Consider the following 144,179-nt stretch of genomic DNA (forward strand, 5'->3'; position numbering starts at 1 on the left):
TCGAAGAACCAATCGCGAAGCAAGAAGCCTCGAAGTTTTGCCATACGCTGTGTTTGTTAAGCTTCCGGGGATAGTGCGAATACCCAAGCGGCTACTTTATCGTTGAGCAATGATTCATCCAATCACTGAGGTCTGTTGGATATGGTGCTTCTCGGGAAATGGCGAGGCTGAAATATTGAATTGGACGATAAATTGCAGTGTGCATGACTTTATGCTTTCTCACGTTTTGCGCAGCATTATATAACGGTCCAGCATTTCTAGATTCCCACGCTTACCTCCAGTGTAAACTTCAGATTTTCTTCTTAAACGGCATTGATTGTATGACAAGATTAGTGCCGGAAACTACACTCTAAGAAATGCCTGCGCGTCTACATTCCCGCAAAACACTCAAAGAGCCAATCACTGCGATCTACGAAATCAGCTCAGCGAATAATGAGGCGCAACATCAGTTTAGACCTAAAAATGAAGTCTGCGTTGTGGCGTTACGCGATGCAAGCACGACGCTTTGCATTGCGTAATGCCACAGCGCAGACTTCATTTTTAGGCCTAACGAATGTTCCGTCTCATCATTCGCTGAGCTGATTTCGTAGATCGCAGTGATTGGCTCTTTGAGTGTTTTGAGGGTAAGCAGACGCCCAAGTATTTCTTTGAGTTTAGGCGAACGGGCTGTTTAGAATGTGTGCTCGTTAGTGTTTCGTTTCTGCGCTGAGAATACTGAGCGCAACCTCGTCTGCTTTTAGTACTGGGGTTGCGATGATGTTGGAACGCCGAGCTCTTATTGGCTGGTTGAAAAAAAAAGTAGGTAGGCCTTGGGACATTTAGCATTGAGGTCTACCCACTACTGTAAAACCCTTTATTTTCGGGGCCGCTATTTTTCGCGAATCGGTCACAGATGACATAATCGCGACCACTAAATTTCGCGAATTCCAGACGCCTGCATTGAAAATCTTAAGGACCGAAATTTTCGCGCGCCCTTATAATTTCGCGAATTCTTCAATTCGTGAATTTCGCGAAAATTGAGGGCTCGCGAACATTAAGGGCTTTACAGTATCTTTCTAATCACAGCCAACTATAACTCTGCGTCGTTCTGACGTCACCGGAAGCCACCGCAAGAAGCAGACGACTTGGTCTACGCACAGGGTTGACGCGGAAACTTATTCGTTCCGCGCAAACACAAAAAAAGCTTGTTGGTGCAATAGATTTTGACATGCAGTGGCTTTCTCACAATGCACTTGGCAGCGTGTACAAGGTGCTAGAAAATTAACTATTACAAATTTTTGCGCGTACGTTAGGCTCCCAGTTTGGCATTAAGGCAAGAATAATCGCAGCCTACAATCTAGTAATTCACAAAATTATGATTAAACTTGTTTTAAATTACTGTAGTTAAGTTATGTGCGTATATTGAAAACATCAAGGCAGCCATATTCCGAGCTTCTTGCATTTTACAGAAGTTTCTAACTCATTGTTCAGAGATATCCGTCTTCAAATATGCTACTGAATTCTGTTAATTACTCACACAAAAACGTGAATAGCAATTCGAAAGCTCCTCTAAGGTTTGAATTCAAGGAAAATTAATAAAGGTTTTTGAACGGTGTATATACGATTAAAAATACAAATGTATTACTCGTATACAGAGAGTTAACGTAAATATACGCAAAGACCTGGTCAGGTTGTTGCCTATATTTCTTTTTTACCAACCTAGATATAAAAAAAAACTGTTGTCAGCCCTGCCTCGAACCTCATGTAAAATGTCAAGCGCAACTACCTTCATTATAATGGAGAGGATTTTGGCGGTTTTGTAATACACAATAAACAATAGGCAGCTAAAATATGCATTCGTCACTTTTAATGCTTAATTCTACTGAAGGCGGAATTACGTTAAAGTGTAGAGCGTCACTCGGCACACTTTGTAAATATTGCATACAAAAAGATGATATGAGATGATGACAATGAGACATTCAATGCTTTCTTCGCATTATAGTTTGTTGATTTTTCTTTTGTTTTCTCGCTTTTGTCAAGATACCTTTATAAAAAAATCTCGCGCATTTCTGCTTTACGTACGTTGGCCCAAGCTTTGAACAATATCAAGCGAGCGTCGACCGCCGGGCCGGCCAGCGCCGTGCCGCGGAGGGGTGCGGCGATAGGGGAGAGGTTAGGCGCGTGCGCACAAAGCTCTTTCTGGGGTTGTGTGCGGTCAACTGAATAGTCTAGCAGACGGCGCTCGCACCGGAAAGAGCTTTGTGCGTACGCGCCTAATCTCTCCCGTATCGCCGCACGTCTCCGCGGCACAAAGCTGGCCGGCCCGACGGTCGACGCTCGCTTGATAATATTAAAAACTTGGACCTCTGTACATGCTAGGGGGCTGGGGATCGGTTCCTTCGACAGATATTCTTCCTGAACCCGTTGAGTTCTTTGGACAGATATTCTTCCTGAACCCGCACCATATGTACTATATATGCTTTAATGTTGTAAAAGATGGGCTACAGAAGGATTCGAGAGAATAGCTGGTTGAAATCTTCACCGACATTCGCATCGGAAGACAGCCTGTACTAGAGACTGGAGACGAGGAATGGTTGTGCGTGTGCCGAAGAAAGGAGAAGATCGGCGTTACCACTGGAACTAGAGGCCCCTTACAGTCACCAGCATTGTGTACGGGGTTTTCGCATGCATCCCGAAAGAGCGCATGACAACGTGGGTGTAGAAAGAGGGTGTTTTCCCCGAGCTACAAGGAGGGTTTCGTCGTGGTCGGCGATTGGAAGACAACGTCTACACCCTAGCACAGTGCATTGAAGTGGCTCGAAAAGAGGAGACAAGACTGACATGCGCCTTCTTAGACGTCGCTAAGGCTTATGACAGTGTTCCACACGACAAGCTTTTATCATGGCTGCAGCAGCTCTATATACCGACACGTGGACCGACCGAGCTTATTAATCCCTTATACACAGGCAACGCGGTGACAACTGAGGTGGGAGAGGTCAAAGCAGAAGAGATTGTAGTGACACGTGGATTGCGTCAGGGGTGTCCACTCTCGCCGCTTTTCTACATGTTGTTTGTCGCGCGACAAGAGAAGCGTTTGATAGAAGCAGATTGGGTTTCTCGCTACTGCACCTGGAAAATGGAGACGCCGTGAACTGGACTCTACTGGGTCTAACCTTCGCGGACAACATTGTGCTGACTGTGGGCTGTGAAACGGAAATGCAACAACTTCTTGACATATGGGCTGATAAGGCTGCCGTGCTTGGTCTCAAATACAAATATTCAAGTCCACCGTGATTCAGTTCGCGGGCACTGAGAAAGAAAATCTCGATTGCCTCAGACTGGGTATTGACTTATTACCGGTACTGAACAAGTATAAGTACATATGTGTTGTGTTGCCCAACAAGGCAGACTCTCTGAAAGACTACTGCGCACACCTCCGTCAATCCACCACACGGGGAGCTAATCCTCCTTAAGTGCAGCCTATGGAGCTGTAATAGATTCATAGTGAGCCGCGAAATGTGGTAGGCGGTGTTTGTGCCAGTCTTGACATTCGCCAATTCAGTGTTGTGTGTGCCAGGTGACATGAAAACCTCCTTGGAGCGCAAACAACAAGAACTGGGACGCCAAGCGCTGGGCTGCCATGGCACGGTGGCGAATGACGGAGTGCAAGGGGACCTGGGCTGGCCGTTTTTCGAAACGATGTAGGCTACAAGCAAGGTTACCTACGACGGGCGGCTTCGACTCATGAACCGGTGCCGCTGGGCTAAGAGGCTCTTCATATGCGCACATATGACTTCTCTGCAGAGTTGGCGAAAACGCCTTCACCAGATGGAGAAAAAATTCGGCTTCTACACAAAACCGGTTTAGGCGACCACAAAAAAAAAGGGAGTTTGTGGTGCGCAAGTGAGTTCGTGAACAGGAGAATGTGCAATGGTGGAACGCTGCCCGGACAAAGAAAACACTCACAATGTATCCGGAAATAAAAGAGCAAATCACGGCAGGGACGCGGCTGTACGACAACAGCTTGGGCAGCCGCCTATTGTTCGAGGCTCGTGCGGGTGCTCTGCCCACACTGGTGTACAAACAGCGCTTCGACAATAATGTGCAGTTGACTGCGTGCCGAGTATGCGAGGTTGAGAGCCAGACAGCGGAGCACATCATACTCTATTGTGGCGGAATCCGACCATCTGCCACATCTCCCACCGAAGAGGCGAACCAACTGCACGGAGGTGTCCCGCCTCTAGCGACGGCGCTCGGCTTCTCGACAACAAGCGAAAGAGACAATAATAGTTAGGCCTTTTGGAAGACCATCGAGCAGACGAAAAGACGGCTGGAGGACTGGTGGCATGAAACACAGCAGAGGGGGCGCTGAATTCACTCCCAGGCTGGGGCTCGATTAATCGAGCTCATCCATTATAATGGGAGCAGCCGCAGTATCATCATCATCATCGAAGAAACGCAGATTCAGTTCGGTGCACGCTTCGGTGGTGTAGTCGCCGAAGTATTCACTGCGCCGAAGCTAGCTGCAAAGACAAAAACAAAGAGCCCTGTACCCCTTGCGGTTCCATTATCGGTTTGCCCCCTGCCCCTCAAAACAGTGTTGTCCTTTTTTTACCGTACGTTCAGCGGCATACATGAGCATATGTTACAAATAATATTTTATCTTATGGTGATACCTTTGGATGCACGTATTTGTACGCGTCTTCCCTTAAAGTGTGCTTCATCGTTGTTTCAACATTGTAAATATACATTGATCAACGTCGCACATTTTGGCACATGCAGCCTTTCAATGCTTGCGCAGGCGAATATAGCCTGTTCTATCTCTGAATTAAGAACCTTTTCTTTTTTTTTGTATTTCTTCGTGGGATAGGCCTGCGCACGTTTTTTTTTTTTTTTTTTGATGTTAACTCTTCCTACAAGTTAGAGCTAACACCGGCCTTGAGGCGATTGAATTCCTTATCAACTTGAAAGTTCGATGACTCTAAAACAACGATGCTACAGTTTCGAATAAACAAAAGACGAGTAAAGTCGCTCAAATGGGTGACCTCAGGGTGCGAGGTCAAGTTCCCACTGCACTGAGCCTTGTCTTGAAACCTAAAATACGAGAAATATGTCATATAGGTTGGAGGCATTCAGATACCAAATAACTTTTTTGCACATAAAACGGTGCGTATTTTATAATAAATATCCTTCACAGAGCTTCCTCAAATATTATTGACTCCAGCATTTGTATTTGGGATGCGGGGAAAACACCCGGCACTCAACCCGTCACTTTGAACCGCAGCTTACGCTTCGATTCGATAGAGCCGATCGAGCACCGCCATGGCGCTGCTTGTTTTTTTTTTTTTTTATCGTCATTGCGCTTTTCGTTTTTTTTTAATTTTTGGTATCGCGTTTGGGTCATTCACGCACAAACAGCTCCCTGGATCATGGAGCCATTACTGTGCTTAATGCGGAGCGCAAGTTCGTCTGCTTCATTTGCAGAGATTCTGGTGACCTCAGAAGGCTGAGTTCTGATTGGTTCTGATTGAAGGATAGTGGGCGGACCTCGAAGCAAGCGTGCCTTGAGGTCAACCCGCTGTCCTTCAATAAGAGCTAATCAGAGCTCGGCGTTCTGACGTCATCAGAATCTCTGCAAATGAAGCAGACGAACTTGCGCTCCTGCATGGGCGCAGCTGGTGATAAAAAAAAAAAAATGCACGAAGACACTGTACGCCGCCCGATGATGCAAATTTGGTACTGCATGATTGCCTCCATCGTATTGTAGCGTTGACTGCGGTGGAACCTGATAGAGACTTTTTAGGGTACCGTTCTTGCCCATCCGATACGGTACGATGGGCCCTCCGGTACGAACTGCGCCTGCGCTACCACAGAAGACTAACGCATACGCGCAGTTCATACCGGAGGGTCCGTCGTACCGCATCGGATGGGCAAACACAGTTCCATAAAAGTCTCTAATGTGAAACATAGTGTACCACAGTTGACTTCCCATACCTTAGAGTGGCATTCGCTCTGCCAGAAGAAGCGAGGTGCGGAAAAAGAATTCGCCTTAGTCCATCTTTGGTATTCTGAAATCCACTGTTCGCGGCGGGCGTTCGGTATAAGTAGCTCTGCCGTGATCGGTTGAAAAAAAGGAAGCATGCGTAGTGCCGAAACAAGGCTGACTCAAAGCAAAAGGGTGTAGAAGTCGACCCCACGACCTTTAAGCCTGCCCCCCGACGTTTGATGTATCGACCAACTTCCACGTGATTTGTGAACTTTTGTTGCCTCAACATATGGCTTTGACTACGCAGCAAATGTCTAGCAGCGGTTGTATAATGGGGTTCATGAAGCTCCCACGTGTAGCGCAGAAGTGAAGAAAATGCAGACAGTTGTAGAAAAAGACACAAGCAGCAAGATATCACTTTATTGTAGGGTCGTAATGGGTTCATCCTACTTTGCTTTCGCGGCCATCTTCTCCACATCGCTCAGTAAGTATACATGCAGTTCGAATATGAGGTGCCGAACTCAGATATTTGAAGCCTGAGTACTCCACACAAGTACTAAGAGAATCGAGAAAGGAATTCTAAACAAATTTACTTAGAATTATATATATATATATATATTTAAACTAATATCACTGGATATATGTTATATCACTGATGTAAAAAGAACAGCGAGGAGTGCCAGATATAAAAATTATCTCTGTAATGTCTCCGACGTCATCTCAGTTAGGTTTCTAAATTCATCAGTGGCATGCATTGTTATTTTTTGAGCCCATCTGTGCATTAACAATAGAAGATTTAGCTGAAATTTGTTTTACGTTTTAAGCCTTTACAAGTGTTGCAAGCGAATGAGCGGTTTCATTTGGATTCGCGCAGTGGGATACACCTGTATTCTTTAGTTTTTTTTTTTTTTAAGTTTTATACGCACTGGCGTACATCAGGTGAAGTGCGACGTTTTTGATCCAGGCATATGTATTTTCAAATATATAAAATCACAAAGAAACGGAGAAGTAAGCCGAAGTAGTAAAAATTATAGACAGTGAAATTTTGATTGGATTTCTAATCTAAGCTGTTATACCGACTGGTCCTAGAGACGTTTTATTTTTTTTTTTGTAAACGGTAATTTGTGTATTTGGCATTTATCGGTCTATATGTTGCGCCGTTGCGGAAGCCACATCCTACTTTAATTTGCCGTTTTCAGAAAGAAAAGATCATATATAGATTATGATGATTAAAACCTGAGACTAGAAAGGATTATTGCAACAAAGTAGAAGGGAAATAAGAAAGTTGAACGACATTATGAGTAATAAGTACCAGCTCACGCGCACTTCGTCCAGTTTCTTTTTTTCTAATCGTACAAAGTCGTTTTTGAATAAGTCGCACATCTGTGTACGGTGGGTGGAGTCGCTGCAACCGTGGGCCAATCCTGTTGCGTTACTGGACGATTTTGACGGCTGGAAGAGCGGAACATTGGCGGGTGCTCTGCTAGTCTTCCCTCGTCATAAACGTTGAAACGACCTACACCATACTCATAAGTCGCTCCAGAAAAACCGCGAAAAACTCAAATATGGAGTAAACTACTAAGACGGCATTAAAAAAAAGGCTGTAAATTCGACGAAAAAATGTAACTGCAATCATGAAGCTGCACAGGGAAAAGTAGCAACAACTACATATTGTTTTTCAAGAAGGCCCTGAAAACAAAGGGCGGAAAACACTACTTCGGCTAAAAGAATCTGCTCAGAGGGCTGAAAAAGAAAATGGCAAAAACATATATATATATATATATATATATATATATATATATTGTGAGGACAAGACGAGGAGTTCCGGGGACAGATTTATTGAGCGACCGCTCTCGGGAAGGGAAAGAAGACGAAGCACCGACCAGTGCTCTCTGATGCATTCCGAGCTCCGCAATTTTTTGCCGAAAATCCCGGAATACTTCACCAGTGACCTTTCAAGCTGCACCAAAAGGTCAGTATACCTCACTTAGACCTTCGAGCAGCAATATCCCGGACCTATTAGACCTGACTTTATCGCCCAAGGTCAACCTCACCCCCCTGCGGGAACCGACTCGCTAAGCCTGACATTCGGTGAGACAGCCGACTTGACCCTGCACTCGGCCCGGCCACCGTCCGCTCGGCCAGGGTCCAACAACACTTTCCGACAACATCGACGTCATGGATATTGACCGAGTAAACTCCCATGAATGGCAGAGTGTCGGCACGGCGCCACGGCAGCCCCACACCACGACCATTATTGTGAAACTATCCGACAACATCAACCTGGGCAGCGTGGACACGCATATGCTTGGAGCCGACGTGCCTCATGCCGCTGGCCTCAACACCATCGAGCGAAAAGACACCTATATAAAAGTACGAACAATCCAGAACCTCCTCGCAATCGACATTTACAGACCTTCGGCCGAGGCCAAATTACTTGCTCTGAAAACCGTACATATCCAAGGCAAACAGCATGAAATCAGGACATACAAGGCCAATGATCCAGCAAACGCACGCGGAGTTGTGCATGGAATCCCCGCGACATTATCAGAAGAAGACATCCGCAACACCCTCGAAGTGGAACACGCCAAGCTCCTGCACCTCCGCCGTATCGGCACGTCGAACACTATCCTGGTCACAGTTGAGGGACCACGGCTACCGCGCTACGCCTTTATGAACCGCGTGGCCATAAGACTGCACCCTTACCAGCCGCGAAGCATCCTTTGCACGCTCTGCTGTGTGATCGGACGCCGCGCCGACGTATGTCCCAACAAAACTCAATTCACCACGTGCCTCAACTGCAGCAAACAGTTCCCCGTGGGTCAAACTCCTGCAACTCCTCATGAATGCGAGCCACACTGCGTAAACTGCGGGGAAGACCACCCGCCCACTTCCCCTAATTGCGCCGCCCGACTGCAGGCAAACCAAGCAGCTCAGACGCAAGCCCTACAGAAACGACGACATCAACTCCAATCTCTGGCACCACTGACCCCTCAAGCGTGGCCAGAATTACCCACCCACAACCGGTTCGAAGCCCTTCAAACCTCGCAAAGGAGCAGAAGCAAGAGCCGAACCCGGGACGAAACATCAAGAGAGCTGTCCACCACACCGCCCAAGACAACACCACCACCCAAGACGCCACCACCACCCAAGACACCACCACCACCCAAGACACCACACCCCAAGTTACCAGGGTCGGCCCAAAGAACTACCACCCCTTCCACCAATGTGAGCGAGCCAGCTCTCCAGGGACCCCCCTTCTCCTCCCCTATTCTCCCAACCCCTAACGTGTCAAAATCAGTCACATTACACCCATCCTATACGCAAACCCCACAGCCCTTGCAACCTCACTCATCGCTCACAGCCGCTTCCTCGCCGATAGAGGGGAAGCTAGATGCCCTTGTGACTAAAGTAGACAAACTGGTAAACGCCATTTCGGCGCTTCAGTCGACCACACAGCAGATGCAACAGGCCAACCAAAGGCGAGACGCACTTATAGAGCAAATCATCGAACACAACAAACACTTGGCTAGTCGCCTCGATAACGAAGCCGCCACTATATTAAAACTAGAACAGGCCATAAATGCCTTGGAGCTACCACGGAAACGACAAACTAGAAGCAGCCAAGGAGAAACATCCCACGGCGCAGCAAAGATAGATATGGATATGAACCAAGATGTCTAATTCTCCACCGCCACCACCCACCGCATTTAACTCTTCTCTGAACACGCCACAAGCAACGTACACCATATGGCAATGGAATTGTAGAGGCGTACGTCGCAAAAAGGGCCTCCTTACTCAGTACATAAAGGTGGCTGACCCCAAACCTGACATCATTTTTCTTCAAGAAACAAACGGATCAATCACTATTCCTGGATATGAATTATTCACACAACCTAGCATCACGCACAAAGACAAACGGTCACCCACGGGCGTTTCAGTCCCCATCATGACCGCCACCTATGTATCAAAACACATAGCTGCTACGCAAATTGACACCTCCCACCTGAACACACCATCCAATGAATACGTCACTGTCCAATGTCGTCTAGGTCACAACACCAAGGACACTATCATCACGAACGCCTACTGGCTACCTAAACACCCTAACGCAAACCTAGGATGGCTAGCTAAACACTCAGCAGGATACAAGTCTCATCCGGTCCTCATAGCAGGGGACTTTAACAGCCACAACACCTCCTGGGGATATAAACGCACCACTTCGAATGGCCGCAAGCTAGCGCAGGCCATGTAAGTTCATCAATATACCCTTCTTAATGACACCACCCCGCCCACACGTACAGGAAACAGCGTAGAACACAACAGCTCACCAGACCTCACATGGTACAACGGACCAGTGCCAGCGACATGGGATAACCTCCAGGAAACTTTGGGGAGCGACCATTGCATCCTACAGACCTCGCTCACTTACCTTCAAACACGCCGAAAGAGCTCCCAGGGAGGACTGCGTACTAAAATGACCAAATGGGATAAACTCCGAACGGAACTGGACGAACTACCCACCCCCTCCTCCTACCAAGAGTGGGTAGACATTCTACACTCCACATACCGCAAACACACAAAGCACATACTAAACACCCCAGACCAGGAACATGTAGACTCATACCTCCTCTCCTTGTGGGACAAACGACACCGCATGATACAACGCTGGAAAAAGAACAAGACCAATCGCCCCCTCAAGAAAGCTATACAGGCTATCACTGAGGAGGCGCAGGAATATGCATGCGCCCTTACTACCAAGAACTGGCTCCAGACATGCGATCAGCTTAACGGACAACTACACACACCTCGAGTGTGGCAGATCCTTCGCTCCCTCCTGGGACAGGCTAAACCTAGGCACACACTAACAAAGCTTCTCATGCATGCAGGAACAGACCCTGAATCCCTTGCACGAGACATACAAAAACTCTTTTAGCCACACAAACCAAACCTTTCCCCACTCCCGACCATCCTCCCGAATCTCCCGACTCTCTTTCCACCGGGATCAATTCCCTTTTCAGCATGAACGAGATACAAGCAGCTTTTCACAACCTGAAAAGGAACACAACCCCAGGTATGGATGGAATCACCTACACCACACTACGCAACCTACCCGAGCACTTCCTCGAACCTCTTCTCGACCAAATCAATCAGGCATGGGAGACTGGAATCCTCCCTCATGAGTGGAAAACGGCCCTCATCATACCCATCCCGAAACCCGAAAAACCTCCCAACCAGATCAACAACCTCCGACCTATTTCACTCACCTTTTGTGTTGGCAAACTTATGGAGAGAATGGCTCTAAATCGCCTTCAATGGCATCTAGAGACCACAGATTCCTTAGCGTACACTATGACGGGCTTTCAATCACATGTTAGCACACAAGATGCCATGCTTCGTATATACGAAGATATATACCAGAATGCCAGTACTACACAACTGCGTACCATAGCAAGCGTAGACATTCGCAAAGCTTTTGACTCTGTAGCGCACCACACAATACTAGGTAACCTCTTGGACACGGCTCCCGGCTCTAGAATGTATAATTATGTCAAAGCCTTTCTAACCGATCGAACAGTACAGATACAGGTCAATGACTTCATATCCCCTGACCATACCTTAACAGCTGGAGTACCACAGGGGGCTATTCTCTCTCCCACATTATTCAATCTAGCCTTGAAGAATCTCCCGGGTAAACTTCACGAAATCCCGCACCTACAGCACAATATCTATGCGGACGACATCACCGTTTGGTGCTGCACCGGCTCCCCAGCAGACCAGGAAGCCACGGTGCAGGCCGGACTTGACACAATCCACACCCACATAACGCAACTTGGCCTCACGTGCTCCCCCACAAAAACAGAATACATCGTTGTCTCTAACGCTACGGGACAGAAGGCAGACGACTACCGCGCACTCATTCAACTACATATAAATGGCACCCTCATCCCTCGCCGCCGCACCATACGGGTGCTAGGCTTCCTCCTCCAACAGGACGGCAAAGCGGACGAGTGGTTATCACTCATCACAAAGCAGATAAACGAAATTCACCATATGCTCACTAGAGTATCCAGGCGCAACCGAGGTCTAAAAGAACATGAGATGCGTAAAACGGTCGAAGCCCTGGTCTACACCCGAGTCATGTACAACCAGTCTTGTACACGTTACTTAAAAAAAGTAATCGATTACAATTACTATTACTCTTGGCTAAAAAGTATTCGATTAGATTACTTGATTACTTGACGGCAAAAGTAATTGGACATTACTTAAAGAAGTAATCGTTACTTTTCCGATTACTTTATTGTGTGAAGACACATCTTTAGCGCTCATAACAATGAACTACTTCCAACCTATATTTCACATTTGCACAAGTATTGAATAAGAAAAACTGGCTCCCGCTTCGTGGTCGTTGCACCTTCACAATGCGGACAAAAGCATAGAATTCGTTTGAAGACGTCTAATGATTTGGGCGTTCGCCAGTGTGTGTGTGTGTGTGTGGGGGGGGGGGGGGAGCGGAGGGGGTTCTAGATCTTGTTAAGCTTGAGCAAGGGTTGTCGCTCAAAGTTTGCGTCGCTCATTTTATTATTCACATGTGGATGAGCTCGCATGTTATACAAAAGAGCAGCAGCTCCAGGATTCGAAACGGATCATGTGTAGTATCCATTAGCGGAAGAGATCGCCCCGACCGCTTTTAAACTCGAAACATTGCTTGTCACAAAGACCCCGTAGGGGAAATGGGGAAATATTTCAACTGCCTTTGTAATATTTTGCATCCGCTTTAGGCATTCTTCGGTTCTGGTTCTCCTACGGGCTGCGAGTAGGTACCCTAAGCAGGATTTTTAAATATTTTTTTATTTCTGTGTGTGTGTGCGTGAGGGGGCTAGTTTGAACGAAGGACTCAAAAAGCTACATTCTGCTTCCTCAAACTTCGCCCTGAATGACCTTTGTCACGCACTGTGGCTTCCCTGGGGCTTTCCACTCCCAGTCCCAGCTCGAAAAAAACAAAACGGACATTTCACAGAAACTGTACATAGAAATAGATTGATTTCGTTTCCTACAGTTCCGCAAAAATCTTTTTTTTTTTTTCCGTTCGAAAAAAAAAAGATGCACATTTTATTTTTGTCATTTCATAAAAAAATGGCGTGTGCCAGGGGGGGGGGGGGGGGGGGGGGGGTCCCGTGGACAAATTGTAACGGTTACAAGTAATTTTATTACTTCAGAAAGTAATCAGATTACTCTTGTAATTACTGTCTAATAAAAGTAATAAACTGATTACAAAATTACTCCAAAAAGTAATCGATTACAAGTAATTTGATTACTTGTAATGCGTACGGTACAAGTCTGTGTACAACCTACCTTATGTCACCCTCACCACCACACAAATCCGCAAACTCGAAACCGCGCTCCGTAAGTGCACCCGACTCACACTTGGCGTTCCACGGTTCGCACCCAACCACCTACTACCTCTAACTGGCATCTTCAACACCTTGGACGAGCGCATTATCATGCATCGCCACGCTCAACATGAGCGCCTAGGTACATCGCGACAAGGCCGCCGAATACTAGACCACCAGCACTATAATACCTCCCAGCTCCCCTCCATCCCTCCAACCTCCCCACCATGGGACTCACTGCCACGTCTACATGTCCTTCCTCTACCGCGAAACATGTGTCCGGAGGCCCACTCTTCTCGAAGGGAAGATCGTGTCAAACGTCTCACGAAGCAAGGGGAACCGCCGGATACAGACCTTTACTTCACTGATGCCAGCTATTACCCTGACCGATGTCGAACGGCAGTGACTAACAATACCTACTCTCATACCACTCTGCATGAAGGTGTACCCTCTCCTACGGCTGCCGAAACACTTGCCATCGCCGAAGCCATCATCATCCCCACACATCATCACGATCGGATTGTCATACGCACCGACAGTCAAGGAGCTTGTCGACAGTTTCGGGACAACACGCTCCCTCCCCATATACACGCCCTCATCCAACAACACCTAACTACTCACCCTCATCTGAACGTCACCATCCAATGGATACCAGGCCATCAGGGCATGGGAGGAAATACAAGAGCGCACGCGCTCTCCCGCGCTGAAGGAAATCCGGGGCCTCCTACCCTCTGGCCTGAGTTCTACGACCCACGTGAACACCGCAAGCAACTCCACAAAGCTCGAACGGTTATCCTCAAAGAACTGCGTATGGCCGTCTCGACTCTCCCCCATCCGCCACCACATTTCACTCGCGAGGAGGGTGCCATCTTACGCCGTGCTCAAACTCACACTCTAATGACCCCTCATTACAAACACTACATACAAGGACTCCCTGGACACCCCTACTGTCCCCATTGCGGAAGCCACCCTTCCAACATACACATGATGTGGGATTGTCCACACGCGAAACCCCTCACATCTGCAACCTTACACCAACTGCCCCCCGACCTACACCCAAACTCCTGGGAGAGCTGGATCACTCCACCTAAAGATCACCAACACCTCCTACTGCCACTACTGATCCAGCACGTCCACAACGTACTTGGGGAAGAGTGGTAGAGCTATATTGGGAGCGCCGGACTAGGCGTGTTAAAATAAATATTTTTTCTCTCTCTCTCTCTCTCGGGAAAATCCAAGCACGGACGCCCGTGCTCGAGGCGATCAGAGAAAGAGAAAGTGAATATCGAATAATTGGGGACGGCAGTGATGATGATCATAATGAAGATGAAGTGGGTGTTGTCCTTGAGCTTCCTCACAATATATATATATAGACGAACTCAACTTTCCTACGTCACGCCGCGCTTCTGGTCTGGGGTGGTGGGCAGAAGTCGCGGTGCGAGACATGCATTCCTGCGTTATTTTGGGAGAAACCAGACAAAAAACCTGCCTTCTTGTCAAAATGCTGCGACGGGGCTGTACCAAGTGTAGGGGAGACCAAGAGATGGCGCCTGGAGCGCATCGTGATCTAGATAAGCGCGTGCGCCGCGAGACGCGGTGTACTTTACGCCACTTGATGCTAGGGTAATAAACGTTGTGGGTCTGCTTCGTCTACCCTCGTCTGCTTCGTCTGCCCGGCTGGCGCGTCGCGCCCAGAGCACACAAGCTCTGAACATGGTGTCAGAAGTGGGATACACCTGCTCGTAGTTAGCGCTACCGCCATGCCGGACGAAGAAAAGAGCGTCCACCTCGGGGCCACGGGGCTTCAACCGCCGTCGCCGTTCGTCTTCACGAGCCAAGGCGAATGGACAACGTGGATTCAAACCTACGAGGACTACGCCTTCGCCACCGGTCTACGTTCTGCAAGCGACGAAACGCAAGTAAGAACGTTGCTTTATTGCATGGGTCCGCAAGCTCGTACCGTACTAGCTTCGCTTGGCGTGCCAACCCCGGAGACTCAACCGTTTGCCGCCGTCAAGGAGAGGCTGACTCAACACTTCGTTCATCCGGCGAACGAAATTTACGAAAGCCGAAGATTTCACCGCAGGACTCAGCAGCCTGGGGAAACAGTCGACGCGTTTTTCACGGAGCTTCGAACCCTAATCAGACGCTGCAACTACAACAGCCCCGAGATAGAAGACCGCCTAGTGCGTGACAAGTTCGTAGTCGGCTTATTAGACGAGAAGCTATCGGACCAGCTGTGCCGTTCCACACGACTCACCGCTGACGAAGCACTTTTACAAGCCCGCCAGCACGAAGATGCTGAGAGGGAGCGCGCTTCTCGTTCGGCGCAAGCTGCAGCGGCCTTGAACTTCGACGCGACGAAGAAAAAGACTGCGTCATCCGCTCCGTCGTCGCGCGCACGTAACCGGCAGCAGCGTTTGGACAACGCAGTTTGTGGCAATTGTGGGCGTTCTGCGCATGACCGCAAGGATTGTCCAGCACGGAAGGCAACTTGCAATTTCTGTAAAAAGAAAGGTCATTTTGCAGAAGTTTGTCGCGCGAAGAAGCGCAAGGAGAAGTTGGGCTCCGTCGAACTCTGCTCAGTTCGTACGCAACGGGCAAGATATGTCGAAGTAAGCGTCAACGGCCATGTGACAAGGTTCAAGGTGGACTCGGGAGCAGACGTCACCGTCGTTCCGCCGTCGCTTCCAGGCGTTCCTCGCAAGCTCGACGCAGTAGGGGGAGAGCTTATCGGCCCGGGGAACCAGCCACTGCCTGTTTTGGGCACTTTTCAAGCTACTCTGGCGTGGAAGGACAAGCGCACCGTTCAACAGCTTTACGTCATGCGGGCTCAAACTACACCGCTTCTAGGGTTACCTGCGATAGAAGCTCTCGGCGTGGTCAAGTTTGTGAACACCACCTCCGCCGAGTCCGGAAAAACGGATGGACGTGTCCCGCCTTCCGACGCTCGTGTCAGCTGTGTTCCATCTTCTGACGCCCATATCTTTAAAGGACTGGGCGAACTCCAAGAAAAGTACACCATTCGTCTGAAGTCAGGGGCTCAGCCATACTCGTTGAGTGTTCCAAGGCGAATACCTCTGCCGCTCTTCGACGTCGTCAAGAGAGAACTTGATGCCATGGAAGCTCAACGTGCCATCAGAAGGGTTGACAAGCCGACAGCATGGTGCTCCGGACTTGTCGTCGTCCCCAAGTCGTCGGGTGGGTACAGGCTGTGCGTCGACCTGACCAAGTTAAACCAAGTCATCGAGCGGGAGCGATACGTCCTGCCGACGGTTGACCAGATCCTGGGGCAGCTAGGCGAGGCCAAAGTGTTTTCAAAACTCGACGCGACCTCCAGTTTCCACCAAATCAAGCTCAGCGACGCAAGCGAAGAATTAACGACGTTCATCACGCCGTTTGGTCGCTACTGCTACCGTCGTCTGCCATTTGGTCTGGCGTCTGCACCCGAATATTTTCAACGCCAAATGTCACGGGTCCTGGAGGGGTTGCCTGGCGTCGTGAATACGATCGACGATGTCCTTGTTTACGGTAGAGACCTTGAACAGCACGATCAACGCCTTGCTGAGGTACTCCGACGACTTGAGCAAGCCGGGGTCAAGCTCAACGACCAGAAGTGTGAATTCCGGGTTCCCTCGGTCAAGTTCCTCGGAGTCGTCGTCGATGGAGATGGTATCTCGCCGGATCCCGACAAGCTTCGAGCCATTCGGGAGCTACCTCCGCCAACGGACGTTGCAGGCGTTCGCCGTCTACTGGGGATGGTGAACCACATTGGACGCTTCCTGCCGCACCTTTCGGACGTAACTGCCCCCATCCGTTCACTTCTCAACAAGTCAAGCGCATGGTCCTGGGGAGCAAGCCAAAATGACGCGTTCAAGCGGTTGAAGGCTATGCTGGGCTCGGAAACCTGCATGGCAAAGTACCATCCACGCTATCCTACGATACTTTCTGGAGATGCAAGCTCATTTGGCCTGGGAGCGGTACTGCTGCAAGATCAGCCGTCTGGAGCTCGTCGTGCTGTGGCCTTCGCTTCAAGGTCCTTGACTCCGACTGAAGCACGCTACAGTCAGACAGAAAAGGAAGCTCTCGCCGTGACCTGGGCTGTTCTTCGGTTCGACCAATATCTGCGTGGGCTTAGTTTTACCGTGGAATCAGATCACCTGCCTCTCGTCGCCCTGCTGGGAAAAAAGGAGCTGGAGTTGCTGCCACCGCGAATTCAGCGAATGCGCATAAAGCTGATGCGCTACCAATTCGACGTTCGGCACGTACCAGGTAGACTTCTCGCCACGGCGGACACGCTGTCACGTGCCCCTTGCGATGTCCGGTCTTCTTCTACAGTATTCTCCGTCGAAATTTTCGCTAGCGAGATATTTAAAGGTCTTCCACCTCCCCTCGCTAACAGGCTGGAAGAGGTTCGTCGTCGACAAGCTGAAGATGGAGAATGTTCTCTCGTCGTCCGCTACTGCCAAGAGGGATGGCCAGACAAGAGGAAGCTGCCTCCCAACTTGGTGCCGTATTGGAAAGAGAGAGGAAGGTTGACAGTCTCGGAGGACCTTCTTCTGCTGGACTGCCGCCTCGTTATTCCTGCTGCTCTGCGTAGCAACGTCCTGGCCCATCTGCACGACGGCCATCAAGGACTTCGCCGCTGTAAGGAGAGAGCCAGAGAAAGCGTCTGGTGGCCTAACTGCAACAGCCACATCGAACATTTGGTCACCAGCTGTGACAAGTGTGCGGAAACAAGGGTTGTACACTCGGAGCCCTTGATGTCAACGCCTACACCAGATCGGCCATGGCAACGCCTAGCCATTGACTTGTTTCAGCTGAAAGGCCGTGATTATGTTCTCATGGTGGACTATTACTCTCGGTTTCCGGAAGTCGTCTCCTTGAGCTCTACGTCAGCCTCAGCGGTTATCGCGGCTATCAAGAGCTGCTTTTCCCGACATGGGATACCGGACGTTGTACGGACAGACAATGGTCCGCAGTTTGCTTCACAGGAATTCGCAAACTTTGCTCTGTCATACGGTTTCCAGCATGAGACCAGTAGCCCTCGGTACCCGCAGAGTAATGGCGCAGTAGAGCGCATGGTGCGCACGGTGAAGGATCTTTTGTACAAGTCCGAAGACCCATACCTAGCGCTTCTCACCTACCGGGACACTCCGGGCGTCGCGGGAGTCTCTCCTGCCATGTTGCTGATGGGTCGGCGGTTACAGACGCGTCTTCCTGCTCTGCCGCAGCGACTCGCACCCGTTCAGCCAAGCCACGAGAGGTTCCGGGCTCGAGACTCCAGGAATAAGGTCAGGCAGGCGAGAGACTTCAATCGCCGGCACAACGCTCGCTCTCTTAATCCTCTCAAGCCAGGTGACAGCGTCTGGGTCACGGATGCCAGCTGTCAAGCACGCGTCCTGAGCCCTGCCCAACGACCACGGTCGTACGTCGTAGAGACACCCAAGGGAATCCTACAGCGAAACCGCCGGCACCTGGTGCCCTTCTCGCCGACCGTTACTGCGAGGGAGTCTGTCGAGCTTCCTGCTGCCGAAGAGCCTCCAGGACAACCACCCGAAGAAGGTCAGCCTGGGGATTTGCCCACTGCGGGCTGCTCTTCACCCTCTCTGGATCGTGCATCTTCCCCGCAAGGTGTTACAAGATCACGCTATGGACGTGCCATCAAGCCACCAAGACGGTTGGACTTGTAAACATCGCTTTCTTTCGAACTGTGTAACTAGAGTGCAGTAACGAGCTCCGGGGGGAGATGTAGGGGAGACCAAGAGATGGCGCCAGGAGCGCATCGTGATCTAGATAAGCGCGTGCGCCGCGAGACGCGGGGTACTTTACGCCACTTGATGCTAGGGTAATAAACGTTGTGGGTCTGCTTCGTCTACCCTCGCCTGCTTCGTCTGCCCGGCTGGCGCGTCGCGCCCAGAGCACACAAGCTCTGAACACCAAGAGAGTCTGGAAAGGTTTGAAAAACAGTTTTCATGTGTTTCTGCCTCCTCCGTTCGTCCGAGAACGTGGATAGTAGCCGTGACAAGGGCAAACCAGACGCTGTCGAACTACGATTGCTTGTGCGGGCAACACTTTGTGCTCGCCAGATGTAGTTATTGTGTTCCAACATGAACGAGAGAAAACCGCCAAGTTGTCCGGACCACCAGCGGGTGCAGTGAGTCTTCAAATTCACACGGCCGCCTGATCGTTCGAACTTTCGTCTCCTCTTTCGAACTTGTCTGCTTTTTGTCGTCTGCTCGTTCAAACAAAAGCGGCCCGTAGACCAAACTTTGACCCGGTGATTGCAATAAGAAGTAATTACAGGCCTCAAAAGAGTTAAGTTGGCTCGGTGAAAACAGTAGATACAAGATGTTGATGATTGGTACCAGTGGCCCTCACCGACTTGTTACGCTTGGTGTGTTCCAGCTTCCGATTTTCAGTATCGACGTCGATCATCGCCGCTACCTTCTACACCTTTGCAGCCCCGAACGACGTTGCGAGCGAAAATAGCTAGAAGAATCTCATCATGGTCTTGGCGTCCATTCTGCGGCATTCATGCGAATGAATCGCCGCACGTCAAATTATTTACGCAAAGTTCAGCGGCGTAACGAACCTTGATAATTTCGCTCAGGCGATTAAAGTCGTAAGACATTGCTTATGAGGACGTAGAGTCGACCATTCCAACGCGATAAAGAGTATACAGACTCACACAGACGCCGACAATGAGACATTCGAATGGTTTGTTGACGCGGGACGCGGTGCTTCTTGCCCGCACTCCAATGCGCATCCGTTCGAACTGTCGTCTGCTCTTCCAAGCTTGTCTGCTTTTTGTCGTCAGCTCATTCAAACGACAGCGGCCCGTAAACCAAACGTTGACCCGGTAATTGCGATAAGAACTAAGTGCTGGCCTCAAAACACTTTTGAAGGTTGGTTGGGGTAAGTAGGCTAAGTGTAAACAGTAGATACAAGAAGATGTTGATCATTGCTACCACTGGCCGTCACCGACTTGTAATGCCCGATTCTACTTGCGGCTTTCAGTATGGACGTCCACAATCTCAGCTACGGTCCACGCTTTTGCAGCCCGAGCGACGTCGCGACTGAAAATAGCGAGAGGAATCTCATAGTGGGAGTCAAACTTTAGCGCCCATTCTGCGGCGTCCACGTAAAATGAATCGCCGCACGTCCCATTATTCACGCAGAGTTTTGCGATGTTACGAGCCTCGTTAATTTTGCTGATGCTGCTCAAGTAGTCATACATTGTTAGGAGGACGTAGAAAAAACAATTCCAACGCAAACGAGAGCACGGGGACTCACACGGACGCCGATAACAACGCAATTCAATGGTTTGTTTATGGGCGACGGCGAGCTTCTTGCCCACCGTCCCCCGCGCATGCGCGGCGCCGATGGCGTCCACTAGGGGCGCTCCGGTTTGTTTGTAAACATGAGTTGGTGTATATATAACCTGCCTGATATATTGCCACGAGCTCAGCTGACCAAGCAGCCAGCGCGGTCGATCGTGGCCTAACGGTTATCGCGCTCTCCTTCCACGCAGAAAACCAGGCTTCAATTCCAGGCCGTGGGTACGCATTTTCGTTGTCTCTAATGTGATATTCTGGTAAATTCGAGAACCGTGTTGCTAATTCGAGGATAGAATGTTCTACGCGTCGAACCTTCTATGCCAACCATTCCAGAAGCACAGGCGTGTACATTAGGGGCTTCGCGTGGCGAGCCAAGGTCATTTCGCCCCAGCGCTCGATCCTGCGGTTTCGCCGACATCGACGTCCGCGACGTTCTGCTGTTTTCTTCTGCTACCTTCTTTGGGCACAAGTTCGCCCCATTAAATGTTTAGTTTCTTCGGTTATCAATGCCTCATCAATTGTCATTCGTGACAATATTACGCCCGGTAAACAAATTTCTGCGGGCGGTGGTCCCGGTTTATTTAATAGGGCTAGTGTTTCAACCAAATTCCTTAATGTCGTGGTCATATAATACCATCCGATAAAAGACAATCTGCAGAGACTTTCTGAGGCGTGTCTCTTTCTTGTGTCACATTGGTCGTGTCACATTCTTTCGCATTAGTCATGTCACGTTTGGTACGTCACATTGGTTAAACTAAGACCTTCTTCAAATCTGCTCGAAGCACAGATATGTGAAAAGCAAAGGTGCCTCGGACCTGCTTGACATGTCATCCGAAGATAATTCTACAATCGTGTCTGTAGAGAACATCCTGACCTTTGTATGCTGTACTAAATATGTCGGAACAGGTAATGCTCCGGTACTTGCAGACAACTTTGAATGTCGCATTCCCGATTAATTTCACTAATACAAACAAACACCTGCCTTCATCTCACAGTGGGTATAGTCGCTCAACGGGGACTTCCATCTGAGCAGGCTAGTTCTGTCTTCGCTTTCCGCGCCTGAAAGTAGAGACGAGGTTATGGTCGCCGTCTCCAATCAAAAAAGCAGCGCTTCATTTATTTTTATTTTTCAGATTTCATTTTTGATTATTAACCGCCTGTAATCTAGTTTTCTCGTATCTACTGGCCGATCTCAAACATTGGACAATATATTGTCGTTTCTTCGGTATTCCTCCATGTGGAAACCTTAGGCTAAAACGGCAATCAAATCCTCTACAAAAGAAAAAAAAAAAAGATTGGAAGGAAATAAAAACAAAAAGCCTACAGATATTTGTAATTCAGTTGCCAACAAGACATGACGTCAATGCTAACGTTAAAGGGAAGTGAGTGCTTAAATTACAATAAACATTCGTTGCCCCAGAAATCGTTGAGGGGCGTATAACCCCGAGTAAAATATGTTGTGTTTTTCAACACCTCTACTTCGTAAACGTTTGCGGGTTCAATAACAACATCACTTCCACAATACGCAATAACACGTGCCTCGACGTAGCAGGCAAACATGTGAAGAAATGGGCAACGAAAACAAAAAGAAAAATTACAGCTGCTATCGGGCTATGCGAGGCCTACCCCTACGCGGTCATATACCGAAGCCATTATGAGCGAGGCCTGCCAACGAGTGTTTAGGAGCAGAAGGTGTCATGCCAAGAAGGCGTGAGACCTCTTCGCCTCCATAGTTTTTCCGAAACTACCTGGCCTGATTTTGATATCCTGTGGCGTATTGGAGGACTGGACAAAATAAATGGCAAGTATGGTTCTAAGACGCAGTAATTTAAATTGGTTCGCATAGTGTATGATAGGAATTTTCACAGAGGACTAAACTTCGAATACCATTTTCTTGTTTTAAAATTTTGAATCTCGGCACTTTGATTGACCGTGGGAATTGTAGACACGAAGTGTTTTTACAAAAACGCATCTGAGGTCATACTGATGCACCGGATTTTTTCGAGCAGCGTAAAGCTACGTATCTCAGCTAAATTCATGCGACATTGCGGAGTGCTTAATCATGACATGCGATTTGGAGGATCACCATTACATCGAGTTAGGATATTTTTCAATAGCCAAGTGTATAGGACAATTTCTTTTCCACACAATATTTTACCTGTGAATAGCCGAATGTACTTGTAATATAATTTATTATGACTTAGGCTCTCTTATGGGATATAGTTATTTTATGTTTCATGAGTTGCATGCTATTATTTTTTATGTCAACTGACTTCTGCTGTGCACCAGTGTCAATACCTTCATGGAGTTTTTAGGCGCGTAATAAATATCGACATCAACACCAAAGCGGGGCGTAGTCGAGATACCCTGGCGATGACAAATGTAGACAGCGTGAGATGCATAGGACCGTTCCTAATCGAATCGATATCTTGCTCACACGCTCCTAAACAAGACGAATAATATGAATGGTTTTGTCCTGTTCAATGCACTTAAAAGCTTCGAACCAACCATGATGTGGTCTGCCAACGTTTTCGAAAAAAATGACAAAACATAGATAACTTGTTTAGTTCAAAATCTCCTTGAAAGCGTAGCAGCTTAGAATTTGTGGCCTTGTAATACATATCTCCCAAACATTGTTTACAGGATTTTCAATCACGGGGCCCGTAAACAATGATGTATTTGGAATCGACTGTGGACGGCGTCAGCAACAAGATATTGTATCCGAACGAATCGTTAACGGCACACCAGCACATCCAGACCACTGGCCGTGGATGGTGGGGCTGTATACTGCTGATGGCAAATTCTATTGCGGCGGCGTTTTAATAAGTAACCAGTATGTCTTGACCGCTGCTCATTGTTATAAGTACGTATATATATATATATATGTCTTTAATAATAAAGTATTATGATTCCAGGATCCCCATTTTGTTCGGGGATTTCAAGGTGGCTAATGTTGGTTTATAAAAGTCGGCTGTTGGCGAGGTGCAGAGACGAGCCAATAAAGGTTGGGGATTTGCAAATACATATGCATTTCTGGGGCACTGCTCGGCCCTAGGTGATACCTGTGAAATGTTTTTTTTTTTGAGGAATAACCAGTGTGTGTGTGATTTCATCAGTGAAGCCTACATAGCGGGTGCGCTCTCACGTTCTTGTAAGAAGTCGTCATCTAAAATAAGTAAGCCAGGAGTGCGCGTCTTCTCCTCTGCAATACATTTAGTTTTAAGGATCAATATGATGCAACTAAAAAAACCACGGTTCTACCAAAATCGCTGTTTAAAAGAAGCTTCTCAGATCGCGTAGTTCTTTGGGGCCTAAATGTTGCATCGTGTATGATATTTTAGGGCCTTACGAAGCCCGAAAAGTTAAGGTAAAGTCAAACGTTACTGCTTTGGTTAGTGTTTAAGTATACTGGCCCTAATTAGTCATACAAATGCCAAAGTTAGGCTTCCCTGCTGGTAATTAGCCTGCCACCTTCCACGTTTTGGCCTAAGTAGGCAATCAAGTGCCAGTGTTATGCTTTACATATGGTTGTTGTGTTTCTATGTTGTAACGTAAGGTCAAAATTGACAAAAAAAAGTGCCAGATTTAGGCTTCTCTGCTGGATCCAGTTAGTTTTCATAAGTGACATCTTTGGTTCAAACCTGGTACTTTGGAACTTACGTGGTGAGCCGGAGAAAAGCCATAGAAACGCCAAAGAAAAGTTCTCTTACGCTTACTAACGCCTTGGCGTTAGTTAGCGTAAGAGAGCAAGACCTTATTGTAGCCCAAGTTAGGCTCGTTGCATTGCCAACTTGTGCCGTGTGAGGCGTTTGTCTAGCTTCGTACCTGGGTCAACTCCACTATGCGCTTATGGCGATTATTAAGTCGACATTTCAGATGAATTTCTCCTCCGATACGGATTTCCTGCACAATGTAGATGGAACTCCAGTAACTGCGCCTTCGCTGATCTACCCCCGCAGATTAAAGAGATTCTTTTCAATATTAAAAAAAAAGAACTAAAAAAAAACAGATTTTATTTTTGCTAAGAATATTCTTGAATGCTTATGCTACACTCTACAAACTCTGGTGCGTCTACTTTCACGTACATCACGTGGGAGGACCGATCGCTGCAAGCTCGTGGAACTTCGTGCTTAGTGTCTCTGGGCCGCCAGATATCTTTAAAAACTTTCCAGTCTCTTTTGCTGTTAGCCCTCCGTACACTGCCGTGATGGGTTCTTTCAAGTGTTGTGGAAGAAAGTATACGTGTTAAAATGTTATGATATTGTTTCATTTTGTTTTGAAGGATCAGAAAGGAAAAGAAGCTCGGGTTGCTGAGCCACATTTTATCTCGCCACTCCCCACTCTGTATCCGCCCCCGGGTCTGCTGACGTTAGCACTATACGACTATAACTTAAATTCCGACAAATATTTTTATCACACAATATGTCATACATACTAAAAACGCTCTCATTATTTAGCGCTGGGTTTGTATGCATGAGTTTTTCTAAGCTGGGCCGCTAAATTCGCTCTCTTTAGAGGAGTTTAGCGCGACAATGCTGGTATCCCGGTTATTTTGAGGGGAAACAGGATACTCTAATTATCACGGGAGGGAAGTGCGCTATAATTGGCGTTAGTATTTTTGTGTTACAATTGTTAAGCACATTTACAATAAGAACTCTATTCCTTCCCTAAACACATTTTATGATCAATGGCACCATAATTGCTGCTTTAAATAAACAGGCTATAGGCTCTTAAAACTCTGACTTGGAAGATCCCACATACTAAGAGTAGCGAACTGAGTCATAGCCTCCTCTATGTGGGATGCTTGGTCAACGGCGCGGCGCACCGTTGTTTGGCTGCGCCGGGGCTACTTCGGAGGCGCGCCGCTAGGCGGCGCCTGCAGACCAGCATGGAGCAGACGACGCGCGGAAGTAGCGCGTAGCGCCGTACGCCGCCAGTTCAGGATGAGCGACACACAATATGTTAAAGAAATGTGATAGATCTATGCCAAAGTGCAGTAGCATTATCACATGCTCAGGTGGCCTTATTATATGCCTATTCTGGCACCAAGCTTGACCATTTTAGCTTTTCACCGGTTTTAATTTTAGTCCAGAGGAGACACACCGCGCTAAGAATTGCTTCCTGTATACTTTGTTTCTGCTTAATAACAAAGCACGAGATCCTCAGGTGTTTTCGGGATTTAGCCAGAGCACCCTCCGACCAGCATCTGCTAGTGGGATGCAATGTAGATTTAATAATTATATTTTTCTACTTTCCACTTTCGTGCGACAGAACCTGCGTGGCTCTTTACATGAAATATATGTTTCGCAGTTTCAAACAACAAACACTTGGAAGAACTTTCGGTGTTAATGCAATCCAAAGGGAATAAGCAATTATGCTAGAATTTACCTGAATTTATTGTCAGGGAAGGTACAACAGAATCCACACTACAGGTTTCTTCACAGCTTTAGAGATTTTCGAGACACTGGTTTCGAGAAGAAAGCCTTAGCCAGGTCGTTCTTGTCCGTCACAGACAAAGCATAATTGATGAGAACGGGTCTCTTGAACTTGGTGCAGACAAGCTGCAGGAGATGCAGGTGGTTTCCAGTGGAAGCACACTTCGGAACTTCACAGTACACCAGCGTGGGAACAGCATTTTCGACGGCTTCCTTTTGGAGAAAAAACAGTTAGGGCGCAGGCGAGCTGGTGTAAGTTTACCATTTTTGACCACCTGAGACTGGGTGGAAGAAACACGACGACGTCTCAAACACAGCTAACCACTTTATTCAGTTCTCCCTCCTTTTATACATCCTGACCCAACACCGCCACCAAAAAAACATTTCAAACAATGGCACCAATGGGACACGCCCTGACATCGCAGCCACAAAGTTCTTAAAAAAAAAAAAAATTACGAATCACTTTGAGTTAACAAACGGTTTTGTCAAAACCCCCTCTTGCTCACGATCACTTCGATATACTTCTTTAAAGCGTACAACACATGTACCAGCTTACGTGAGGGGTACAGGAGCCCTCCTCTGTCTTGTTCTCGAATGAGGCTGTCACTTAGGGCAGAGGAGGTTGGTTTCGCCATGAGTGAAATGCAGCTACTGTATTCGATCTTTTCTTGGATGACACGAGCCAGATAGCCACCTACCATGGCAACTGCAGCCATGTCCGCCGTGGGAAGGAAACTTGTTTGGTTTCTTAGGTGATCTTCAAGGAGGCCTTTCGCCTCTACCGGGAAACGGCTTGGTTACACATCTCTCGGCTTAGCGGCGCCACGGAGGGCCTCGGATTCGTGGCTTGTAGAATCAACTACATTGCTGTTCTTGGAAGCAGAAATGAGTCCGGTCTTCAAGAGCTTCTCCAAACTAGAAAGAACGGCACGTGCATCCGTCTGGTAGTTGCTGCCTGCAGATATTCTTAATCAGCCAAAGAAAGACTCGATGGGTGTAGAGGTCGCCACCTATTGACTTTGTAAATAGTCTGCCGCATTCCTGTGGCGCCCCCTCTCGCTGTACTTACTGGTTGTCGCTTGATTAAGTTCATTCCTCTGTTGTGTTCTAAAACGTGTCGGTCGCATCCTGGCTCGCTACACCCTGTCCTCACGGTACGGGCCCTCAATCCATCAAACATGGTGTCAGAAGTGAACCGACCTTGACGCTAGCCTTCAGGACACTACAATCATGTCCAAGGAATCCAGCCCGCAGTGGGTCGGCGTCAATCTGCGGCAGCCGGACGCGTTTGACTTTTCGAACGTCGGGACTTGGCCGACGTGGCAAGACCACTACGACGACTATGTCACCGTGTCTGGGCTTGGACAAGCGCCTCAAGACGTCCAGGTACGCTCCCTACTCTACTGTATGGGTCCAGAAGCTCGTTCGCTGCTCAACACGTTCTCGCTCGACGCGGCGTCCCTCGCCTCGTACGCCGCAGTGGTTGCTCACTTTACGGCGCACTTCGTGCATCCAGCCAACGAGCTCTACGAGTCTTCGCGTATCCACAAACGCATCCAGCAACCTGACGAAAGCGTGGATGCCTACTACGCGGAGTTGTGCAAGCTCGTGAAGCGCTGCAACTACCCGTCAGCGACGATAGAAGAGCGGCTAGTTCGTGACAGGTTTGTCGTCGGCCTGCGTGACACGCGTCTCTCAGAGCAGCTGTGTCGGAACGCTAAGTTAACTCTCACTGAAGCCTGGACCCAGGCACGTCAGTCCGAAGACGCCGATAAAGAGAAAGCGTCTGCGCGGCCAAGCGACGAGAGTTCCCTAGCAGTCCAAGTCGACGCTACGAAAGAAGATAAAGTTCCATCCCGTCGGCGCTCGGACGCCAAAGCAGCTCGTGCAAGCAGACTGCTTGCCAGAGCAGGGAGCAAGCCCGAGCAGGGCATCCCCGTGAGTCATCGGCCTATTCGTTTTGCGGTCGCGCGCCTCACGCGCGTTCAGACTGCCCAGCACGGGACTCGCTCTGCAACTACTGCAGTAAGAAGGGACACTTCGCCGAACTGTGCCGTGCAAAGAAAGTCAAGCAAAGCAAGCTCGGTTCTATCCAGCTGCACGCTGTGGGAACATCCGCTAAGGCTAAGTACGTGGACGTCACCGTGAATAACTACACTGCGTAATTCAAGGTGGACTCTGGAGCGGAAGTGTCTGCCGTACGGAGTGATTTTTCCAAGGTGCCGGCCAAGCTTGACAAGGTTGAAAGCCTGGTGACAGGACCCGGAGGTCAACCGCGGCGTGTGTTGGGGTCGTATCTGGCACGACTGCAGTGGCAAGGGAAGACAAGCTCTCCGCGGCTCTATGTGATGGACTCCCTTTCCGTACCTCTTTTGGGTCTGCCGGAGATTGAGGCTCTCAAGGTTGTACAATTCCTAGGTGCTGTGGATGCTCCCGAGACAACACTACATGCCGAATTGTTTCGCGGACTGGGCACACTCAAGGACGAGTACAGCATTCGCCTGAAGCCAGACGCCGTGCCATTTTCACTCAGCGCACCTCGTCGGATTCCCATCCCGCTGCGAGAGGTCGTCAGGCACGAGCTAGATAAGTTGGAGAGCGATGGAGTGATTCGTCGCGTCGACAAACTAACCCCATGGTGCTCCGGACTCGTCGTCGTCCCGAAGCCTACCGGAGCGTATCTACTCTGCGTCGACCTGACACGGCTCAGCGAAGTGTTACTCAGCGAGCGCCACATCCTCCCGACAGTCAAGCAGGTCCTTGGTCTCCTGGGCGACGCGGCCATGTTCTTGAAGTTGGACGCCACAGCAAGCTTCCATCAGGTCAGGCTGGCAGCCGGCTCGCAGGAGCTCACGACCTTCATCACTCCTTTTGGCCGTTATTGTTTCTGTAGACCCCCCTTCGGCATTACCTCGGCGCCGGAGTACTTTCAAAAGCAAATGGCCAGAATCCTCGAAGGTCAGGAAGGCGTCGCCAAACTGATCGACGATATTCTCGTTTTTGGACGTAACCAGAAGGAGCACGAGGCTCGGCTCAAGCAGGTGTTGTCTCGGCTAGCAGGAGCTGGCATCACATTGAACAAAGACAAGTGCTGGTTTGAAGTCTCCGAGGTCTCCTTTCTGAGAGTTATTGTTTCGGCAGAAGGCATCAGGCCGGATCCCAGCAAAGTGGAAGCCATCCGGACCATGGATCCTCCGAGTGACATTGCTGGCGTCAGACGCCTCCTTGGGATGGTAAACCACCTAGCAAGATTCCTGCCTCACATCTCTGACGTCACTGCCCCAATTCGAGTCCTCTTGAAGAAAACTACGAGCTGGACTTGGCAGCATGAACAAGAAGCAGCGTTCGCAAAGATCAAGGAGCTGCTCACTTCAGACCGGAGCATGGCCAAGTACCACCCGGCGTATGCCACGACGGTTTCTGCAGCCGCAACCTCTTTTGGACTCGGTGCCGTCTTGCTGCAGACTCAGCCGTCGGGAATACGTCGACCGGTCGCCTTCGCTTCGCGGTCAATGACAGACACCGAGCAACGATACAGTCAAACGGAAAAGGAGGCATTGGCGACGGTGTGGGCCATCCAGTAGTTCGACGAGTTGGTTCGTGGTGTAAACTTCGACGTGGAGACGGACCACCAGCCCCTTGTTTCGTTGTTCAGGAAAGATGGAGCTTGACATGCTACCTCCGCGGGTAAAGAGACTCAGAGTCAAGACTATGCGCTATCAGTTCTGGATGCTCTATGTGCCTGGAAAGCTGCTGGCTACAGCAGACACCTTGTCGCGGATTCCCCCAAAGGCGCCCTGTCCTTTGAACACTGTGGAACTTTTTGCCACAGAGGTAGTCGACAGCACCTCCGAAGTACTGCCTGTCAGCTTGGAGGATGTGAGGAAAGCATAAGGCTCTGATGGCGAGCGCAGTGCACGGATCTCCTTTTGCCAGCGCGGGTGGCCGCAGAAGTCAAAGTTACCGCTGCATCTCGGAAACTATGCTGCCGTCATGGATGAACTATGTGTTTGCAACGGTGTTCTTCTTAAGGGTGCCTGCTTAGTCATCCCTTCTTCACTGAGGCTGCCAGTGCTGACGCTGCTGCACGAGGGTCATCAGGGAATGAACCGTAGCAAAGCCCGAGCTCGAGAATCAGTGTGGTGGCCAGGCATAACTGCGGAGATCACTTCCATGGTTACCAATTGTGAACAGTGCGCCTCCACTCGTGTGAACTTGTCGGAGCCGCTGGTCTCCACCCCTCTCCCCGGTCGTCCGTTGGAAATGCTCGGCAGGGACCTATTCCACCTCAACGGACAAACCTTTATCCTGGTGGCGGACTACTACTCCCGATTCCCAGATGTTGTAACGCTAAGAAGCACGACAGCTCAGGTTGTCATCGACGTGATCAAGAGCTTCTTCGCTCGCCATGGAATTCCTCAGGGCGTAAGGTCTGACAAAAGTCCACCATTTGCTTCAGAGAGTTCACATCTTTCGCTAAATCTTACGGGTTTGACCACATGACCAGCAGCCCTCACTTCGCCCAGTCTAATGGAGAAGCTGAGAGAATGATCCGGACGGTAAAAGACCTCTTTCGGAAGGCAGATGACCCCCATCTCGCCCTCCTCAGCTACCGAAACACCCCGGGAGTGAACGGTTTCAGCCCAGGCCAGCTTTTGATGGAGAGGCAGCTGAAGACCCGAGTTCCTAAGCGCGACGAGCAGCTCCGTCCAAACTGGCCAGTGAAAGACAAGGTTGCCAGCGATGATTTAGTCTACAAAAGACAACAGGCTGCAGACTACAACCGGCGTCACGCGGCCAGGGACCTGCCGTCACTTCGAACCGGAGAGCAAGTCTGGGTGAGACCTGATCGAGTGCGCGCTACAGTGTTGAGTCCAGCTGAACGACGACGAAGTTATATTGTGGAAACAAAACGGGGTGGTGTTCTTCAGCGAAACCGTCGCCATCTAGTGCCTTTCGGTGGAGAGGCACAACCACAAGATCAGCCCCAATCAGCGCAACACGTCTTGGTTCCTGAATGACCACGACCTGCAAGCCCGACAGGGCCGCCCCCTTCCACTGAGCCGGTCCCGGTCCCAACTGACAGCGACGGTGTTGTGCGAACTTGTAGTGGCCGACGTGTTGTTCGGCCGACTCGTTTAAATTTGTGAAGTTTTATGTAGTGGGCTTCCTCCATATTTCATCTTCCATAAAGGGGGGAGATGGAGAGGTCGCCACCAATTGACTTTGTAAATACTCTGAAGCATTCCTGTGGTGCCCCCTCTCGCTGTACTTACTAGTTGTCGCTTGATTAAATTCATTCCTCTGTTGTGTTCTAAAACGTGTCGGTCGCATCCTGGCTCGCTACACCCTGTCTTCACGGTACGGGCCCTCAATCCATCAAACAATGGGATTCCTTGTCAGCACCAACTTGAGGTTCGCTGCTCCTAGAAGGTACTTAATGCATTCCACGTTTGATGTAGTAGTCATCAACAGTCCGTGATATGTCTCTGTGCTCAAAAACTGCTTCGGTGTGCACTGACGCTTATGTCTTCAAGGTACTGAAGGAAGGATGTCATAAGGCAGGTCAGGCGCGCATCATCAACAGACTTGTACTGCTTGCTGTCTGGCAGGTTTCGATGGATATGTTGCACACAGTTGCTCACATTCATGAGCAAGAACCATCGGTGCATCTTGTCCATGAATTCAACTACTGGACCCACAGCTGCAAAGCTGATGTCATATGTGTGACCTGCTTGCTCTTGCAGGAGCTCGAGGGCCGCAGTGACCGGTGGCGAGAGAGCTTGCACAGCCCTGGAGACGTTCATGTCTTCTATGTTAGATGGAAAAACATGCTTTCTTGTGAGAAATCTCACAGGCTTGACGAGGCTACCCTGCTGCATTCGGTAGAGGTTCTTCAGATGGGAGGAAGACACCTCACCTGACATTCTTCATCGGGTGGCATTGATCAAACGCGAGGAACAACTTCCGTGGAGGATCCTCGGAGAGCAGGATGCAAGGTGCCAGATGTCCACTGCACATAAGCTGCATTGCAAGTCCATTGGAGTTGTGGTTGTCCGTTACAATACGCACCACAAGAAAGCCAGCCGGTTCAACTTCCTTCATGACGTATTTCATCAGCACGAATAGCTGCTGGCCAGTACGGTTCCTGGTAAAGAAGTACCCCACAGGTATTCGAATGCGCACTGAAAGTCCAGTCAGAACGAAGCACAGGAGCGAGTTGGCCAGTACTATTTCATCGTTGTTCGTAGCAAGCTGCTTTCCTATGTCTACCTCTCCCACGAAAGAGTTTTTCTGCTTGTTGTACAGGAGACGTTGCTGTATTCTCATTTTGTCAACTAAGGAGCACATTTTTACCTGCTCCGTCTTCAGGTTTGCCACTTCTTTCTTCAGTCTCTTTTGAACTAGCGATGTAAACCCCACTTCGCCGGAAGTCACCCCTAAGAACCTATGCAACGTAGATCGGCTTGGTAGCTTGAGAATGCCTTCACTTCGTATGTGCTCGTAGGCTCGTGCTGACAGGTTCCTTAACAAAATGGAGTGGGGGACGGTAATCTCTGACAAAGCCGGCCTAATCTTAGAAAAATTCACTACCTGGTCCACAAGAAAGCTAGCGCCCAGGTGCTTCTCGTCTGCCGATTCTATTACCTTTCCAAAGGCGCTCAGGTGGCAGTCCTCTTTCAGGTTTTTGAGCTATTCCTTGTATTTATCTACAGTCTGTTTTATCGGATCCACCTGTGCCTTCAAGTCTCGCTCTCTTTGTCATCACTTCTGGCGTTCCACGACCGACAGGGCCCTGCGCACATCCACCTGGGTACCTTCATCTTTAGTCGGCACTTGCACGGCAGATGATTCAACTTCATAACGGGAGTCACCACTTGGAGCATTTGTGCACATTTCGAGGCTGTCGTTACCTCCGTGAAGAAGGCTCTCTGAAGTGTGTTGCTTGGAACTAGACGGGGCAGCCAGGGAAGGGCGAAGAGCGGCAGCTTCCCGTTTCCTCACAGCGGCGCCGCTTCGAGGTTTCTTCACACTTGACTGCATGTCATCTGGATACTCTTCGAAAACGCTAGGAGTGGCACCCCTCTTGAGTTTCCGTGTCTTGCATCCTTCCTTGTAGTCCGTGGTGAGGAAATGCCTACCACAAACGACGGAATAACGTGACGTCGTTTTCGGAACCCAGCCCTTTCTGACGACGACTTTCAGCCATGTTTCTCTCAGCTGACTGTCGCTAGGAATCTCGTGAAACGAAATACCTGGTACTTCGCGTTTTGAGTCTGACTTGCATTCACACAACAGTACGCCATGGTATAACTAAAACCAAAACACTTCCGCAAGTCCCGGCGCGAGAACGTGGAAAATAGCGAGGAGAAAGTTTCGCTGAGCGCATCGCCTGTTCTCGCCCGCGAACCTGCCCTGCCATCCGGTCATCCGTAGTCCTCCGGGGCTGGTGGCGCCACTTCGCGGAGAAGCATGGCAAACGGAAACGGCGACTCCGTCGGCTATGACCAGGCATCCCAGATAGAGAAGGCTATGGCCGAATGTGCGCGTCACAATCACTGGGCGGAGAATATAGTTAGACTGAATATTATTTGCGTACTTTTAACTTATCAATTGGCAACATTACCATTTGCAATAAAAGAGTAAGAATCACTACCTTACGACATTGCTCTCATAAATGACACTAATATATTTGCAGTAGCCACTAACCATTTTTACTGTAACCCCTCAAGTTACATTACAGTGTTTTAGTACAGGGGCGGATCCAGAACTCTGTTTTTTGGGGGAGGGGGGGGGGGGAGTGGAAAATTTGTAAGGATACTATTCTCCCATTCTTTCGTGTGCACCGGGGGGCCCACCCATGTCAAATTGCCCTCCGAGGAAGGGGGGGGGGGGAGGTCGACTTTGTTAGGGAGGGGGGGGGGGGTGGCCGCCTCCGTCGCCCCCCCCCCCCCCCCCCCCCCTAGGGTACGCGCCTGTTGTAGTATTGCGTTAATTTAATGTTCTGCCCAATGTTTCTAGATTTATACATTTACATGAATGCGCACTCCCCTGCATGTCCTCAAGTACAATAACTGATGATGATGATGGTGAATACGTGCTCAGTGTAGATAACTTGGCGAAAACGCAAGTCTTGTGAGACGCAAAAACGTTATGACATAGTTTACTATAACAGGGTCATCGCTACTGCAGGAATTCGTCGCAGGTGGAGCCTAACTCCCATTCACTGGCGTAAGCGATCACGGGCCTTGTCATAAGTCGCCATTTCAATTGCTCTTCTTTATTAATTGCATTAAGGTTACCGGACCCAAAAACTTCGTTATTAGAGGTATCATAAAATTGACACGTATAACCTAAGCACTGTCGCAGTATTGTTTGAGTTTCAGCTTTCGGTGCAACGCTGGGTATATGAGTAGTAGATATATTGACTTTGTTTCGTAGTTATAATGACACGAATATGAGTCTTTGTGGAACTGCTGCGATTTTTCTTCCACGAGTCGCTTTACGTGGATAAGCATTTTTGGTTTCGTCGCAGACTTCACCAATTTAATCCCAAATGCACATTTTTCCTCCTTCCCCCTAATGCTTCAAGAGACAAGGACACTGCGGGCTTTCTTTCAGTTGGTCTGGGAACTACGAACCGAACCAAGTTTACAGTAGATTGTCAACGAAATGCAGACAAAATTGTGAATCAAGAAAGAAGTGACACAGCAGCCATGTCTGAGGATTCTGAAGACAAGGTCATTTGCGTGGAGGTTGATGACGTCTGCATCCCCGTCCAGGACAACTGTACGGATTTTATGGCATGTATACCTTGTTTGTTTTTAAGCTTGAAGCAAGTTTTGATTAAACTACTGTATTTCATTACAGAGAGACCTTGCACTATTGAAATTAAAAAGACCTGTCAATTTTACAAAACACGTTCAGCCAATCTGCCTTCCTCCAAACTGCGAAGAACCGCCTTCAGATGCTGGCCTCTATGTCGCGGGCTGGGGTAGAACCTATGGTAAATTTTTTTCTCGCCTCATCTTGTTCCAGCTATCATTATTTTAAAAAAATCCCGAAGGTGGGTAAATATTAAAAAATGGCCATGACGGTGAAGCCCCACAAAGAAGTAAATTCTTGTGTGCACGAGACGGAGGTCGATCAGCGACAAACTGCGGAAACTCAAAAGCAAAAAAAGAGCCGGGCGCTGCTGCCACTGTCTATTTCCTTAAACAATTTCTCGCGTACGGCGTGCAGATGCTGGCTAGTTTCTGAAACATTTATTAAAAAAATGTTTTTAATATGTTTGTACATAATGATCGACGATGTTCTGAAATCTTGTATTTGAAACAACACAGAGGAAATACGAAATTATGTATATTTTCATAGTTAATAATGTGGATATCTTTCTATATGTTTAATCTATGTTACCTTTTATAATTTTACGTTAGTATGCCACACCAAAATTACAAAGTACGTGCACAAAAATATACAAAAACACGCAGGAATATTCGTAGATGCAAGAACTGAGCCCGTGAAATTAACCTACCAAATAACTCTTAATTCGTCCATACATTTAGAAAAAATTAATTTAATCACAGTTCAACATTGCTCTGAGATTGTCAGAGGCACTATATCATTGTCGATAGCAAAATTATTAATAGTTTATCAGTGGCTCGTCGTTAAGAAAATAACTCTCTTCATGTTTCAAACGTAGTTTCCTTCTGCGGCTAAAGCATTAAATAACAATCAAATTGATGTTAAAAATTATACCATGTCTTTAGGTTGTGATTTTTACTATAATCGTAATATCATAGGAAATACCTATTGTTATCAGTAAATACAAAAAGCCTTTATGATAAGTATCTATCAAGTATTTATCAGTAAGTGATACGTTATTAATGTGAGTTTCACCACTAGTAGCCCAATATTTTGATACATGGCAAACACACTTAATAAACAAATTTTTTATTCACATGCATTGTTCCTGTATGGCTAAAGCGACACCAGTCCCAGAAGTTGTGTTCTACAGATGTATCGTCTCATTCGTTTAATTAAGAACATTCTAAATTTTGACAGCATCAGATCTGATGCAAGTAAACAATTACAGATCAATTAAATTAATCAAAATAACATGTAAAACTCTGAATGACGCCTATACCTAATAATAACCAAAATGTATTAAAACATTTGCAGATTACTATACCTTTTCCGACGAGACTACAGATGGAATAACTGACGAAACGGATGAATACTCACACGAAGCTGAGAGTCCAGCAGAAGAAGATACGGACGCAACCTCAGCGTCGAAAGCAGGGAGCGCTTTGACATTTTATGACCCAGTGATGTTAATGGAAAGAAATATAGCCATTATTACCAATGAAGAGTGCACACGTCAGCTTGCAAGAAGTGTTCCAAATTACGCCCTTTGCTCTGCTTCTGGAATATGTTATGTGAGTAGAAATCAGTTAGGACACATTCTCTTGCAAACAAGAACTAAGAGCGGTTTTTCCTCTCTGTTTTGGTCTATAACCGAGAAGAAAACGAAAGTATTCGATGTACAATAAAATAAAATTATGCAATTATTATTGAAATATCGCTAGAGTAATGTGGATTTACCAACGTTGAACAAAAAATAATGTTATCCTGAATGTCTGAATATGTGCAATTTAAATGAAAATTCAGACTTCACAAAAAAAAGACGCGAAAGTTTCTGGGTTCTCTGCTGAAAGCACAATTGTTTATGAGAACTTGCGATCGAAGAGCAGGTACCACAACTTTTGTTTAACACTTTCGAAGGTAGATTACACACCAGGCACACGCGCCAATTCCCTTTTTGTTTCCCGTAAAAAAAAAGAAAAAAAAACAGAAACAGAAAAACAACAAAAACGAGAGCTTTCTCTTTAGGTATTACCTTTAACTATATGACCTTTCTTAGTTTTTTTCTAATATAGGCAAGTTAGGGGGACGCTATTTCGCGGATCCGTTCATAAACAAGCTGGCAACTAACCTTCATAATTATTTTAGTAGCATCACGAAGGCCTTCCCTCATTGACAAATAGAAGAAATTGCAATTTAACACTCCTTGCAAACAGAAAAATGCGTTATTTAAATGCAACGTGTAAGTGTAAGCCAGTGGTTTTCAATGATTAAAAGCTCGACAGGACAACGGACACAGAAGGAAACACAGACCGAGCGCTACTTACAACTGAACTTTATTTCCGCCGCAGCTCGGTATATATTACCGGCAACAACACAAACAAGTTAGGAAGATATAAAATGCACCCCGTAAAATCTTTAAGAACAGCATAAAAAGACTAAACTTCCTGCATCACTCTTCGGCACCCACCCGAAACTAGTCATGCTTGGTCAAGAAACTGGAATTCTCTTTCGGATAACGATAAAGAGGGTGCGCTGACACGTTGCTGCCCTAACCTAGCAATTTCCCGAGCCTCGAGTATTCCTCTTGTGGTTTTATTTCTGTTTTTGTTCAGTACTGTACAATCTGTGAAAATCGGAGTACAACCACAATCCCGGCATTGCACAACGAGGTGTCCTGATATGACGGCATCAACGTTGTAACGCTGTTCCCTCAGTCTTTCATTTAGGCAGCGACCAGTCGGCCCCACATAATGACGCCCGCACGATAATGGCACGGAGTACACAACCTCTTCTGTACACTCAACAAAGCAAGTTTTGTGCTTCTTCGTGTAGCCGGGTCTGCTTATGATGCTCGAGGTGGAATTTACCTTTTACATAAACCAGCCAACTTGACAGGTGCTGAAAAAACAACGTTAACCCCTGCGTGCAAACCCAGTCTTTTCAGGTTATGGGACACTTTATGTAGGTATGCATGGTATGACCACTGGTTTCTCTTTTTTCTTTCTTTGTACTTCTGTTTTTTTCGGCCAAGACACAAAAGATAAACTGTTCTCTGCGAGTAATTGTCTCGGAAACGGTACCTGGCAGAAAGCCCTAGCAGTCTTCTCGCAATTCAAGTTAAATCTCCTGACTATTGATGACCCCTCCCGGGTTAGGAGCTCGGAAGGTGTGATAGATGCCTTGATAGCTCTTCCCAACAAGAGCGTCTTGGGTTACTCTGTTGACATTAAGGATCTATATTACTCGATCCCCCAGGATGAGTTGCTGTCTTGTGTAGAAGATACGATAGATAAGCATGGTGTGGTGGCATTCCAAAATGAGGCAGGAGTCAGTGCAAGCAGTTTTCTTGAACTCTTGGCATTTTATTTAAGGTCTACGTTTGCCACGTGGGACGAAGGCACTTTTATTCAGAAGACGGGTGTGTGTATCGGTTCGCGTATAGCACCGGTACTTAGCGACACTTTTCTAGCGGCCCTTGATCGGATCATGGCTAGCAAACTTGAGGGTTCTCGGGTTGTAAGCATTTTTAGATTTGCGGACGATTTTTTAGTCCTCTTGGATTGCAGCTCAGATGTCTTTGAGGAGCTGGTGTCCGTGACCCTGTTCACTTTTAGTGACTGTCTAAGGCCCCTGGTGCTAACACATGAAGTGCCCGTGGGGGTTTCATTAGGTTTTTAAACCTGAGGCTTGACTTCCGACCGGGGCATGTATGTTGGATTTAGGAACCAAGGGCGAACAAGCCGATCTTGCCATTCGCCTCGGCGAACTCAAAGCTCGTGAAAAGGGGGATAATGAATCTCTGCTTCGGTAACGCTCTAAAGAAGTCGTGCACTCACAAGTTCAACGAAAGTTTTAAAAATCCGGTGTCAAGACTCAAGTCCGCGGGGTATCCAGTCTCCCTTATATCAGCCGTAGCAGAGAACACTCTCAAGACGTTAAAGAGTAAAAATAGGCAGGGAACGGAAGTACAGAGAAAGAAAAAAGAGAAACCAGAGGTCATAGCATACCTACATAAAGTGTCCCATAGCCTGAAAAAAGTGGGCTTGCACGCAGGGGTTAACGTTGTTTTTTCAGCACCTGTCAAGTTGGCTGGTTTATGTAAAAAGATAAATTGCACCTCGAGCATCATAAGCAGACCCGGCTGCACGAAGAAGCACAAAACGTCCTTTGTTGAGTGTACAGAAGAGGTTGTGTACTCCGTGCCATTATCGTGCGGGCGTCATTATGTGGGGCAGACTGGTCGCTGCCTAAGTGAAAGATTGAGGGAACACCATTACAACGTTGATGCCGTCATATCAGGACACCTCGGTGTGCATTGCCGGGATTGTGGTTGTACTCCGATTTTCACAGATTGTACAGTACTGAACAAAAACAGAAACAAAACCACAAGAGAAATACTCGAGGCTCGAGAAATTGCTAGATTAGGGCTGCAATGAGTCTGCGCACCCTCTTTATCGTTATCCGAAACAGAATTGCAGTTTCTTGACCAAGCATGACTAGTTTCGGGTGGGTGCCGATGAGTGATGCAGGAATTTGAGTCTTTTTATGTTGTTTTTAAAGATTTTTTACGGTATGTATATTATATCTTCCTAACCTGTTTGTGTTGTTGCCGGTAATATATACCGAGCTTCAGCGGAAATAAAGTTCAGTTGTAAGTAGCGCTATGTCTGTGTCTCCTTCTGTGTCCGTTGTCCTGTCGCATTTTTAATCATTATAAATCACCAACTCGCCCAACTTTCTATCCTCGTCAGTGGTTCTCAGCCACTGATGTTTCGCGAACCCTTTGTGGATCGGCGGGGACGATGGAGGACCCCGTTCGTGGTGAGGGGAAGGAGAGTATAGGTTAATTATGGTAGAGATTTAATAAATGGATGTAACTAAGTGCTAGTGTGAAGTAAAGCTATCCTATATTGATATATACACGAGAAAAATTCCCCGAAAACTGGAACGTTTCTTCTTAATCTAAGAAAAAACAACTTTTATTACCGGACTTGACTGATGAGGCTGGGCTTCGCGGACCCCTAAAGTGCCTTCGTGGACACCAAAGGGTCCGCGGATCTCCATTTGAGAACCACTGGTGTAAACAATTGCAGAGTGTTAATTTCGCGTTGCAGATGCCGACAAAAAGATTCGTAGTGTTTATTTTAGATTAGCGTTTCACCGTGAGATTATTTAAAAATAGTACCACGAGACCTTAAACTCGAGAATGAGCTCGATGCTGCCTATTGGTCCATTGACTTGAAGGCTTTCTTCCATGGAGAAACAAAGCACACACTACAGTGTTATCCATTGGATCGTAAATGTTGAATTGAAGCGAGCAAGAGACGCCGTATTTAGAATTTGACAACGCTTCCGGGAAATGCTCATAATTCGTTAATGCGACCCCGCAAGCTAGGCAAGCATAAATTTGTTGCCCTTTCTTTGCAGAAACGAACATGTCTGTTCGCAAAGTAGACATTTATAGATTTTTTAACGCGGGATGTCTTTCATGGCTCGTACTAACCGTTTCCAGTTTCGGATTCTCGGAAGGACTAAAGAAAACTCGAATGCCAACCGTACGCTGACGCTGCCCTCGTCTCCTGAGTGACTGGGCACAAGTGATAGCTGAGCGCCTGCGAGGTCACATCACGTGCTAGGGGTAGAGCGCCAGCGAACGAGCAAGCTCCGGGCTTTCATCATTATTGCCGGGCGCGGGCTTTTCTTATATATATATATATATATATATATATATATATATATATATATATATATTATTTTGGTGCGCTTTATGAATAAGCCCGTTCAGGAGGAAGTTAGAGTGCGGTGCGGCTCTTTCATTGTTTCCGTTCCGGTATTTCTTTTTCCCGGATTTGTGGGGCCAGAGTTGTCGTGGTGCCAAGAACTGCGGCGCTGCGATCGCATCTAGCTCGACGCTTCATTCCATTGCCGTACCACTGTCTTTGACAACGGCAAAAAAAAAAATGTTCATAAAAAAAAAAAAAAAAAAAAATGTCGGCCGTGAGAACGTTCGGACCAGTGCAGTACTGTTGCATACCCCAGAGAGTATGATAAACATGCAACAATAGACCGATCTCACCAAGCGTTCGGCGCATTCGTGACGCGGCCATAACTTTAGTTCACAGGAGGAACACAGCAGTGCATGAGAGGGCAAGTGCTGTCTCCTGCTCTACACACGCAGAGCTCCAGCGACGTTGTCGCACATGCAGAAAATCTAAAGTTCCCTCAATGCATTGTGGCAGCGGGGGTATATTCAAACTGGCTGGTAAAATCGGTCTACTCATGCAATATTTTTTTTTAAATTTTTTGAAAGCATAAAACAAAATAGTTGGGTCTCAGCTGAATTTTGTTGTAGTTGCAACGATTTTTCTAAAATTTTTTGTTGTTTTTGTTGTATACCAAGGCTTCGAAAACGCAGTCCGGAAACAACAAAATCAGAAAATGTTACGAAATAAGGGAAGGCAGTTGCTATGGCATGCCTCACCAACTTGCTTCTCTAACTCAGTTCAAGAGATTGTACCTGTGAACGTCATCGCTTTATTTATTCTACGTTTCCGAAAATGGCGAAACAAATATATTTTTTTTCCGGTTTTCAGGGAGACAGCGGGGGACCTATGATGTACCAGAAAGGAGGACGGTGGTATCTTGCTGCTATTGATTCCGCTCTACGCGGTAATTGTTATCATCCTGTTCAGCCCGGGATACATGTTAGGGTATCACATTTTGTCGACAGATTTATTTTGAAGATTATTAAACACCATGAGGGGTCTCAAGAAGGAGGGACAAATGGCTTGTGTGCCAGCGATGAGGCGCGTAAGAAATGCGTAAGGGAGTTTTTTAACTCTTACAACAGATCAATTGATGATGAAATCAGTGAATAAAACTAAATTCAAGTTATTGCAGAACCATGTCATCAATCTTGAAGTCAGTTGTAATTAGTGACTTTTTCTGTATTCGTGTGAGATAATTTGAAACCGAACTCCAGTGTGACAGCTTTGTCAGCGTTAAATCAAGGGAGAGGGCTTCGTGCAGCCAGGCTTCTGATTCAGTTTGGCTTGGTCATCGTCAGCGTGCTTTTTCGCCCAGTTCTGAGTTTGCACACAAACGGCGGATTGGAAACGTCCCATTGACTTATGTTTGTTTTACCGAGCGCCAGACCTTCGCTGCGGGCATAGTCACGAAAACGGGTTCTTGTGATAGCTTGCCGATACACTCTCTACCGTAGCAAAATATATATGTATATTTTTAATGCAGAGTGACATACAGTGCATAACGTAATAGGCGAATCTCTGTTTACCGGCATTTCTTGTGCTTTAGATCGGCACCTTGTCGAACGGAGTCGTAAGAGCAATATTTTCTTTCTGATTTTTGCTATAGGTTGGTTACGGTAGCTGCCAGAAGCCTGTGTCTGCCATCAGCTTACACGAACTCGCTGTTCATGAGAAAGCGTCCTCGAACGGCCACTGGCGACAAAAGAGACTAAACTGATCGAATGAATGGTCCATTTCTTTATGAAAGCGAAAACTACAGACATCTTTCTTTATTTAGGTGCATTTTTTTTTATCTACCAAACTTTAAAAGCAGTCTCGAAAATCTGTGTCTTGCAAGAGAAAAAATGCTAGGTGTGAGCGGTTGTTTATTGTCACTGTCTCGCCTGATATTTAAACTTCATCGCCGTGGAAATGCGCCGAACCTAATATATCCCACAAAGCTTAGTGTTCATTGAAAAAAAAATTATGCCAAATCGCGTGACAGTTGTGCATACGTGAAAGGTTCCAGCATCACAAACATTCAGCGATGGGTTTTCATACGCCAGACGCGAACGTTCACGGCGCCCTCCATCAAATAGTTTAACGCGTACCATGCGTACAATTGAGAGCTGTTCTTAGCATGAAGGCATACTACCGATTATCGGGCCGATAAACCTGACGATCTCCCACAGCCTTCCAAAATCTCGAGCTACTCCCCCTCAGTGCGGACAGGTAGTCAGCTACTCCTCGCCTACCCCTCTGGTGACATGATCTCCCCGTTAACCAACTAGCGTTGAGCACCTCACTCCTCCTCCTCCACCCGTCAACTTCGCAAAATGCCTAACATCTAGCAAAAGGACGTTTCACATTAATAAGTATTTACACCATCCACTGATTTAAATTTTTTTGCGGGAAGATCGATTGAGAAGGCTGCTGCTTCACGCGAGATTAATACACTTAGAATTAATTTAAATTGGATCTCCTCACGTTTCTTCAGCCATACACTGTTCATCTGCTGCAGCCTAGTCGCCATCATTTTCGCTTCTTCTCCACGCGTCGGTGCCGCCTTTCTTTTGTTTCGTGGCTAGATATATTGTTCCATCTCGTAATTCTTGAAGAGCAGCTTGCGTCTGTGTTGTATTTGTTCGGGAGCGCGCTTGTGAACCTATGTGCGTGTTTCCAAAGTGCTTTTTTTTACATGGTAGAACGTTCGTCGGCTCTTCCGCTTTTGAACAACGGTGTGAAACACCATTTAGGCAATGCCACTCGCCGACATTCGCGGAAAAACTTAGCCAGATGATAGGACTTTTAGCAAACCGTAACCGTGTTCCGGGCACTGTACTAGCGGAGAATTTGGAGCATGCTTTCAAGCTCGCGCCCGGGTGATACCTTGACTTTGGGGCGCGCACCGAAAAGCATTCTTAAAGGCTCCAGTAGTGCGGTACGGGGAACACGGTAACGGTTGGCTAAAAGTCCCTAATGTTCCAAGCTATACGGGTAGAAATTGTTAGCGAGAAGGAGAGGAGAGGGCGCGAGGAGGTCAGAACATTGAGCTTTGGATAGAATGATTACTGGGAGGACGCATAGCTTGCTGCCTTTGTCCCTAGTCACTTTTTGAACGCCAAACGCTCGCGCCCAGCATTTGGCGTCCGCGTTCGAATGCCTTCAAACAGCGAGTAGAAAAAAAAAAAAAAGCTATTATATGAAAGGAAAGGCACCGAAACAAGCTGTTTCAACTATTTTTTAAACAAGAAACGAAAGTGACTTTCACATGTTTAAGAAGATATGTAATACACTAGGCGTTGATATTGAAAAAACAAATTGTGAATATGACATGTTCAATATTCTGGGGAATTATGGAAAATCCCCGCAAGATGTGGGAAACAGTCAATGAGATAGATTCAAATAGTATCTCGGCGCAAAAATGTCTTTATCAAAACCAGGCGCTAATGACCGATTCAGAGGACGGACTGATCCGCGGACAGATTCATCATGTGACGACATGTCCGCGGTTGGTCCGCCTCCAAAGCGCATCCACACGAGAGAGACGGCGAGCAGATATCAGCGAGGACGAACCGAACCTGTTCACCACCCCACAGTGCCGCGAAACTACGACATCGCACCGTAGCAACGTTGTTTGATCTCCGCTTGCTACCGCGATAAAGAGTCGCACGCCGCTGTTACGTACTGATCGAGACAGAACAGCGTAATAGGCCTCGCATGCAGTGCTACTAGCTTTTTTAATCGAAGGCATGACAGTGACACTGACATGGTCCTGGTCGAGAAGGCTTTGGCGTAGAAGCGACGAATTTCTGAGCTCGTGCTGGGGCGTTTGGAAATGTCTTCTATTTACTTTTTTTTTTCTGTTACCCTAAGAGCCCTTAAAAGCATTACATACCCGGGGGGGGGGGGGGGGGGTCATAGACAAAGGTAGTGCACTTAGGGACAAAAGGATGATGACGTTGGCACAACATATAATAACACAAAAACAAAATGCTGACAGAAAAATAGGCAAGAAAAAACTACATACATTTTATACATTGGTTAGGACTTTGGTAAACATCTGGGCTGAGGTGATCGACACAGTATCGCTGGGTAGGCTGTTCCCATCGGACACAGCGAGGAGGAGAGGGGAGTTTTCAAATTGGTTGGTGCGAGCAAAAATGGGGCATACATTGAAAGGGTGATCTTCGGGAGATGAGACATGATGAGGAGGCTGCATGTATGAATCTCTGAAAGCAGATGAATCATGGTAGAGCTTGTGGAAGAAGGACATGCGGGCAATATGTCTTCGACAATGAAGTGGCGAAAGGTTGAGGGAATGTCGTACGTTAGTCACGCTTGAATATCGAGAGTAATCCTTAGCTATGAACCTGGCGGCTTTATTTTGAAGTGCCGCAATATTATTGGTTTGATACATCTGATGAGGGTGGCAAATGATGGTCGCGTTATTCAACTGTGATCTTACGAGATTGGTGTACTAAATAAGTTTAGTTCCTTTATTAGCCTGGTACAATTAACGTTTAAGAAATCCCAGAGTTTTAGACAATTTGCTAAAGATATGCTCCGTATGAAGGTTCCATGATAGGTTAGCTGCAAGGTGGACGCCGAGACATTTGATTTATGTGACATTTTCTACCTGGTTCTCTTCAGTTAGGTACGCGTGGTGATCAACGTTTAATTTGTTGGTGAAAGTTAGAGACCTTCTTTTCGTAATGTTGATTTGAAACAACCAAGTGATAAAGCATTGGCTGATTATTTCAAGGTCGCGCTGGAGTATGCACACATCTAGAGGAGTGGATATGGGGCTATAAATGACGCAATCATCCGCGAAAAGGCTTTCGGTGGACAGAATTTTAGCGGGAAGGTAATTTATAAAGAGCGTGGACAATACCGGACCAAGAACTGAACCTTGTGGGACATAATACTTTACCGGTGTGGGAGAGGAGACATGTTTATTAATCACAACAGGTTGCGATCGATTTGATAAAAACTTCGCTATTCATTCAATAACTAATTTGTTTATATTTATGTACCCAATTTATATATCAGTGTTTTGTGGGGGACCCAATCAAAAACTTCCGCGAAATCAAAAAACAGAGAATCAACGGTACGTGAGTAATGAATAGAAACATAACAATAAATAATTAATTCAAATAGCTGGGTTTCACAAGAATGCTCGCGTTGGAGGCCATGCTGTTTCGGAAAGATAAGGTTATTTACTGGATAAATGAGTCATAATCTGGGATGAAACTATTTGTTCCATGAGTTCGCAGGTCACATAGGTTAGCGAACTAGGTCTGTAGTTGTTGAAAGAATTCTTATCACCAGACTTGAAAATGGGGACGACCTGGTCAAGTTTTCAGTCGTCAGGCATTTCGTCGGAGGAGAGGGATTGTTGAAAAACCTTGCCCAGTAGAACCCTAGATACGTGTTTGGTTAACGTAAGGAGTTTGGTTGATATTCCATCAGGGCCCGGGCTGGAGTTAGCGTTCAAACGATCAATGGCACACTCTACGCCGTGACTGGTGATAATAATGTCCTGCATAATGCATTCAGCATGAGATGGCAAAGCAACTGGCTGAGGAAGTCATCCTCCTCAGTGAAGATACTGCTAAAAAAAGTGGTAAACCCGGCGGTCAATTGGCGTGGTCCCAAAAAAGACCCGTCATCACAAGAAAAGCTTGGCAATACTGATGAAAGTTTAGAATTAATTACTTTCCAAACTTTTTCGCATCAGTTCTAAGCATGTTCGAGACATCCTCGTCATAAAATATTTGTTTCGCGGATTTTTTGTTTTGTTTACATACCACTTGGCAGCCATGACAAACGGTCCGGGCACGTTCTGAGTCTCGACGCACTACGCGCTCGTGAACAACACATAGGCACACCACAGCCGCAAGAAAGATCTTGCTTGATGAAAGGTTGATTGGAAGTGCAAGGATTATCGCGGCGTGCTTGATGAACTTCGACGTAAGCTTTTTGTCACGGACCCGGAGGAGTACAGGGAGCTGCGTCGCGTCAGACGGACAAAGTTTCTGCAGTTTCTTTCACGCATGGAACCAAGAATATCGCGCCAAAATTAACCAGCGTGCGCACGAAACACATTTTTGTTTTTATCGTGCGAAAAAAAAATTAAAAAGAAATTGTATTTTTGACAGACTTAAGGATTTTCTAGTTAATTTCCTGCCGAAAATTCGCGAGTAAAAAGGCGCTCGACTAGATCAGTGCGCGCGTCCGCGGAGAAGGCGTGAATTGCAAGAATCGGTGACCTTTCGGTCACGTAGTACACGGGTTGCGAATGACAATGGCGATTCGGTTCGTCGTCTGAATTGTCTATATCGAATGCGCAGGTAGCAAACCGATTTAATGCACACTTTGTTTCTGTTGGTGCTCCTTTTAACGACTGCGTAGAAGCACCGTACGAACCGCTTATTACAACATATGGTTTAAATTCCTTTCTTTGCCCGGTTGACCAGTATAAAATCGGTAACTTCATTCTATATTTAAAACAAAAGTGTATGTGCGTCTGGAGCGGATGATATTAAGCCTGTGCCACTAAAGGTCATCTGTGAGACAATGACTACTCCACTGGCACATGTCCTAACCTTATGCTAAACACGCGGGTTTTTCCGAACAAAATGAAACATGAACGTGTGTCTGTAATTCACAAAGGTGGCGCAATTGACGATTTAAACAAATACATACCTATTTCTGTGGTTTTAGTCATCGCGAAGGTTGCTGGGCATATTATATATAAAGTACTCGTCAGTTTTGTGAATTCAAATAAGATTCTAGTAAGCGAGCAATTCCATTTTCAGAAGAATAAGTGTCCAGGAGTTGCACTTGTTGTTATAAAACAACTATTTATTGAGAGTATAGAACATAAAACCTCTGCACTTGGCATATTTCTTGACTTTTAAAAGACTTTCGATTGCGGTCAACATGATATCCTTTTAAGAAACCTTCCTTTCTGTCGAGTACGTGGAGTGGCACTGACGTTGATGAAAAAAACCAAAAAACGCTATCTTACTCTAGAACACAGAAAACAGTAATATACAATGTAAACTCAGAACTTCAGTACGTCAAATAAGGGGTGCCCTGCGGATCCAGTCTTGGACCTATTTCATTTTTGTTATATATACATGGCATTGCAGATGTAAAGGGTGGCTCAAATATCGTCCAACATGCCGACGATACAAATATTTTATTTTCTGACCTAGTCATAAATGAACTCTCCAGGAGGTCGAGAAGATTGATTGTTGTGTTCAGACTGAGACTAAAATCAAATAAACCTGCTTTAAATACTGGTAAAACAAATTACTTACTGTTGAGACCAAAAACAATTACGTCATCCTCAAATTTGAAATTATATCTTCACCACTCTTTTATTGAACAGCCATTAGCAATTCGATTCTGGGGAGTTTTAGTTCATGAACATTTATTCATGCCGACACACATTGAATCCTTGAGGAAAAATGTATGGGGGCATATTTTTGCTTTGAACATATAAACATATTATCACCCAACAAAAGTGAAACGGCGAATCTATTTTGCCTTCGTACAATTTCCCTTAAGTTTCTGACTTTTAGTTTGCTCAGCCACATCCAAAGCGAACTTAGATTGTCTCGTCTCCCTACAAAATCAAACATTGCGAGCAATCGGCAACGTAGAGCCTTTTGGAAGTGTAATGCCTTACTTTAAAAGATAAAACGTATGAAACGTACGAATTCTACACAATTACTATCTGTCCCTGTACATTTGGTGTAAATATGGATTAGAAAAAATATTGTTTACCGCACAGTAGCACACAAATATTGACCCGTATAACTTAAGGCAAAGAGTTAAAACTCGTTCGCGCACAAATTATGGAAACCAGAGGTTGCGTTTTCTAGTAAAACGCTGTTTAAATGAATACCCAATCGCTTATATATTCTAAGCAATACTGAATCTCCACAAAATTATTAGAAAATGATAGAATGACTATTATTTAGAAAGCTAGAAATCCACTGCAACATATTTTGTAAACCTTTGAAGAGTTAACATTGATGCGTGTGCTAGTATATTGCAAAAGTGTGTACGTAAGATATGTTTGAGGCAAAATGTATAAGTGCATCCGATTAGTAGATTTTTGTTTCACCTGCCGTTTGTTTTTGTTTCGTAATAAAGTTATATTGTATAGGGTAACCTTCTTTGTTTTTTTGTGTATGTATCAGCTGCTGCTTAAAGGGTGGCATGGCCCCGACAGGCACTCCCATGTGCCTTTAGTCATGCCCCTTGAGATAGTTCCGTACTAGGTTGTCTCGAATAAACTCAAACAAGCTTTCCGTCTGCCCACCAATCGTTCCATCGAGAGCTTGTTCTGACGTCCCCACGCGCACTTGTCCCCTCCTCTCCCTCAGTTCCTACCCGCACAGTCACTGACTGCGTAATAAACGCAGGACGTGGGGAGTCCCGAGCATTGTATAATCATTCCGCAGACAGAGAGATTTCTGCACTATATATCGCTTCACCTCACGCCGGGTCGCAACGGACGCTACGAGCCATCCCAGCCAATCAGGCTTCGTGAACGTAGCACGTGACTCCGCTTCCCGTCCGTCACGGCGCTTCGTCAGTCACGAGAAACTCGCACGCCCTTGGATGAGCCCCGGTGGCTCGTAACCAACGAGGTAGAGGGGCTTAGAGTGATAAACCGGAAGTTCGGAAGTGGCACCCCCCCGGTTGCCGCCATATTTTACGCAAATGTGACCACTCGTCACGTGACCTCCCAAGAGCCGTGACGTCACAGGTAAGATGGCAGCGCCCAGAGCTGGTGGATGCGAGTTTGTTCGGTGCGCGGCAGCCGTGATGTGCAGCTGCTTTCCGACGACTTCGGGCTTCTTCGTGCTCGCTGACGCAGGTATAATGTGAAAATATGAAGGAATGAGACTTTATACCGTTTTTGCGCAAGATCGCTCTGGATCATCTGGATATTAACGCCTGTGAGACAGCATCAGCTCTGCATCGCCGTACCGGTGCTCGGATTCCGGGATGTGTCCGAGGATCGATAGAACTTTGAGTGCTTTTAACATGAAATTTTCGCATTCTCTTAGCTTTGTTTGAACGTTGAAATATTTGAGAATCTTCGCGAAACGTATACGTCGCGTTAGGGCCTAAGGGAAGTTGTTTCAGCCCTCCGTCACCGAACAACCATAGCAACTTTTAGCGAGGAAACTCCTGCGATTTTAACCTTTTGTGCTAATCCACGATTCTACATTCGATCGCTTTTCTTCCTTTTTTGTGTGTGTGTGTGTGTGAGTGCGAAGTGCACCCTTATTTTCAGCTACGAGGTTGGCGTTTTATTGAGTATGGGGAAGAATAAATCGTTGCACGCACCTACTCCAATGCTATCCCACTTGCTATAAGAACAACTGTTTTGGTGCATGCATAGATTAACTGCGCATTTTTTCTGTTTTGTAGGATTTATTGCAGCTATACTCTTTTCCATCAAGAGTGCATTGTATTAGTCGGTCAATTATTTAATTGTTCTAATTACCTGGATAAGATTATTCATATTTGTGTTCATCCCTTGCCTGGAGAGCAGTCTTGTTGAAAAATGTTGACTACCATTCCTTTCGGTCTCTTCAATAGACTCTTTCTAAAAGTGTGGGCTGTCTATACTTTGCATCACCGTAACTTGGAAAAGGCCAACCGCCACAGCCCCCTCGAGCCAATCAGAGAGACGGAGCGAAGGTGTGTGACAAATCTGTGCAGACGAGCACTCTGGTGATATGCTGTCATGTGCCTCTCTCCAATGTGTGCATTGACTCACCGAGACTGTAGCCTTTGCCGTCTGCCAAATTCTGATGAAACCAATTACAGTAGCTACTACTGTAATTTCCCCAGGCTTTCATACTTCGGGTATTTGTTCGACAAGAATGTTATGTCCGCCATCCCTGTGAATTCGGCTCAGCACCTATTGGACTTGAATGCTGCATTAGCGTTCGACGTGAACTGGGGCCCATTCGTGTGCTTTACGCCGAAAAAAATGGTGACGGTTGTGTTGCTTGATAAGGTTCTGCAAAGGGTCTTTTGTGTCATACATATAGGAAGTGTCATGCTATATAACTATGAATCAACACATACTATTAAACTATATGCTCAGAGGTGTGTTTGTTTTTCCAATTAACAAGTTACAGCAGTGTGCTTTAGTGCTATTATCATGTGTGTAGTTTTAAGTATCCTCTCTGCAATGCCTACGGACGCCCCTGGAAGGAATAAATTAATAAATAACATTTTCACATCACTGGAGTTGGTTTTCGGATGCACCACATGTTCAGGAAAGGTTGAACGAGTGCAGCCCCTTGCAAGAAGTCTGCCAGTCTGGTATGACCCCTTAATTAATATTGAAGGGTCAGAGAAGCGAGTGTCCTCGTAAGGTCCAGAGCGTGCAGTGGACACAATTCTCGGTGTGTAGACTTTCAAGGCATGAAGGCAAGCGGAAATATGTTTATCTGGTTAGTGTATCAAATATGTTTATTTCCACTTGATTACATAATTATTGATTCTTAGTAAATGGTTCCATAACCAGTTCTTTCTGCGACAGTCTCGTGTCAGGCGTTCAGTCGTAGTACCTGTGGACCTTGTTGTCGGATGACGCTCCTGGCACGTCAGTGTTCAGTTTGGTCGAGTGGCAACTTTGACCGACTGATGCTGTCTTGTAATCATACGTCATGTGCGGCCACTGACGTCTGATGCACTGAAGCTGCAGGGCTGGCTTCTAATCTGAAAATTTTCCTGGTAGTTTTCGGCATCAATGTAGCAAGCTCGGGCATGTATTGCTTACGTGGCTGTGTCTTTTGCTGTACCGTTGACTTGAAAGCTGGCAACAATTTTTGTTTGCTATCCAAGTCTGGTGATGCTTGCAGTTCACTTTTGAGAGCAACCAACCATTCTATTCCTTCAAGTCACTCAGGGGCATTCTCCCTCAAAGTTGGAAATTGTGCGCTTCGTGGAGTGGAGACAGAAAATTGGTGTCAGCAAATTTTTAGGTATCGTCCTTGGACGACAACCGACACCAAATTCACTGTCACTGCATCGCCGCTCACCTGCTTTGTCGTGCTTACCGCTTGTTGGGGTGATGGACATGAGGAGCTTTGGGGTAATCAGGGATTCAGAATCTTCGATTCAGCAACTTCGGCATCAGGGACAAAGGTCGCCGAAGGTAATCCTTAATCTCCCGTGGTCGCTCCTCGAGACGTAATCGAGGGTCATTTGGCACGAACCCTCGCCGACCAATTCATTGCTTGGTAGACATGGTCGGCTTCATGCAGTGGTAGCAAAGTGGTTTTCGGTCGCACATTCGCATCACCTACGTTTTCCTCAGTGTACTTTGTTGAGCACAGACCTACACACGATGTCGGGAATGCTTCGGCGTTAGAGTGTCTCATTGAATTGGCATTGAATTGGCATTGAATACTAAGGAACAGCCGGTGGCGGTTGTCATGCCATTGTGGCGTAAGTTGCCCTTGGTTAGTCAGATGCCGCTTCGCTCGCAGAAGTCTCGGTTGAAATACCTGTCAAACTTGTTCCGAAACAATCTCGGCAATCAAAATAAAAGCCGGGCAACTGATGGCAGGAAGTAGCTTCCTGATCTCCTCCCAGACAATGTCGTGGATGCCTGGGAGGCTGGCGTCGAAGTAGTAGGTGGACAACTCGAGTGTCGAGACGCCGGGAAGTTGTTCATAGTGGCAGGCTCGGGCATGCAGTGCACATTCCATGTTAGAAGCCTCTCAGTGATATGAACACTTCGACTGTTGTTGGGGGGTTGCGGACAAGGCTGCCGAAGGTGTTGTCCCTCACGTGAGGGGCGTGGGATTCTTAGGTTCTTGTCTTCTGTAGCATCAAGGTCGGCGTGGGCGTGGGCGCTCGCTCAAGCGCAAAACATCCTCCACGAGTGCGGTGGCGCTCTCATTGGGGCAGTGTCATGGACAGAATCAAGAATGCGGCTCTCTCTCGTTGATGTTGGCTGACGAATGCGCGCTTCAGCTCGATCTTGCAAACTTCCCATGACCAGCGCCGGCAGTTTCTTCCATGAGAAGTATAGGTTCTGCAGGAGCTGGTTGTCTGTCCACCCAATGTGGCAGGCGACACTGTCATATTGTTCAATCCAGTCCTTGACGTCTTCATACAGCTTGTGTGAAAAAGTGTCGGAGTGTAATTTGCGACGGGCATGCAAACAATGGTGGGAGGGGACACGGTTTGCTGCTACAGGATTGTCATTGTTGGCTTAGTCAGCTTCAGAGTTTCTGACAGGAGACCGAATTCCGGTGGTTTTTCCTGGTAGCAGCAACTGGGTCGGATTTCAGGTGCTTCGTGGTGTATTTCCGAGGTTATTCCTTGTGGTACTCGGTCGTCTTGCGGTTGTTCTGCCAGGCTCGGGTCAGGATTTTGCTTACGGCTCGACAGGGGTATAAGACGCAGGATAGTCCGCCAGCCGTGTCCCATTATCGGGTAACTCGGCTGAAGAGCCGCCGGGTTCACACAGAGTGAAGGGCTATGGGTAAAGTGCCCCGCACCTTCACCTGAACATACGATTACAGCTGAGCATGACCTGCAGTGACCCAGAATAGTGAATATTGATAGAAGATAGGACTGGAACAAGGATCCGTGACAGTATAACAAAACTCGCAGAAGAGAATCTATCCTGACCACTGAAGAAGCTGCATTGCTTTAGTGGCATTCTGTCCGAATAAATTCTCTCTTTCGGGGTTTGGCGACTGCCATGGACGAACTGAACTGAAATGGATGTGGGACCACTTTTCTGGTAATGAGCCACTGCAGACTGTTGCCACAAAGCGGCGTGAGCTGGGTACGTAACACGCTCGATGAAATGTCCCGACAGCTTGCAATTCGCGTAACGAGTGTGGATGAAACGTTTGTGTTGACGAAACGTGCGACAGACCAGCGGGATCAATACCAACTACAACACCTGTGCTCCGTGAAAGTGCACGTCTACGCCGGAACAATTTCGGAAGCAGCACAGCATCACCTAAAGCATGGCACAGGAACTACCAGCTTGAAGGCAGCTCTTCGGTGCGCCGCACACCTGTGCTTCGTGAAAGTGCACTTCTACGCCGGAACAATTTGTAAGCAGCACAGCATCATTCAGCACGGCACGGGAACTACCAGCTTCAAGGCAGCCTTCCGGTGCACCGCACAACCGAAGTGAGCCCTCGGTCATTTAATCGAAGATGCACCCCTCGATTTCACACCGCCAAGCACGACTCACGCAATTTCCGTCGCTAAACTGTGTATCCAAATATATTGCACACGCTTCACTGCAAACCTCGAAGATATCGATGGTCAACGAGAGCACAGAAACGTCGCCTTAAATTTTATCCTAGCGGTATCCGAATCAATCCGAAGTCCGAGCAACGTAGGTCAGATTGTCTCTTCCGTGGCAATATCCCGATCGGTCACCAGCGAAATGCACACTGTTCCTCCGTATTTTCACGCTATACCTACGTCAAACACCACGCTGAACTCTGAACTCGCTTTCGACCGGCCTCATATGACGGCTTCCGCGTCTGAAATCAACTTGCCGAGACGAACGACAACCAACAAAGCATCCGACAAGCTCCGGCCCAGCTGGGGCCAGCCGCTGCGTGGGCGCTGCCATCTTTCCTGTGACGTCACGTATTTGGTTTGGTCATGTGACGTGTGGTCAAATTTGCGTACAATGGCAGCCGCCTTAGGGGGGTCACTTTCGAGTGCAGACCGGAACCCCGGTTTATCGCTCTAAGCCCCTCTACCTCGTTGCTCGTAACATCCGCTGCGGCCGAAGGTAAAGGGAAACCGAGTATATGGTGAATGAGAGCACCAAAAACACATGAGCAATAAAGAAGCCAGAAAATAATAAACCACCCTTGCGTTTTTTACGTTCTTTGTAACTATTCGCGACTCCAACTAACTATAGGAGGCGCCACTGATTTTCCAAGATGGCGGGTTTAGTGAGGGTCAGAGATGCGTGCCGCTGTTGAGCCTGTCTAGTGTGCTGGCTTCACTGAGCGACATAAATTATTTCTGGTAATACAAGGAAGAGGTTTTATGAGCGCAGGTCACCTCTTTAACCTGAAAACAGGAACGGTGTTTAGCGCGTTAATTACGGAAGGATGCGCGTTTTAATGCTGGATCGAAACCAAAACTTACCTCTATTTTGGAATTCATTTCTCGACAGAGGTCTTCATTTCGGATTCTTTCATGACCCAAGATGTGTCTCACATCGTAATTATTCACTTAGAAAAGTTTTTCGCGGAAACTTTATTTTGTGACATACTGTTCGTAGTTGTTGAAAAAATCAGTGCTGATATCTGTGCGTTTTCGCTGCCTTTTTCTCGCTCAGATAATTGTCATGGGAAATAATGACAATTACCCAGCACAAGAATAAGAGAATAATTCCAGTTTTTACAATATGTTCACGAAACGCATAAACTAATAAACGCTGCTCTCACTGCAACAACCCAAGACGGAATCCGAGTCGGACAGCTGAAGTGTGTGTGTGTGTGTGTTTCTATAGCACCGCGTGACGCGTAGGACTTCATATTACATCCAGCGTTTAACGGTTTATCTCTCTTGATGACTATGTCAGAGTTTTTCATATGCTAAAAAGAAAACGGAATTATACCTTTCTGGAAAGACTATTATGGTTCAATAGAGTATTCTCGTGATCTTGGCGTTAATTAGAGGAAAACATTGCCGCGATTTGTATTAATAATAATAATATTAAAATTAATATATTTGAATAAGTAATTCTTCAAGCTCTAACATAATTTGTAGCTTATTATCTAATTTTAAACGCGCGAAGAAATATTACAATGAAAACTGTGCTAATTATCATCACTGGTTCCAATTGCTGCATTTCAATTACAAATAAAAAAAAATAATCTAAAATCAGTGAAAACATTCTAGCTAATGTGAGAAATCCATGTAAAATTACATTAATTGTGGGTAAAGTATATTGTGCTTTCCAGTTCAAAGGAACACCTACCTGCTTGCACGTCTGCTCACTGCAGCACGTTTCGTTGGCGTTGGAAGCCGGTGAAACAGTAGTGAGTTTTAACATTGCGTATACGAGCGAACTGAACTCCTGTGTCTTTGCGTTAGCTTTGCGCGTTCCACACTGCGCGTGCGCGGAGCCCGAAATCGCGGTCTTGGATGGCGCATGGCGACGAGGCGCACGCACAACGTGGGGCACGCAACTCTAACGCAAACGCACACCGCTGGCGTTTGCTTCTATGCGCAATACAAAAACTCTCCAGTAAGGTACAAACTCATACCGGCTCCAGCACTACGTTGGGGCAGTGAAGAGTGTTGTTTGCATTCGGAAACGACATTTCGCGAGCCATGATCGCGAGCAGTTCCGCCATGCCCGCTGAGCAGGAGAATCGGGGGACCCTCACTAGCGCGCTTCCCGTCTCCGCCGCTGGAGGGCGAGCGTCGAGCTGGAGACGCGAATAGCCTGGACCCACTATCTAACGCCGCGTCAAGGGTGGTGACGATGTTGGTGTGGCGCCATCCCCCGATAGGCGCAGCGAGCAGACGAGAGTGTGCCATCTGCTCGCTGCATCTAGTGGGACATGCACGAGGTGCAACCCTCGCAAACTCTGTTGCCTCTGAGAAAGTTCGCCGTTGACACTGGAAAGTTTGGTGGTATCATTTTTTCATGGGCAGCAAGCCGCGCCTCTATATTTCACCAGATCAAATCCACGACCTCAATGCAGGTTCGGTGCACGTTTGAGGCTCCTACACGCAGAAGCCTATTCTTTCGGCTTGTTTTATAGCCAGATACTCATTGTAGACACCCGCTATACGCAGTGCAATTTGCATCACATCCAAATTCGGGAAATAGCGGATGCAGCCTCGTGATGAATGAATCTCTTGTTAGATGGTATTTACCGACATAAGTGTAAAACTTGTAGTTAAGTTGTTGGCCCTCCCGGTAGTGTAGGAGGCAGGCTCCGCTCCGATAATCTGGAGCGTGGTGGCACGAACGTCGCTGAGTGACGGGTCGACTCACTGCTTGTAGAGAACTATGTGCATTTATTTACACTAGTTACAACTCCCACCCTGGGAGACCCTCCTGCCTCGTCTAGAATCTCGACCTCCGTCCCTAATTTCTCTCAACCGAATCCAAAATCCAAAATCCCTGAGAACCCTCTTGGCACTCCTTTTGTAGGTTGGTAGGGGCCTCCTTTCCCCTCAGAGACCGACCAATCCCTTCAAATGCCGCCACTCCCACGTACACTGTTGCCCAATAATCGGTGAGCGGTTAGTCTGGCGCTTCAACCGCCAAAATAAATTCCTTCCAGAGTCATCCCCTGCATTTTTCCCAGTCTGGTTGGCGCCAACAGCTAAATTATTACACCGGAAAAAAAGCGTCAATTTGACACTAGCGGCGAAACCCTCTATATGCAGGCACACTCGGTTAAAAGCCACAAGCAGCTCCAAGCGCGGGCTCTCCCCCTCTCTGTCCGACAGACTCCCGAAACCCGAGACGTTTCTTAACTGCCGCGGGGGAACCGCTCCCACCTCTCGGCCACTCTGCCCCCAGAAATGCTCCCTCAAAAACGCCGACACCAACATAGAAACCTAAAAAAACAACGCCGACGCAACTCTGGAAAGTTCTAACAAAAGAAAACACCTTAATTAATAAGCATAATTTCGATATACTTGACTCTTGACTAGCAGATACCTTAGTTTCAGTCAGTACTAGCTGTCAAGTCTCGCTATTGTAGCCACTCAAGTGTTCCGCCAGCAAAGGTAAACCTGAATATGTATCCTTTCTGCGCTACCAGCTTCTACGGGTTATGCGATTATTCAAGTACTTTATCGGTGAGAGCTTTTTAAGATACCCACACTTTAATTTCAGAAATATTCCCGTATATCACCGAATACTTTACTTGAGAGAATTCATTCCACTCTGCTCACTTGCATTAGGCAACGCGCTTACGGCGTCATAATCGCTCCTTGCGGTTTGGTCATCTGCGTCCGTCAACGCAGGCGCAGTCTACGCCAAAGCGCTGTTCGGAATCGGCTTCTCCCATCTCACGGCGAGGACCGGCACACGCCGTTGCTTCGAAGTCATGCTCATTGACGGCATTATCTTTACTCCGGGTGCTTTGTGCGGTTCTCGCCACAATTCACTTAATTTTCTTTAATTTCTTTTCTCTCGGGGCCCGAAATTCTTACAGAAAGGAGAGAGGTTTAACGCAGAACAAAATATGAGTATAAGAACAAACAAGGCAAAAAAAAAAAAAAAAAGAAACAACGGCTAGGGAACAACAAAAGAAATTTGTAATGGCAATTTTAAAACCAGCAGTATCAGTTATTGAGACTATGGGCGCGGGAACGATTATAGAAGAGCGGAAATGGATGGTGAGAAAATCTGGTCACGGAGAAGATTGTGCGCTACGTGACCGACTGCAAGAAGCCCGGTTCGAAGAGAAAATACCCGCCCTCCTTTAGTTTCACCTTATACTCTAAGAAAGGCCTGCGCGTCTACTTACCCGCAAAACACTCAAGGAGCTAATCTCTGCGGCCAACGAAATCAGCTCAGCGAATGATGAGGCAGAACATCCGTTTAGACCTAAAAATTAGGTCTGCGCTGTGGCGTTACGCAATGCAAGCATGACGCTTTGCATTACGTGATGCCACAGCGCAGACTTAATTTTGAGGTCTGAACGGGTGTTCTGCCTCATCATTCGCTGAGCTGATTTCGTTGACCGCAGAGATTAGGTCTTTGAGTGTTTTGCAGGTAAGTAGACGCGCAGGCCTTTCTTAGAGTGTAGGAAAATAAATGTAAGCATACAGCTTACACAATCCCGTTTTCATTTCTTACTTGATGAATTTAGAGTAAATGATGGGGTGTATCACTCCAGCTGCTGTGAATGGGTAGCTCGCCGCAGGTCTGCAGGAATTTCTGCCGATTTCAAAAAGCGTGGACTGGAGCCTCTGAATAAATAACGTGTACTCTGATCACTTTTACGAGAGCGACTTCTTCAACGTGTATTTTATTTTATGTTGAACAATAAATTGTTTTTTTTCGATGCCAGAGAACCGTTGTTAAAAAAATAAAGCATATAAAACAATTTCCTAGAATTGTCCAGTTTTTTTGTTTTTTTTTTGTGCTGGTTGAGTGTAAAAATTATAGATGCATCTCCCAACATAATATTGTACCGAAACTTCATAGCTGGTCGGCATTTACTGGATATATTGCTTTTTTTGAGCTTTATCTATCCACAGATTTAGTTGTTTGATAAGGTTCAAAGAGCTTTGACCATTTTATTTGTACAAATAGCGTGTACAAAGACGCTTTGTTGAATTTAAATTCCACTGAAATATTTGTTCGAATTTACGCTCGTAAGACAAGCTGCCACACGTCGACCCGTGGAATCGTGGAGTATACACTGGACACCAGACAACATTTAGTCAAGTACTTTCAGCCGCACCGTCCACGACGACGGGTACCGCTCGCCATCTCTCCGATTCAAAGAAGACGCCCCAAAGCTGCGATGCATCCAGCCCTCTGAACAAAACGAAACATGTACAATCGCGGACAATATGAGCTGAAACAGCGCTCCGGCCTGTGCACGGTACTACCTGCGACGCCTGTCGCATCGCTCCATAAACACGGCGCACCCTGAGGCCGAGATAAATTCTCACTTGCGCTCACTGCGCCACTGCTCTCTTCCGGCTTCTGCTAGCCCAATGTTCACGTATTCAGCTAATATACATTTCAGTGGATTTAAAAAAAGCGCCGAAATGGAAAATGCGCTGTCACGCTCGTCTCTCCTCGAGGAGCGCTGCCTGACAAAGCTGCCTTGGCCCCTAAAAGGAGCCGATCTGAATATTATCGAAAAAAATTTGGAGGCGCATCAAGGTAGCTATGTCACGGCGTCCCCTCTACCGCGCCACTGCCTACAAATTGTGGAAAGCAATGAAAGGTGAATGGCAGCGGCTCCGGGGCTGAGCCAGATTTCGTTGCCGCGCTCTATGATTTCTTACCAGACAGGATGGGAGCCGTGGTCACGGGGCAGGGGAGAATGACGCGGTAGTAAATTATTTTGTAAGGTTTACTGCGCCTCAGAACCCCCTGAAGCGGACTTCAGCCGATTGGAACAAAGCTTGATGCTACGGTTGCGACACACTGTTCGACGCCGTTAACAACGCATACTTTCTTGAGGGGTGCCTCCTTCATCCCGATCTTCTTGTATAGTGCAGTTGAACTTCCACGCCGACTACTAATCTTTTGTGTCTGACAATGTCCTCTGGAAATGTTCTTTCCATTAAATTTCAATCTCCTCCTCTTGACAAATATATGACTGTTTGTCCCACCTTATTAGGACTAGGTTCGTCAACAAAAAACTGGTGTCTTGTCAGCAACTTGTTTTGCTTGAAACAAACACCTGGGCCCAGTAATAAAGAAATAATACTTTTAACCCTTTTAATACCAATTAAGGTTATAATTAAAACCTTTTTTTAAACATCTGTGATCGATGAAAAAGGACAAAAAAAGTAAATACCTTAGAGTCGGACTAAATCCGGCATAGAGATATTGGCCTATACTTTACGATGTCCTACTTTGTGCATGCCCCTATAATCAAACAAAAACAACCTGCAAGGTCTTTTGATCTGACTCTCACAAACGATAATCGCAGCTGAAATTTCAGACACTTCAATATTGTTTCTTCACCAGTCAGCGGTTTCTTCTACGAGATTTGGCGCGATAGAGTAAAGTAAATCAATTGCAGAAGAGGGACGACAAGTGAAATATTTTGTTCCCCCATCGCCCTACCACACACATGCCCGCTGTTGCACACGCCGTCTCGCTTGCAGACGGCCGGAAGAGCGCAGTGGCGCAGCGAGCGCAAGTGTGAATTTATCTCGTACTCCGGGTGCGCCATGTGTGCGGGGCAAGGCGACAGGCGGCGCAGATAGTACCGTGCACAGGCCGGAGCGCTGTTTCAGCTCATATTGTCCGCGATAGTACGCGTCAATTCTATTGTACTTCCTCGAAATGAGATGTATCCCCTCTAGTGAATCACCTGATATCGCTCAACAAAGGAAGGGTAGAAACAGAGGAAAGTTAATGATCTTATTTTATTAAAAACACGGAGCAAGAGAACACAAAAGAGACAGCCACAAGCTCTGTGTGGCTTACCGTGTTGTATGTTTACTTTTTTGAGGTATATTATAGCGATTTAAGGAGTATGACTGCCGTTGAATGTACTACGCAAATATCTTTAATAAAGTGAAGCGGAGCCGGCCGCCATTTGAGCGGTAGTCAAGTGGGTTCCTATTCCACCGCTGCAAGTTTAGTATGCAAAAGCATCCCATTTAAATTTCTTCCTTTACACGAGTCATATATATGTATAAATTACATCCGTGTATCTAAAAACCTGATCTTAATGCTGATAGCAAATTAAACAGCAATGATTCTTTATATTAGTTTATGGTGTGAAACCGCTGATCGCACTCCGAGTGCGTTCATAAAGGTATTATTTCCAGCAAAATGAATATTATTAAAAAAAAACTACGATGCTAGACATGCCCCTTTCTCGTGTGGTCTCCGCATTTTCAAAATTCTCCTCATAGAATTTCAAATAATTTGCAAATGCAAAACTTTTTAACGTAGTGATGAACGCCGCCCGCAGGGCTCCACGATTAATCACGTCCGTGCCAAAATATTGCTGAAAGATATTTAAAGCCGAAATGTTGCAGCCATGCCAAGCGAAAGCTTACGACTTTTCCAAATTGTCTCTTCATTATGGATGAGTGCTCGACGTAACATTATGTTTCCGAGGTAAAGGAACTGTGCGGACAGCGGAAGCACACGGCATACCCACCGCATAGAAAGCCGAAGACGCAGCCGTCATCGCTGACGCTGACAAGAGAGCGTTTGTTGGGAACTGCCACGGTGAGTCCCCTGCCAAATTGTGCCCGCAAAGGCCAAACAGTCATAGCGAAATATTGTCGCTATGTCCGAACTTCTGAAAGCAAGAAGCCGAGGGCAGAACGAGAGCGTCACAGGAAGGAGTCTTCTCGTTCTTCCCTCCGTCGTCCTTGCGCTATTCTTCAGTGATGTTTACCCAACTAGCCCACCAGATGATTTTATTGCTGCACCATCACTGACGTAGGTCGCATGAGCGTACTCAATTTGAATTCCACGATTCTCCATACTGCTGTCATAAAATTAAGTTACAAACAATCTCCTTCCATCGCAATTCTTTGTTTTTTTTTTGCAATATTTTTTTTAGCGTTGTGTGGCCCTCCACGGCGGCGGATCTATTGGCGCTCACAGGCGGCGCAGGTTCAGGTTCTGCCGCGCACTACCTCCTACATCATACTACCGCCAAGGTTGTGGGCTGATATGTTTGCGAAGCGTTATTGCGCAATGCGCCGTATTTGCAATTTTGTTTCTCAAAATAACGAGCCTAATAGTTGGTGATTCATACTTTTTGTAAATTCTTCCTATACCTCCTTTGTTAGTAAACATTAGAGCCGTAGCCAGAACAGAACAGCGCAAATTGCCAACATCACGCGATACACAAAACGCGCACGTGACTGCGACGGTGCTCGCACATTTTGTTAGCATAGACAATTTCTTTTTTTCAAAACAAAGGATTGGTTTTATTTTTCTTGACATGAAGCCAGCAAAATATCTTTTTTCATCAAAACTAAAATTGTAACCGGGCATGGTTGTTCGATTTTATCTGAAAACGCCCTGCAGCGTCAGATATATTTTCAATGAAGTAAAAACACGTAACTGCTTGATTGAACCGAAACCGCAACTAGACTGGAGAGGAAGAAGAAATATAGAGAAGAGACTTGGCGGAAGTCACGCGGCTGTGCAGCTTTTTTTCTCCAATCAGTGTTTTGCAGATTTTTAAAAGCCACAAAAAAAAATTAGTATCATATTTCTTTTCTATTTCTAATATTCTGTGTGTGTCTTCGATGACCAACGACCTTGATTAAATTTGGTGGTTGTGTCTAAACCATAGAGAACGGCTCGTGACCACAGAGAAGAGACTGAGCGTGACTCGAGCCGGCAAGTTCTCCACCGGTGGTTTTCGGGCGAAAAAAAAAAATAATTTCAAACCGCGAATTATCTTCTGTGTACTTGGGCTCTTACTATATGTCACGTACAAATAAAAGCCTTGGCGAGCATAAATACCCTGACAGTGTCCCTTTAATCCTTGTACGGGTTGCTATGATGACGGCGTTTCAAACGGATACTTCAACGAAATTTGAAATATAGCCATCGTGTTCAAAAATAGGTTGAATATGACCCACAATATCCGTAAATGACAATCGCACGTTTCTATTTTGAGCCTGATGGCTGTATTTATAGTTATAGACGAACCACTTTGGCAAGCGATCGAAGAGCAGCCAGAGAAGAGCACGCAACATCCGACGCAATCGTGACGTAGTTCGTCTCGGGACGAGCAAAGGTGCGGCGAGGCTGACGTCGAGAGGATGTCGGAGTCGTTCCAGCCACCGAAGCGGCTGCTTTTGTACGAATTTTGAGTGACGGGTTAATCTTTTGTAATCTTGTGGAGGGACAATAGTGACTTTCGGGACGCATAAAATAGATTCTCGGGGAGAGAGGAGTTCCTACTTCCCTTGTTCCCTCGCGGTGGCCAGAAACAAGGCAGTTATCGTCACTACCTGTCAAGGTTCCTAGACGGGAACTACAAACGATGCATTAGCGACAACCACCAGGTGCCCTTTGCTAGTCGTTTGATTTGTTTTACAATTCATTTTTGTGTCTTTTCTGACAAGACATTTTTGTATCCGATGTGATACTGCTCATTTGAACACATATAGACCAAGAAAGAAGTGCCGAAATTTCGTTGTAGTATCCCTTTCAGCCGCTTACAACCGTCCGTCCCGTTGCAATAGTAATTCTAAAGATTATAAACTTCGGGAGCTGTTGCAGTCGCATTCTGGTCGGAGTGGCGGAAGTCTGTGAACCAGGCTTAACGGGTGACGTCAGTTACGTTTGCTCTCGGCGCCCAGTGGTGTCCACGTGATTGGCATAATACGGCTGCGTAGCGCGCCATTTGGGAACCGTCCTGCCCTCCTGCCGTTACCACTTTCTCCTGCGTCACAGTTGCCGTCGTCGTCTCACCGTTCGTGATTATTGTCTGTCGGAGTTTCGTTCCCACTACGTGCGCAGACTGATTCCGCGGTTGTGCAGACGTCGTCCGATGCCGTGGACACCAAAACGTGGTGAAAAGTGCGGCGCAGACGACACTTGCGCTTGGCACACGCCCGCCCCACCGGTGGCTCGCCGGTCTGCTCCGATCCCGCCCGTCGTTGCCTACTGGATCACGTGACATCTCGTACCCCGTGATAGCCATGTTTTTGGCGGTCCGAGGACAATGTTGCCAGACGGAGCCGAAGTTTCGGTTTCGATTTCTGCTCATGATTAAAGTAGATTTAACAATATATATATATCTAATTTTTCGCGAAGCAAATGACGTATACTTTTTTATTAGTGCTTGCTAATGTCAAATCACTCATTCTACTTAAATTTTCAGAATTGAGCGGAGTTCACCTTTAATAAATTTCTGAAAAATAATTCCTGAGAGTGTTCTTTCGGAATAACCCTGCTAGGAAAATAAATGTAAATTTTGTGACCAGGAAAGCTTTCACAAAACTACGGAAAAAAAAAGCAAAAGTTACTTTATTGACTTTCGAACATGGGTATAGCGGGAGGAAACACAGTTTCATCATGAATCTAACCAGGGTCTTTTCCAGAAATATAAAAAAGTTTTTGACTGTGGTAGAAAAAGTAACAAGACAGGCCACTTCCACCAGCTCGGCAGCGTGCTCAGTGTAGTTTCATTAACAGCTTTTATCAATCGCTATAACACATATTTGCACGAAGCAAGTAAGATCATAAACTGGGGCAATAAAAAAAAAAAAACTGCATACAGGCTAGAAATTATTTCGTTTTCTGGTAACTGCATATATATTTCTTCAAGATGTCTTATAATTGTACAGAGGTGTTGAAGGACTGAGAAGCCTTAGTTACACAATCTTTACGAGCATCGTCCGTAGCACATATGGCATTTCTGTCACTGTGATTTCCAGGTTGCAGAAATTTGTAAATAAGCGAGTCCACGAAGTACGAGACCTTTACAAAGAGCGAAGGTATCTCCGGGTGATAGCAGTTGTCTGGCCCGATAGAAAGCACACCAGCGAGAGTCCACCGGCCGTCATGTTCGTACATCAAGGGTCCTCCGCTGTCTCCCTGAGAAAAGGAAATAATAGATTATTGGCCTCAAAGAGTTTTTTTGTATATATGTATGGAGATTCGAAATGTTTGTCCAAGAAACATAACATGTATTTCTTTAAGTGATTTGCTAGCAGCAGTGCAGAAAATGTTGCACCGGTTTGCAGTTTTTTTTCACGTTGCAGCGCATTAGCAATAATTACGCTGACTTTCTTCTACAAGAAACAAACATGCGCACAACAAACAAACGAGTACACCTCCAGTTCTTGCTTCGACAATGAATGCATCTGTTTTAGGAGTTTTTGTGTCGACCATTGAGGGTCTCAAAAAACAGTATATTTCAATGCGTAAATTTGCAGCACAAGTAAATTATGCCGCTATTCTCATAAAGTACGAATATTTCTAACATCCCTGATATTCGGGAATGAAGAACTGCAATTAAACCTTGACTATATTAGCAGTCATTATGCTGCAAATAATTATTCTATCTAAGAATTTTAATGAATAGGTGTTACCTATTCATCAAAATTTCCCCAGCATAGATATGCTGAGGTAATTTTTTTTCTAAATAATTTTGTTTTTAGAATGTCCAGACGAGAACTGTTCTACTGACCCTCGGAAGCAAGCCTGATCATTATATTTGTCCAGAGGAGAGTAGCATCAAGTTCAGCGTAAACCCGATTGCCATTCGGATGGCAAGCAGGGCGCACTTCTACATAGACTTGAAGAAACCCGTTCTTTAACTCAGTTCTAAAAAAGTGGGAGCGAAATACAAGCTGTAATAACATGCCAATAGTTGAAAAGGATTAATATCTAAGTTTGTAAAAAAAAACACACACACACTAGAGAATGACATAAAATGCAATACTGACGACACAGCTTGTGGCGTATGTTTTGACCTCTATGTCATTTTATCATTTGTGTAATACAACAACGTACAGGTGACGCTGACCCTTTCCTTGGCGCGTGCTCTTAGCCAATAGCTACCCGCGTCTCTGCTTACTGATGGCGAGAAGGGTCGTTATTGTGGCAATAACTGTATACATGAAAGGGAATATGTTGAGGACTTTATTCAAATATGTTGTCAAAACTGCAAAGCAAGTAACTTCACACGGAATGCCACTGAACTAGAGGTTTTATTGTGGTGTAAATTCAAGAACAGTTTATTTAAATAGTTTCATCGCAAAGCTCGTTGACGTACTCAAGGGAGCACACAGGGGCCACCCACGGCTAGCGACAGTTGATTGGAACTCATTCATTCCCAATGAGCCCCCTATGGGCACTTGTGCGCGGTTACCATGAAACCCTTGTCAAGCATTTGGGTTAGGGTTGGCGTCGAATCGATGCTGGGGCATAACGAGCCGAAGAAGTAAAGTGTGGGGGATTATGCCCTGAGGACTGTCAATCCCAGCGTAGTACTAGGAGAGGAAGAGGGAGGGGGAGTTATAGGCCACCGCCGGCGCGGATGCGCGATGGGGTGTGGGCAAGAAGCGCCTCCGTGCGCCGACGCCCCATAAACAAATCGCTGGATTGCGGTGTTGTGGCATCGGTGTGAGTCCCCGTTCTTTTTTTGCTGCTTTAATTAGTGATGCAAAACTATCAATACAATCGATAGTTTTTCTAAAACTATCGAAAGTGTCGCAGAACTATCGATAGTACTATCGATAGTTTTTTGATAGTGGACTATCGATAGCACTATCAATAGTGTTCTTTTGCTATCGATAGTCAGATTTCTGGCGACTATCGATCCTATCTATAATACTATCGATAGTTTTGCACCACTAGCTTGAATCGTTGGTTTAACGTCTTTCTATATCGGCTCAGTACTTTAGTGGCCTTCGCAAAATTAACGAGGCTTGTTACACCGCAAATCTCCGTGCGAATAATGTCACATGCGGCAATACATTCCACGTAGGCGTCGCAGAATGGACGCTTATAACTGGTTCACATGATGAGATTCCGCTCGCTCGTCGGGCATCGCAGCTCGCTAGCTACGATGCTCGACGTAGGTACTGAAAGGCGCAAGCAGAATGGGACTATGCGAATCAGGCATAACAAGTCGGTGATGTCCACCGTTAACAACGATAAATGCACCCCTGTATTCACTGTTTACATCGAGCCTACTTAGCCTGAATATCCTTCAAATTTAAAAGTTTTTAGAGGCCTGTATTTACTTTATATTATAATTACCGCGTGAAGGGCTGGTCTACGTGCCGTTTTCGGTTGAATGCTCCGACGAGTTTTTTTTAAAAGGCCGACGAATTTATTAATTATTTTTTAGGTTAATAATGAAACGTTTGCAAGTGCTAGGAACAACATAAACAAAACAAAAAAGGGATCATTATACAGACTCAAACACAGTTGACGCAATCAGGCGACGAGATGAAAGAACTCGTCAATAATTCTGGGAAAAAAACACTTTGTTTGATTACATCATGAGATGCGACTCAGATAAACACTTCCACTAATGAGAGATATGAGTAAAAAAAGATGAATATTTGAAAAAAAATGCTAAATATTCGCGAACAGTATTTTGATGATTTAACGTGCGTGAGATAAAGTGAAAAGGCTGAAGAAATAATCTCCTGTCTATGCCCGTTTTGCTATTATACCATATATTATGAACGTTTTAGACATAACGTGGGCCTACGGCATCTTAGCAGCTTCGATCGAAGGTAGCTTTCCGGGATACTCGAGCTTACAGCGTAATCGTAAATTCCGGTTGTGAATCTCGCTGCCCTGTTTTGAACTCTTTCGAGGACATCACAAAGCTATCGTGCTTGGCGATCCCACTGTACATAACCGTATTCAAGATTGCGAGTTACATTTGACTCGAATAATGCGCCCTTAACTTTCGAAGGGCAGTTACGAAAGTTGCGTTTTACAAAATGCGATATATCAGTGAATTTAACGGTTATTTTATTGATATGGGACTGCCGAGTACGATTTCTGTCAAATATACAATATACTTTGCCTTTGAAGTAACACTCAGTGCAGTGCCATTTAGGCTGTACGAAAAAATAAGTGTTTTAGTTCTTGTGTAAACTCCCCATGATGGCATTCATCATTGTTAGCTTTATCTGCTACCTTTTACACCACCCAGAAATGTAGTCCTTAACACGTTGCGAAACATCACTTTCATTGGAATCCCGAACAGACCGATATACGACGTTATCGTCGGCTTAAAGAAGGATATTTGATTATATCAACACTGAAACACCTTTCGTGGGGCGCACAAGGATTTCTGAAATGCCCTGACGTACCCTTAAACATGTGTGGAAGGATTGAGATGTTTGTCGAAGTTTTCTAAGGCCCGCTTCAGACGGGGTAACTTTCTCAGCAATTTTGGGGTTGCTGGCGAGTTGTTCCCTAGCTTTCACTAGACCGACATGAATTCCTGATATCGGGTTCGGCTGAAAACAAGCGAGCTACTCGAAGTAATTCGGAGACGTTTGAAGCGGCAGCAGCCAATCAGGGGCTCGATATTTTCACGTGACACCCCGTGCCGGTGTTGATGACAACAAAAGGCTTGGGTCTGGTAAAATATTGATCATTTTGGTTTAAATAAATGGTTTCAGAAATGTGTGTTAGTATTTTTAGCATCATTTAAATGTATAAAAGCACGTTCCTAGCGCGTAACTGTGTGTCTAAATAGTGGAAGAAAAATAAAAATTAATAATGATGGCAAATTGCAGCTGTTGATTGCTGCGTGTGAACGCGGGTGGCGCGTGTTGCTGATGTTGTGACGTCAAGTTGCTGGGAGAAATTGTCCCGTCTGGAGCGGGCCTAAGGGGCCCGACGTGTCCTTTAAAAGGGCACTAACAGGTCAAAATCATACTTATTTTATCATCCGAAACGATTGAAAACGACGCCTGGACATTACCCTAAAAATTTGACACTTAGAAAATCCGTATTTGTGAAGAAAAAGTGAAAGCCGTTTACAACTCCCTGTAACGCCGAATTAGAGCGCAGCTCTTGAGGAGGAGGAGGGAAGGGTACTGGGGGGGGGGGGGGGTGAAGTGACCTGGGGGGGTCACGTGACGATGCCGATGATGTCATTAGTGACGTCACTGATGACGTCATCAGTGACGTTGACGATGCGGACTCCGATGACGTCATCAGCGATGATGACGATGACGATGCGGATGTCGGTGACGTCATCAGTGACGTCACTGATGACGTCATCCGTGATTATGACAATGACGATGTGGATGCCGTTGACGTCATCATCAGTGATGATGACGATGACGATGCGGATGCCGGTGAGGTCATCATTGACGTCACTGATGACGTCATCAGTGATGATGACGATGACGATGCGGATGCCGGTGACGTCATCTGGGAGGTCAGGTGACCTCGGCGGGGGGGTTCGTGATCCTGGGGGTGGTCACGTGACCTCAGGGTGGGCCACGTGACCTCGGGGGATCACGTGACCTCGAGGGGTGTCACGTGATTTTCGGGGGTCACGTGACCTCGGGGGGGGGGGGGGGGGGGTCACGTGACCTCGGGGGTGTCACGTGACTTGCGAGGGTCACGTGACCTCAGGGGGGTCACGTGACCTCGGGGGGTCATGTGACCCTGGGGAGGGGTCACGTGACCTCTGGGGATGGGTCACGTGACATTGGGGTGACCTTGTGGGTCACGTGATTTTGGGATGACCTTGGGGGTCGCGTGACCTTCGGGGTCATGTGACCTTGGGGTGACCTTGGTTACGCCGACGCCGACGGTGACGCCAACGGCGACGCCGACGGCGACGGCGACGGCGACGCCGCTCAAGCCGGGAACGGGCCCCTAAGAGCTGCGCTCTAAAAAAGTGAAAACCGTTTACAACTCCCTGTAACGCCGAATTAGAGCGCAGCTCTTGAGGAGGAGGAGGGAAGCGTACTGGGGGAGATCACGTGACCTTGGGGGGTCACGTGACCTGGGGGTTACGTCACGATGCCGATGACGATGGGGATACCAATGACGTCATCAGTGACGTCATTGGTATGACGTCACTGATGAGTATGGGGATGCCGGTAACGTCATCAGGGACGTCACTGATCATTTCTTCGGGGGTCACATGACCTCGGGGGAGGGGGTCACGTGACCTCGGGGGGTCACGTGACCTCGGGGGGTCACGTGACCTCGGGGGAAGGGGGTCAGGTGACCTTGGGGGGTCACGTGACTCCGGGGGGGGACTCGCGCGGTGCATTATGGGCCATTTCCCATATTGCACCGCGCGGTTCCGTCGAGGGCGGCGGCGCTCAAGCCGGAAACGGGCTCCTAAGACTGCGCTCTAAAATGAAAGACGTTTGCAAGTCTCTGTAACGCAAAAATAAAGCGCAGCTCTTGAGGAGGAGAAGGGGAGGTAGCGGAGAGGAGGGTATGCCCCTGCTCCTCTGTACACTCTCTTTCTCCCCTCCTCCTCCAATTAAGTTTTCGAGCTGAATTTAGCGGCGAAAATGACGCCACATGACTTGGTGTCATGTCACCTATGAACAGATTCGACACCAATTGAATTCCCTGCAAAGTTTTTCGCAAAATTTAGCGGGGAATTTAAAAGGTGTTGAGGTCATGCGACATCGATTTGTCCGCTAACTCTAGCGGAGGAACTGAATTTGTCCGCTAAATATAGCTGAGGAACTGAATTTACCCACTAAATTTATTGGGAAATTGAATTGGTGTTGAGGTCACGTGACGTAAATTTTCTCTAAATTTAGCGCGGTTAAGCCGACGCTGACGCCGACGACGCGAAACACGGAAACACGCGCCTAAAAGCTGCGCTCTAAAAAAAAATTCCATAAGCCGATTTTGAAGTTTTCACGCGATTTACATCAGTGCAGTGGCGTCAGAGTTTGAGTTGTCCTGCTACTCGAGTTTCTCTCGCTCCTCCAAACCATCCCGACCTGGGGTGTCGTGTTTTCCCGCGTCCCGTGATCAACCACTCTTGTCTATGCGTGCAGCCTATCGCTGTAAGCAGACGACACCTCACTTTCGTGTATAAAATTTTTAGGGCCCTTTCAGCGATGTCAAATTCTTTGAAACGGTGTAAGGTTGACAAGAACGTGCAGTGGGCATTTGTGAGCGACATGAGAGGCCACGTGGTGCCGGTTCTGCGTGAAAGGCTTCCCCGGCAGAGTCGCAACCAAAGCTACGGTTCACAGACACCAAACCCACTTGTTTTGACCGTTCAATGATTTCCTTTTCGAAGTCTGAGACGTCGTCGGCACCTAAAAGAAAACTTCGTCCGATCCCTAGACTGGCCGATCATTCTCAGTGGTACATACATCGAGCGTCGCATGTCTTTTGAGGGATGATAAAGAGCCAGAGGGTGACATCACTCTCGACTCTGATTTTTGGTATATTAAGAAGGGCTCATGTCGGCTCTGAGCCCCTCCAGACAGTGAGTGACGTCTCTTTCTGTAGAGCGCAGTTCATGGCCATACCCGCTCTTGGTCCCCTGGCGTCGAAGTTCACACCAATCAGCGGCAGTTTATTGCCATCAGATGTAGGCGGTTGCAGGAAGCCGAATGACGCGGAAGGGCGGATGTCATCTAGGCTTGTCGTGGTCCGAATGGTGACGGTGCAATCTTGTGTGTTCAAAGCAATGGAGGAAAACATTATGTAAGAAGAAAGTGTAGGTGGTCGAATTACTTCATGTCGAAACCAAGCCCTCAGCAGAAGAGCAGATGACAGTTTGAACGATAGCACGTCTGTTTGCACATAAAGGTGCACTGAACGTGGTCCGCGGGTGTGGTCGGGACAACTTGAGAGTTGTGCCGCGTTAAATTTTGAACAAAATAAATAAATCTTACGACCACAAGTCAAACAAAAGTGCATCCCGCACAAGCAATTGTGGCCCTACTGAGTCTGTTTTGTTTTTTTTCTTTTCCACGGCTCCTATCCACGTTCTCATACAAAACGAAGAGGAAGAAATGACGTAAAAACAGACCTTGACATATTTTCCGGCTCTTAAGGTAAAGCCCAAGACACGACCTTTTGTCATGAAGGCAGCTTTTATTCTGGTTTCTTCCAAAATAACACAAAAATGCCGTACCCGCATTGCGACTTCCGCCCACACGCCAGACTCGAAGTACCGGCCGTGGCACCAAAAATCGCCTCGTGACTGGAGCCTTGTCTATAGTAGAGGGGAAGCAAATATGCATTTTTACTTACTTTGAGAGGTCAAGTCTTAAAATTGTATTTTCAGAGGGATGAATGAAAACAATGCATGTGCTTGCTCTCCAAAAGTTAACTTTACTTCTACGAAAAAAAGTTCGATCAATCACAAAATTGTTTTAGATGGAATAGTTGACCGGATGTTGTATAGAGATCGCTCCCCTCTGCCTTTTACAGTGATCACATTTATGAGCTCTGACCCTCACCCGAAAAGATGCAGGGCATAGAGTGTTCTAGGGCGTCCGCCGTTCATATCGTCAAGTGGTAAATGACGTCACAAAGCCATGTCACGAAACGATGTCTCATGACGTCACGATTTCACCTTGCGTCAAGGTGTCATGTGGCATTATTGTCCCGCATTACATCATGATGTACCCTAACTGCGTTAGCATTCACGTGACATCATTTATCCACATTGCTTTAGAGTTTTAGATAAGTGCGTGTCTCCGAGCAGGTATTGTCGATGGTCCCTCTATGCAAGGTGAAAGGCAAATAAGGGCAAAGTACATAAGAATACATTAGGGCACGATACGGAGTCACAACTCTTGCTGTGGCTGTGCCGAGTATTTACATAGGCTTGCTAATGTTTTGCTTGCTAATCGCTGGAAACTATATTTCGTTTCACCATAATTATGTCCAGACGCAACCGGCGCTACGAGCTGATGGCACCAATCAGACAACGTCGTAAACACGCAATCGTGGAATTCGCTATATATCTATACGAGTTCTATTATCGTTCAGGCAATCCTAAGCAGAAAGGCAAAGTGAGTTGCGGTTTTAACGCTGCATTATGGGTTCCATTAGCTGGTATCGTCCGCGGCGTCTGGACGCAAACTGAAACGAATATATATGTCTTCGGAAGTTCGTATAGCCTACCATATAGAACAAAAAACCTTGGTGCCGACTGAAACTTCTACTTGTCAAATTAGTGTGCGAACTCAACTATTCAGATAATACTCTGACCAAACGCATGCGAAGAAATGATCGAAATGGAAAATTGTATTACCGGTTTACGATAATACTGAGTAAGAAATTACACTCTAATCACTGTCATGGTGTATAATAACTGTTTTGCGGGAACATCCCTTGTAACCCTAAATAATTTAGAGGAATATTTACAATATGTGTTGTCATTTGACTGATGTGTCTATCTTCAATTCTGCAGCTCAGTTGGTATACAATGGCGTAGCTAAACGTCCTGCCCCTAAAGTGGATGGCAACGAGCTCCACAAATGGAGCCGATTTCTGAACGACTTTTTATTATTTTATGCGCAAGTAAATAAACCATCTCATTTTGGAGCATATGGGTTTGTTGGCACCGAGACTTAATGAGACAAGCAAAACGGACACAAATGATAATTGGAAACGGGCGATTGGAACTACACATGGTATTTTCATCAACAGGATGTATTGATTTGTCATCACGTTGCTAACGCATGTTGCAGAAAGAGTTCTGTCACAGAATCAATTTGAGGAGACTTCAGATTTTTATACCCCTTGTTTAGACCTTGAAGCGAAATGAAGATGTTTGAGCGAGTCTTCCAGCCAAACCAAACTGAACGACCTTTATCTGCCAAGACCTATGGTGAGGGAATGAATGAGGGGGAACGTTTCAGTTTTACAAGGAAACAAATTCAGTCCCCCATAAAATTTGAAAAAAAAAAAAAAAACTGAGTTAGTCTGTAGGTCACGGGACGCCAATTTTCCTGCTATACTTTGCAGGAATACTAACATTTCACATTTAAGTTTAGCGGGGAAGTTTAATGAGTGTAGAGGTCACGTGACATGTCAGATGATGTCAGTTTAGAGCTCAGCTCTTAGGCGGCCGTTTGCGCCTTCAGCGGCGTCGCCGTCGCCGTCGGCGTAACCGCGCGTTGCACTATGGGACGTTTCCCATAATGACGTCGCACGATACGTCACGTGTGACGTCACGAGGGTCACTGGGGTCACGAGTGACGTCACAAAGGTCACTTGTGAAGGTCGCGACGAAGGTCACCACTTTCACGAGGCCTTCACGAGTGACGTCAAGAGGGTCACGGGTGACGTGACGAGGGAGGAGGGAGGGAGGGGAGGGGCACGGGGAGAAGGAAGGGAGGAGGAGGAGGGAGGCGAGAAGGAGGATGAATAAGGGAGAGAGGGAGGAGGAAGGGAGGAAAAGGGGAGGGGAAAAAGGAGAGAAGGAGGGAAGGGGAGGAGAGGAAGAGGTGAGTAGAGGGTACGGAGGAAGAGGGGCGTACCCTCCTCTCCGTACCCTCCCCTTCTCCTCCTCAAGAGCTGCGCTCCAATTCGGCGTTACAGGGAATTGTAAACTTCTTTTATTTTTTACCAGTATATTTAGCGGGTAACATAAATTGGTTTCTAAATCGTACAACTTAATTGTCCTGCTTCAATTATAGAAAACATTCATTTGGTGTTCAGTTAAAGTGCAGGTAACTTCCTCGGTCAGTTTTACGCGAAATGTGATTAGGTGGCGACATAAAGTCAGGTAACGTCAATTTCTTCATTCAACTTAGCCGGAAACGGCGCAGACGGACGGACGGGTGAACAAACTTTTCGAATTAAGCATGCCAGGCTTTACTAATTTAGAAGTAAAAAGCAATAATATATATTATGTGACTTTTTGTGTTATAGGAAATACGATTAAAAAGGGTTGCTTTACTCACATGACATGTTCCTGCTCCGTCTGTGCAAATGAAATAACCAGGAACTTTGCTTTTTGTTTGCGCAGAGCATTGATTATGATCAATCAGATCTAGTTTCTTTTCCATCAGTGTTGTTGCGTACCTGAATGCGAGGAATCCTATGCCGTACTCTTGGGATCCGACGCTATCTAAATTATTTGATTTTTCGGTCATAGATGTCGGAACCTTAGAATCATCTATTTGATCTTCGATTTCCTCTTCATCTTTATAGTCATCCTCATCGTAATAGTAATATTCTAAAAATAAAATATTGATTACAATTAATAACGGAAGAAAATAGGGGAATTTGTACATTCTAAGACTTGATTGGTCACGCCAACATGCTTCAAACACCAACCACTGTCCGAGAGGCATAGAAACTACAGGTAATTAGAACGCATTAAAAATTCGATTGCATTTATGCAATCGAGTAACATGTTCCACAGTGACAGCAACTTGGCGCTTGCGTAATTCATTATCCTTGTGGCGCCTTTGTCGGTTCTGCACCGCCTCCTTAGCACGATCCTGAGAATTTCCACGCCATTTTCCCTTCCGCTCTCGATTTCGCACTTACGGCTCATGCGTACTTTGTCTATGACGAACCTCCTCAGCCAATACTCCCTAGGACACAAGGCCTGTACGTGACGTCATCGTTATTAGATCCCCGATTCGCTCCAAGCGGAAGAAACGCCGAAGCTTGACGAATGTCACCGCAAAACGAAACACACATCCGTCTTGGCGTTGCAGCGTGCTAGCGTCACACTCGTTGTGAGACGCTGAAACATACGCTGGTGGCGATTCTGACGCAGCCTAGGCGGTACTGCATGCATCCATAGTGATGACGCTTGAGGGAAAGGCGGGGGGGGGGGGGGGGTGCGCAAGCCTTGTCTTCTAGGTGGTATTGCTTCAGGGCGCCGTAACTAAACATAGCGTTCTTCGGCCCTGCTAGGACTTCCCGAGGTCTAGCCAAACGGCGTGCAAACTCGTCTGATCGGATCCTCGTGCGCAGGGCCCGCGCTACATAACGCGGGGCCCAGGGCAAGAAAGTAAAAAAAAAAAAAAAAATGTCAACAAAAGTTTAAAAAGCAAAATCTGAAATTTAAAAATAACTTCGCTTATACTAAACATGAAGAAAAACGAGACGGGCACATTATCATGCGGGATATCTCTGGTGTGTATTTATTCAGTAGTGCTATGTGCAGATTGGCTTGGTTTTTTATATATGTAATAAATGAACAGAACAGAGAACTGAGCAATTACAAAGGTGCTATCGACGCACGCCAGCCATAAAGTCACAACAAGGAAAACGAGAAAATAACATTACAAAACATAGACTATACGAAGATATGAAGGAAAGCAACAATACACTACGCAAGTGCCCAGCCCAATGGGAATATCACACAGTCTAGGACGGGCAAGTTCATCGCTTCGGAGAGCTAACACGGCACGTGCCACGTCCATGATGGCGCTATCGAAAAGCTCTTTCTTGAAAATTTTTATATACATTGCAGCGCGCCTTGTAATGTAAATATACTTTTTGTAAAAGTATATTTTCGTCATCATTGGCTCACCGCGTGCTGTATGTGCAGACAGGCGGGAGCGGACCTTTTGCCTGTCTGCAAACTTAAAAGGCAACTTTTCTCACCTTTCTTGCACTGAACATATTTACAACACTAGTTTTATCAATGGTCGACAAAATTTCCTGCTCTATGGAGAGCGTAGCCAAGCCAGACAGACGTTCTTGTTTCATCGTTGAGCGGAGGTATGTCTTGATCAGTTTAAACTTCGAAAAGCTCCTTTCCGCGGAGGCAACGGAGAGCGGTATCACCGTCACCATCTATGTCCGACCACCAACTGAATTACACAAGACGATTTCTCGCGACTCGACTGCCGTTGCCAACCCAGAAGGGAACGACAAAAAAAGTGTTGACCTATCCTCTAACATAAAGCAATACCCATGTGACGTTAGGCTACTCGTACGGTGACAGTACGCTTTAGAAACTGGGTAAGGCTGGCCGTCCCGTACTGGGACGGGACGTGGCTGTGGAGCGTGGCGCACCAAGCACACCCGCCACGGGCCGCCACGGCTTTCATACACACGCTTGTCTACAAGACTCGGGCTCCAGGAGAGGGGAGACAAAGACAAAAGGCTCTCGAGCAAACAAGGGTTTAACTCAGCTAAATAAAAACTAGGTACTGGGTTTAGCGTTCAAACAACGATAACACAGATTAGCCATGGGAACTCAATACAACGTTACTATTTCGGGCGATAGTGCGATGCGGGTAAACATCTCAAAAGGTAACGAAAGTAATAGAAACTCTTGGATACGACAAACAATAAAAAATTGTGAACAGTACCGCACTCCGGGCCAGTCCGGCACGACGAGCTTCGCGACGTTCGGGCTTGTGCAGTCGCGGCCGTGATGCTTGACGGTGGGCAAATATCGAGCCCACGGACCGCCAGTTGTCCTGGTGTAGCCGGTAGTGGTGCAAAACTATCGATAGTACTATCGATAGTATCGATAGTCGCCAGAAATCTGACTATCGATAGTGAAAAAAACTATCGATAGTCGACTATCGAAAAACTATCGATAGTACTATCGATAGTCGACTATCGAAAAACTATCGATAGTATATCGATAGTCGACTATCGAAAAACTATCGATAGTACTATCGATAGTCGACTATCGAAAAACTATCGATAGTACTATCGATAGTCGACTATCGAAAAACTATCGATAGTACTATCGATAGTCGACTATCGAAAAACTATCGATAGTACTATCGATAGTCGACTATCAAAAAACCATCGATAGTACTGATAGTCGACTATCGAAAAACTATCGAAAAACTATCGATAGTCGAATTTCAGAAAACTATCGTTAATCGACTATCGGAAAACTATCGATAGTCGACCATCGTAAACCTATCAATAGTACTGTCGACAGTTTACTATGGATAGTTTTGCGACACTAGTAGTTTGCGTCGCTCCCTCTTGTCTATTTATCGCTTTAATTTTTTTTTCAAACGGGGCACCAACTAGCCCAGGCACTTACCATCCCAACTTTGGTTCAGCTTTCAGTGATGACGAAGATGGGGGTTAGGGAGAAAAAAGAAGGGGGAGGCGAACGGTAGGGCGAGGGCAAGACGGGCCGGGGAGGAGGAAGCAGACGAACCGCCGGAGAAGAGAGGGGGAACCTCCTTCTCTCTTTAGCGTTCCGTCTGCTTCCTCCTCCCCGGCCCATCTTACCCTCGACCTGCCTTCTTGAGTTGTAACGGACTATAGTGGTGCAAGACTATCGAGAGCACTAGCGATAGTATCGTTAGTCGCCAGTATAGTAAAAAACCATCGATAGTCGACTATCGAAAAACTATCGATAGTCGACTATCGAAAAACTATCGAAAAACTATCGATAGTCGACTATCGAAAAACTATCGATAGTACTATCGATAGTCGACTATCGAAGAACTATCGATAGTCGACTATCGAAAAACTATCGATAGTACTATCGATAGTCGACTATCGATAGTTCTGGGACACTATCGATAGTCAATTTATCGATAGTTTTGCATCACTAGTAGCCGGCCGAAGGACGGACCGCCGGGCTGTAGTATATCTGACGAAAGTGACGACGATCGTCCCAAACGCGGTCTTTTTGGCCCAAAAATTTCAAGAACGAAAAAGAAAGGAAGCTGTCGAGTTTCCCAAGGTCGTGCCCTGGCCCCTTTCCAGTCGGAAGTCCCCGCTGAGGGATTCCAAAAGGGTCCCCAGGGCCCCTGGGGACCCTTTTGGGATCCCTCAGCGGGGACTTGCGACTGGAAAGGGGGCCCGACAAAAGCGACGGTCATTTGGAGGCGGCAGAATCAAGGGACGAGTTCTGCGGCTGGTGGGGCTGCGTTCGGCACGAAGACACCTGGAATAGCCGTCGAAAGGGATTCGGCGCCGATTGTCGGACCGGACGAGTTCTGCGGCTGGTGGTGCTGCGTTCGGCACGAAGACTGTCGGAGGGTTAGGCAAGCGGCCGAGAGAGGGCGCCATCGCACGGGAGACGGGGCGTGTTTGAGAGATGAATAAACGCGGGCTCGCCCGACAGATGGGTTCTGACACTCACACAGGCTGGTCTCGTGTCTGTTCACTGCCCAACCGCGTCATGGTGGCAGCGGTGGGATAGCTGTGGCATTTTTCTGTCCGGGTGGAACAGTCCGGCTGGCATTGTGGCAACACAGGCATTTTTCTGTCCGGGTGGAACAGTCTGCAAATTGGCGAAGGGCCCCGCGCCCGTCGGCCAGCTATTTTTTCCTTTGGAAAAATCCACGAGGAGAGGTTAGTTTTGTAACACAGGAATTTTTCTGTCCGGGTGGAGCAATCCGCAAATTGGCGAAGGGCCCCGCGCCCATCGGTCAGCTAACTATTTTTTTTTTCCTTTGGAAAATTCAGCAATGAAAGTTATCTGTAGTGGCGATGTTGAAATTTTCCAAAAAGTTCAACCGGCGAGTGACCGCGGGGCCCCTCTGTCACTTGCGGGGCCCTGTCGTAAGCGCGGGGCCCGGAGCGCCCGCCCCGCTCGCCCATGCCTAGCGCCGGCCCTGCTCGTGTGCATGTGCCAGCACAGCGTGGTGTCAACTAGAGTAAACAACTCTCATACATGTAGAAGCTAAGATGAGGTCGTGGGGACACACCAGAACGTGAGTGTGGTCGCGAAGGAACTTCAGTGTACGTATATAATAGAAGGAAACGAGATAACCGTTTAACGGGGACTGCATAAGCTTAATAACAAAGCTACCCAGGCGGTCCGAAAGACGTGTTCCTTTTACAAGCGCCAGACGAAGGCCGCCTCTCGGCCAGTTGTCTTCAGGTAGGTGAGGGAGAACCCATTAAGACGCCTGGCTCTTGAGCCAACGGTCTCCCGACGCTCGGGCACCGAGTTCTCCTACTCCGGAATGCGCGGCGCCGGGTCTCACCCCTGCGGCCGCCATCCGCTTGCGCAGTCTGCGTCGCAGGACCGTCCTCGTCTGGAGCATGTCTACTTGGGCCGCCACAGCACTTCCTCCCTAGTAAGCAGGCGAACGCTGTGCTTCGTTGAGAACAAGCCGATCCGGCCAGCGAGGGAGAGAGAGAGAAAAAGAAGTGAAAAGCCGTTTACAACTCCCTGTAACGCCGAATTGGAGCGCAGCTCTGAGGGGAGGTAAACCCCTCCTTCTCCTCCTCCTTCTCCTCTCCTCCCCTCATTCTTGAATATGCTCCGGGGGGGTCGCCTGACCTCGGGGGAGGGGGGTCGCGTGACCTCGGGGGGGGGGGGGGGGGGGTCACGCGACTGCGGGGGAAGGGGGTTTGTGACATTGGGTGTCACGTGACCTTGGGGGGTCACGTGACCTCTGGGAGTCACGTGACTTTGGGTGTCACGTGACCTGGGGGTCCCGTGACCTTAGGGGTCCTGTGTCCTCCGGGGGTAACGTGACCTTGGGGTTACCTTGGTGGGTCACGTGACCTTGGGGTGACCTTGGGGGGTCACGTGACCTCGCGGTTACTCCGACGGCGACGGCGACGGCGACGCCGCTCAAGCCGGAAACGGGCGCCTAAGAGCTGCGCTCTAAAAATTCTTTATTTAAGAAGTGAGGTCGTTGTTTCGTTCTTGGGCGGTGTCCTTAGTCCAAGGGCTCCCTTGGTTTCTGCTATTCGCTTGGCCCGTTCAATCAGCCGTCGCTGATTGTCATGCACTGTGCTGGACAGCGCAGCCTTCCAAGAAGAGAATGTAGGATGGGAGATGGGTTCGATGCCGTTTCCCAATGGGGTTAGACGGGTCCATGTGGAGAGGTAGAAGGTGTGTTGTGGGGATTGGCGACCCGGACATAATATCTGGGTAACTGGTGGGGAAGAATCGCTGTTTATGAAATAGGCTTGGGTAGGTGTGGGTCTGTAGTAGGCGCCATGAGATTTCCTCCTGCCGGGTTAGTGTCTTGGGGGACGGGGGGGGGGGGGGGGGGGGGGGGGGAGGCGGAGGAGGAGTTTTGCGCTGGGTACGGTAGTATTCTGTGACATCATTGTAAGTGAGGAAGGGGGCTGGGGGAAGGTTGGTACTGTAATGTCTGGTGCTAAATTCCTCTCTGTCCTCCTGTAATTCCCGGTGTGTTATTTCTCGGGCGAGCGCGTGTGCGCTCTCATTGCGGGAAGAGAAGCATGGCCAGGTGTCCATATAATGCGGACCAGTGGTAGCAAGGAAGGGTCAAGGGGTGATAGAATTCATAACGTTAAATGGGGGAGGGAGTTTCCTCCGTATGCTCTACATGTCGCTTCTGAGTCGGTGATGATAGCGCATGGGGTCTCATGATCCTTGATAGTGTGATATATGTGTGCTAAGGCCAATGCAATAGCTACTTCTTCCGAGGTGGTGCTGGGGAGCTTACCTCGAAGGGAGGCCATTGTCCTGTTCTGACCGTTTGAATCGCAGACGGCTATGCTCATATATTTGATTGGTGCGGGGTAATCTGCCGCGTCGGTGTAAAAGGTACATGGGTCGTTTCCGTGTAGTCGTTGGAGAGCACGTACTCTGGCCGCTCTCCTTCAGGCACTGAGCTCTGGGCGCATGTTCCGTGGGAGTGGCATGCCCGGTATCCTGGCAGTGATTGCGGGTGGGGCTGGCCCTACTTTGATGGTGTGCTCTGGGATTTCGGAACTCTGAGAGCCGAGTCCCGAAGGACGTCTTGTCTTGTCTTGGTGTAGCTCATGCGGGTGCGTTGTCTGGTTGTGTGGGATTCGATCAGTTCCTCAATAGTATTGTCCTAATCGAGTTGAAGTAATCGTTGGGTCGAGGTGCCCAAGGGCCGTTTTAATCGTCGTGCGGACTATGATGTTGAGTCTATTTAGCTCCGTGTGGTTTAGTTTGTGGTATGGGGCGTGATGAATGAACTCTGCGGCCGTAACGCGTCGTTCGTCCAAAGCGGATTCCGAGCAGCCGTCGGAGAGCCGTGCTTGAACCGGGGGTCCGGCGCGGCTGCAGGTCTGGGAGCGAGGAATGGGGAAGGCGAAGGTTATTTGCTGTGGTTGCCTCCTTCGACGTCTGTGGCGAGTTCCGTCGTCGTGGGCGTGGGGAGTCCATACAAATCACCTCCTCTTGGCCTCCAATACGGAATGTGAAGTGTTTTGATTGGCGTTTTAGCACGCGGAAAGGACCGTCGTAATGGGCCTAAAGCGGACGCTTGATGGGACCGCGCCTGACAAGGACGCGCGTGCAGTGCGTCAGGTTCTCAATGACATCCCTACCTAAAAATCCGGTATAACTTTTTGCTATCCGGATTATGGAACCGGAAATCTATCTGGATTCTATCTGGACTCTATCTGGAATTTAGATTTTCAGAAATTATTCCTTTGTCTGCAATCTGGATTTCGGGTTTCCAGTAACAAATTTCCGGTTCCATATTCCGGATAGTGAAAAGTTATACCGGATTTTTCGGCAGGGATGAGGGCGGCGGCTGTTTGATGGCTGATGGCCGTTGGTCGAAGGCTGTCTGTCACTGCACGCAGTCGGTTGATGTAGTTTGTTCGATCTTGCAGTCGGTCTTGCTCATGCTCCGTACACTAGATCCACGCTAGTGCACTCGAGGTAGGACGTATACACCGAGCGTATGCCGAGAACAACTAGGGGTAGGGTCTCTGTCCAGTGGAAGCTGTCACCGTGGGCCGTGGGGGCGGACTTCAAGTGGCGATCGAGTCGCTCGGCAAGACCGTTGGCTGAAGGGTGGTAGGCTGTGGTGTGTGCGTCGTGCCGAGGACTTGCGTCAGCTGCCTGAACAGATTTGATTCCAACTGACCACCTCGGTCAGTTGTGACTCTGGACAGCACTCCGAAGTGGGAAATTCATGAAAACAGCGAGCAACGGTTGGCACTGTAGCATTTGTGATTGTGACGGTTTCTGACCAGCTCGTGAATCGATCTACCATGGTAAGCAGTTACGTGTAACCTTCGGATGGTCGAATAGGTCCTACGATATTTAGGTGCACATGCTCGAATTTGTTGCCCGGCAGTGGGAACTTTACTAGGGTCATGACTGTAGGCCGGTGAACATTGGAGCGCTGGTATTGAAGGCAAGCCATCGCCCACCACCGGACAACCCGGATGACGGAGCGCCAAACACATTTTGTGGTCAGCAGGCGCTGAGTTGCCTCAATTCCCGGATAGGAAAGCCTGTGAAGCGTTTCGATCACCATGCGTCGATAAGGTTCGGGTATGTAGGGTTGAGGCGTTCCGGTGGAGGTGTCGCACTGAAGCTCCGTGTCGCACATCTGTAGTGCGGCCATCCGGAACTCGAGTCCACCTGGCCTGTCACGCAGGCTCTGCAGCTCGCTGTCCGTCTGCTGAGCACTCGCTATTTGCTTCAAGTCCACCACTGCGGAGATTCTAGTTCGCAAATATTTGCCCTGGAGAGCGCGTAAGCAACGACGTTGTTCCGACTTTGGATCTGGCGAATGTCGGATGAAAACTCCGCAACGCAGGACATCTGACGCTGCTCCCGTTGGGAATGAGTTCCATTGTCCGTCCGCAAGTTGCGGAAGACGTGCATAAGCGGTTTAGGGCAGGTCATTATGGCGAGTCGCCGCCTTACATACGAATGGCGGAAATTCCTTACTGCCAAGTGCACTGCCACTAGTTCACGACCGAAGGCACTGTAACGTTGCTCGGTTGGTGAGAGCTTGCGTGAGAAGAACAACAACGGCTGAGTGTACGCGTCGACCACCTGCTAAAGCATCGCACCCACCGCGATGGCGGTGGTTTCAGTCACCAGACTAAGCGATGCGTTTTTAATCCGGTGTGCCACCATTGATTGTGCACTCCAAGAGGAGCTCTTTGGCACGCTGAAATGCCTGGCGGGCATGATCGTCTCACTAAAGTTGTGTCGATGGGCTGTGGTTCTCTTTCAACAAGTCGGTGAGTGGTTGAAGTTTCTCAGCGCAGTTAGGTAAAAAGCGGCGGTAGAAATATTTTAGGTATACTGTTAACCCGTTAGGGTTGTTACAGGGGTGCACAAGGCACGAGAATACATATGACCAAATACAAAAAGAAACAAGGACACTGTATCAACAACAATTCAAACATACAAAAATAGCGCTTGACATTGAATTTATAAATCGTCAAACAGCGACGAAGCAAAGACATCACACAATAACATCACAATTTTCTCATGATTATACGTGAATAGGAAATACTAAGGATTCGATAGATATCTTTGAAAAAGGTTCAGAATGCTTTTTTCAAACAAGGTTAGTGTATTTGCTGTTGTTAATTCTTGTGGTAGGCTGTTCCACTCAGTTATCGTTCTTGGAAAAAAGGAGTATTTATATGCATCAATATTTGCCGTATCTATTTGGTAGTGGTTTAAGTGGTTGCCTCTGATAGGCCTGATCTGCCGAGCAACTATGTAAGGGTCCGTATTAAAATTAAATTGGCCATTTTGTAGCATATAAAAGAATTTAAGGCGTGCTATTTTTCTACGGTCACAGAGCGTTGGAAGGTTGAGATAGTTAAGCATTTCCTGTACTGATTCTGTTCTCTGATATCTCGACTATATAAAACTGGCTGCCATCCTTTGTATTTTTTCTAGTTTATTTATCTGATAGGCTCTAAAAGGATCCCAAATTATAGAAGCGTACTCTAGAGTAGGCCGTATTAGTGCTTTATATGCAGTTAGTCTTGTCTCAGGGGGAGCGAGCTTGAGATTGCGCTTGAGATACCAGAGTTTTTTCCTAGCAGCTGAGCACACATTGTCAACGTGAGTTTTCCAGCTTAAGTTTGATGATATGGTAAGGCCAAGATATTTAAACTCGTTCACCTGTACTAAAGGTTCGTTTCCAAGCTTGTATACGAATGGTAGAATATTTTGTTTTTTGTTAGTTATAGTACAATGTATAGTTTTAGTTAAGTTAATTCTCATTTTTGACTCCTTACACCATTTTTCTACTGTCTGCAGTGCCGAATTAAGCCGGACCTGATCATCGTGGCAAGAGATAACTGAATACAACAAGCAGTCATCTGCAAAAAGGCGCACCGCAAAAGAGGGTCCTATATTTTCCACTATATCGTTTATATAGCACAAGAATAAAACAGGTCCCAAAACGGATCCCTGCGGAACGCCCGAGGGAACGCAGACATAACAAGAGTTTGTTTTACTTATTTCTACAAATTGTTTTCTATTTGTAAGGTAGGCCTTGATCCACAGGATAACTTTATGGTTTATTCCCAGTTTCAGTAATTTATTTATAAGTTCAGGATGGGGTACTCGGTCGAAAGCTTTCGATAGGTCTAGGCATAAGGCATCGATCTGCCCTCTGTTGTTCATAGACGTGGCGAAGTCATGCAATGTTTCTGTAAGCTGGGTCACAGTGGAGAGGGATTTTCGAAATCCATGCTGGTTCGAAAGAAAGATATTCGAATGTTCTAAGAAGTGAAAGCCGTTTACAACTCCCTGTAACGCCGAATTAGAGCGCAGCTCTTGAGGAGGAGGAGGGAAGGGTGCTGGGGGGGGGGGTCAAGCGACCTTAGGTGGGGGTCACGTGACCTAGGGGGTCACGTGACGATCCTGATGCCGATGACGTCATCAGTAACGATGACGATGCGGATACCGATGACGTCATCAGTGACGTCACTGATGATGTCATCAGTGATGATGACAATGACGATGCCGGTGACGTCATCAGTGATGATGACGATGACGATGCAGATGCCGGTGACCTCATCAGTGACGTCACTGATGACGTCATTAGCGATGATGACGATGACGATGCGGATGGTGATGATGACGATGACGATGCGGATGCCAGTGACGTCATCAGTGACGTCACTGATGACGTCATCAGTGATGATGACAATGACGATGCGGATGCCGGTGACGTCATCAGTGATGATGACTATGACGATGCGGATGCCGGTGACGTCATCAGTGACGTCACTGATGATGTCATCTGTGATGATGACGCTGACGATGCGGATGCCGGTGATGTCATCAGTGACGTCACTGATGACATCATCAGCGATGATGACGATGACGATATGGATGGTGATGATGACGATGACGATGCGGATGCCGGTGACGTCATCAGGGACGATGACGATGGCGATGCGGATGCCAGTGACGTCATCAGTGACGTCACTGATGACGTCATCAGTGATGATGACGATGACGATGCGGATGCCGGTGACGTCATCAGTGACGTCACTGATGACGTAATCAGCGATGATGACGATGACGATGCGGATGGTGATGATGACGATGACGATGCGGATGCCGGTGACGTCATCAGTGATGATGACAATGACGGTGCGGATGCCAGTGACGTCATCAGTGATGATGACGATGACGATGCGGATGCCGGTGACGTCACTGATGACGTCATCATTGATGATGACGCTGACGATGCGGATGCCGGTGAAGTCATCAGTGACGTCACTGATGACGTCATCGGGGGTCACGTGACCCCGGGGGTCACGTGACTTGGGGAGCCACGTGACTTTGGGTGTCACGTGACCTTGGGGGTCACGTGACCCTGGGGGAGGGGTCACGTGACCTTGGGGAGTCACGTGACCTTGGGGTCACGTGACCCTTGGGAGGGGTCACGTGACCTTGGGATGACCTTGGGGTCACGTGACCTTGGGATGACCTTGGGGGTCAAGTGACCTTGGGACGACCTTGGTTACGCCGACGGCGACGGCGACGGCGACGCCGACGGCGACGGCGACGCCGCTCAAGCCGGGAACGGGCCCCTAAGAGCTGCGCTCTAAAACTTAAACAACTCCTTTGAAACAATGTGCTCTAGTAGTTTGCAACATGCACACGTGAGGGAAATGGGACGATAATTGTCAACTGAATGTTTATCTCCAGATTTATAAACTGGAACGACCCTCGCTGATAACCAATCTAATGGTACTTCGCAATTTACTAGACTGGCACTAAAAATAACAAAAAGATATATTGAGACCCACTCGGCGTAGGGCCTTAGGAAGGTATTGGGTATTTCGTCTGGACCGACTGCTTTCTTTGTGTCCATATCTAATAGTTGCGCAAAAATACCCTCTTCTGTAACTTGCAATTCTGGCATATTCGAGTGTGACTCATGACTAAATTCACCAGCATTTTCGGCGAGGTCACAATTGTCTAAGAAAACTGACTGAAGGAAATCATTAAACGAATTCGCCATTTCACCTGGATCAGTGATGACATGATTGTCATGAGCCACGTACTGCACACAATCTCTCGACGGCGCGAGGTGACGCCAAAACCTACGAGGTGATGTTCTTATAAATTCAGGCATGACCTCAGTAAAGTATCGTTCCTTTGCAGATTTTAGTTTATCTTTAAGAATACGAGATATCTCTTGGATTGTAGTTTTATTACGCGGCTTTTTCTTTCGTTGACGTGCTATTCTACGCTTGAGATGAATTATCTCTCTCGTTACCCAGGGGTTTTGCTTTGCAACACGTTTCACTTTTTTTGGAACGAACTTATCAAGACAGTAACGTATTATCTTTTTGAATTGATTCCACAACTGGTTCACGTCTTGTATATCTACGAAAGAAGAAAGGCTTATTTCTAAATGATCCAGAATACTGACGTCATCAGCTCTACTGTAATCATACACTTCAGTTGTCGGGCAGTTTGCATTTAGTGATTGAGCGGTTAATTTGATGGACAGCAACACCAATTTATGATCCGACAATCCATCTTCAACAACCACCTCATAATTTTTCAAAGATTCTGACACAAAAATTAAATCTAGTATAGAACGGGAAGAATCAGTAATTCTAGTAAACTCTTGAACCACCTGTGATAGATTGTTAGAAAAAGCAATGTCAAGCAATAATTCACCGCTTTTAACATCGGTCACACCAGGATCTAGTTGGTCCCATTTAACGCTAGCAAGATTAAAATCACCAGCAATTATTATTTTAGATCTACAGGTGACATTTTCTTGTAAATAATCATAGATATTCTCTAAAAACTGCGGCGATGAATCAGGTGATCTATAAACCCCGCCAATTACAATGGAATGCCCGCCGAACTATACTCGGCACCACAAACTCTCAGTAAATGAACACTCAGGCATCAAAATACACGAAAGGTAGTTCTTGTAAATTAAAGCGACTCCCCCACCACGGGAGCCTCTGTCTTTTCTGAGTATTTTGTATGATGGTGGCACAACCTCGCAATCATTTATGTGGTCATGTAACCAGGTTTCGGTAACTACAGCAATATGCGGGTTGTACAGCAGTAACAAGTGCTCCAGACTTTCCACTTTGTTAAGAAGGCTTCTTGCATTCACGTTAATCAGACGTAGGCAGTTTTCTTTGTTATCAGGGAGTTATCTAGCTTGCTTTTGCGAACCTCGATGGCTGCCAACTTTTTCACGACAATCATCGGCATCGTTCCAGACGAACATTTGGTCGTCTATCTGAATCTTATCATGAATAAGTCGTACGTGAGTTCCACTGGCCCTCTCCGATCTTGCGCTATCCCAAAGGTGTTTACGCCTGTTTAGGGTGACTTGGGAATAATCATTCGATACCGATATCTTTGATCCCTTTAGCTTTTTGCAATTCCTAAACACAAGCACTTTTTCATTGTAATCATACAGTTTTAGGATGACCGGTCGAATTTTTCCATCTGTCCTTTTTCCAAGCCTGTGTATTCGTTCCACTGTCTTCACAGTTACGCCTAGTTGTTGTTGGAAGACAGTATTTATCACACTTTGTTTCAGGTTCTCAACCGTTTCATTTGGCGTTTCAGGAATGCCAAATACTATTAGGTTATTTCTCCTACCTCTATCCTCAAGATCTGCTATCTTTTCGCGTTGTAAGTATACCAATTCTTCTAGACTCTGAAGCGTTCCTTGTAGCTGCAATATCTGCTGATTACTCTTCTGGAGGACGTCAAGGGCTGTCTCAAGGTGGGTGATTTTATCGGCCATTGCGTTTTGTCTTTGCTGGGACGCTATCTGGTTTTCCTTTACTTCCTTAAGTTCACTTTTCAGCTGTTTTTGGTTTTCGAGCACTTGGGAAATCATCGTTTCTAGTCTCGTCTCTGGGCCCGGGTTTCGTTCGACGTCACCAGAAAGAAGTAACAGCAGATTATCCCGACAATTCATGGCACAATCAAAGAACACTTGTGGGCACGGCAGAACAATAATAAATCGGTTGTCACTTCTAAAGTTAACGCAATTTCCATCACTAACCTGTTGGATTACAAACAGGAGCGGCATGTTAGATGACTTGTCGGTTCCGAAGTTGCCGTGCCCAGTGACGATTGCCGCCGCGGGATCCGCTCTTGTACTGCTCCGGCACTGTTCCATGGTTGCTGCGCGATGATTGTGCAGCAGGCCTGCGATGCTGTGGTTGACGGGCGGGACGAAGGTTTCTTGCTGGACGAATCCGGATCCCAAGGCGAGAGTAGCCGACGACGGGCCGTGAGGCGGACACGCGGTGCATATTAGCAGCATCTGTTGGATTACAAACAGGAGCGGCATGTTAGATGACTTGTCGGTTCCGAAGTTGCCGTGCCCAGAAATGAAGCATTCCCAAAATCTCACGTAGTTGTTTTTGTTGACGGGCTGGGGGAATTCGCGGATAGCCAAAACTTAGATTTCATGTGGCGAATACCGATGCGTTGACGTTGTGTCCGAGAAACTCCAGTACATCCTTGCCGAACAAACACTTGCTGAAATTAACGACGATGCCGTAGTTCGTCAGGTGAGTTAAGAATGCACTCAGGTGTTTTGTGTGATTTTCGGCGAAGCCGCTTGGCAACGAGGATGTCGTCGACGTAGGCTTAGCAAAACGGCCAACCCCGCAGCACCTGGTCGACGAAACGCTGAAACGTCTATGCGGCATAGTTTTAGTCCGAATGGCATCCTGACGAGTTCGATGAGACCGGATGGTGTTGTGACCACGGTGTTCTCGATGTCAGCCGGTTCAACTGTGACTTGGTAGTACGCCCGGACCAGATCAAGTTTAGAGAAGATCGTGGGGCCGTCGAGCGTTGCTGTTAAATCATGAATGTGAGGCACTGGATAGCGATCGGCTGTCGTGATCCGGCTGAAATCCCGCTAGTCCCCACGTGTTCGCCAGTCTCCAGGTGTTACTCGACTAGGTCGAATACGCAGTCGTCAAAATGTGGAAGTCATTATATATGTACATAGCTTTTAACGTTCCTGTCATTGCACGTTTCGTTGTAGCTCGTCGTCGCCCTCGTCTTTTATGAGCTCTCGTGTTCAGCACGATTCTAACACGTGTGCAACGGCGATGACCATGAACTCTTGGACGGGCGGATAATTCCGAAGTCAAGCAGATGCTCGAACTGTTGACAAGCGACACGCAGTTCGTCGGGGAGGGGGGGGGGGGGGGGGGGGGGGGGGGGAGCCGCCGTGGTTTTCCGAGCACGGGAGGTCTTGATGTTTCGATATGGTGCTTGACGTGGTGTCGAACGGGAACCTTGGTGTTGCAAGGACGGGTGAGGTCGGAAAACTCTTCGCGGATGTTAGAAAAATGGCAGGTACCGTTCTCTGCAATCGGGGCAAGACAGAGCGATAACGTTCTGGACGCTAGTCTCGAAGCGGAGAGAAACGTTGTAGCGTCTAGCAGGCACTTGTGGCGAACGTCAACCAATTAATCCGAAGTTCTGGAGGCGCTGATTCTCGTGTTGAGTTCCGGCGACCAATAAAATTCAAGGAAAGGTACGTCGGAGTACAAAGCGGAGTACAAGGTCAAAGTTCAGAGATCGTTCTCAAAAAACAGGGATGGATGTGCCGTTCGCTGCTTGTAAGAGTGCACACGGTGTTTGAAGACGCTCGCTGGGGAATGCAGGAAGGATGCTGGCCCCTGTCCCGGTGTCGACCAGTAGCTGGAGGCCAGATGACTTGACTCTGACAAAGAAAAGCTGGCACCCCGTTTGTCCTGCACTGCACGTCTACTTCGGTGCTGGGGCAACCCGTTTCCCGCTCCCATTGTGCAAGGTGGTCTGCGACTTTTTGCTTGGTCCCCGAATGTGTAATGATAACAGCAGATGTTGGTGAAAGATGACGCAGAGCGAGACCGGCTGCGGTAGCCCGAACGGCGTTGCGGAGATCTACCACGTTCGGTTTTGAGCGCAGCAACGGCCTTTGTCAGGTTCCGGATTTCTGATTGGAGCGTGCAGAATTCGGCGCTGGACGAGGAAGCAGAAGTTGCACTCACAGTCGCCTGTTGTGCCTGGGGAAGAGCCTGGATGCTTGAGAGTGTACGCGACACCACCTGAAGCACCTTGTCCGCGAGAGCCGCGAGGTCGTGGAGCGGAATGCCGTCCGCTGCCGCCAAAACCATGTATACGTTGGCGGGAAGGCGCTGCGGGAACAGCTGGTGCAGGATGAAGTCGTCCACTTTTGTCGCCTTTCCTCCGAGCCGCTGAGTCATGCTGCGAAGCATCTGGGAGGTTTTCCTGTCTCCAAGATCTTCGGCGCCAGAATGAAACGTCTCCAACAATGCCTGACGGCCGAAGTGCGTCGTACGAGTTCGAGCTTCAGTTTGCCCCAGGGTGGTCATCGGGAGGAGTCAGGATGATGTCCCGGACCTCAACTTCCTCAGTTGGTGACAGTGCAGCAATGACGTCATGAAACCTCGTCATTTGTGCCGTAATCCTCCGGGTGCTGAACTGGGCCTCCACTTAGGCAAATTATAGCGCAGGGTCAGCAGGCCAGAACGGTGGGACTTTCAGAGCGTTGTCATGCCGCGGAGGATGGTTGCTATACCTCTCCCTGCTGCGCCGATGTTTGGGCGTGGTCGTCGCCGTTAGCCACGGCTCTCGCCGAGAAAAGGTTGCTTCCAAAATACCAAGGCGCCAATTGTGGTCGCGAAGGAACTTCAATCTAGGTATATAGTAGAATAAAACGAGATAACTGTTTAACGAGGACTACACAAGTATAATAACGTTAACGAGGCGGACCGAAAGACGAGTTCCCGTAACGAGCATCAGACGAACACTCCCTTTCGGCAAGTTGTCTTTAGTTAGGCGAGGGAGAATCCATTAAGAGGTCTGGCTCTTGAGTCGACGGTCACCTGACGCTCGGGCACCGAGTTTTCCCACTCCGGAATGCGCGATGCCGGGTTTCACCCTTGCGGCCGCCGTCCGCTTCCGCGGTCTACGTCGCAGGACCCTACGCGTCTGAAGCTTGTCTACTCGGGCCGCCACATGAGAATACTGAGCCCTGGTTGGAAGGTCTGGTGGTAGACGCAGACCTAGCTGCCTTTGTATCCACTCATTGTTTCAACGCGTTTGAACAAAACCACCTAGGAGACAAGGCCTGCACCTACGCCACCCTCACCCCTATTACTCACACACACACACACACACACACACACAAACGTTTCCGTAATGTCATCACACTGGATCTACACAGCGTCGCCTAACGTGCGTTAGCATCGCCACCAGCCGTCGTGCAGCGTCTCAAAAAGCGCGACACTAGCACATGGCGACGCTAAGGCAGACACGTCTGCCTTTTTGCGGCGCCAGTCAAAGAGCTACAGCGTGCTTACTGCTTAGGGCGGTTCGGGTATTCAGTAGAAGGTCGTCACCCGCAGGCCTTGATTTCTAGCTGGTATCGGTTCGAACGACGAACACCGGTGTCCGGCGTTCTATTTCGAACAGTGAGTAGAGAAAAAGGCAGTTAACCTTGCGTTCAGCCACTAATAATTCTAACCAGATCTTGGTGTTCTCACATCCTCGCGCGCTCTCATGTTCTCCTCTCCCTTAGTTTTTGTTCATTTTTTTCCCCGTAGGGTCACCGGCGAGACAAAAACGTCTGGGCATCACTTTCGAACGTCCACTCTCCAGCACTCGCTGGGTGTCTTGTACCGTTCTCTGGCCTCGCGCACACAAACGAGGCTTACCTGAAGCCGAAACGTACTCGAAGATGGAGAGAAATGGTATGTATACCGCCTTTAATTCACTGAAATTTTTCTTGTCGATGGCTGACCTGGTACAACCATAGACTGTAGATTAAACGATTGCTGTCCTTTATATGTCGTAGGTTCGATTCCGGCTTGACTGCGTAATATCTTCCTCTTTTTACGAAGTTAGCGCGTGCGGCATCCATCGGCTGGTAGCAATAATGTGATTGGTTACGTCACGGAACGATTTTGTAAAGGACGCCCATGAATTTTTCTCAGGGGGTTCCAACTAACTGCTATCGCTATAGACCATTTTACTAAAAAGGGGCGAGAGAGAAAAGGGGAAAGAACTACCGGCCATTTCCCCCTTGCTGGTGCGTTACAAAGAGTGAAAATTCCGGAAAGAGAGGCTTCGCCGGTGTTGGATGTATGCATCGACCGAACTTCGTTCGCGCTATCTATTTATATATTTATTTATTTATTTACCCTCAAGGTCCGAAGACATTACAGGGGGGAGTGGGAAATACAAAAAAATAACAACAGAAAAAATAAGCACAGTCATACATAAAAAAAAAAAAGTTAGAGCATCTTTAAGAATGCATAGGTCATCAATGGTGGCAATGTCATGAGGAAGGAGGTTCCATTCTACAGAAGTGCGCGGAATGAATGAATAAAAAATGCATTAGTGTTGCATGGAAAGACGCCGACTTTGTTCTTATGATCTAAACGACGGGAAATATAATATGGAGGGGTTAGTAGATTGTGACGCATGGTCGGAAATATGATAAATTTTGTGAAAAAGGGACAGATGAGCTACATAAAGCAAGAGTGGATAATGATAACGATAGTTTCATGGAGGTTACACTAGAACTACGGTGGTAGTTGGAAAGTATGAAACGTGCGGATTTGTTCTGGACGGCCTCCAATGATTGAACGAGGTACTCCATGTCGGGGTCCCAAACGGAGGCTGCTTATTCCAGCTTCGATCTAACAAGTGATTTATAAAGGAGTTTGAGAGATGATGGCACATAACTAAAATTCCTTCTTAAAAAGCCTAGCATGCGGTTAGCATTGTTAAAAACATGTTCAATATGAATATTCCATGAAAGGTCAGATGTTATGTGGATGCCAAGGTATTTATAACAATGCACAGGCTCCAGTGGAGCGCTATTAAGGTAGTAAGTAGGTCAAACGGCATTACGACGGGACACACGCATTGACTTGCGCTTGGTGATGTTTAGTTCCATTAGCCATGTGCGGCACCGGTTAGATATTGAAATTAGATCTGACTGCAATAAGGTTGTGTCACTGTCGGTAGAAATTTCCCGGTAAATAACGCAATCATCTGGAAATAAACACACAGAGGATGAAATGATTGCTGGCAGATCGTTGATGTGAATAAGAAGGAGAAAGGGCCCTAAAACCGACCTTTGGGGAAAACCAGAGTTAACAGGTGTTAAATGGGAATTAGAGCCATTAACAGTTACGAATTGTGAGCGATGAGAAAGAAAATGTTAAATCCACTGAAAAACGCTTAAGTCAATATTAAGTTTACTCAGCTTAAAAAGCAATAATTGGTGACTGATCTTATCGAAAGCTTTCGAGAAATCGAGGAGTACGCAGTCCGCCTGGGACCCGCGGTCAAGAATGGAATGCAGATGATGAGTCAAAGATAAAAGTTGCGTTTCACAGGAAAATGTTTTACGAAAGCCATGTTGGTACAGACTGAAAAATGCATTAGAATCAGGAAAGTTAGCAAGGTGGGAGTAGATGACGTATTCGAAAATTTTGCAAGGAACGCTTGTTAAAGATACTGGACGAAAGTTGTTGGGTGAATGCTTACTCCCGCCCTTGTGTAGAGGAACCACCCTTCCCACTTTCCAATCACCAGGCAGATATGATTCCCCTAAGGATTGCAGAGAAATTTTAGCCAAAATGATAGATGAATAATCCTTAGTGCTCTTAAAAAATTTAGAATTAATTTCATTAACACCAGTGGATGAGGACAGTTTAAGGGAATCAATGAGTTTAATTATACCTATAGGATCAATTGATATTGGAAACATTGGGAAAAAGTTCGGTGATTGAAATTTCGGGTTGGGACAGTCTCCAACGGCGGAAAAATCCCTTGAAAATATGTCGTTCAGTAAACTCGCACAATCATCTCTTGGCACCAACTCTCCATCCCCATGCGTTAGCGATAAAAAATAACGTTCTTTTTGATTTACGACATTCCAAAACGGTTTAGGGTTGTTTATTAACATTTACGGTAACGTTGTAGTGAAAAAGGTAAACTTAGCATCTCTAACCGCATTGTTATAACTCTATTCGGCTAGTTTATAGGATGTCCAACGATTTTCGCTTGTTGAGCCTTTTGCCGCACGGAACAAACGCTTATTTTTATTGGCAAGTTTATTTAGAGTAACGTTATACCATGGTGACTGTACGACATATTTTATGAAATACCATGGAATGTACGTATTTGTACGTCTGTGTACGATTTCTTTAAATACATTCCAGCTGTATTGGACCGTGCGCTGGTCGAAAGTCAGCAAAAAGAAACCCATAAATACACAACGTTCATTGTTAATAGCTGCAAAATTGGCCTTACTGTAATCCCTAATTAGCTTTACGTTTTTAACAGGTTTTGCGTTTTTTGAATTTTGAAATAAAAGTGCATTACTGAATGGTCTCTAAAGTCGGACAAATAAGAAATCGGCAAGACAAGGTCGGGGCAAGTGGTAAGGACCAAGTCCAGTATACTTGAACTGCTCGCAGTAACTCTGGTAGGTTGGTTAACTAGTTGACGAAGGTTAAAGTCTGAATACATGTTTACAAACTCGCTGCACTGAGATGACGAAAGGCTTGGAACAGGGTAATGGTCTAACCACACGATATCAGGGAAATTGAAATCGCCGAAAAGAAAAATTAGGGAGTCAGGAAAACGCGTTGTTACAAGATGGATAGCATCATGTAACTTGTTTACAAAGCTGGAGCTACACTGAGGAGGACGCTAGCAAATACCAAGAATGCATCTTTTAAAATTCATCACTACACACATCTTCTCTGTTTTCAACTCAGAAACTTAATTCGAGCCACGGGCTTCAATAGCGACAGTTCCCCGGTCATCGGCACACCATTGCTTGGTTATAAGTAGGGTGTGTACTTTCCGGTGTTTATTTGTGAGAAAAATCGGCGGATGTTTTTCGGTGTTTATTTATTTTCAAAACACCGGTGTATTTCGGTGGAACGTCTCACGACGAGGCTAAAATCAGTGATTATCGGTGGAAAAAAAAGCGATTGATCACAGACAGAGAGTTCCAATTTTATTCACATAGTGCATACACTTCTTCTCTAGAAAGCAACTATTTCTCACAATTTGTTATTATAGTAGATGCAAGCATACTTTCATGCTTGCATCTACACGCAAGGAACGGTTGCGGTTCGCAACCGTTTTTTGCGTTGCGGTTCGCAACCCGCAATTATGAAAACGCACCCTCCTGTACGACGCGGACGTTGGCAGTGTCTTCCAGGAACCACAGCAACCTCTGAATACATGGCTTGCACCAACATCACTTGGCCAGACACAATGAAGAAAAGGCACGTGAGAGCCTACCCTCCACTGCGTTAATTTTTCCACAAAAGGGGGCCATGGGAGACACAATAGGGGAAAGGCGTATGAGAGCTTAGCTTCTACTGCGTTCACTAGACGCTTTTGACCCCCAGAAAGGAGGGCGCACTGACGCCACCTGCAAGCCATGCATAAACACTGGAAGAATCAACGAGGTAGAGGGGCTTAGAGCGATAAACCGGGGTTCCGGTCTGCACTCGAAAGTGACCCCCATAAGGCGGCTGCCATTGTACGCAAATATGACCACTCGTGACATGACCAAACCAAATACGTGACGTCACAGGAAAGATGGCAGCGCCCAAGCAGCGGCTGGTCCCAGCTGGGACGGAGCTTGTCGGATGCTTTGTTTCTTGTCGTTCGTGTCGGCGAGTTGATTTCAGACGCGGAAGCCGTCATATGAGGCCGGTCGAAAGCGACTTCAGAGTTCAGCGTGGTGTCTGACGTAGGTATAACGTGAACAGAAGGAGGAACGGTGTGCATTTCGCTGGTGACCAACGGGGATATTGCCACGAAAGAGACAATCGGCCCTACGTTGCTCGGACCTCGGATTGATTCGGATACTGCAAGTAAATTTCAAGGCAACGTTTCTGTGCTCTCGTTGACCATCGGAATCTTCCAGGTCTGCAGTGAAGCGTGTGCAATGTATCTGGATACACAGTTTAGCAACGGAAATTGCGTGAGTCGATCGTGCTTGGCAGTTTCAATCGTGGTACCGCTTCGTTCAAATGACCGAAGGCTCACTTTCGTTGTGCGGCGCACCGGAGAGCTGCATTCAATTTGGTAGTTCCTCTGCCGTGCTTCAGGTGATGCTGTGCTGGTTCCTAAATTGTTCTGGCGTAGACGTGCACTTTCGCGGAGCACAGGTGTTGCAGTTGGTATTGATTCCCCTGGTCTGTCGCACGTTTCGTCGACAGAAGTTTCATCAACACTCGGTACGCGAATTGCAAGCTGTAGGGACATTTTATCGCGCGTGTTACCTACCCAGTTCACCCGTTCACGCCGCTTTGCGACGACAGTCTGGAGCGGCTCATTACCAGAAAAGTGGTCCCACATCTATTCAGTTCGTTCACGGCAGTCGCCAAACCCCGAAGGAGAGGATTTGTTCGGACAGAATGCCTTTAAAACAATGCAGCTTTTTTAGCGGTAAGGATAGACTCTCTTCTGTCAGGTTTTGTATATTGTCACGGATGCTTGCTCCAGTACTATCTTCTATTAATATTTACTGTTCTGGAAAGTTCCAGGCCATGCACAGCTGTCATCGTATGTTTTGGTAAAGGTGCTGGGTACTTTGCCCGTAGCCCTTCACTCTGTGTGCACCCTGGCAGCTCCTCAGCCGAGTTGCCCGATAACGGGACATGGGTGGCGGACTATCCCTTGTCTTAAACCTCCGGCCAGCCGTGAACCAAGTCCTATCCCTAGCTTTTCAGAAAAACCAAAATACGAGCGATTACCACAAGGACGAACCTTGGACATACACCACGAAGAACCTGAAATCTGAGCCAGTCGCTGCTACCAGCAAGAACCACCGGAATTCAGTCTTTTGCCAGAAAAACCGAACCTGACGAAGCCAACAATGACAAATCTGTAGCAGCAAACCACGTCCGCTCCCACCATCGTTTGCATGCCCGTCGCATCTCGCACTCCGATGCCCTTTCACGAAAGATGTATGAAGACGTCGAAGGCTGGATTGAAATATATGACCGTGTCGCCTGCCATAGTGGGTAGACGGACAACCAGCTACTGCAGGACCTGTACTTCTCGTGGAAGAAACTACCAGGCACTGGTTTGAGAACTACGAATCCTCTTTAACGTCGTGGGAAGTTTGCAATATCGAGCTGAAGTACATGTTCATCAGCCAACATTGATGAGAGAGAGCCGAATTCCTGATTCTCTCCAGGGCACGGTCCCAACGAGAGCGTCATCGCCTTCGAGGAGGATGCCTGATCGAACACCCATGCCAACCCTGATGCTACAGAAGACAAGAAGCTAAGAATCTCATGTCCCTCATGTGGGGCACAACACCTTCGGCAGCCTTGTTCGCAACCCCACGACAACAGTCGAAGGGTTCATATTACCGAGGTTTCCAACATTTGATGTACACTGCAAACCCGAGCCTGCCAATATCAACAACTCCCCAGAGTCTCGACACTTGAGTCATCCAGCTGCAACTTCGACGCCAGTCTCCCAGGCATCCGCGACATCATCCACAACGTTGTACGGGGGAGATCAGGAAGCTACTTCCTGCCATCAGTTGCCTGGGTTTTATTTTGATTGCCGAGATTGTTTTGGAACAAGTTCGACAGGCATTTCAACTGGAGACTTATTCGAGCGAAGCGGCATCTGACGAACCGGAGGCGGCTTATGCCACAAAGTCACGACGACCGCCACCGGCCACCTGTTACTATCCAATACCAATTTAACGAGACACCCCAACACGAAGCATTCCCGACATGAGGAAGAACCAGCGTAGGTCCGCGCTGAACAAAATACACCGAGGAAAACGGAGGTGCTGCGAATGGTCGACCGAAAACCACTCTGCTACCATTGCATGAGGCCGACCATGTCTACTGGAAGTACCCATACCAATGAATTGGCCTGCAAGGGTTCAAGCTGAACGACCCTCGACCATGTTTCGACGAGCGTCCGCGAAGCATTGAGGATTATCTTCGGTGGCCTTTGTACCTGGTGCCAACATTACCCCGAAGCTTCTGATCCTCTTCACCTCGATGGGAGGTAAGCACGACAAAGCAGGTGAGCGGCAATGCAAGGAAAGTTGATTTGGTGTCGGTTGTCGTCCAAGGACAATACCTAATAATTTGCTGACACTAATTATCTGTGTCCACGCCACGAAGCAAACTATTTCTAACTTTTAATGAGAATGCCGCTGAGTGACTTGACGAAATAGAATGGTTGGTTGCTCTCAAAAGTGGACTGCAAGCATCACGAGACTTCACTTTGCCCCACAAGAGTTGCACAAGTTGTAGTGGTCGTGGGATGCAGAATAAGTCTCCATTACGAAATGGAAGTGAAATGGCTTGGATAGCAAACAAACATTGTTGCCAGCTATCACGTCAACGGTACAGCAAAAGGCACAGCCACATAACCAATACATGCCGAGCTTGCTGCATTGACGCAGAAAGCTACCAGGAAAATATGCGGATTAGAGGCCAGCCCTGCAGCTCCAGTGCATCAGATGTCAGGTGCGGCACATGACGTATGATTACAAGATGGCATCGGTCAGTAGAAGTTGCCACTCGACCAAACTGAACTCAGACGTGCCAGGAGCTTCATCCGACAACAACGAGTACAGGTACAACAACTAAACGCCTGACACGAGACTGTCACAGAAAGAACTTATTATGAAACCATTTGCTAAGAATCCATAATTATGTAATCAATTGGAAATAAACACATTTGATACACTAACCAAAAACATATTTACGCTTGCCTTTACGCCTTCAGAGTCTAGACACCAAGAAGTGTGTTTACTGCACACGCTGGACCTTTTGAGGACCATCACCATCTCTGACCCCTCAGTATTAATTAATGGGACATACCAGACTGGCAGACTTGTTGCACGGGGATGCAGTCGTTTCATTTCTTCTGAACATGTGGTGCATCCGAAAACAAACTGTAGTGATGTGAAAATGTTATTTATTAACGTATTCCCTCCAGTGATGTGAAAATGTTATTTACTGTTTTATTCCCTCCCGGGGCCTTCGTAAGCATTGCGGAGAGGATACTTAAAACTACACACATGTTAATAACATCATAGCACACTGACATTAATGAGCACAAAACCAACCCAGCTACCAAAAATAAATATTACACTCGTAAGAAATAATTATTGCTGTAACTTGTTAATTACAAAGACGAACGCATCTCTGGGCATCTAGTTTAATTAAATGTGTTGATACATTGTTCTATAGCAGGACAATTTCGATACGAATGACAAAATAGACCATTTGCAAAACCCCATCAAGCAACGCAATTGTCACAATTTTTTTTTAGGCGTAGAGCACACGAATGGGCGAAGTTCACGTCGAACGCAGCACAGCACTAGAGTCCAATAGGCGCTGAGCCGAGTTCACAGTGGCGGCGGACATAACATTGTTGACGAACAAATGCCCAAAGTATGAAGGCCTTGGGTAATTAAGGGAAGCTACGGAGCTTCTTGGAAAAAATGAGTTAGAAGTGAATTCTAGTATATTTTTACCCCGTGAACCCGAATACCCAAACCATTTGCTGCGTAAGTATTGTTAAACGCGAGAAAAACGCGAAAGACAGTCGCTGTCCGTGACGTCATCGACGGCGCTTTTGGCTGCCCAAGGCTAGGGAGGCGGGGCTTCAGTCGTATTTTGAAATTGCTCTTGTGGCTCTCCGGCGCGTCGCATTGAAATATAATTTTGATATCTGTTATTCTAAAGGCCAAATGAACGCAATTCAAGCGTTTTTTCTCAAATGTAGAAGTGCCCCATCTTCCCTTTAGAGTAGTAGCTACTGTAATTCGTTCCATCACAATTTGGCAAACGGCAAAGGCTACAGTCTTGGTGAGTCAATATGCACGTTGAAGAGAGTCACATGACAACATATCATCAGAGTGCTCGTCCGCGCAGATTTGTCACATACCTTCACTCCCTCTCTCTGATAGGCTCGAGGGGGCTGTGGCGGTTGCCCTTTTCCGAATTACGGTGATACAAAGTATAGGTAACTTACACTTTTGAAAAAAGTCTATTGAAGAGACCGAAAGGATGTGGCAAAATTTTTCAACAAGACTGCTCTTCGGGCAAGGGGTGAACACAAATACGAATTATCTTGTCCAGGTAATTAGAACAAGTAAATAATTGACCGAAAATACAATGCACTCATAATTAGAAAAAAAGTATTCCTGCAATAAATGCTACGAAATAGAAAAATGTGCAGTTAATCTATGCGTACACCAAAACAGTTGTTCTTATAGCAAGTTGAATAGCTTTAAAGTAGGTGCCCGCAACGATTTATTCATGCCCACACTCAATAAAACGTCTACCTCGCCGCTGAAAATAAGTGTGCACTTCGCACTGACAAAAAAAGGAAGAAAAGCGATCGAATGTAGAATCACCGATTAGCGCAATACGTAAAGATCGCAGGAGCTTCCTCGCTAAAAGTTGGCTGTGATTATGCAGTTTCCTAGGGCTGAAACGAATTCCCCTAGGCCCTACGTCCGACGCATAAATTTAGCGTCGATTCTCAGACGTTCCAACGTTCAACCAAAGCTATGAGAATGCGAAAATCGCATGCTAAAAGCACTCAGAGTTCTATCAATCCTCGAACAACACATTCGGTAATCCGAGCACCGGTACGGCGATACGGCTGATGCTTTCTCACAAGCGTTACTATCCAGATGATCAAGAGCGATCTCGCGCAAAAAGGGTATAAAGTCTCATTCCTTCATGTTTTCACATTATACTTGCGTCAGCCAGCACGAAGAAGCCCGAAGTCGTCGGAAAGCAGCTGCACATCACGGCTACCGCGCACCGAGCAAACTCGCATTTACTAGCTCTGGGCGCTGCCATCTTACCGATGACGTCACTCCTTTTGTTAGGTCACGTGACGAGTGGTCACATTTGTGTAAAACATGGTGGCAACCGGGGGGGTGCCACTTCCGAACTTCCGGTTTATCACTCTAAGCCCCTCAACCTCGTTGGGAAGAATGCAGGATCCACGAGATAACACGTTTGACGAACCTCTACGGGGAAAGGGTTTCGCTAGGTCGGAAACTAGCAACGACCGGTGTTTTTCGGTTTTAACCAGGGCGAAAATATCCAACCACCGGTGTTTTTCAGTTTTAAACGATTTTATATTTTAGTCACCGACGGATGTTTATCGGTGTTTTTCGGTTAAAACCGGAAAATGCACACCTTAGTTATAAGGTGCACGAGTGACGACAGAAAGCGTAGGATACTGACCGAGGACCTATGTAGCTCGCACAGAATTCGGCTAGTGCGGCTGCAATGTCTTCAAGCACCATCGCTTTCCACATGACCCCAATCTCCGGCGGTAGTGGGTTGCGTCCGTAAACCGAAAATGAATTTCCCCAACGCTATCCTCTCGACTGTGCTCGGAACATTTCGTGAATGGAGCAGCACTTAACGCTGTATTGTCGATGAACATGGGGTACACTTGCAAGGCGGGTGCAAGTTTTCTCGTGATAATTGCTGTTGCAGCTTGTAACTTTTTGTAGCAAAATGTTTCTTAATATTGATATTTTGAAGTAATGACACTCACTCGATTTTATCATCTACAACTCACAGTTGAAGGCTCATCTCCGCCGCCGGGTGTGGCTGGATATTGTCAAAAAGTTATTTCTATCGGCTTTCCGGAGTCGCGATCTCCTGAGCGACACCAGAGAGCCGTTAACCTTTGTTGACCGTCACAACGTGACTAGATTCTTTTTATTTTAAGAATTAGTACAAAATGTAGCTGGAAAGGAATCTTCAATTTATGTTTCCGAGAGTTGAAACATGCTCATGCATCAATTTCCCTATCGCCATTTTGTTCGACCGCAGCACCCTCTCCACACATTCGGGAAATTTATCAGGTTGGGCGGGGTAAAACGAGAGAGAGGGCACGCGCCCAATTCCGCTAGCAGACGACAAACCGGGAGGTTGCCGTTCTCCATCTTTGGGCTGTAACGGAGGGCTGTACTGAACATCGAACTGTTGCTCGCGGTTGCGGTTGTTAAGTGGTTCGCGTTCTCAGAATATTTATGACTACTCCCAGATCAACGTATATCGCTATGTTGCTTTATTTTAGTAAATGATGAACTCCAGTATCTTTGTTCCGTTACTTCAAATAGCAGTGGAATCAGTCAGCAGTACTACCCTTAACCTCTGCGCCTATTGCGTCAGAAGTGAACGTTTTTATTTATTATTCCAGACTCGCACTCGCTGCTGCTAAAGGCCTACACCGGTACGAACTTAGAATAGTAAAAAGGCTGCAGCAACCGGATTTACTTTTCGCCGGAGAGACCGGCCACTCTTAAAACAATTTTTCCATTTATTTTTGGTACACAGGTAACAGAGCAATTGGACCCGGTTAGTAAATTTTTGTCAAGCGTAGCGTTAGACGATAACTTGCATACTTAAATCCGCGCATATGCACTTGAAATTTCCAAAATTACGCGATTTTAAACAGAGTTTGAACGCCAGATGGATGTTAGTTACAGCCTACTAGACTAGCAGACGAAGCGCAGAGTGAGAGGAAAAGGGCATTTTTTTCTTTTGCCCCTCTTCCTAGTGGAACAGTTATACATCAATTCTAATTACCAGTCAAATATATAAAAGTAGAAGAATGCAAAGTTGCGCCGTTTTATCTGAGAAAGATGAGAGTCTTTAATAAAATAGTAAAATCAGGGAATTTACCATACAGTTTTCCCCAGCCCACGGTATAGGCTGGACTGCTTGTTGGAGGATCGACACCGTTTTCCGGAAGGCATATTGGCTGAATATTTTCTGAGTAGTTGACTTTATTCTTTAATTTTACAACAGCAATGTCTTTCTGTAAGAGCAATACGATTAAAAGAACAGAATAAGGCCCAACTTTTCTGGTGTTAGGACTCTTGCTCAGTACGCACCAAGAAAGGGCCACAATCCTTTTGTATAGGAGTGCAGATGCTTTCAACTTCAACACAGATCACTTGGATTTCTGAAGCCTTGTTGACTAAGACGTTGCCTTCATCTACTTCTCTGGGTAATTTTGCTTGATTGACTGCCATGTTTTGTGCAGTTGAATCTTGTTGGTTAATGATACATTGAGAGAAATTGGTTCTGAGAATGGTTCCAAGACGAATTGAAAACTCACACGCATCTTTATTTCTTGAAGTAAAAGAATAAAGCAAAACAATTACACTCGCGAAATAAGAAAAACAATTTTTCCAAAGACAATTTGAATTTGATGAGTACAATTTAGGTGCAAACTTTCCGATGCACTCTGACCAAACACAAGCTTGTTTTCCTCATTAATTTACAACTTTATAATGGTGTCTAGATCCAAACTTCCACCCTATATGTATTTTAAATGCCTGAAGAGTAAGAATACCTTAAACCAAAAACTTGGCAATCGAGTGGTACGGCTAAGTGTGCGACGACATCAGATTCTGGATATGTTTTAGTCGTGGAATTTAGAACAACGTGATTTGCTTTACGCCCCAAAAACAAATTGCATAAGCATAGTGTCAATACAGCTACAAACAAACAAAGAGACGACTGTAAATAGTTGAGACAACAAATTAGTCATTCTAGGGAAATAAATCATAATAAAGTGTTGCAGTAAAAAAAATACCAGGCACTTACACAAAGCAGTGCACAGCGGTCACCACATATTCCTCGTTGATTAAGGACCCTCCACATACTAAGGTGTCGGTTGAATCATAGATTCCCACCACCCACGGCCAGTGTTCCGGTGGAGCCTCCGTACCATTAATGATTCTCGAAGAAACAATTTTTGCTTTCTGACGCTTCCCACAGCTACACCGCGGGTCGTTATGTCGGTCTGTGCGGTCGAGACGTGCAGATCCTGTAATATTTAGGTTGGAAGTGGAAGTTGAAGAGCACGATTTGCGCTAAAATTTGTGTTTACAAAAAAAGAAAACGAAGAGAGGATGTATGTATGAATTTTCTCGATCTCAAGAATACACTTGTTCCTTGAGGACAAAATAAATATGTTGACATGCTCTTAGTACACTGGACAAAACTATAACAAAAAGAACATAAGCGTTTTCTTCAAGCGTCAAGTCGGTACCCGCGTTGAACACATATGCCAATGAAATTTCGCTGATGAGAACATTGCAGGTGTACAATAAAAACAGAAAATACAAAAAGGTAATGTGTTTTTGCTATGTCGCACTTTATACGTTTGACACGTATGATTCTTTTACGTTCTTTTGTGATCTTATCTGATCATATGTGTGCATTGCACGAAGAAATTTCTCATACAAATATTATTTTTCACTGGGGTGGATAAAAAGAAAAATATAAATTTGAACGCGCTTAAATTGTGACTCACTTTTTCAGCCAGTTAAATTCCACAGACATTCCGAGACAAGCAACAAAGTCGCCAACGTGAGAAATCATATTTTTACTTTTGACTGAGTGAGTGCACATTAGCTCCTGCAATCAAGTAACGAGAGACACATGCAAGCGCGTCCTCTACAGGCATGTTGTGTGAGACATAGTGCAAAGGTAAGCCCAAAAGTCAAAAATACATGTGATCTTCAATGCTGTTGGCTCACTTTGAAAAACTTTGATCACTTCGCTAATTAATGACGATTAGCTCACTTACCAAGCGGTATAAATGCAGTGGCATATATGAATATGAGAAAGAGTGAATTCATTGCTCTCAATATCGGCGAGTGCCTTCCTCGCTGCTGTCCTTTTCGAAACTCAGGGGAAAATACCAACTGCTACGTATCCATGTTAAGCGAGATTATGTCGATGTGGGAACGTAGGATCGGCTGCCTTCCTTCTGCAGATACGAACCGCTCCTGTGATGACATTTGAACTATTAAGTGGTCTTGCCGCAGCGCAGATGCGTTTGCAGCGTCTGGTGTTACCGCCAATTTCTAAGCAACTGTAAGCTACTTTTGAAATAACTTGCGTTAATTTGACACCACACTAAAGGTTTCGGCATTGAGGTGTCAGAAGAGTTTAGTAATTCTACTATTATTCTATTGAACATAAAGCTGATGTATACTACTCATGACCTCTATGGGATAACCGTTTAGTCAGGGGTATCCAAAACCCGGTCCGCGGTCGAGATCCAGCACTCGAAGGCCTTCCCACAGGTCCGCGGCTGGGCGGGGTTCTTGCAGTGACCCCCGGCCTGCGACCCGTTTTCAGCAGGTGTCCCCTGCTACTGTCACAAAATTAAACGCGTGAAAAGAAATGGCGTTGCTACGCACACCGAACACTTCGTGTTCGTGCTGATTACCGCTAATTTATATTTATTGCACATTGTTACCACCGGAATCTCAAATCTTAGTCCCCTGGTTCATGCCTGCATGACTTCGCTAAAAGTATTTCGAGTTCTTATATACAGAGTGTCACAGAAAAAAATGTAAACGTTCATTCCACAGCAAAGATGAAATATACGTCCGCCGAGCGCTCACTCTCCACCCAAATAAAGGTAGCGCTAGTGGTCCTAACCAGATGCCAATGTTTCAACACGAACCGATATGTTATTCAGAAGCTATGAGTGATTTCCTGAAAATTAAAATGAAAAAATGGGGCCTATTGTTGTCCGTTTTCGGTTTCTGGCGTCATAGAGCTCCATGTACTTGAGAGCTCCGTCGGCCGCCATTTTCCCACAGAAAATTTTAGAAAATTACTTACAAATCTTGAATAGATAAACGTTTAGTGCTAACACTTTGGCATCTAATTCGAACCTCTAGCGCAACATTTTGGGGGGAGAATGAGCGACCGGCGATGTATATTTTATTTGTGCGGTGAAAGAAAACCCTCTAAATTGCTTTTGTTGGAAATCCTGTATATTGTACTTAGTGCCCTGTATCACAAGTATCGCCTATTGTCATCACCAGTCCTGCCATTTACCATTAGCGTTCTGCGTTGTGAGAATGCACCAGAGTTCATATTCGCTTTAATTTATGATTGGTGAAGTTTTCTGGTTACAATCATTGCATAACATCATAATTAGCTAAATGTTGAATCAGAACATATATATAAATACGTGTATACACGGTATATCCATCTCTATTACACACTAGTCTTGTTATTTGCATGTAGGGTTTTCGTGAATACACCTTGGTATCTTTTTTTTTTAAATATTCGTTCACTTTGATTCGTTGTATTTAAATGCTTTTATAGGTCTATTTATGTAGGCTTTGTTTCTAATCTATATTTACTTGCTGTTGTTGTTGTTTTTTTGTCCCTCGAGGTTGCGACAAACATCTAACCCGGCCCACGAGAAAGTTTGGAGACCCTAGTTTAAGCCTGAAAACTTGTCTTGAGTTCTGAAATAACTCTACTGAAGTTTCGACATCTCCATGTCAATTCGATATGATAGGAATCGGGCGTCACGATTTAAACAACACATTGCTTTCAGATATTTTAAGTTTGAATAATCAGAATTGCGATCCAGTATGACGCGTATCTCGTAATTGTGAACTACAACTTTTTTTTCAAGCTACTATTTATTTAACAGCTTGGAAACGACCATCCACCTCAACAATGCTTTTAAGTCTTCCTGTCTGCTCTAATCCGCCTGAATGCGTCGAAAAAAAGGCAACCTCTTTTTTCGTACTGTAAGTATGAACTGTAACAAGGCATAAAGTAGGGCTAGTTGATACATTATAAAAAAAAAACAAAAAAAACAGAGCAAAATACACGAAGGACAAGAAAGAGAAATGAAGGAACACAACACTGAGTTGTGTTCGTTCACTTGTTCTTGACCATCGGTTATTTTGCGCTGTTTTAAAGTTCTGGCAAGTATGAACTGTGATGTTCTAAAGCCCTAATGGCCCATTGACACTGGCGGTTTAGCTACGTTTGCGAAGCGTTTGCGGATGAGATTCGCGAGCAACCCTGTTCGAACACACTGAGACGCGGTTGGCGGCTTCTCGGCGATCACGCATGATGTTTTGAGACTTGTTTTTGGCTGCATAGTTTTAATGTCAAAATCTAATTTAATCCAAGACCCGAAACCAAAATTGAGCTATTTTGTTATTGAAGGTTCTTCTTCATGCTGTTCTCACACATAGCAAATTCAGGCAGCGAAACAAAAAAAAAAAAAAAAAAAAAAAAACCAAAAAGGCATGGACCTGCAAGATCTGTCGCCGATTCCCTCGACTTCACACACAGGCGAAGCCCAGCTAGGCGCGCCTTGCAGGCTCGCGAGATGAGACCCCCATCCTTCCTTCGAGGTTGACCTTCCCCGTATGAATAGCTGACCTTGCTTTGGGGGGAGAGGGACAGTTTCCCCCCCTTGTCATTCAGTGTATTGAGCGGCACTGGCATTGTGCAGGAGATCGAAATATAAGGGGCGCTCGCACCTCGCTATCATCATCATCATTACCAGTATAAACATTGGCCTGTACGGACAACAGGCCGGCAATAAGTTGTGTGTGTTTCTATGTTGCATCATTTTCAAAATGGTTCGGTATTGCTCCGTTCCACAATGTACGAGCTTTGCTACCGAACCCGGAGTAAGCTTCTATAACGATCCTCAAGATACGAAGCCGAAGGCTCGATGAATTTTCAAGGTAAAAGTCGGCAAAAAATGATCTGCACACGACATGGTGTACAGTCGGCGTATCTCGACCGAAGCCTTCAAAGCGAGAAGCGCCAAAGCGAAAGGTATGTGTGCGATTAAGGGTAGCAGTGGAATATGTTCTAATACCACCACATTTTGTCTAAGGTTGGAAGAGCAGATTCTTGAAGCCCACATCAATCCCGTCGGAAAACCTGCCGAAGCGCTCGCACAATTGCGTTGGAAAGACCCGAAAGCCACATAAACGTATCGTGTTAACAAATGTCGGAGTCAATATTACATTAGCGCTATGGGAGCTTAGTATTTTGTGATCATAGCAGGCTCAACAAGAGTGACGTGGTTCTATCGCTGCGTTTAAAGTTTGGCCGAGAGTGCCGGCTCTGTGGAACACTGCGCGACACGATTAGCACGAACTAAACATCGGTGTTTTCTTTTTATTTTACTCGGACACAATATTGGCGAGCACTAAACATTACCGCTTAGGTTAATGGCCTAGACGCGCACTTTTTCCGGCACTAATTTAAATTATTATAAATATTGAATAATAGAAAAAATAAGACGGGCTATCGAAAGTTTGCGCTAACAGTGTCGCACTTTTTACGTGTAATAACATCACGTAGCACGACCCGTCAGTGCACTTCTTGGGCACGTTAGGCCAAACTGAAATACGCTTGAACGAACACGAGTGAGCACACATCGCACCTCATATTACGAACGGCAAGAGACTGGTGTTGAACGTTTTGATCGAGAGAAGTAATCTACCGACGATCGTGCCTATTTTAGTCTGAATTTCTATCGGGTGTCCTAAAGCAGTTGGCATGAATTGCTAAATGGAGGCTCATTGACTTTTTTCTTATAAAAAATAAGATGAGTTATGAACGTTATTCTTTCTTGGCACTTAGACATGTGATTGTAGATTCTAGAGCAGGAATGTTTGCCCCCCATCCAACCTCAGAATTCCCTCACAAAGTACACAAGCCCTCCCAGAAATTTGAAATAGTCCTTGAGATTTTTTATACTGAATGAAACCCCGCTTTGGAGTGCACAGTTTATCAGGAGAATCTGAAGCTCAAACTGCACAAGCACCAGTAAATATAGTTGCAATAATGTTTTTCATGTGACAGAAAGAACCAATCCCCCCATCGAAATGCACTCTGCATTAATCGTGAGACTTACAGTGGCTCCTGTAACACAGCGTACCCCGTTGCCGCGTATGTCGACGTTGAAGAACAATGTTTGTGCATTCTGTGCGCTGCTTTAAGCACGGCATAGACTCCGCTCAGGTTTCCCTCTGGCTGGAGGCCAAAGCTACACACTTTGTTTGCCAGTCTCATCTTCCTCCACAGACGTGCACGACTTACTCCACCTTTGATGCAGCATGGCCTGTTAGGGTGAACTTCCAGCAGCTGAGGAGGTGCTGTGTTCTGGGATTATACTTTGTAAAACACCTTCATTACAAATGTGAATGCATTTAGAATTGAAAAGACTATCATTGAGCAGTTCCCGTTCTGACAAAGCTGACGGCCAGGCGGCAGTCCCTTTTTGACGGTTTGTTCTCATTATTCGACAGATGAAATGTTTGCAAACAATCTCTTCGTTTATGGTGCGAGGTCATGCTATTGTATGGCAGAGTTCTTGAGCAAAAGCGTGGTGTATGCGTTTTCAAACAAGGATGAACTACTGAAGCTGTCCTTATTGCTCGTCTTTAGTGAACCACTTTTGTGAGGCAATCATCATAGTCGTAAGGGCTTTTCCTGCAAAAGGAGCACAACAGCGCTGCTTGATTGAGTAAGCAAATTGCTTGACTGCACTTTTACTGCAAGTCATTCAGCTTTGAGTCCAGTGACAGGAATTCGCACCCTTTAAGCACTCCAGCACTTTCAGTTTCATTCAAATTTTCATCGAACTGTTTGAACTCCCCCTTAACCGCAAGGTCAGGTTTTTTTCCGAAACTGAATTGCTGACAACACAGCCGATTTCCCTGCCTTATCGGTTTCAAAGAGCGTAATCTCTTTTTCCTATCGCTCTTTCTTCACAAATGCAGTGTTTTGGGAACAGTTATTGTACCTTCTTTCTTTGAAAGGAAGGGCCAGGAGACTCCCAAGAGCACCAAACACGTAATTCTTTCTTTGTTTCTATCGCATATCCCACAATCTTAGATCAGTTAGCAAACGTTACGGTATGGGCACAGTGTTTAAGAATGTTTTTAGGCTAAACAAATTGACGCCGTTTTTTCTTTTTTTGCGAAGAGTTCACGCAAAAAACAGCACAGAGAAAATGATGTCAATTTTGCGCCGGGTGTTGTCGGCAGCGTTCCTTTAGATTGTGGCCTTTGTTACATAGGGCGAACCAAGCGTTGCATCAATGACCCATTAACCTAACACAAACGTTGCAATAGGAACATGGACCCCTACTAAGAATCTTCAAAATATTTATTGAGTGCAATGATTGTGTACCGCTTTGGCAGTCCACACAAGTTACCTTAACCAAGAGGAATGACCACAAACGTTTATTAAAAGAATCTCTCACTATCGTTAATCATGGTAATGCAGTGAATGCTCCGTAACTTAATTTAGATACAGAGTTAACAAGATTTCTACAAATCGTATCGTTTTGTTTTGTTTTGGAGCAAGGTCTCCCTCCAACCTAAGTGTCCGCATGTTCCTTTGTTAGCCCTAGTCGTCTACCTTTTGTGTCCTTTCTTTTGTTTTGTGATCGTTTGGGTGTTTTGATGTTTGAAGTTTTTGCCCAGGGTCCTGTTGCTTTGTTCCGTGATAGTTTGGTTCTAGTTTTCTTTTGTGCGTCATATCGAGATGTTCGGGTGAAATGATAAGTGTTCTACCCAACTTCTGTTGTTACTTATTCGGCTTTGCGCCAAGTCATTTGAGGTTTTATGCGTTTGTGTAAAGAGTGTTCTTAACTTCTTTCTCTTTTTTTTTTGTTTTGTGGGGCAGCGAAACTCTATATAAACAAAACCTTTTGTGAAATATAATTCAGCTGTGTTCGAGACTTTGTTTGTTATGTTGCCCTTCGTCTTTTCCCTAGACTCGGGGGTTTGTATTACATTATATTAAACCGTCACCAGCTCGTTAGGCACTAACTTTTTGTTCGTTATTTCTACAAGATGCAAGCTTCGTCCCCTTCACGTTTCCTTCTGTTCACTTTTTCCCGGTCCTGCATGTACATTCCCACTCGTTCTGGGCGTTGTGCAAACTCGGCTATCGGGTCTCTCATCCGGAAGCGGAGATCGCATATATCGGAATGTGCCTGGGGATCAAGTACGTCGACCGGAGTAGCTTCGCGTACCTGGCTTCAATGCAAGTCGGCTGGTATCGCAAGAAGTTGTTAAATGACGAAAATAATCCTTGTAGAAAAGGAAACTTCTTACCCTTCTCCAGGGATTATTTTCGTCGTTCTTGTCCAACTCGCTTGCACCTTTGCATTAATTGAACAAAATCATAGTCTTAAAAGGCAGACCGCTTGCACTTGTTGATGTTAGACTGGTGGCACCTGACAAAACCCGTTTGCTCTACTGACGTCTAAATCCTGGTTAGCTCAGATGGTAGAGGGCTCCACAGTAAATGGAGAGGTCTCTGGTTCGATACCAAGTCTAGGCGGAGTTTTTGGGTAGCGCAGCAGTCGCTTAGCTTTGTTGGGAAATTTGTGTTTGTCCTTTGTCCCCCTTGTTCCCGTTCTGCAGGGATTATTATGGTCATTCGTTTCCAGCCAGCTTGCACATTTGGATTAATTGAATTATAATTGTTAAACAACTACATGACCTGCACCAAGGAGCGACTACAGACGATGGACCATTTCTCCGAAAATCTTTGATTTTGCGCTTCTCGGTGAGAAGTTTAATTGTTCACCTCCTTTCACTCAATGGCAGATGTTATAGAGCTGACACTTCAATGTTGTGTTTAGATCCTTGCGACAGAACATACCTCGTAAGTGTGTTTTAAACTTGTTTTTGTCTTCAGCTGTCGCGAATGTGGCCAGTCTAATAGTCAATCCGTTCAGTATTGACTTGACGAAACGTACTGTCTAATATGGGCGCCCTAGTCGACAGTGATCACGTGACGTCACTCTGGAAAGAACTGGTATTCTTGTATATGTGGATGTGGCATGAACATATAACTTTACCCGCACTGCTGTATGAAAGAACAATAAATACTTAAATTGTAGGTGACCTCGTTGAAGATCGTGCAGGCAGTTGCATTTGGAATTTTTGAGAATCGTGAGCCACCTGTTGCATCCTGGAACACGTATTATCTGCTGTTACGGTTGAAAAACGATAAGGTGCCTTTGCAGTTGTGACGATCCTTCCTGGCAAACCGCCGACGCTATGAAGTATGGATGGCAGTCCTCAAGTTTCGCCTAGCGTCATTTAAAACAGAAACCCTCCGAGATTGCGACCTGAGAGTACCGGCACAGGTGCGAGCTCTCCGAGAAACAGCGCGATCGAGACTAGTCGCAGGTGTATGAAGTCTGGATAGGCACATTGAGGCCACGTGTAGCCTTCTTCGCTGGTATCCGCTAACCAGAGCAGCGGGTGAAATTCACCGTTCACTTCGACTGATTGCGTACCCTTGAGCCGCGAAATATTACGGGCGCAGACGCATTCGTATATTTGTTGAACTTCACTGCGTGAGTCATCCCACTATTAAAGTCAACTACCGCCAGGCTCGTGCTGCAACGGACTGTGGCTCAGCTTTGCCGGCTGGGTGTACTGTGTACGATAGGGAAAAAGAGACGGTTAGCAGTGTGCACTGGTGCAGATACCAGCAAACAATGAGTGATAAAATCCCTACCTAGGGACCTGCAGCAGAAGATGCTCCGACTCTACTCCTGGCACGTAACCTGGTTCGATTCCCCGACTACGCAACACTTCTCATAGAAGAAAAATATTTTGGAGAATCAGAAGGAACCTCGGACCAGACTTGTACGTAATCCGTTACAAGTAACGAAATTACTTGTAATCCCTTACATTTATCGGTAATTTAGTAACGGAATAATTACATATTTTCTAGAGTAATTTTAAACTAATTCCCTTACATTTTTGACGTAACGGATTCCTTGTAATCCGTTACATTTTTTTGTCAGAACCAACCCCCCCCCCCCCCCTCATCCCCTTCTAAATAAAGTTTTTTTTTTATTTTTCATTTTTGTATAGTTGAGCCCAGTGAGCACAAAGGGAGGCTTGGCACTTCAGTTCCGCAAAGCCCTTTTTTTTTTTTTTGCAACACCAAGCCCCTGAATCTGTTTTTTTAGACCCTAACAACCATGTCACAAAAATCCAAATAAACATTTCTACAAAAAAAAAAAAAAAGGGGGAGGGGCGGAGGGCGGAGGGGGCAAGGTATTTCCGCTTTTTTTTAGTCCCTCTGTTTTTTTCTTTGCGATCGAAGACGGGGAGAGGAGGACACCAAGTGATTGTGCGCCTCTTCGAGGAGCGCGAGGCGGTAAATGCACTGAAAAGAATTAACAATGTCCTTCTACAACCATTTTCATAATCTCACAACACGAGACAACGCTCCGTCTACCCTACCCTTTTTGTGAGTCAGCTTTTTGCGAGACTTAGAAAATGCTAATAGTCTTCCCTTCTTCTGCTTCCTGTTTTGCCCCAGCAGGGCCCATCTTATCTCAAGCAGATATTTTTACAAATAAAACATAATGGTGGCTGACGTAGACTTGATATTCTGGGCTTGAGGAAAGAGTGAAATTCGTGAGTGGGGCCATAGCGCGGCTTACTTCTACCCTTTGCTGCCCGTGGCATCAGCGGACGTTTATCTGGAGAACACCGGAGTAAACTGCAGTCGGTTCGTGCTCCGTGCGTTTTTGAACGGCACCGAGAAAGGTACACACGGCAAACGTGCGTTTACATTTCCTTGTTTTCACCGACCTTCTAATTAATTGTTGTTATGAGTGTCATTCTTTTTTTTATTACTTTTATGTATATACTGAAAACTTTCTTTCATTCACCAACGTCTCAAGTGAGGCTCGAACTCTTCAGAACCAAAGACAGAAGAATATCGAGCCAAACCTTATTTATTATTTAATTATCACCTTACTGTTACAACTATGTTTTGCTATTGATGACTTCCACAGCTTCGCGATTTAGACAATGGAGAAGTTTAGTAGATCGGTCCGATGACTCCGATCACAATATCCGATACTTCTCCGCCGTCTTTGCGTGTGCATCATATCGTTATCGGGTACCGTTATCGCGGGTATCGGAAGGATCTACTAAATCTCTCGAATAGCAGGCAACGGCTGCAACGACGAAGCTTTGCTTATACATTCGAGGTAAATAGTACTTCCCTTGCTTCGCTGAAAAAGCTCAATGCAGAGCATGAAGCATTCATGAGGAACAATATGGCACTCCCATCCAGTGCCTCAGCTCAAATGGTGTTCAGCGTAGCAGTCGACATATTGAGTAAGAAATAACGCAAAATGTCTGACGAGACTTTTAAGTTTCAGCTGTTGCTCAAAATACTCAAGGTCATTAAATGGAACACGTTACAACAATAAGAACTTGAATAATCCTCTTCCCTTTGTTTCTTACTTGAGGACATAAATATTAAAAGTAACGCCACGAAAGTAACGGATTACTTTTTGGGGTAACGGTCAGTTACTTTTATGGGAGGGTAATTGTAATTGTAATAAATTACAATTTAGCCTTGAGTAATTGTAAATGTAATTCGTAACTATTTTTCAGTAACGTGTACAAGTCTGCCTCGGACGCCATAGTAGCAATGCCCCAGCATCTCCTTGGCTCTGGTGCCCTCAGGATTAAAAATAAAAATATACATTCGAATTTGTTTTTGGTGGGGGAGGTATTTTTAAGAAATGTAACGAAATACATCTCATCCTGATGGTATCGAGATACAAAGAAACATCCCCAATGCATCTCCATACAGGAATACAAATACTGGTGAAAAAAAAAGTATTGTGATACCAACATACAGAAACGAAATGTAATTTTCAAAAACTATAGCGATACATTTGCATCGCTATACTCCCCAACCCTGCTGTTACTCATGACGTGTGTGAAAAGTGGTTCCAATGAAATGGAACTAAAAAAATTAATAATTTTCCTATTGCTAAGAAATCTTACAACACCTTAGCTCTTGCTGCAATGTTAAGAATAGCGATAAAACGCTTCGTTTTTCGATTTCTAGTCGCATCCGCCTACCCCTATATGTTATTTGTACTTGTTGGACATAGTAAAGGTCGCATTTTGTTGGAAGGTCAGAACGGCACCGCCCGGCTTGCACTGCTCATAACTTTTCGAAATCTATGGTTGAGTAACAAGGAAGACCTTTCGTCTGGCCAGAAACTCAGATTTAGTCGGCAAACCTCAGATGAAAACTTTCACATGTACGCTAAGTGTTCCGCCCCCTGCAAATGTATTTGTTTTCCAGCTTTGATACTTGCTTTTTGTGGAGCTTTTCTTTTGTTTATTCAGCTGTTTCCTGGATGTGTTGCACGATATTCATTAATGTGAAAACGGAACACTTTTCCTCTATCTTTTTTTACTCCAGAAAAAAAAAACTTGCACTGTTTGTTAGAAATTGCTGCGGGGGGCACATTTCATTACACAAGAATAAGTATACCTACGGCAAACCACTTCCGGTAGTGTGGAATTACACTCATCTGGTAAGCAATAAAAAATTAGTGATTAGAAAGTTTGTCCTCGCGGTATATGGCCGAACTTTGCCAGGGTGGTCTGTTCGCTGTGAGACGTAAGTGAGATTTATTATTCCGTATACGGGGGGGGGGGGGGGGGGGGGCGGACACAAGCACTGCGCGTTTGCGATAGTGTTCCATGTTCTACACAGTGCGTGAGCGTTGGGTGCTAAACGCTGCGCATGCGTTTTTGCTGCGTGCATAACGCAGCCGCAGTGCGCTTGCCTTTGCCCTTATACGCCATACGAAAACTTTCTGCTTTTTGGCGATTGCACGTCTGATGAAGCAAAACACTTCCTGTGTGCCTCTGAAGAATATAATAAAACGCTTGAGTCATTGACTTCTATGGCGCTTCTCCAATAAAACACAGTTAAAGTCTCGCTTCCTTTTTTGTTGTGCGTAAGAAGCGATGGCACCTTTCTCCGTGACAAATCGTGCGATATCAGTTTAGAGGAGGTTGAAAGTGATCCTGGATGTAACGCGCCTCTTGAGAAAAGTCGAAAAATGAAAGTCGGCAAATGGATTGTCAATATTATTTTCTTGCAATGCTTCTCGGCATCTCCGCAGGACTTGTTTACGGGTATGTATAATACATGCGGATATGACGCGTTCTTTCCAAGGCAGCACATAAACGTGAAGGAAACGTCGAAAGAACGTCGAAGACGTCTGTAACGTGACGTCGTACAACGTCGAAGGTCCGGACGTTACCTTCCTTCGACGTCAATGAAACCTTTAAATGTCCGCGAGAAAAGGTGCACAGGAGGTTGAGAAAACGTTCCCAATGACGTTTGTCACACGTCACATGCACGTCTCAGTGGGCCGTTGCGTCCTCCTTCGACGTTTATGATACGTGTGTTTACGACATTCGGATTACCAGCGACGTTTATAGAATGTCGAGAAACCATTCCAAATTACGTTCCCTAGGCGTCATGGGGAAGACGTTGAGTCCACCCCCCCGCCTCCCCCTCAAAAAAAAAAAATGCTTTTTGAGTATTATTGCGGAGGCAAGTGGCCCTCATGCAAGTACGAAGAAAGCTACGAAAACACAGGTTTTGTACGAACTGTTTATTTTAGCATTTTCAGACACGAGATGCACAACAGAGCGCCGCCAAAAGACGTCCCTGGATGTGGCAGCCAGAAGTATATAAAACAAACAAATTCACCCCAAAGAAATGAACAAGGCACGATGTCGCGCTGCGCGGAATGTTCCACCGCTTACCTTGTTCTGCTTTGATTAATCCGCTGGCGCGCGTGCTTTACGCACCCCCTTGCACGTAGCTGGTACTCTCGCTGCGTGCACGGGAATGGTTTCAGAAGTGGGATCCCGTGCTCTGGGCGTTCTTGACTGGGATCGTCGGAGGCGTCTGAAGGGCCTTGATCCGAGACTGGACTTGACGCATCATTATCTGCACTGCCCCTTCTTGTCAGGGGGCGTCATTCATATCCTCACAGGCACCTTGATCCGAGCAGTAATACGATTCAACGTGTGAAGCGTCATAGCCTTGAAAAAGGTCCGCGAGTCGTGACTGAACACGACGGCGTTTTTGGCGATCACCAATTTCTTCATAAGGGCGACTTGAGCGACTCAGTATCGCAGCACTTGCAGTGTATGTAGACTGGAAGAAATCACGGCGACAAGCAGAATGCCTCGTAGACTCGGTAGACGTGACGGCCGGTCCTAGTGACTGACTTTCAGAAAAAGCTGGACCGGGTTATACCCAGAGCTGTTTTCTCCCGGGCCCCCGGCCAACGTAGAATTCAATGAAATATTTTGGGAGCGACTCAGAGAATACGTGCACCCGGAACTAAAGCTTGTCGATTGTTCGTCGCCCTCGCCAATATCTTCACCACCTTTCTCTCTCGCCCTCTTCTTGCCGATTTTCCCGACGCATCGCATGGGGCTCTATGGAGAGGCTTGGGGCCAGCACATCCATCGTGCCATTACATCCATCGAGCAAATCCGTCCAATCTCGTGCCATTACATCCATCGTGCCAGTACATCCATAGTGCCAGTGCATCCATAGTGCCAGTAGATCCATTTCGGGCCAGTTCATCCAGCGTGTAACCAAATCCAACGTGCCATTGGATCCATCGTGCCATTACATCCACTGCGCCATCACATCCATCGAGCAACTTCATCCAAGCGTGTCATTACATCCATCGTGTTATCATATCCATCAAGCAGCTTCATCCAAAAACGTGCCATTGCAAGCATCAATTACGCAAATTTTCTCCGCTGCACATTTCGTTTCTTTCTTTCTTGAAAGCTACTTCAGACATTTGCGTTTGCTTATGAACGACTCTTTGCGACCGCTTGTGCCGGTGCGAGCAGCAATTGCGAAAGGGTTAGTGTAATTCTCTTAAGGATGGTTGAGACATTTGCTTTGACTGCGTTGACTCCCCATTGGCTCGTCGTGGGGGACGCCATTGGTTGAAACCAGTCGTAACGCAGTCAAACGCAAATGTCTGAATCGACTCTTTTAAGCGCTGTTCAGACACTTGCAACCGAGTACGACCGAGAGAGAAAAGACGGCGTAAGACCTGCTCCGCGGCAGCGCATCCGGTCCTCCGCCGTCGCAGGAGGCTTAAAAATCGGTCTTGTCTCACGGTAGTACCTGGTTGCAAGTAGTCGCATCGTCACGAGAGGTGGCAAAACGCATCATCATAATAACGGGCCAACACGAGATATACTGATGTAGGGAGCGGTGTAGCCTTAGCCCAGGCGAATTTGGCAATCCTGAATATGTTCGGAGTTTTCCGTACTCAAGCCTAGAAGGTTTTTCTGCTATCTGTACATTTGTAAACATGGTTCGCGTGACGCAATTTCACCATAAAGTGCCTGCAAGGCAAAAGATCAAAGAGCGAATCCGCTTAGCATGCCTATCATCTTGCCCTGAGCCCGACCTCAGTGAACGCAGCAGCAAACGAGCCATATATTTTTCTATAGTTCACATTATTTCAGGAGTTATACGCCAAAAAAAAAAAATGAATAACGCACAAAAGCAAGTAAAATTACCCATTGTGCGTCATGCATGCACCTTGTGCGGCCCTCGGCCTCACCGAAGCCGCACGAGCCTCCCCTGATGAATTTACCGGATTTAACGGAGCGCGAACTTCAAATTATCGAGAGGGAGTATGGGTGTCATGCCATATGAAGACACTCCGCGAACCCGTCTCGAAAGTGTTTGGCTCCGACGTGGCCGTTGTATGCCCTCTTTGCGCATGCGCCACCACTTCCGCCGTTGGGAGCCGATCCTAATGACAAGGCGTTATTTTCCTTGTTTGTTGTTTCCACATGTATGAAACATTAGTTACTGCTCTTTAACTCTCATAATTAACTCAATAGAAACGAGTTTAATTTCGCGGGCTCGATATTTCGCGAAGTGCCGGTTTCGGAAATTTCGCGGGCAGAACATTTCGTGAAAGGGAGATATACGCAATGTATTCGTATTCATGGGGTGACTTATTCGCGTGACCAATTTTCTGCGAATTTGATCAAATCGTGAAATTCGGGTCCTCGCGAATATTATAGGTCATCGCGAAAATTAAATCTTTTACAGTAAACTACTTTAATAGGGGATTAGGACGGTACACATAATCTTACTTTTTATTTCTCTTTTCGACAAGAAAAAAAAGAAGTTTGAATGCCCCGTTGAGTTCAGTTGTGATTCACTAATGTTCTGTGGCTTACCCCTTGTTTTCTGAGGCTCCGAACCAATGAGAATATGAATAACGCAAACAAAGTAATCAGCTTAAATATAATTGCGGCCCCACGGCGGCCATCTTGGCTTCTATGGATGTACTAGCACGATGGATGTAATGGCACGCTAGGCATGATAACAGGAACGGCGAGCAATTACATCCACCGAGCCACTACATCCAGCGAGCAACTACATCCAACGAGCAACTACATCCATCGAGCAACTACATCCATACGCATGTCAATACATCCATCGAGCCCGTACATCCACCGAGCCATTACATCCATTGATGGATGTAATGGCTCGATGGATGTACTGGCTCGATGGATGTGCTGACACGTAATCCTATGGAGATACCGCTTATGGCCAGAACATCCATTGGGTCAGAACATCCATCGAGTCAAAACATCCAAGAGGTCACGTGACACCAGAGTCAGAACATCCAACGAGTCAAAACATCCATCCGAGTCGAAACATCCATCAAGTCAAAACATCCATCGAGTCAGAACATCCATCCGTGTTTAAACATCCATCGAGTCTAGACATCCATCGAGTCAGAACATCCATCAGAGTCTAACATCTATCTGAGTCAAAACATCCATGGAGTCAGAACATCCATTAGAGTCAAAACTTCCATCTGATTCAAAGCATTATTATTTAAATTACAAAAAAAAAGAAAAAAAATATATATATATATATATATATATATATATATATATATATATATATATATATATATATATAACTTTTTGCCGGCTCGAGGCTGCGAATTTTGCCAAGTGTCAGTTTCGGCGACACACTTGATCAACCAATTTGGTCAATGACCTGGATGCAGGGTCCCTCATTTTCGTGTTTAGTTTTGTTACTGAGTATATTTTGACGTTCGTGGTCAAAATTAGCATTGTAAAGTGGTTGCAAGAGGAAACGGCCCTGTTTTCAGGCTACTTGTCATCTGCACTTCCGACATTTCAGGATATCCTTAACGATCTGGACAAAATAACAATCCTTGGAGTTCTTCCGTAGAATGAACTGAACAGCACGCATGGGCCAGTTTCCTTGAAAAAAACTGTTTGGCTGTTTCACGATGTATCGGTGTCTTATTCAACCATATGACTTTATGTGAGCAATATGCACTACGTTGCGTCTGGTAGTAGTAATCAGTGCAAAAATGAGTGTATAGACACTAAGACAGGGTACGAATACCTAAAAAGTTCGAATACATTAAAAACAAAACTGCAACATTTGTTCCAATAGTGCTGTCGTAATTTAAAAAAAACTAATTTTATAAACAATCGAGCAAATCCATGTAGAGCGTTTTGTCCGAGAGGAAAACTAAGTAAAAAAAAAAAAAACACAGGAAATAAAGCTACGATTTCCTCGGAATAACGTTACTGATCACGCCAAACGTGTGGCACAAGAGTGTCTTGAAACAATTCAGAGGCTCAACACAAAAATAAAAGCAATTGACTGGCGAGGTGAAATTAATTTCTCTGAAGGGCTTATGTTGCATAATTCACTGACAACGGTGTTTTGGTCCCTCGAGCAATCGCGCAGACTCGGAGCCAGCCCATCGCGCGCTCTGCTGCTCCCACCACGATGTAAAAAAAAAAAAAAAAACTTTTCTGCTTCGTATTAATGCGGCGAAGCAAAATACTTTTTAAACAGAGCCATTCTGTCTTGAAAAATGTTTCACCATAACATTTACCATATCGTCAAAAGCCTTTTATACACAACAGCTCTTTCCTTTCAGGCAAGAAACGATAGAACATTCAACTCGTCAAAATATTCATGACAGCCATCCGAGTCAAAACATCCATTGATTCAAAACATCCATCGAGTCAGAACATCCATCCGAGTCTAAACATCCATGGATGTGAAACATCCATCGAGTCAGAACATCCATCCGAGTCAAAATATCCATCGAGTCAGAACATTCATCGAGACAAAACATCCACCAATGGATGTTTTGACTCGATGGATGTTTTGACGCGTTGGATGTTCTGACTCGGAATCTGGAGATACCACTGGCATGTCCTCTGCTTGCCTTTCCCCCTCTTTCTCGCGCCGGATTAACGCCCGCTTTTTTTTTTCTTTTTTTTTTTTTTTCCGACACGTAGGTGCGGGCTGGACTTGAAACGCTTTTTGGACCGTCATGTATGCCATTCAACGGTTGGCATCATGAGTGCAATCTACACAAACTGTTGACAGTATCTACCGGATTTCGTCATTGACGGGCATTTTATTTTTTGGAGTAGTGTTCAAAAATGCGCAAGTGTGCAGTGAAATTGTGCTCCGATATAGTGTGTGCCGGCGTGCGATTTCGGTTGGGGTACGTTATCAGTGCCAAAGAAAGCAAGATCTGTTTTGACAGTCACGTAACAAGACTGCGCACCGATCTACCGAAAGCGCTAATGTGCTGATGTGCCGAAAGTTGGTGTTGTGGACGAACTGTGATGTTGATGCGAATTTTGTGGTTGTGCGCAAGTGAGCATGGGTAACAAAACACGAAGAAAAATTGCCGAACCTTAAAACAATGCCAGGTGGTCGCGGAGCAGTATGGATGCTCCTAGGAAATGATACATGCCTGAAATCACCTGGAGAGAGGATAGTGTGGCGACGTGCCTGCGGCGCGTCCCAGGACCCACGCAAGACGACAACGCGCGTGCGAAAAACAAGAATGGCACAATTCGATTCGTTCTAGACGCCATGGGCTTCACTTCCATTGGCTTGACTTCGAAAATTAAAACCATAACAATATTTTAAACAAACCAAAAGTATAACAAGCAGATGTAAAAGGAATGATATTCCCGACATGCCTTCATGTTATTTATTTTCGTCCAGTGCACAGTGAGTTTTGTATATGCCCTCCCTACCGTAATCCCATGTGCAATTAATAGTATCTCGAAATAAATAAATTAATGTATAAATAAATAAATTTCTCGAGCTCTCAAAAATTAAGTTTTGTTTGCGGCTCTTGAGCAGTGTCACCTTGACCACAGCTGTAATTAAGCTTTTAACGCCGAACGCGTATTGTACGTGATTCCGCGGCTGTGGATGGAGTTGGAAAAGCTAAAAGAAAACACAAATCAAAGGTTGTGGCGCAAGGGCGTCAATGACAGGACAAAAATGGAACGTAATTTAAATGTCCTCAACGTTGAACAAAACGTGAGTGGTCGACGTTGCCAGTACGTCTTGTACGTCGTTTACGACAGTTAGGTGTGAATGCGACGTTGCTGAAACGTCACTGACGGGGCAATAATGTAACGTCACTATATGGACTTTATTTTAATGTCGAAGAAACGTGAGTGTTCGACGCTGCCAAAACATCTTGTCTCGACGTCGTGGTGACAATAACGACGTAGAAGTTGAAACATGTCGTCGCCAGCACGTCACGGACAGGACGATAATGGAACGTCATTTATGAACTTCACTTCAACGTCAAAGAAACGTGAGGTTTGGACGTTGCCTGAACGTCGTGCATTTACGTCGTGGGAACGTTGACAACGTTTGAGTTGAAATACAACGTCGTCACAACGTCACTGATTAGACTCTAATGGAACGTTATATAAGGACGTCACCTCAACATCGAAAAAACGTGATCGAAGTCACGCGGGACGTCGCGGACGTCAGGGACCATTTCTCGACGTTTCCACGACGTTTTGTGCTGCCTGGGTTACTTTAACTGTATACTTCGTTTCACTGGAAGTCAGCCATCAGCCGACGCTACAACTCCATGCAGCCAATCAAACAACGTGAAAAGTGCATCGTCACAGCGATCGTCCCCTTTCTGCGTTCAGCGGCTGAGCCGATCCCGCGAACGGGAGAGCGCGTGGCTTTAGCTACGAGCTGGGCTACTCAGAGGCTCGTAGGAACTGATAGAACTGCGCGCTGGAGAAGGGCGCTACGAGACTGCATTCTAAGGCAGGCCGTAGGAGTAAACAAAACTCGAACTGCTTTTAATCGCCGAATGCTCGTTTGTTGGCGCGGTTGGCGTCGTGACCGCTTGCGCCGCGCCTTTTCTCCCGTGCGAAAACGGCACCGCATTGGTTGAAGACCTTTGGCTTCGCCGCATTTCCATAGGAGCTAAGCCTTTTTCTTTCTTTACTCTTTCCTCCGGTAACTTCGCTCTTTGCAAATTTTACAAAAAAAAAAAAAAGCACCATCTGTGGGCAACGCTGCACAAAATCGTAGCGCGATAGGCTAAAAACCGAATTTTGAAGGGGATTTAGAAAGCCTGGCCACTCCTTCATACACCCAGTAGAACGCCGTGTCGACAATACAGCAAAAGCTGGAAAAAAATAGCATTACAGCTACCTAGTTGGCGGCGTGCAAAGTTTCGCTCGTTCAAGTGAGCGGTGGGCGAAACCCTTTCATGCATATAGTGCTTGTTCGCACATGTTTGGAACGAAGTAGGATTACCCCGAAAGATGCATCGCGGGGACAGCCAGACGGTTTCAGATTATTATCCTGTATAGCAATTGAGGTGGTTAGTTGCCGAGACTGCGAAACTCGGTCTTAAATACACAAACTTCCTTGTTTCTTGAAGTGATTTTCGATATTATCAAGCCATTGAATAAATGAATTAGCTTTCAGTTATGATCCTGTCCATAAATGTCCATGTGCATAAGAGCGCACCACGTACATATATATATATATGAGCGATGTCGTCGCACAATACGATACGCCCGTAGGGTAAGGGGGAGGGGTAAAAACCTACCGTATTTCATATCGTCATTTAATCGAGGTAACCTCATATTCTGTTGGGACGCTCTGTTCGAAAAAAAGACTGGATAGTAACAATATCTACAATCCTGGAATGCGCAGGTGTCGACAAGGACACAAAGTTGGAATGCGGGCAGTGTCCAACAGTGAAGAGCATTTCCGAAAGGATCATCAACGGCACTAAGGCTTCTCTCAAACAATGGTCATGGGTGGTGGGAATTTACAATTCCAGCAAGATGATGGTATGCGGTGGGACATTAATTAACCATCAATATGTCTTAACTGCGGCACATTGTTTTGGGTAGGTATTTAAGTCATTTAATTTTAATAAAATTATCTAAGTAGTTTGATTACATACGTTCCGTAAGTTTATGTAGGTTGGCAAATCTCACCTATCGTTCCTTCTTTTTCTTTTACACGGGGTTTTAGTATTTTCACATGTGTTTTGATTGTGAGATGTATGGGAATCGGCTCTGTTTCTGTTCCCGCTATGTTAAACAGATGCAGATCGAACGTCACTATGAGCATCATGAAATAGCCAAATGCGCGACACATCTGACCCCGGAAAGCAATTTTTGTTTCTTTGTTATAAAAAGCCTTCCTCCTTCACTGCAGATTTGCAGTGAAACATGCACCCGAAACCTACACGGAATTAGCACTGTTCGTGTTAAACACCAGTCTGAAATGAGATATTGCTGTAAAGCGTCCTTATTTTATTCGGGCCAAGCGACTATTTTTGCAATATAAAATTTAGATGTACATGTTGACGACGTGTATATCTATTCACAAGTTAACGCTTTAATTTTACAACAATCATTGCTTCCTTTTCGTGCCTAATTTTTCAAGAAACCAAGATTTGAGCGGCTTCTCAGTCCGCCTTGGAACTACCCTCAGAACGAATTCAACTCAATGCTCTAACACTGAACAAGGCTTGGATGAACAAAACAAGAATGCCGAGAAAACAGTATCATCTTCCGAAGAAGAGGAAGGCAAAATCTCGTCCAAGAAAGGTGGAGACACCGAGGTGATCTGCGTTGAAGTTGAAAACGTCTGCACACTTATTCAGGAGAATTGTGAGCTTTTTATGGTACGTGTCAATGAGGGTCATTTATTAAGTGCTGAACTGCTGCAGATTGTGGGTTTCAGTAAATTGTATTGCTTTTACAGAAAGGCATTGCTCTTGTAAAATTAAGGATAGCAGTAAATGTTACGGAAACTATTCGATCAATCTGTCTTACAGAAAACTGCGCTGAAATTCCATCGAATATTCGAACGTATATTGCGGTCTGGAGACGAAAGGAAAGCAAATTTCCCCATTTCAGTTTTGTACTGCTCACTCCATTTACTAAGAAAAACTCAGCTGCTTGCCAATAATGAGTTATACATTGTATGCGGGAGCTGTTAAGATGTTCAATTCAGAAAATTTAAATCTGGACCTTTTATACGTCAATTATAAGTCGTGTAGCCTCATTTAAATATCGAGGTCGGGATCTCACTAAGTAGAAAGGGTTAAAAGCAAACTGTGCTAGCAAAATGTTTAAAACTGAAGGGGTACGGAAACGGAATGATGTGTCCTCGAGCCCTCTACGTCTCGCTTCAAAATCAACCAGCGAGAAGCGCAATGCGTATCGCGCTCGTCACGCCAAGGGCCTCCCTATTGAAAAAGCTAATTTGTATGAGAAAGTTCTGTGTCCAATAAACCCATATAAATCATATAACATATATAAGAACATATATGAACCGTATAAAAAAACCTGTAAGAAGTTTCCTATAAGTTTCTTATATGGCTCTTATATATCTTGTATGATTCATATGTGTTTATTGGACACATGAAATTTCTCATACAAATGTTTCTTTCGCTTGGGCTCATCACGGTCAAGGGTACCGTAGTTGCGAGCATTGCCGCCTAGTGGTGTCATTGCTTGACAATCTTGCCTAGAAGTAGAAATATCCGAAAATCATAATTAAAAAAATCATATATTAAAATAATTATTATATTAAATTAATAATAAAAAACTTATTTCAGTAATCCGAGGATGGACGCGCTATGGCCTATAGGCCAACGCGCTGTTTATAAACAAGCCACCAAGAGGTGTAGGCAAACGATCAGTTCCCACACAAGGGGTGGGCACTGCTCTTGCGCGGGAACTAGATTCGTGTGAAGTGGAGCGTCTGCGTTTGTGGCCTGGCGACAGCTGCGCCACCGCAACAGTGTGATGTCGATGCAGAGTGTTGCTGTACACATAACTTGCCCGTAACGTCGCGGCCATGCCGGTATTTTATGTGCCGCAGTGAGCGTTCGGTTCGCTGTGTAAGTTTCACACCGCAGGAGTAGGAGCTCGAGGGAACCAGAAAGAAGAACTAACCGTCAGTACCGAGCAGTTAGTTACCTTACTCCGCCTAGCACAATAAGGACACGACAAACCAAGGAACACTCTTTGCAATACATATTCGCCAAGACAAAGGCTTTGAAGAAAAGATTTTTCCTTCGTACACTTTCCGTGTGGAATTCACTTCCGGAAGCTATTTTTCAAGTACCTAAGTTTAATCAGGCTATAGAAGATTATTAACTTAATTAACCCAATCTTTCTGCAACGTCGGTCTTTTGTATATTATATACAGGGTGTTTCATTAAAAATGGACAAATACGATATTGCGAAACCTACGCGTCGCAACGAGAAAAGGCTTGTGGCGTTTTGGTCCTGGGCCAGGGGCCCCTTTAGGAAAATTATTAAAGTCCGGGGTAATTAAGCTGTTAATTATTTTTGCGTAATTAAATTTCTTAATGTTGTGTTTAGGGGCATAGTTTCAATTTGAAAATTGCTCAGCATCATTGGAAAACACCAAATCAACAACTTGCAGAAACCATAGGGCACGCGCAGCATTTTACGTCTTTCTGAATAACCGCAAACTTCGACGGGTTTTAAGTTTCGGTTTGCAGTCGGAGCGCTTCTCGGCCCCGACGGCACCGCGTCCCGTGGAGAAATAGTGCAACCAGCCTCTCATGCGTCGCGAGAGGACAGCGCAGCAGAGGTTAGTTGCACTATTTCTGCGGCTCTGACCAGTAGTAAGGCCAGGACCGAAGACGTCACATGTTGCGCGCTTTCGGCACCGCGGGTCGCCCTCGTAGGTGGATGAGGTGCCTGCGTCGTCGGGTAAAAATGACGCACTGATATTTAGTTATTTTTTCCGTGCCCGCTGGCTTTCCCGAACTTCAAGAGATGTGGAAACCGCAAAAAAGGTAGACGCTTATATATGATTGCAGGGCCCCTTTAAAGAACTTACGAGCGCGCGCTCGTGGCTGCACGAAACAGACGAAAGAAGACGTGGTGTCACGTGACGCCATGAAGTGACGTTGGGGCGTTCCAGTGTCATGTGATGACAGGTAAAGTGGCGTCACTCAATATCATTACGTCACGTGCCCACGCCTCGTGACGTACCGGTGACACGGGGAGGGACTTCACGTGCCACATTGAATTCACACCATAGTGTCAAGTCATATGAGATCACATGAAGTCATGGCTTTACGTGACAGCAAACCTTGACCCCGCGAAGTCACGTCATGTGACATGTCATGTCATGTCATGGTGAGACGTCGGTCCACGAGTTAATACGAGAACATTACGTGACGTTGAACGTCCTCCAAAGAATGATGGCTCTCTAAATACTCCATTCCATGCACGACCTCACGGCGGGGTAAATCCTGGGTGTGACATCAAGCATAGAAACCTTAAAAATGCGCCTCAGAAACATCTGGGCTCTAAAAGGCCTTTAGAGTTGAAGGTCTCTTCCAATATTTTGTACTTGAAATAGAATGTACAATGACCGCGGTACCAGCAGATAAACTCCTATATATAATATGATATAAAAACAAAACATGACATCACCAATAACTCTAGCAGCTATCGACTGTAATGTTAGACGTTCGCCTCCAAAAATTTAAGCTTCAGACCTTAGCACTTTATAATGTATTTAAAACTTGAAATAATTTTCCGGAAATTTTATGGAGTAACAGATGTGCGTTTTCGGCAGCAGTAATTGTTTCTTCATAAAATCGCTACGGCGATGGCAATATTTGTCTAAAAATATATTAAAATCATTTCAATCGCCTGGTGGTAAATTGTTACAAATCTCTGACGCCATTTCCAAACCGCTCGTGCTAAATTCGAGCAGAGATTGTTTTTGCTTGACATGCATGTTTAATTAATTCAGTATGGTATATACGTGTCACCTTTGTAGCTGGACGTTCTGCATAAGTGTAATGTAAAGAGAAGTAAAAAAAAAAACACTGAATGAACACGTCTTAAAATCTTACGTAACATGACCTAGAACCCTTTGTCTTCTAGTATTCTCTACCTTGCCAGATGATTATTATTATAATGAAGTTGATTATGAAGATAAATCCGAAGAGGATATGACGGAAAGCGGTCTCCTACCAGCAAAGGATTACTTGTCGGATTATGAACAAACAAACATGGCTTCACCAAGATCGCTGGGATGACCCGTTCGTTTGTTACCATCTCAAGAATTATAGTTGAGAGACATTTCTTGTATGGACAACAGTCAATGCTCAGTTGAGCTTAATAAGACCTAAGTGCCTGACTACGTGCTCTGCTCACCCGGCGGTGCATGCTTTGTGAGTAAAACTAACCCGCGAATCGCTACACAACTGTTACACAGAAGGCTGTATTATACAACTTATTTATTTTCATTTTTTTGAACCGCACGATTGTTTTTATCTTGAAAATTTCATGGCACGATTGCGACATCTTATCTATACACCCGGTTGACAGAAAATTTCTTAGGTCATAGACATATCTTCATCTGAGATGTTTAAGATATTGGCCCACGATAGTATAATCGACTGTTTCCAATTAGAGGTTTATAAATTACACCTGTCATAATTAAATTGTGAATGCCCCGGAACGGTTTTTTGAGCAATGCTCTAGGTCTTAATTAGTTCTAAAGATGATTTTTGTTTTTAAATGATTGCTAATCTCTATAGATTGGACGGGCACGTGACCTTCGGGTCAATCACGAGAAATCTGTTGCCCTTGATGACGAGTTCCTTGGCGGCAACCAGCTTCTCCTTACTCTCTCCCGAGTCCATCGTGCAGACCAACACGTGGTTGTACTGGAAGGCGCCCAGTCAATCCAGATGCGCCAGGCCGACGGCTTCCTCCAACGCTTCAGCAAAATCATAGGTATTGTACGGCCTTCCTCTCATGTATCCGTGGAGGAAGACCGTCGTGGACAACTTTGGTTCGCTTGGCAGCGCAGGCATGATGGTCCGGTATTCAGCACTCTCGGAAGCCTGTCCTGCGGCCGTAGCGATGGTAGCCCCTCCGTACGGCATCGCGTCGGAGGAGACGGGAACAATGAAGCGCGCTACACATTCAGCTGTACGGTTTACGCGAGCCACAAAACAGAGGAGGAGCATGGGCGGAGCCTCATGTCAAGAATACAAGAATACGCTACAATTAAGGACAGGAGAAAACTACAAATATACTCTCTGTCTTGACAGCGAGCGCCAACCAGGGCAAACTAACTGAACTAAAGTATCTGCGTGACAGTTTCGTGAAGAAACCCTCTGAAATTAAATTTTTGGAAAATATGATTTCACGTCAGTGATCTAGAATAACACTGCACAATTTGGATTTGTTTGCAATTGATTATAGCGCCGCATTTATAAAAAAAAATATTTTTAGATTTTTAATGCATTTCTACGAGGGAAAACGGTTATACAGTTTATTTTTATTTCAATACATAATTCATGTATTTAAAAACTAAGAAATCTATGCCGTTAAGAACACTTACATTACTCTGCAAAACGATTGTTGCTCCTCTGTAATAACCTTTAAGACCGCTAGTCATGAAATAGTAAGTCCCATAAAAATCTGATCTGGTGAGTCCCCTTTAAGAGCTCGCCCAAACTAAACCGCTCCCCACGCTTGAACGGCTTGGGAACCAGCGTAGTTGTAGATATTTAGCTCTCATGCTCCACTCTTAAAGGGACACTGACAGGGTATTTATGCTCGCCGTGGTTTTTAGTTGTACGTGTCATATGAGAGCCCAACTACCCTGAACAGAATTTGCGGCTCGAAATTCAGTTTCTTTCCGCCCGAAAACCGCCAATCGAGAACTGGCCGGTTTGAGTCGCGCTCACTCTCTTTTCCATGGTCACGGGGCCGTTTTTTTTTCAGCTTTCGACGCGACCATCAAATTTAATCAAAGCCGTGGGTCATTGAAGGCGCACAGCCAATATTAAAATAGAGAAAAAATATAAAACCCATCTTTTGTGGCTTCCAAAAAGCTGCAAATACGTTGATTGAAAAAAAAAAAGGTAGCACATACAACCGGAAGCATTCTGTGCGTTCACTGCATAATTCTCAACATGGCGTCGTTTCGCGTATCGTGGGACTAGCGCACGGATCAGTGGACTAGCGACTAGCGGATGGCAGCGGACTACGGGCGTTGGACCTTTACTGCAGAACTGTCGTTCATGGTACCAGCGAATTCTGTCTTTCTTCGAAAGAGAAATTTTGAACCGATCAAAAGAAGTGATATTCCTCCCGTACGACACGCCCGACCAGCAAGCCGATTGCACGAAGACGTCGCCGAGCCGTCGTCCCTTCTCGTGGCTGAAGACATCGCTCGCTCAAACGTCAAGCACGAAGTGCGTACTTCGAGTTGAATACGAACGCGTACGGTTTCTTTACGAGGTGCGAATGTGGCATATGCCATATGCGTGGTGCTGCCCGATTTCAAGCCGGGAGTGCATGAATTGAAGGAAAATCAGCAGCAAACTTCCGACATACAGTCTACCCGCCGCATTACTACGCATGATTGAGTTCCTCCAGTGGCTCAGTGGAAAGACATCCGCTTCACACGCAGAGGGCATGGTACTGGTGTGGGTGTACTATTTTTTTTTTTTTGGTCAAGCATTCTGCGATCTTTACATTTTTTTTTTTTACAATTATCACTGAAAAAAACAATTGTTGTGGACGATACGTCGCTGAACTAAATGGTATGAGATTCCATTTTTGACACCTGCGAACTCAATGTAGTCACTTTCCACAAAATGCAAGGAATATGAACTGGCTAGCGTCCGCTTTTCGAGCTTCGCGTAACTGTTCTACAGGAATTGCAGCCAGCCATTGATCCCGACCCGTTGATCTTTCGGAAACTTGTGCACTCTGCCGCACAATGCCACTTGCAGATGCAGCACATGTGAGGCAACTCTTCACGCAACATCCTGGGGGGATTCTTTTCGGAGCCGATCACGCGAATTCACCACGGGCACTCACTACTAATTGCCAACACTTAAATGTACAAATCAAATCATCTTGAAGTACAGAGCAGCGAGAGGAACAATCACAACTGCAAGGGAATCGCACGGCGAACGAAAGCATTTCGTCTGCTACATGCAAAGAGAGAAAAAAAAAAAAAAAAAAAAAAACCGCACGGTCGGGTGCAGTCACGTGACTTCCGCCACTTAGTTTAGCCTCTCCTCTTCTCCGTGCGGTGCGAAAGTTTCGGTTTCGAGCATTTGCGTTTTTTTGGCTTTATTAAAAAAATACGTAACTCTGTAGCAAAATATTAATTGGGTAGCATTCGGACAACCATAATAAATCGCCTGACGAAAAAGGAAAAAAAAAAAAAATCGGGGGTGTCAGTGTCCCTTTAAAGGCGAATCTTAAGCGTCCTCCTGTACTGAGCTTTGTCAAAATTGTTTAATGTGAAACTTGCAAAATCACTATACAATATGGTTGGATTGGAAGTGATCTCACGGCCTTTTTGTTTTTTTTCAGATTTAAAGTCTGAACATGCAGGTTTTCGATATTTTGTTAGTTTGCTTGTGTAAAAAGCACAGAGTCACTTCAAAAGTAGGACCTATAGTGTTAAGTGTGACATTAAAATAAGTACAGGTTAAAAGGTATATTTAACGCTTTTGAGTTTCATTTCAATTCCTTATTGAAAAAAAAGAAAGAAAAATTCAACAAATTCAAAGTTTATAATTCGTGATTTTTTCCTTTCTCAGGGAGACAGCGGAGGACCGTTAATGTACGAAGATGAGGGCCTGTGGTATCTTGCTGGTGTGGTTTCTGACGGGCCGGATACCTGCCTTGATCCAGAAAGACCTCTGCAATTCATCAAGGTCTCGCACTTTCTCGAAGCGTTTATTTATCCTGCCATAAAACCTAAAAACGAGAACGACAAGAAAACAATTTGCGCCTCAGAAGATGCTTGAAAACAATGTGTAACAAAATTCTACGCGTTCTCCAACGGGACTCTGAAACAAAAAACAAAACAAAAAAAGTTTGAATAAATAATTCTCGATGTGATAAAGTGGTCAAAAGTTATACGTCATTGTATTAAATATTAATTGCTTAAACTGGTAGTCTTCTTTTGCCTCTTGCTTTTATGTGCGAATCGTTTTTCCCGAAAGCCTGATTCCTCCTTCTACGCGTGTGCTATAAAATTAAGCGAGTTCATTTCGCTTTTCTTCTTTTAGTCGACAAACCGTCCCTTTGCGGTTTAGGCCTTCTCAGAGCTTACGCCTCTTGGTGGTGTTTTGTAACGCCAAACCGCTGGTAACCTCATGCCTTGGATGAGGCTTGTATCATCTTCTAAGCATTATACAAATTTAAGTAATCAAACATAACGAAATATGCTTTTTTATTGCGAACTGTCCAAGAAAACTAACCCTAAAAAATAACGAGTGAAACAATGTCTTTTAAAAATGTAAACAATCCAGAAATTTTATCCGTGCGTCCTGTAGCTTTCTCTGTGAAGGAGCGTTTTGATGAGGGAGTGGCAAACGCTATGCTGAGGTCTTATCTAGGCTCCCACGTAAATAGGTTCAACATTATTGCACATACATAGGGAGAAGAACGAGATTTGAGCACACAACGTCTCTTAATCCCGTACTCCTTGACAACCGCCCAGCGGTAAAAGTGTTTTTCTTAAACTGTCCGAGGTCACCTTTATTTGATAGCTATCACAAATCTTTGCAGTGTGTGCCACTGTGGGTGTATTGCTAGAAGACGTTCCATGTGCTTCAGCGAAGTCAGAAACGTTACGGAGAATTAAGATACCAAAATACATTATTCTGCTCAATGTTGGCTAGTTTTAGCAAATGATATTTTTGCAGAAACATATTTCCGCGTGTGTCGCCCAATCGGAAATATACCCGAATACCACACAGAGGCGTGTGGTTAAAACCCAGCCAGCCTATGTTGTTATCTATCTTTTGCTTCCCTTTTGGAACGTTGCAGTATAATCTTTAAACTTTAAGTGACGGCGCAAGGATTATTTCTTTAAATATATTGTGTAACTACCAATTACAAGTAATTCCCGAGTTTCGTAACCCACAAAACACACATTGGTTATTCTAATTGTGCGATAACAGTCAGAGGAAAAAAATGCTTGCCGAATGATTTACAGAAGAGAAGGGTAGCACTAACGCTGATCCCTTCCCTTTTTTTTGGTTTTCTGTTTTACTTTGTATATTTTTGCTCCCTCTTTGTAACCTCCTTATGGTGTCAGTGTTAGCATTTTCTAAAGCAGGACGTGTGTGGCGTTTACCAAGAAGTCATCTTAACGCATTCCATAAGAATCTTCCCGTAATTTGTTTTTACTCCTTTTGTGTTCTCCGCTTGTCAGAGTACGTCGACGTCCTTAGATGTGGTCATCCAACCACTCGCGGGAGGAACCGGATCCATATCACGAGTTGAGGGAACCCGATCCATGGTTCCAACTACACACACATATCAGCCCACACCCCGCTACTACGGAAAACCAGAGCGAAGAACAACCGGCGACTGCAGAGCGGCAGTTGAGCACGCCTGCATTCTACCCCGCTGCGGCGCCTCCTCCTCCTCTCTGGCTCCGCGCCAGGTGCACGACGCTCCTTTGACGGAAGCGAAAACGCTCGTTTTAACGAAAACCCCGCGGATTCTGTAAGTTTGTCAGTGCCTGGAAGAGAAGGAAAGTCGACGCGTACTGACGTCAGCGTTTGAGAGCCATAGGAGCATAGCACTCATCACCCTTACCCCATCCTTCTTTCTCTCACCCTGGCGCTGACAAACAAAAGCCACCGCCGGAGTTTTGTCAAAACGAGCGTTGTAATGTTAACGCACTAAAACCAGCAGCGTTATCCCCCTTAACTCGTAGCCAGAAGAAGCGGCTACGTGACCTGGAGCCGATTATATGCCTGCCGCCAATGCTTATCATAGCCACCCGCTGCGGTTGGTAAAGCACAGGACACGCGATGAGTTTCAGTTACTGTTAGGGTTCTACTATTGTAACCACTGAAGCGATCGGTCACGAGCCACTACCCGAATACTTATCGAGCTATTGGCTAGGTTTACATGAATACGATGGTAGCGCATCGAGTAGAGCAGGGACCAATCGCACGTAGCCTGTCTTCTTATCTCTTCCTCTTCTGCCCATCTTCTACCAATCAAAATAGTCACATCTCGATTTGAAGCGCTGCGGTCGCATACGTGTAAATGCAGCCAGTGACTATCATGAGCCCAAATCGAGTGCACACGCAATGCACGGGTCCATGTCGCATTCTAATATCTTTACCGGGTGACTTATATCGTCACTGGCGGAAAGTGTGGCCTCCTAACTACGCCATCAAGTTTTGCGAAGGAGAGATTGAAAGAAAAAACTCGCTTTTATTCTTGGAACTACACCGCAACAAAGAGGTTCATTGGTTAATGGCGTTGCGTGGGAGTATACTTGCGTCATATTAGCGCCAGAAAGCTCGTGTAGACTTACTTAAGAACAAGTCAAGTGAATATCGTTCCACCGCCCCTTAAAAGCCGTTTTTATAGTTAAACATAACGCGCGCGCGCTCGACGTCCTGGTGCAGCGGACGCGTCTGGCGGCATACGGCGCTTACGGGTATCCCCCGGCGCGAAATGGCTTTGTATTCTCGGGGTAACCCCCTGTGGCAATGAAGATAAATTTAAGCAGGTGGAGCCAAAAAGTCTGTGTTATTGTCCCAAGTAGTTATAGACTTTTGGTTCTAGTTAGGGTTTTGGCATGACAGACACGCATTTCCTACAGTTCATCTCTTCGTGCCAGGATCGCGGTTGGGTGGGAGTGCTGAACCGCAGTCGCCAAGCGTATACATGCATATTCTCGTCCCTTTCCCTTGTCCAGTTTCGACGTACAATCAACGCCGTTACCGAAGCACTCAGATTGACTTACAAGAAAAACTTACACCATTGTCGATCTCGTCAAATTCCATTCGTCCTGCGACCGACGCAGATATGTGGCGTCCAAGTAAAATCGGCGTGAGTTTTATCAGAACTAGTGTTTTTAGGTCATTAATACATAAGCTCTTCTGGTGTTGAAATGTGGCAGCGAAATCAAACCTCACTCGGATCCCTGCTAAACACCGTTTCGGCTAACTTACGACCGCAGCGGACGCTACGAGCCATATCAGCCAGTCCAGCAATCTTAAATGAAAAAGTAAAAAGTGAATAACGACCTATAAGACAACTTAACAAGGGAATAAAACTGCGAGGCTACTCTTCTCGAGATTAAAAACTTCCTGCTCTTTTCGAGCTAGTAAGACCAGTGAGTTCGCAATATAACATTCAAGCATAGGAGCTTTATTATGCTTGTAATTTGAAGTGACAAATACTATTTGGTGGAGCATTTTCTCCCTGTCAACAAAATGCGCCCCTTGCACAGAACACCGATTTGTAGCTAACAAAACGCACGAAGCAATCAGAAAATTATGTATCAATTCATGTTTCTTTATTATTAGAACAATCTAGCTCACACTGCTTTTCATACACTCTTTCAATAAGAACCGGTCTTGCGAAATTACTTCTGGCTTGAAAAACGCGGATATGCTAGGGCGCCTAAATGTTCTTCTGCTGAGGGTAATAATTAAAATAAGAGCACAAACTCGACACAACACAAAAAACTATTTCATTAGACGTTTTGCCTTACATACGGGAGGCATCTTCAGTAGTTACAAAGCAAATGCAAGGTTCAACCTCAAGTAAAGCTATTTATCTGGGATGTCCGTATAAGCTTCGTGGAGGGGGCCGCGGTTCTTGTTACACACGCATGTGTCCCTGCGAACAAACCGCGATTCTAGGAGTTTCCGGGGCCCACATCTGTTGTGTCAAGTCGGTGCCCTTATTTTAATTATGACGTCTTCCGGCTTTAGCAGTATTTTTCCGTCTAGGCTGATGCCATCCTTCGCAATACCTGATGCCGACAGTACCATTCACAAAAAAATTAAACAAATATTGCCGAAAAAAATGGCGAAGTTTTACATGAAATGCGAAGATTGCTTGCATAAAAGCGTGCTTCTAGCCGCTCTAGAAAAAAAAAAAAAAAAAGAAAAAGAGCGTTCGAAACAAAATTTTTAGTTATCATCATTTTAGCGAAATACACATGAAGGCTCCCTGGTCCCTAGGATATACTAGACTGTTTAAACAATGCATATGCTTGAAATTACTTGAAAAGTTGCCTTACAAGAACCTGTAAGTGCTTAACCAGATGGGACTTCTTCAAGCGCTTCATTCTCGTCAGCGTCACCTCGCGTGAGACGCAGCGACCCATGCCGATATCTGTCCCGTCCAGATTTCGGCGTCACATTGTTCTGGGTGGCCTCGAGCGACGCGCGCCGACCTTGATGGGATCTAGGCGCGCAAAAAAAAAGGCTGACAAACGCAACCATGATAATTTGTAACACTTATATTTAATTGTATTTATCTCCACCCCACAAAGCTACACATTTTTGTAGACGGTTCTCGAGTAAAGACATTGCCAATCCATTCATTAAATATCCTATGCTTATTCCGTTGAGAACACCTTATTTACTATTGGTATTCTGTCCAGCACATCCCCAAAGAAGGGAATAAAACTGAAAAACCCCTTCTTTTCTTCTTTAGCGTCTTGGGGCAAGCAGGCCTTTTCACAGCCGTCTGTACCAGGGCTGCAGGTGGACGTCGTACTACACTTCCAGCCGAAAAAGTCTTTTGAGCACGATCCGGACTTGTGCTTCTGAGGACAGCCTGCATCATAGGGGCAATAGATTTGAGGCTCTTTAAATAAATAAGTGAAAAAAATGTAGAAAGATACAAATAACAGCGGTTTTATTCTTTTAGAAACAATATCGGTATAAAAAGTATAATGTCACGGTGCCAACGAGGTGTTGGATATTACTAGAAAATGCAACCCCGAGAGTGCAGAAACAAAAAAAAAAGAGAAAATCTAACCTTAATGACCGGAAAATCCTGCCACAAAGCCAAGTTTTTTTGTATTATATATTTCGTTTTACAGATAATAAAGTCAAAGCAAGCGAGATGGAATATAAGTGTTGCGTATTTTTTTTTGAGTGCAAGACAGACGATGTAATTATCCAGATGCGTGGATAAATTCAAGGGCAGGCCTAACTCCAGAATTGAAAGTGGTAGAAATTGTGTATGTGTAGGTCGTTTTTGCTTCTTGCAGTCTCGGGGTTGTGCTATGTCTAGTAAAAATAGCCTTGATTTCAGAAAGCCTCACTGGTTTCAAATGGGCCATTTTTAAAATTCCTAACCACTTAGTATCCTGCTCGGCAATATCAGAATCTGACCTGCTTAAATACAATAACTTGAGCGCGTACATACCGTGTGAGGAGTGTCTGGCGAAGGACTATGCCAGGCTCACATGCCGCGCACATGCCGCGAGGGGACGAATGCGGGATGGGAAAGACGACGACGACGGACCGGGGGAACGTGCAGTTAGACTCTGGGATTAAAGACGGATAGTAAAGGTTCCATCCTAACAAGTGGGGGCTCGTCCGGGATTGAAGATGGACAACCTGGAGGTGCCGGATGAACTGATAGCCCGTTTTTTAAGACAAACCGACGGATCCGCGATGCAGCGGGAGCAAGATTCTGTTCAAGTGCGCCAACTGCTACTGACTGGTGCAGTGCCCCTAGCCAACGAACCCGAGGTGACCGCGGCTGCAGTCCACCCGTCTGGCGGCCCTCTGCCAAGAATTGCAGCTCAGTTGCCGAAGTTTACAGGCTTCAGTGATCGACAGTCGCCCGAAGATTTTATCGAGAGGCTAGAAAACTTTTGCTTGATTACGGGAGTCACCACTGAAAACCGTCTCAGCCAGGTCGTTCCGGCTCCACTGGAAGGGAGCGCCAAATTATGGTGGCGTTTTATCGGTGACTTCGGCAGTTGGGATGATTTCAAGACGGCGTTTCGTGCTGAGTTTGCCTCAATCGACGCCAAGCGATGTCTAAAGGACGAGCTGAGACACCGCACTCAACACCCCGAGGAGAACCTCAAGGAATTCATTTACACCATCGCCGAATTTTACGAGAGAATCGGGGAAGAGGTGCCCGACTCAGAAAAGGTCGACCGCGTGCTACGCCAAATGCATTCCCAGCTCCAGGATTTGGCGGAAGGGACGCAGTACGCGAATTTGAGCGAGCTTGCCAAGGCAGCAGATGGCCTCATGGAGCGTGCCTGGCGGCGTCTCCAGTACAAGCCGCCCCCCACAAGAAGCACCCAGGTGGCCCGTGACCTAGCTTTCCGGGCACAAGGTAACAGCGACTTCACCGGGACGGAGGCTGCAATTCCCGCTACTCTCGCACGGCTCTAGCAACGGCTGTGTCATCTGCAACAGTCGCTATGCCGTCGACGTATCGCTGGCCACTCCACTCTGCGGCAATCAAACCAGCCTATTACAGGGACCAGCTTTCAGGACCCACGACGTAAGGGATAGTTGCAGATTCAGTTCTGCCGATGTCTCAGTGGCATCAGCGCCAACAAGGTGTCGACCGTTGCCGGAGATGTGGAGGAATCGGTCACCCCGCTCGCAGCTGTGCGACGGGTCGGCGTTTGAGTCCAGGTCTCTGCTTCAGGTTCCAACAGCCTGGCCATTTTCAAGCACGGTGTCCGGGGAACGGACACTGGTAGATGCTGTCCCGGTGAGCATCTACGACAGAGCGCTGCAAGTGGCGACTACTGCCGGGGGGAAAGAGCCTCTCCTTGACGTTACCATTGGGTCATCAACGTTCAAGGCGCTGCTCGACACAGGCTCCAGCATCAGTCTCTTGGGTCGGCCGGCCATCGAAGCTGCTCAAGCCACAGGTGCCAGTGAAAAAAGGGAAGTGCGCACGCTGCGACTGGCAACAGGTTGGCCCCAGTACACTGCATCTCTTCGGTGCAAGATCCGGTGGGCGGCCGGTTCCCGGAGACAACGTTTTCTGTGTATGCCCGACCTCTGCAGAGACATTGTTTTAGGAAGGGATTTCCTTACAATGACAGATATCTCCTTGCATGTGGCGCTTGGGGGATGGACAATTGGAACCGAGCCCCAGCGCATTGTTTCATTTGTGAAGGCCATTAAGCAAGCAAGCAGCGAGCTTGGGGCAGAAGAATATTCGTACTCCCTGGAGAACCTCTTCAAAGAGGAGTCAACGTGCGCCACCACATTCAGCCATAGTGCTACCGAAGGCGATGGAGACTCTGAAAAGTCACCGGGAGTGCATGCTCCTGTAAAGAAATTGTTGGAGATCTTTGGGCCAATCTTCACCAAAACTCCCGGCTGCACTTCCCTTGCCGAGCACCGAATTGACACATGAGACAGTCCACCCGTTCGTTGCAAGTTGCGCCCCGTCAATTGCAAGAAACAAAAGATCCCATTGAGAGTTGCCTTCAAGACTTGCGGGAACAGGGACTTGTGCGTCGGAGCACCAGTGAGTGAACCAGTGCACCTGTTCTGGTGGCCAAAAAGTCCGGAGGCTTTCGCCTGGCCAGAGACTGCCGGCCCTCAACGCACGCACTAGGGTGCCAGTGTATCCGATGCCCCGAACCGACTAGCTGCTGGCACAACTCGGGAGAGCGGAGTGGTTCTCAAGCTTTGACCTTTCGCAGGGTTTTTTTCCAAATCCCTATGCGCGAGGACGACATTCCGAAGATAACGTTCATATGCCACCAGGGCACCTTCGAGTTTACAAGGATGCCGTTTTGTGTTGCAGGTGGTCCAGCCTTCTTTCAAACGCTGATGGGCAGAGTCCTGAATGGAATCAACCACCGATTTGCTATGGCATTTATGGACGATGTACTTGTGTATTCAGAGACGCTGGACACCGATGTTGCACATGTCCGAGAAGTCCTGGAGCGCATCAGATCAGCAGGACTGACCATGAATCCCGACAAGGTTCAGGTGTGCTGCCAGTCGCTGAAGTTTTTGGGCCATATAATAAGCCCTGGACAATGTAGGCCAGACGAGGGGAAGGTGTTGGCGGTGCTCGACTACCCCCGACCTACCACAGTCAAGCAGCTGCACGCCTTTCTGGGTTTGGATGGCTATTACCGGAACTTTATCAAACAGTCCTCCATTATTGCCCGCCCCCTCACCGATCTCTTGAGGAATGACCGAAAGTGGATCTGGAATCACCAGCAGGAGCATGCCTTCACCCTGCTTAAGGATGCACTGGCTCACGATGCGGTGATTAGTTTGCCAGACCTGAATCGGCCCTTCGTCGTCGAAACAGATGGCAGCGGAGTGGGTATAGCTGCAGTGCTTCTACAGCAAGGCCCCGACCAACTGCAACCGGTGTCATTCATCAGCAGGGTGCTTACTGAATCTGAGCTACGTTACGCCGTCCAGGAGTGGGGAGTCTCGCAGTGGTCTGGGCAGTAGACAAGTTCAGACCTTACCTCGAGTTTACCGAGTTTGAAATCCACTGCGACCACTCCTCGCTATCCTGGATGTTCAGAACCAACCAGGCCTCCCCAAGAGTCAAGCGTTGGATGCTTCGACTCCAGGGCTTCAACTGCAAAATCAAGCACCGGAGAGGGCTTGCGAATATCCCAGCAGATGCCCTCAGTAGGGCACCTCTCCAGCAGGTAGACGTACCTGATCAGAGCGTGCCCGAAACGCTGTTTCCCATCTGTGCACCAGAGTCGAAGCCTCAGATCACCTTTGAGGCAGCTGGAGCAATGTCCCTGATCGACAATGTCACCTGCTTGAGCGACAGAGCAAGATTAATTGACGAGCAAAAGCAGTACACTCTTTTGTCGATGCTCCTGAGTGTTAATAAAGGCACGAAGCTTCCTGATGATGACCCTGACCGGCGCCTACTGGCGGACTTGGCGGAAACAACCGAAGTAAAAGCCAACGGCCTCCTCCTTCAACTACGCGGGGAAACCTAGCAAAATGGACAATTGGGCGAGTTGGTAAGAGTTCATAATTACTTACAGCGCGACTGGGACAAGGACAGAAAGAGGAGAAACACAGAAACACAGGACAAGCGCTGAACTAGCAACTGATTCTATTGAAAAGAAAAGACATCTGATGCTGCTGCCGCTCGTGCAGGCATGCCCCTCCGTGGCCCTGGCGCTTCTTCTTTCACTCGATGCGAAACCGGCCAAGTTATCCGAGATCCAAAAAGCCGATCTCGCTCTTCATCAAAGTCACTGTGGGCTGGCTCACACACAAGGATCCGGTTTTTGTTATGTGGTACGTCTCCATCATTTCTCGGTGTAGTTTGTGGTTGTGTCGGAACATCACTGTAGTCTTGTTGAACAGGGGTTGGCATCCGCAATCCCGGCAATGCATCGCGAGATGCGTGTAAGCGGTTCCTTTCATAGAACTGTGGTGTTCTCGTAGTCTTGTGTTGAGGCAACGCCCAGTCTGTCCTATGTAGGCACGCCCGCAGGAAAACGGAATCTTGTAGACCACGCCTTCTATGCAGGCGACAAACTGCATTCCGTGTTTGATGCTGCAGCCGCTTTGAGACTTGGGATCGTTAAAGCTCTGTGTGCTCCGCAGTCAACAAACGCGCGAGAAATAACGATCCTAAGTCTCAAAGCGGCTGCAGCATCAAACACGGAATGCAGTTTGTCGCCTGCATAGAAGGCGTGGTCTACAAGATTCCGTTTTCCTGCGGGCGTGCCTACATAGGACAGACTGGGCGTTGCCTCAACACAAGACTACGAGAACACCACAGTTCTATGAAAGGAACCGCTCACACGCATCTCGCGATGCATTGCCGGGATTGCGGATGCCAACCCCTGTTCAACAAGACTACAGTGATGTTCCGACACAACCACAAACTACACCGAGAAATGATGGAGACGTACCACATAACAAAAACCGGATCCTTGTGTGTGAGCCAGCCCACAGTGACTTTGATGAAGAGCGAGATCGGGTTTTTGGATCTCGGATAACTTGGCCGGTTTCGCATCGAGTGAAAGAAGAAGCGCCAGGGCCACGGAGGGGCATGCCTGCACGAGCGGCAGCAGCATCAGATGTCTTTTCTTTTCAATAGAATCAGTTGCTAGTTCAGCGCTTGTCCTGTGTTTCTGTGTTTCTCCTCTTTCTGTCCTTGTCCCAGTCGCGCTGTAAGTAATTATGTACGCGGGGAAAGAAAGGTGCCCTGGCTCCCTACCCACCTTCGCCAATTGGCACTCAAGATGTCACATGACCATTCCACAAGCGCTCATGCATGTTTTTTCAAAACTCTAAAACGCGTCTCTTCCCGCTTTGTCTGGTTGGGAATGAGAGCTGACGTCGCCAGGCACGTTCGTTGCTGTCAAGTTTGCCAACGCACTAAAGCCCGCCGCCAGAAGCCTCAAGGACTTATGAGCAGCCAGTCGGCCACTGCACCGATGGAGGAGCTAAGTGTGGATATTGTAGGACCTCTGCTCACCACACCTAGACGAAACGAACACCTTTTGGTGATAATCGACAAATTCACAAAGTTTATCGAACTTTTTCCTTTACGAACAGCAACCAGCAAAAACATTAGAGAGTGCATGGTGCAAGTTTTCTGCCGACACGGCACACCTGTTTCCATCTCCAGTGACAACGGCAAGCCATTCGTCAGTAAACTGTGGCGAGGTCTCCTAAGCGACTGGGGGTTCGCCGACTGCCACACTTTGCCATACAGGCCATCAGGACAAATGGTAGAGAGGCACAATGGCACGGTGAAGGAGAGCCTTAGAGCATATTGTTCTACCCACAGAGACTGGGACCAGCACATTCCTGAAATCGCTTTCGCGATGCGGACGGCAGAAAGCGTCGTCACTGGATTTACCCCAGCCTTCCTCTGCTACGGCCGAGAGCTTCGCACCCCGTGGGAAGTGGCGGGACTCAAGGATGACAGCGAGCCACCAGATTCAGAATGTCATGCTTTTAAGGCGGAAGTCACTCGGCGCATCACGACGCACTCGATTTCGCTCGAGGTCACCAAGAGAAAGCAAGGCAGGCCCAGAAAACGTATTACGACTGGCACCGGAAGCCTGCAACAATACGTCAAGGGGACCTTGTCCTTCTTGATGCCCACACATTGAGCGATGCAGCCAAAGGCATTACTGCGAAGCTTGCCCCACGGCGCACGGGGCCCTTCCGTGT

At 46.4% G+C, this 144,179-nt stretch overlaps 2 protein-coding genes and 1 pseudogene across 2 annotated transcripts; 2 read left to right on the top strand and 1 right to left on the bottom strand.

Moving 5' to 3' along the window:
- The first annotated feature begins 6,400 nt into the window (after positions 1-6,400).
- On the top strand, positions 6,401-41,880 carry LOC121836040 (chymotrypsinogen B-like). The gene is made up of 6 exons (XM_042290678.1): positions 6,401-6,449; positions 23,343-23,562; positions 34,728-34,938; positions 35,006-35,141; positions 36,317-36,573; positions 41,596-41,880. Exons 1-6 carry the CDS (start codon positions 6,401-6,403, stop codon positions 41,878-41,880), a joined length of 1,158 nt encoding a protein of 385 aa, XP_042146612.1.
- A 22,903-nt stretch (positions 41,881-64,783) lies between these two features.
- Positions 64,784-105,777, bottom strand: LOC8052914 (chymotrypsinogen B-like). The gene is made up of 6 exons (XM_040499558.2): positions 105,726-105,777; positions 104,738-104,960; positions 104,020-104,260; positions 103,808-103,943; positions 74,854-75,128; positions 64,784-65,047 (listed from the first exon to the last, which is right to left on the bottom strand). The coding sequence occupies exons 1-6, from the start codon at positions 105,775-105,777 to the stop codon at positions 64,784-64,786; spliced, it is 1,191 nt and encodes a 396-aa protein (XP_040355492.2).
- Positions 105,778-116,858: 11,081 nt separating this feature from the next.
- Positions 116,859-133,124, top strand: LOC121836041 (annotated as a pseudogene).
- Positions 133,125-144,179: the final 11,055 nt, after the last annotated feature.

This window comes from Ixodes scapularis, unplaced genomic scaffold (assembly GCF_016920785.2).
Source record: "Ixodes scapularis isolate PalLabHiFi unplaced genomic scaffold, ASM1692078v2 PGA_scaffold1__304_contigs__length_218370807, whole genome shotgun sequence".
In the NCBI taxonomy this organism is placed as follows: Eukaryota; Metazoa; Arthropoda; class Arachnida; order Ixodida; family Ixodidae; genus Ixodes; species Ixodes scapularis.

What these genes read in the sequence shown, in the direction of transcription:
- LOC121836040 (XM_042290678.1), top strand. Translation starts at nt 6,401, where the DNA reads ATGGGTTCATCCTACTTTGCTTTCGCGGCCATCTTCTCCACATCGCTC. An exon ending in CATCTTCTCCACATCGCTCA is followed by an intron (nt 6,450 to 23,342) that starts GTAAGTATACAT and finishes CATTGTTTACAG; the next exon opens with GATTTTCAATCACGGGGCCC. An exon ending in ACCGCTGCTCATTGTTATAA is followed by an intron (nt 23,563 to 34,727) that starts GTACGTATATAT and finishes TAATGCTTCAAG; the next exon opens with AGACAAGGACACTGCGGGCT.
- LOC8052914 (XM_040499558.2), bottom strand. Translation starts at nt 105,777, where the DNA reads ATGAATTCACTCTTTCTCATATTCATATATGCCACTGCATTTATACCG. An exon ending in AGGATTGTGGCCCTTTCTTG is followed by an intron (nt 103,944 to 104,019) that starts GTGCGTACTGAG and finishes TTGCTCTTACAG; the next exon opens with AAAGACATTGCTGTTGTAAA. An exon ending in GGGCTGGGGAAAACTGTATG is followed by an intron (nt 75,129 to 103,807) that starts GTAAATTCCCTG and finishes TTTTATTTTTAG; the next exon opens with AATATTACTATTACGATGAG.